At 43.9% G+C, this 144179-nt stretch overlaps 2 protein-coding genes and 1 long non-coding RNA gene across 6 annotated transcripts in view; all 3 read right to left on the bottom strand.

Annotated features, from left to right (window-relative positions):
• Positions 1-23872, bottom strand: part of FNBP4 (formin binding protein 4) — a 53945-nt gene extending 30073 nt beyond the window's left edge. The window contains exons 1-7 of one of the 2 annotated variants that reach the window (XM_031653428.1): positions 23477-23872; positions 21615-21707; positions 10098-10234; positions 8466-8649; positions 6367-6514; positions 6140-6260; positions 1668-2006 (exon numbers count right to left, since the gene is read on the bottom strand). In XM_031653428.1, coding sequence (XP_031509288.1) covers positions 1668-2006; positions 6140-6260; positions 6367-6514; positions 8466-8649; positions 10098-10234; positions 21615-21707; positions 23477-23702 — 1248 coding nt within the window. In that variant the 5' untranslated portion in view covers positions 23703-23872. The remainder of the gene's footprint in view (positions 1-1667; positions 2007-6139; positions 6261-6366; positions 6515-8465; positions 8650-10097; positions 10235-21614; positions 21708-23476) is intronic. The other variant, XM_031653429.1, reaches the window with a different exon arrangement.
• Positions 23873-34222: 10350 nt separating this feature from the next.
• On the bottom strand, positions 34223-105488 carry NUP160 (nucleoporin 160). 3 transcript variants are annotated; one of them, XM_003909910.5, is made up of 36 exons: positions 105163-105488; positions 104792-104903; positions 93968-94178; positions 93423-93645; positions 91447-91525; positions 90786-90900; positions 89551-89709; positions 78766-78843; positions 78404-78501; positions 75770-75854; positions 74446-74514; positions 72369-72452; positions 71906-72076; positions 70047-70146; positions 69615-69780; positions 69038-69165; positions 68800-68960; positions 65103-65236; positions 63798-63868; positions 62938-63097; positions 61322-61391; positions 60237-60335; positions 58651-58770; positions 55230-55325; positions 55030-55124; positions 54840-54936; positions 54641-54746; positions 49326-49486; positions 48471-48531; positions 44509-44619; positions 44191-44314; positions 42457-42558; positions 40950-41091; positions 39159-39284; positions 36454-36558; positions 34223-35298 (listed from the first exon to the last, which is right to left on the bottom strand). In XM_003909910.5, exons 1-36 carry the CDS (start codon positions 105362-105364, stop codon positions 35209-35211), a joined length of 4311 nt encoding a protein of 1436 aa, XP_003909959.1. In that variant the 5' UTR covers positions 105365-105488; the 3' UTR covers positions 34223-35208. The 3 variants fall into 3 exon arrangements, with proteins under 3 accessions (XP_003909959.1, XP_021781476.1, XP_021781477.1); XM_021925784.2 differs by lacking the exon at positions 93968-94178 and having other exon boundaries at positions 105163-105270; XM_021925785.2 differs by lacking the exons at positions 93423-93645; positions 104792-104903; positions 105163-105488 and having other exon boundaries at positions 93968-94079.
• A 24340-nt stretch (positions 105489-129828) lies between these two features.
• LOC108582146 lies at positions 129829-132169 on the bottom strand. Its single transcript, XR_001895340.2, has 2 exons — positions 131811-132169; positions 129829-129911 (listed from the first exon to the last, which is right to left on the bottom strand). It is a non-coding gene; the product is annotated as an uncharacterized LOC108582146 (long non-coding RNA).
• Positions 132170-144179: the final 12010 nt, after the last annotated feature.

The following is a 144179-nucleotide window of genomic DNA, read 5'->3' as shown; positions in this document are numbered from 1 at the left end:
TAGCTGGGACTACAGGCACATGTCATTACACGTGTTTTTTTTTTTTTTTCCCTTATAAGAGATGGTATCTGGATATGCTGCTCACATTGGTCTCAATTTCTGGGCTCAAGTGATCTCCTGCTCAGCCTCTCAAAGTCCTGGGATTATAGGCATGAGCCACTGCACTCGGCCTACTCACTCTATTTTTATTTTTTAATTTTGCCAATTTTTTTGTGGGTACATAGTAAGTGTATATATTTATGGGATACATGAGATGTTTTGACACAGGTATGCCATGTGAAATAAGCACATTATGGAGAATGGAAAAACCATCCCCTCAAGCATTTATCCTTCGAGTTACAAATAATCCAACTCCATTCTTTAAAGTTATTTTAAAATACACAGTTATTATTGACTACAGTCAACCTACTGTGCTATCAAATAGTAGGTCTTATTCATTCTTTCTATTTTTTTCTGGTACCCATTTGTATAAGTCTGAGCAATGTCAAGACTCTATTGATTATCGACTACCTGTTGCGGGAGTCAGGGACCTCGAACAGAGGGACTGGCTGGAGCCTTGGCAGAGGAACATAAATTGTGAAGATTTCATTTTAATATGGACATCTATCAGTTCCCAAATAATACTTTTATAATTTCTTATGCCTTACTTTAATCTCTTAATTCTGTTATCTTCTTAAATTGAGGACATATGTTGCCTCAGGACCACTGTGATAACTGTGTTAACTGTACACATTGATTGTAAAACATGTGTGTTTGAACAACATGAAATCAGTGCACCTTGAAAAAGAACAGAATAACAGTGATTTTTAGGGAACAAGGGAAGACAATCATAAGGTCTGACTGCGTGTGGGGTCAGGCAAAAACAGCCATATTTTTCTTCTTGCAGAGAGCCTATAAACAGATGTGCGAGTAGGGAAGATATTGCAAAATTCTTTTCCTAGCAAGGAATATTAATATTAATACCATGGGGGAGGAATGCATTCCTGGGGGGAGGTCTATAAACTGCCGCTCTGGGAATGTTTGTCCTATGCGGTTGAGATAAGGACTGAGATACACCCTGGTCTCCTGCAGTACCTTCAGGCTTATTAGGGTGGGGAAAAACCCAGCCCTGGTAAATTTGTGGTCAGACAGGTTCTCTGTTCTCCAACACTGTTTTCTGTTAACATGTTTATCAAGACAATACATGCACCGCTGAACATAGACCCTTATCAGTAGGTCTCCTTTTTGCCCTCGAAGCATGTGATCTACTCCCTGTTCTTATACCCTCTCCCCCCTTTTGAAACCCTTAATAAAAAACTTGCTGGTTTGAGGCTCAGGTGGGCATCACGGTCCTACTGATATGTGATGTCACCCCCGGCGGCCCAGCTGTAAAATTCCTCTCTTTGTACTCTTTCTCTTTATTTCTCAGAAGGCTGACACTTATGGAAAATATAAAGAACCTATGTTGAAATACTGGGGGCGAGTTCCCCCGATAACCCAAAAGCATCATCAAGGACCAAAAAACCTACAACTCTGTAGTTTAAAGTTTTTGCTGCATAACTTTCAACATACCTACATGATGGGATAAGAAAAACGAAATCCCAATAATGGTTGTAAGTCAAGCACAATGATCCCTGTAGAGTAGTACTGAGGAAAAAACATACTACAAGTAACTTTCAAAAGCTTACTTTTTTCCTTTCCAAAACTAGCTCCAGTTCAAGGGTATCTTGTTCCTCTTCCTCCTCGCTTTCTCCAGATTGGACAACACTGCAAAGATCCTCCTGAGAAGGGTCTTCTATATTGTCCAACATAATTTCCTGTGGCTTTACTATTGTTGTTGCTTCTTCTACTGTTGTACTTGTTTCTTTTACTTCTGTATCTGGCTCTTCTTTACAAATTACTTTTCTTCTCCATCTCTCTTCTTCTTCTTTTATTCCCTCAGGCAATAAAGGAGCAAGTAGCGATGCTGCCACCCCTTTCTTCTCCTCCTCACTATTTGAGAGAGCCTGAATTCCTTCATTTACTTCCTATAGAGAACAAAATAATTTAGTTTCATGTAATTCTGAAACAAATCTCACCTGCACACACATTCAATTGTTCATATTAACTGTTTTCAGTAGCTGAATACCCAAAGTAAACCCCCCCCCTTTTTATTTTTGAGATGGAATCTTGCCCTGTCACCTGGGCTGGAGTGCAGTGGCATACTCTTGGCTCACTGCAACCTCTGCCTGCTGGGTTCAAGCTATTCTCCTGCCTTAGCCTCCCGAGTAGCTGGGATTACAGGCACCCACCACCACGCCCAGCTAATTTTTTGTATTTTTTTTTTTTTTTTTTTGAGACGGAGTCTTGCTCTGTTGCCCAGGCTGGAGTGCTGTGGCTGGATCTCAGCTCACTGCAAGCTCCGCCTCCCGGGTTCCCACCATTCTCCTGTCTCAGCCTCCCGAGTAGCTGGGACTACAGGCGCCCGCCACCTCGCCCGGCTAGTTTTTTGTATTTTTTAGTAGAGACGGGGTTTCACCGTGTTAGCCAGGGTGGTCTCGATCTCCTGACCTCGTGATCCACCCGTCTCGGCCTCCCAAAGTGCTGGGATTACAGGCTTGAGCCACCGCGCCCGGCCAGTAATTTTTTGTATTTTTAGTAGAGACGGCGTTTCACCATGTTGGCCAGCCTGGTCTTGAACTAATGACCTTGTGATTCGCCCACCTCAGCCTCCCAAAGCGCTGGGATTACAGGCGTGAGCCACCACGCCCGGCCAAAACCACTTACTCCCAACAGGTGAGTATATATTTATACCATTACATTATTACTTTAGACAGACACTGATTGAATTAGAGCCTAGTTCTAGGTAGGATTCAAATATATCCTCTCTGCTATTCTCAGAATGTCAAAAGATAGACTAGTAGTAAGCAGAGGTAGATTTAAGATCAGTATCTTGTCAGCTCATAACATGACTGGGTAAATCTTTTTTTTTTTTTTTTTTTTGAGACGGAGTCTCGCTCTGTCGCCCAGGCTGGAGTGCAGTGGCACAATATCGGCTCACTGCAAGCTCCGCCTTCCGGGTTCACGCCATTCTCCTGCCTCAGCCTCCCGAGTAGCTGGGACTACAAGCACCCGCCACCGTGCCCTGCTAATTTTTTCTATTTTTAGTAGAGACGGGGTTTCACCATGGTCTCGATCTCCTGACCTTGTGATCCGCCCGCCTTGGCCTCCCAAAGCGCTGGGATTACAGGCATGAGCCACCGCGCCCGGCCTTCTTTTTTTTTTTGAGACGGAGTCTCGCTCTGTCACCCAGGCTGGAGTGCAGTGGCACAATCTCGGCTCACTGCAAGCTCTGCCTCCCGGGTTTACGCCATTCTCCTGCCTCAGCCTCCCGAGTAGCTGGGACTATAGGCACCCACCACCTCGCCCGGCTAGTTTTTTGTATTTTTTAGTAGAGATGGGGTTTCACCGTGTTAGCTAGGATGGTCTCGATCTCCTGACCTCGTGATCCGCCCGTCTCGGCCTCCCAAAGTGCTGGGATTACAGGCTTGAGCCACTGCGCCTGGCCGACTGGGTAAATCTTTACCTTCTTCTGTATGATGAGAATTTTGTTTTGAGACAGTCTCACTCTGTTGCGCAGAAATGCAGTTTCATGATCTCAAGTCACTGCAACCTCTGCCTCCCAGGTTCCGGCGACTCCCAGCCTCTCAGACTCCCAAGTAGCTAAGATTACAGGGATGCACAGCCACATCCAGCTAATTTTTGTTTATGTTTCTGTTTTTGAGACGGACTCTTGTTCTTGTTGCCCAGGCTGGAATGCACAGCATGATGTTGGCTCACTGCAACTTCCGCCTCCCCGGTTCAAGCAATTTCGCTGCCTCAGCCTCCCGAGCAGCTGGGATTACAGGCGAGAGCCACCAAGCCTGCCTAATTTTTTTTTGTATTTTTAGTAGACACGGGGTTTTACCATGTTAGCCAGGCTGGTCTTGAACTCCTGCCTTCCAGTGACCCGCCCACCGTGGCCTCCCAAAGTGCTGGGATTACAGGCGTGAGCCATCACACCAGGTCCAATTTTTGTATTTTTAGTAGAGACAGGGTTTTACCAGGTTGGCCAGGTTGGTCTCGAACTCCTGACCTCAGGTGATCTGCCCACCTCAGCCTCCCAAAGTGCTGGGATTACAGGCATAAGCCACCATGCCCGGCCTGATAAGAAAATTAATAAGTATGCCATGAAGGTGATTTAGACTAAAGTGAACAATTCCTGGGCCGAGCGCAGTGGCTCATGCCTGTAATCCCAGCACTTTGGGAGGCCAAGGCAGAAGCATCACTTGAGCTCAGAGTTTGAGACCTGTCTGGCCAACATGGTGACACCTCATCTCTAAAAAAAAAAAAAAAAGTCAGGCATGGTGGTGCACACCTGTAGTCCCAGCTACTCAGGAGGCTGAGGCAGGACTGCTTGAGCTCAGGAGAGTAAATCTGCAGTGAGCCATGATCATGCCACCATACTCCAGCCTAGGGCACAGAGTCAGATCCTGTCTTAAAAATAAGTAAATAGAAAGGGCAGTGGCTTGAGCCTGTAATCCCAGCACTTTGGGAGTCTGAGGCAGGTGGATCACTTGAGGTCAGGAGTTCAAGAGCAGCCTGACCAACTGGTGAAACCTCATCTCTACTAAAAAAGTAGAAAAATTAGTCAGGCGCTGTGCCGGACACCTGTAATCCAAGCTACTCAGGAGGTTGAGGCAGAATTGCTTGAAACTGGGAGGTGGAGGATGCAATGAGCTGAAATCACGCCACTCCCCTCCAGCCTGTGTAACCAAGCAAGACACTGTCTCAAAATTTTAAAAAAATTAAAATTAAAATATATTTTGAGGCAAAAAAGTCTTTAAAATTGAAGATAAATTGGAATTCAATATATACTCCCTAAGGAATACCACTTACTTTTCTTACTAATTAGGCTACAGAAATGCTCAAGTTTCACTAATATAGTATATCTGTTACCGAAAAATCCAAAATCTGAAACTGAGCACTGGACATGACGATCAAAGGAAATGCTCATTGGAGCATCTTAGATTTCACATTTTCAGATTAAGAATATGCAACTGGTAAGTATAATACAAATATTTCAGAATTCAAAAAAATCCAAAATCTAAATTATCTCCGATCCCAGGCATTTCAATTAAGAAATACTCAACCTGTAGTAGTTTTTAATTTAAAGTAGTTATCTTTTTATTTTTAAAATGTCTTATATATGGAATCCCAAAAATAATAGAATGATTCTACGTGAAGTCCCTGACTGGACCGCTGCTCCCGCGTCCTTTGCAATGATCCAAGAGGCCTCTGTGATACCCTAAAGCTCTCAAAGAAAAAGTGAAGTGGGCTGGGTGCAGTGGCTCACGCCTGTAATCTCAGCACATTGGGAGGCCGAGGCAGGCAGATTACCTGAGGTCAGGAGTTCGAGACCAGCCTGACCAACATGGTGAAACCCTGTCTCTAATAAAAACACAAAAATTAGCCAAGGATGGTGGCAGGCGCCTGTAATCTCAGCTACTCAGAAGGCTGAGGCAGGAGAATCGCTTCTTGAGTCCGAGAGGCGGAGGTTGCAGTGAGCCGAGATGGAACTTGGCACTTGGCCTGGGCAACAGAGCGAGACTCCGTATCAAAAAATAAAATAAAATAAAATGCCAGGTGCAGTGGCTCAAGCCCGAAATCCCAGCACTTTGGGAGGCCAAGGTGGGCGGATCACGAGGTCAGGAGATCAAGACTATCCTGGCTAACACGGTGAAACCCCGTTTCTACTAAAAATACAAAAAAATTAGCCAGGTATGGTGGTGGGTGCCTGCAGTCCCAGCAACTCAGAAGGCTGAGGCAGCAGAATGGGGTGAACTCGGGAGGCAGAGCTTGCAGTCAGTCGAGATCACACCACTGCACTTCAGCCTGGGTGACAGGGCAAGACTCTGTCTCAAAAAAAAAAAAAAAAAAGAAAACAGAAAAGAAAAAGTGAACTGAGTAACTGCTATAAAGGCTACATAATACGCAGAAACAAAGTGAAACAAAGTGAAAGCTTATGAAACTTATCCTATTTCACATGTATGACACAAAATATTAAGAGAAGGCTTCCATTCCTGTGCTCAGAGTAATGATTATTAGATCTGAAAATAAACAAATAAGTTTCAATACTGACCTTTTTAACTTCTCGCTTGGCTATGACTGGTCCACTTTTACTACTGGAAACAGAAATCGTTTTCTCCTTAGAATATATGTCTGTATTTACCACAAAACTAGTTTCAGCACCTGGCACAGAACTAAAAAAATATATACTTAGCAAGAGAAATATAAGACACATACTAACAGCAAAAGATAAGACTTCAATTTCCTTCTAGGCAATTTCATTTTAAAATTAATTCTTACCTGGGCTGGTAATGCTGTAATCCCTGTACCTGGGTGGCAAGATACTGGGGTAACTCCCAAGTCACTTCATTTGTTTGTGTATTCCAATAGTAATAACATCCTGTGTTCTCATCCCAGACTTCCTGCCAATCTCCCATCTCAATTCCGACTAGAAGAAAATAAAACAAATTTTAAGCACAAATCCCCCTACAATTCTGGCTTACATATAAGCTCAAAAGCCACAATCACCTAACAGTTTCTCAAAACTTTGCACTGTTAACATTTTGGGCAGACAGGTCTTTGTTGTGGGGGCCAATCCTACGTGCAGGCCAGCACCCCTGGCCTCCGCCCACCAGAAACAGCAGCACTGCCGTCCACCCTGCCTCCTACATTGTGACAATAAAAAATATTAACAGACATTGTCAAATATCCCCTAGGGGCACCCCCCAACACCGGTTGAGAACCACTGGCCTAACACCAATAATTATTTTCTTAATACCTACCATTTAAGAGTCACCTTTGAACACAGGTTTTTTTTTTTTTAAAAAAAAAAGTTTGGCTGGATGCAGTGGCTTAGGCCTGTAATCCCAGCATTTGGGAGGCCAAGGTGGGCAGATCACCTAAGGTCAGGAGTTTGAGACCAGCCTGACCAACATGGAGAAACCCTGTCTCTACTAAAAATACAAAATTTAACTGGGCATGGTGGTGCATGCCTGTAATCCCAGCTACTCGGGAGGCTGAGGCAGGAGAATCACTTGAACTGGGGAGGCAGAGGCTGTGATGAGCCAAGATCGCACCACGGCACTCCAGCCTGGGCAACAAGAGCAAGACTCCGTCTCTAAATAAATAAACAAACAGAAAAAAGCAGTTTGCTGGTCCAAAAATTTACCTAAAATACTTTGAATATCATGGCTTTTCTTATTTATCCGGCAAGGATAAGGAATTACTTTTTAAAAGATAAAAATTACATCCTGCCAGGCGCGGTGGCTCACGCCTGTAATCCCAGCACTTTGGGAGGCCGAGGCAGGTGGATCACCTGAGGTCGGGAGTTCAAGACCAGCCTGACCAACACAGAGAAACCCCGTCTCTACTAAAAATACAAAATTAGCTGGGGTGGTGGCACATGCCTGTAATCCCAGCTACTCGGGAGGCTGAGGCAGGAGAATCGCTTGAACCCGGGAGGCAGAGGTTGCGGTGAGCCGAGATCGCGCCATTGCACTCTAGCCTGGGCAAAAAGAGTGAAATTCTGTCTCAAAAAAAAAAAAAAAAAAAAAAAAAAAGAAAAATTACATCCTACAAGTTTTCAGAGCTGACTATCCTACCTACCATCTTCGACATGCTTTATTTAAAAAGACAGAGGTTGGGCGTGGTGGCTCAAACCTGTAATCCCAGCACTTTGGGAGACCGAGGTGGGTGGATCACCCAAGATCAGGAGTTTGAGACCAACTTTGCCAACATGGTGAAACTCCGTCTCTACTAAAAATACAAAACATCTGCTGGGTGTAGTGGTACGTGCCTGTAATCCCAGCTTCTCGGGAGACTGAGGCAGAAGAATCACTTGAACCTGGGAGGCGGAGGTTGCAGTGAGCCAAGATTGCATCACTGCACTCCAGCCTGGGTAACAACGGTGAAACTCAGTCTCAAAAAAAATAAAATAAAATAAAATAAAAGAATCCTAAAGTCTAAAGTCAAAGCCTCTGGGCTTTCATCTTTAGAAAACTGAATGCCAGCCGGGAGCGGTGGCTCACACCTGTAATCCAAGGACTTTGGGAGGCCGAGGCAGGCTCATTTCCTGAGCTAAGGAGTTCGAGACCAGCCTGGGCAACATGGTGAAACCCCATCGGTACTAAAATACAAAAGAGAAATTAGCCAGGCGTGGCAGCATGCGCCTGTGGTCCTAGCTACTCAGGAGGCTGAGGGAGGAGAATTGCTTGAACCCGAGAGGCGGAGGTTGGAGTGAGCCGAGATCGCGCCACTGCACACCAGCCAGGGTGACATGCGAGACTCCATCTCAAAAAAAAAAAAAAAAACAAAAACAAAAAAAAACAAACAGAAAAGTGAATGCCTAGAATCCCTTTAAGGATTTTACTTTTCTTTTAAAATCAAAGGATCAAGTTTACCTCCTGCCAGTGAACACTGAGTATCATATTGCCATCCAGATGTTTGGGTGGAGTCTGTTCCATTTGAAGTAGAAGAAAGGGTAGATGTTGCTACTTCCTTTGGCTCTGGTCGAGGTGGAGTTGGAGGTGGAGCAGAAGCTCCTACAGGAGCTGCAGGCTGAGGAGCTGTTATGGCATCGATCTCCTTCAGTATGAAAAGAGTAACAAATGCAGTAATTGTATCAAAAACAAGAAACTTAAGGAAATGGCAATCCCTTTTTAAAAATTCTACACATGATGAGCTGGGCACAGTGGCTCATACCTATAGTTCCTGTACTTTGGGAGGCTGAGACAGGTGGATCACTTGAGGTCAGGAATTTGAGACCAGGCTGGTCAATATGGTGAAACCCCACCTCTACTAAAAATACAAAAGTTAGGCTGGGCACAGTGGCTCATGCCTGTAATCCCAGCACTCTGGGAGGCCAAGGCAGGCGGATCACTGGAGGCCAGAAGTTCAAAACCAGCCTGGCCAATATGGTGAAAAGTTGTCTCTACTAAAAATACAAAAATTAGCCGGACGTGCTGGTGGGCACCTGTAATCCCAGCTACTCAGGAGGCTGAGGCACGAGATTCACTTGAATCTGGGAGGCGGGGATTGCAGTGAGCTGAGATCTCACTACGGCATTCCAACCTGGGTGAAAGAGCAAGACTCCGTCTCAAAAACAAACAAACAAACAAAAAGCAAAAAAAAGAATAGAATTATTATTGGGCATGGTGGCACATGCCTGTAATCCCAGCTACTCAAGAGGCTCAGGTGGGAGAATCACTTGAATCTGGGTGGCAGAGGTTGCATTGGGCCAACATCATGCCATCACATTTCAGCCTGGGAGACAGTATGACCCTGTCTCGAGGGAGGAAAAAAAAAAAATTCTAGACACTCTTTCTAAGCTTCTCAAATCAAAACCCTCATCTTCCAATTATACAAGCTCCCCAATCTCTTCCAATCTGCCTTTTTCCTCTTTGAAACCTTTACAAAAAGAAAAGAGAGGTGGTGGCTCACGCCTGTAATCCCAACACTTTGGGAGGCCGAGATGGGTGGATCACCCGAGGTCAGGAGTTCGAGATCAGCCTGGCCAACATGGTGAAACCCCGTCTCTACCAAAAATACAAACATTAGCTGGGTGTGGCAGCACATACCTGTAGCCCTAGCTGCTCGGGGACACATACCTGTAGCCTCAGCTATCTGAACCCGGGAGACGGAGGTTGCAGTGAGGCAAGATTGTGCCGCTTGCACTTAAGCCTGGGCAACAGAGTGAGATTCCATCTCAAGAAAAAAAAAAAAAAAAAAAAAAAGGAGAGACAGCGAGGTGTGCTCACACCTATAATCCCAGCACTTTGGAAGGCCGAGGTGGGAGGATCGCTTGACCCCAGGAGTTCAAGACCAGCCTGAGCAACACAACAAGATCCCATCTCTTTTAAAACTAAACAAAACAAAAAAAGAGAGAGAGATTGGGAGAAATGCAAGAAGAGAGTGTTGGAGGGAGAGGGAGAAAGGAGGAGGAAGACACTGAATTGACAAGTATGCTGACCACTTAAGATCCAGGTCCCAAAGTAGCTTCAATAACTAAAACTCCAAACAAAAGCACCACTAACCGCCAGGAAGTTGGCCAATGTACTATCAATATCAGTCGACTGGTTTCCATTTGTCTCTTTGGATTGTGCTGGTTTTTCGGAAACATCATTGTCATCGTCATCACTGTCAGCATAAGCACCAAGTAAGCACAGACCGCCTAGAAACAAAAAGGAAAACAGTATTTGTAACAACAATGGCAATATGTCCTAAGAAGTATCTAAATGGAAGTATGACATGGTTTTTTAAATTTACTTACAGATTAGAACATAACCCCAAAACTAATAATCACTGAACTACCACAGAAGAATAAATTACGTCATATGCTTAAAGCTAATAAAAATTGATCTATAGACCACGTGCGGTGGCTCATGCCTGTAATCCCAGCACTTTGGGAGGCCGAGGCGGGTGGACCATGAGGTCAGGTGTTTGAGACCAGCCTGGGCAACACAGTGAAACCCTGTCTCTACTAAAAATACAAAAAATTAGCCGGGCATGGTGGCGTGCGCCTGTAGTCCCAGCTACTGAGGCAGGGCAGGAGAAATGCTTGAACCCGGGAGGCAGAAGTTGCAGTGAGCCAAGATCACGCCACTGCACTCCACCCTGGGCAACAGAGCAAGACTCTGTCTCCAAAAAAAAAAAAAAAATTGATCTGGGCTGGGCATGGTGGCTCACACCTGTAATCCCAGCACTTTGGGAGGCCAAAGTGGGCGGATCATGAGGTCAGGAGATAGAGACTATCCTGGCTAACACAGTGAAGCCCCGTCTCTACTAAAAATACAAAATTAGCCGGGTGTGGTGGCACATGCCTGTAATTCCAGCTACTTAGGAGGCTGAGGCAGGAAAATTGCCTGAACTCGGGAGGCAGATGTTGCGGTAAGCTAAGATCGCGCCATCGCACTCCAGCCTGGGCAACAAGAGTGAAAACCCATGTCAAAAAAATATAAATAAACAAAATAAAAAATAAAAAAAATGTTGATCTGAGCCAGGCAACACAGCTTATGTCTACAGTCCCAACTTCTTGAGGAAGATCTGAGGTAGGAAGATCATTTGAGCCCAGAATCCAAGACCAGCCTCGAAAACACAGTGAGACCTTGTCTCTCCCCAAAAAACAAAAACAAAAAAACAAAAAAAAAAAAGAAGAGGAAAAAGAACAAAATATTAGCTGAGCATATGGCTGAGGTGCAAGGATAGCTTGAGCCCAGGAAGTTGAGGCTGCATTAAGCCAAAACATCTCCACTGTACTCCAGCCAGGGTGACAAAGTGAGACTGACCATGTCTCCAAAAAACAAACCAAGAAAATTAATCTGCATAGTTATTTCAATCAATTATTCAATCTCACTCTCTTTCCAAATAGTACCTAGTATATCCTGATTTTAAAATTTGGTGATTAAAGTGTTTACCTCAAACTAAACCAATTACAGTGTAGCAGCTGAAACAAAGACTTTCAAAAACAAAACAATAAAGAAACAAAGACTTTCAAAGTTAAAAAACAAAGCTTTTAATCAATGATTATTCCTCAAACAGGAAGTGACAGGAATTAAAAATGGGACTCAACATGGCTAAGACCAACGATCAATGTCTTCCTCAAATTTAAGTGGTATCAGGTATGGCCTCTGTAATGCTGCTATGCCATTTCCTTTTGGATCACCTGTGGCTACTCCAAGATTACAATTAAGTAAGCATACATACCTCTCTCTATGTATTATAAATACATAAAATGTTAAATTCTAGCTAGATTTTTCCAGCTATTATATTAAATTGCACAGTGCTGACACATTCTATGCTCTCACTAAAAAGTTAGTAAATGAAGAGATTTATCAGAAAGTTAAATCTAGTTTTCTGTGTCATACATCCCATACATAAACTCAAAGGTCACCTAAAAGTAAACATAAATTGTTCCATTAATCATGTAAGAGTTCCTATTCAGTGCCTTAGTATTATAATTCCTATCTTTGTTTCCTTCTGTATGTAGGTAAGTCTTTTTTTTTGTTTGTTATACTTTAAGTTCTAGGGTACATGTGCACAACGTGCAGGTTTGTTACATATGTATACATGTACCATGTTGGTTTGCTGCATGCATTAACTCATCATTTACGTTAGGTATTTCTCCTACGGCTATCCCTCCCTCCTCTCCCCACCCTACGACAGGCCCTGGTGTGTGATGTTCCCCACCTTGTGTCCAAATGTTCTCATTGTTCAATTCCCACCTATAAGTGAGAATATGTGCTGTTTGGTTTTCTGTCCTTGCGACAGATTGCTCAGAGTGATGGTTTCCAGCTTTATCCATGTCCCTACAAAGGACACGAACTCATCCTTTTTTACGACTGCATAGTATTCCATGGTGTATATGTGCCACATTTTCTTAATCCAGTCTATCATTGATGGACACTTGGGTTGGTTCCAAGTCTTTGCTATTGTGAATAGTGCCACAGTAAACATAACGTGTGCATGTGTCTTTATAGTCGCACAATTTATAATCCTTGGGGTATATACCCAGTAACAGGACCGCTGGGTCAAATGGTATTTCTAGTTCTAGATCCTTGAGGAATCACCACACTGTCTTCCACAATGGTTGAACAAGTTTACACTCCCACCAACAGTGTAAAAGCATTCCTATTTCTCCACATCCTCTCCAGCATATGCAGGTAAGTTCTTAAACAGCAAAATTTTTTTTTTTGAGATGGGGTCTTGCTCTGTTGCCCAGGCTGGAGTGCAGTGGAGCAATCTTGGCTCACTGCAACCTCCACGTTCAGGGTTCAGCAATTCTCCTGCCTCAACCTCCCAAGTAGCTGGGATTACAGGTGTGTGCCACTACACCCAGGTAATGTTTGTATTTTTGGTAGAGATGGGGTTTCACCATGTTGGCCTAGCTGCTCTTGGACTCCTGATCTCAAGTGATCTGCCACTTTGGCCTCCCAAACCCCAAAGTGTTGTGATTACAGGCATGAGCCACCACACACAGCCTCTAAACATCAATTTCTAAAATTTGATTGATTTATGTATATATGTATGTAAGAGATAGGTTCTTGCTCTACTGCCAAGGCTGGAAGCAGTGGATCACTACAGCCTCAAACTCCTGGCCTCAAATGATTCTCTTGCCTGAGCATCCTGAGTGGATGACGAGCGGCACAACCCACCATGCCTGGCTAATTTCTTTTTTTTTTTTTTTTTTTTTTGAGACGGAGTCTCGCTGTGCTCCCAGGCTGGAGTGCAGTGGCGTGATCTCGGCTCACTGCAAGCTCCGCCTCCCGGGTTCATGCCATTCTCCCGCCTCAGCCTCCCAAGTAGCTGAGACTACAGGCGCCCGCCACCACGCTTTATGCAGAGACGCAATCTCCTATGTTGCCTGGGCTGGTCTCATTCTGTCCTCATGTGATCCTCCTGCCTTGACTTCCCAAAATGTTAGGCAAAATTTTTCATTTCTTTGTTTTCGAGACAGGATCTCACTCTACCACAAATGAACTGGTGCAATCACAGCTCACTGCAGCCTTGACCTCCTGAGCTCAACTGATCTTCCCACCTCAATCAGACTCCTGTATAGCTGGGACTAGAGATGCGCACCACTGCACCTGGCTAACTTTTGTAGAGACGGGGTTTTGCCACGTTGCCTAGGCTGGTCTTGAACTCCTGGGCACAAGCCATCTTCCCACCTCAGACTCCCATGTAGCTAGGACTACAGGCCTATGCCACCACACTTGGCATTTTTTTTTAAAAGTACAGACAAGGTTTCAATCTGTTGCCCAGTTTGGTATCGAATTCCTGAGCTCAAGCAAATCCTCTGCCTCAGCCTCCCAAAGTGCTGACATTACAGGTGTGAGCCACCTCGCCTGACCACAGTAGTATTTTAAACTGGTAAGAAAGATATTTACATGGATGTTTCTGGACAGGCATGGTGGCTCATGCCTATAATGCCAGCACTTTGGGAGGCAGAGGCGGGGGGATCACGAGGTCAGGAGATCGAGACCATCCTGGCCAACATGGTGAAATCTCGCCTCTACTAAGAACACAAAAAATAGCTGGCGGCGGTGGTGCACGCCTGTAATCCCAGCTACTCAGGAGGCTGAGGCGTGAGAATCGCTTGAACCCGGGAGGCAGAGACTGCAGTGAGCTGCGATCATGCCACTGCACTCCAGCCTGATGACAGGGCAAGACTCCGTCTTAAAAAAAAAGGAAAAAAAAGAAAAAAAGAAAAAACAAAAAAAAAAAAAGAGAGAAATTTGCATGGACGTTTCTTAGACAGTGTCTCTTTTTTTTTTTTTTGAGACCGAGTCTCGCTCGGTCGCCCAGGCTGGAGTGCAGTGGTGCGATCTCAGCTTGCTGCAAGCTCTGCCTTCTGGGTTCATGCCATTCTCCTGCCTCAGTCTCCCTAGTAGCTGGGACTACAGGTGCCCACCACCGCACCTGGCTAATTTTTTGCATTTTTAGTAGAGATGGGGTTTCACCGTATCAGCCAGGATGGTCTTGATCTCCTGACCTCCTGATCCACCCGCCTCGGCCTCCCAAAGTGCTGAGATTACAGGTGTGAGCCACCGCACCCGCCCGTGGTTTTTTTTTTTTTTTTTGAGATAGAGTCTCATACTGTCACCCAGGATGGAGTACAGTGGCACAATCTCAGCTTAGTGCAACCTCTGCCTCCCAGGTTCAGGCAATTCTCTTGCCTCAGCCTCCCGAGTAGCTAGGATTAACAGGCACATGCCACCACAGCTGGCTAATTTTTGTACTTTTAGTAGACATGGGGTTTGACTATGTTGGCCAGGCTGGTCTCAAACTCCTGACCTCAAGTGATCTGCCCTCCTCGGCCTCCCACGGTGTTGGGATTACAGGCGTGAGCCCTGCACCTGGCTTTTTTTTTTTTTTGATATAGAGTTTCGCTCTTCTTTCCCAGGGCTGGAATGCAATGGTGCAATCTTGACTCACTGCAACCTCCGCCTCCCAGATTCAAGCAATTCTCCAGCCTCGGCCTCCTGAGTAGCTGGGATTGCAGGCGTGCGCCACCACACCTGGCAAATTTTTTTGTATTTTTTAGAGATGGGGTTTCACCATGTTGGCCAAGCTGCTCTCACACTCCTAACTTCAAGTGATCGGCCTGCCTTGGCCTCCGAAAGTGCTGAAATTACAGGCGTGAGCCACCACGCCCGGCCCAATTTTCTTGATGTTCTGAACAAAAGGTATTCAGCTTTGTAAGAGCAGAACTACCAAAGGAGAAACTTCTGTATGAAAAAATGCTGCACTTTAGTATTCAGTACTGATGGATTCTGGAAAGGAGGGTGGGAAATTATATTTTTAAATAAAAATACTGGCTGGGCACGGTGGCTCATGCCTGTAATCCTAGCACTCTGGGACGCCAAGGCGGGCGGATGACCTGAGGTCAGGAGTGCCAGAGCAGCTTGGCCAACACGGTAACTGTCTCTACCAAAAATTCAAAAAAATTAGCTGGGGTTGGTGGTGCATGCCTGTAATTCCAGCTGCTCGGGAGGCTGAGGCAGGAGAATCACTTGAACGCAGGAGGCGGAGGTTACAGTGAGCCGAGGCTGTGCCATTGCACTCCAACCTGGGGAACAAGAACAAAACTCTATCTCAAAATAAATTAATTAAAAATAAAAACACTTCTAATGACAATCATAGATATAATCACTTTTGGTAAAAAGTTTCAATCAGGCAAGCTGCATGGTATTTTCATCACAAAATTCCCCAACAAGAGTTAGTTCCCCAGGTCCACAGGCAAAATAGGTTCTGCCTATTCCCTTTCTTCACCTAACAGCTTTTCACCTATGGACATAAAACTTCTTCTACACTCCTAAAAACATAATAAATTAGCCAAGAAAATGAAAATTATTAAGCCTAGTGTTTGTAAGAAATTCAGAGAGACATCATAAGTTGATCAAACTTTTTTTTTTTTTTTGAGACAGTCTTGCTCTGTCGCCCAGGATGAAATGCAGTCGCACAATCTCGACTCACTGCAGCCTCTGTTTCCTGGGTTCAAGCAATTCTCCTGCCTCAGCCTACCAAGTAGCTGGGATTACAGGTGTGTGCCAATGTAATTTTTGTATTTTTTTGGTTTTTGGTTTTTTTTTGGAGATGGAGTCTCACTGTTGCCCAGGCTGGAGCGCAGCAGTGCGACCTCGGCTCACTGCAACCTCTGCCTCCCAGGTTCAAGCCATTTTCCTGCCTCAGGATCCCGAGCAGTTGGAATTACAGGCGTGCACCACCAACCCCAGCTAATTTTTTTGTATTTTTAATAGAGACGGGATTTCACCATGTTGGCCAGGCTGGTCTAGAACTCCTGACCTCAGGTGATTCACCTGCTTCAGGCTCCCAAAGTGCTGGGATTACAGGCGTGAGCCATCACGCCCAGCCTTTTGTATTTTCAGTAGAGACAGGGTTTCACCATGTTGCCAGGCTGGTCTCGAACCCTTGACCTCAGGTGAGCCACCTCCCTCAGCCTCCCATAGTGTTGGGATTACAGGCGGTAGCCACAGTGGCCGCCTAGATCCCACATATCTTAAGTGACATTTGGTAACAGGTTCCAAGAGCTACAAAACTCAAGTTTTTTCATACAGTCTCATCTTTGAGGCTAAAATACCAAGACATAACTCCAAAAAAACTTTGCTCAAAGCTTCTGGTGGCTTGCTTTAAACAACTAAAATCTGTAAACACTCAAATGCTCGCAAATAGTGGACTGGCAAAGCAAATTATAGGACATACCTGATTTATTACCATTTTGTGATAAATCAGACTATTATAGAATCACATGAAATATTACTAAAGGGATTAAAAGTAATGCTAAAGGAATAAAAGCAAGTCAAAAATACACACAAAATTTAATTAAACCTCAGAAAATACAGAGTATATACTGCTAACAGGCATGAAGTTAGAGTAACACTGAAAATAAACGTTCACATTATCAGGTAAAATTGCTTTATCTTAGAAAAATCTTAGAGGCGGGGCGCAGTCGCTCACCGCTGTAATCCCAGTACTTTGGGAGGCTGAGACGAGCGGATCACGAGGTCAGGAGGTCAAGACCAGCCTGGCCAAGATGCTGAAACCCTGTCTCTACTAAAAATACAAACAAAAATTAGCTGGGCATGGTGGCACGCGCCAGTAATCCCAGCTACTAGCGAGGCTGAAGCAGGAGAATCGCTCTAACTTAGGCGACGGAGGTTGCAGTGAGCCAAGATCATGCCACTGCACTCCAGCCTGGGCAACAGAGCAAGACTCCATCTCAAAGTTAAAAAAAAAAAAGAGAGAAAAATCTTAGAAACAAAAACAACAGGATGGTCGTGATGGCTGACATCTATAATCCTAGCATTTTGCGAGGCCAAGTAAGGAGGATCACTTGAGCCTCCTTGAGACCAGCCTGGGCAATAGAGTGAGACGACGTCTATATAAAGAAAAAAAAATTTATTAAAAACAACAAGGCCGGGCGCAGTGGCTCAAGCCTGTAATCCCAGCACTTTGGGAGGCCGAGATGGGCGGATCACGAGGTCAGGAGATCGAGACCATCCTGGCTAACACGGTGAAACCCCGTCTCTACTAAAAATACAAAAAACTAGCCGGGCGAGGTGGCAGGCGCCTGTAGTCCCAGCTACTCGGGAGGCTGAGGCAGAAGAATGGCGTGAACCCGGGAGGCGGAGCTTGCAGTGAGCTGAGATCCGGCCACTGTACTCCAGCCTGGGCGGCAGAGCAAGACTCCGTCTCAAAAAAAAAAAAAAAAAAAAAAAAACAACAACAACAAAGCTGGCCAGGTGCCTCTGACCTATGAGCAGGTACTAAAGAACTCCAAGAATTTAATTTTTTTTTTTTTTGAGACAAAGTTTCACTCGCCCAGGTTGGAGTGCAGTGGCGCAATCTTGGCTCACTGCAACCTCTGCCTCCTGGGTTCAAGTGATTTTCCTGCCTCAGCGTCCTGAGTAGCTGGGATTACAGGCATGTGCCACCATTCCCAGTTAGTTTTATATTTTTAGTAGAGACGGGGTTTCTCCATGTTGGTCAGGCTGGTCTTGAACTCCAGACCTCAGGTGATCCACCAGCATCAGCCTCCCAAAGTGCAGGGATTACAGGCGTGAGTCACAGCGCCTAGCCGTTTTTTTCTTTTTTGAGATGGAATCTTACTGTCACCCAGGCTGGGGTGCAATGGCGTGGTCTAGCTCACTGCAACCTCCGCCTCCCGGGTCCAAGCGATTCTCCCACCTCAGCCTCACAAGTAGCTGGGACTACAGGTGCGTGCCACCATACCCAGCTAATTTTTGTATTTTTAGTAGAGATGGGGTTTCACTATGTTGGCCAAGCTGGTCTTGAACTCCTGACCTTGTCATCCGCCCACCTTGGCCGCCCAAAGTGCAGGATTACATGCGTGAACCACTGCACCCGGCCTTGGTGTTTTTTCTTTGAGATGGAGTTTCGCTCTGTCACCAGGCTGGAGTGCAGTGGCACGATCTTGGCTCACTGCAACCTCCACCTCCCGGGTTCAAGTGATTCTCCCACCTCAGTCTTCTGAGTAGCTGGAGCTACAGGTGTGCGCCACCACACCCAGCTAATTTTTGTATTTTTAGTAGAGATGGGGTTTCACCATGTTGGCCAGGATGGTCTCGATCTCTTGAACTTGTGATCTGCCTGCCTTAGCCTCCCAAAGTGCTGGGATTCCAGGCCTGAGCCGCCGTGCCCCGCCTATTTTTTATATATATTTTTTTGACACAGGGTCTCATTCTGTCACCTAGGCTGGATTGTAGTGGCATGATCATATAGCTCACTGCCGCCTTGAACTCCTGGGCTCAAGCGATCCTCCTGCCTCAGTCTCCCAAGTAGCTAGGACCACAGGTGATCAGCACGTCCAGCTCATTTTTAATTTTTTTTGTAGAGATGGGGGTCTCGGCCAGGCGCGATGGCTCATGCCTATAATCCCAGCACTTTGGGAGGCTGAGGCAGGTAGATTACTTGACGTCTGGAGTTCCAGACCAACCTGGCCAACATGGCGAACGCTGTCTCTACTGAAAATACGAAAATTAGCTGGGCATGGTGGTGTGGGCCTGTAATCCCAGCTACTTGGAAGGATGAAGAAGGACAATTGCCGGAACCCAGGAGACAGAGGCTGCAGTGAGCTGAGATCACGCCACTGCACTCCAGCCTAGGCAACAGAGACTCTGACTCAAAAAAAAAAAAAAAAGAAAAAAAAAGAGATGAGGGTCTCTCTGCTGCCTAGGCTGGTCTTGAACTCTAGGCTTCAAGTGATCCTCCTAACTCAGCCTCCCAAAGCACTGGGATTAAAGGCGTGAGCCACCATGCCTGGCAAGAATTTCATTTCTTTAAAAACTCCATTTTGGGGGGTGTTAAAAACTAAGCTCCTGGGCTGGGCACAAGGGCTCATGCCTGTAATCCCAGCACTTTGGAAGGCCAAGGAGGAAAAAAATCACTTAAATTCTGGAGTTGTAAGAACAAGTCCTTGACTACTATTAAGATTAAGATGTGTTGCAGGCTAGGCATGGTGGCTCAGACCTGTGATCACCGCACTTTGGGAGTCCAAGGTAGGTGGATCACTTGAGGTCAGGAGTTCGAGACCAGCCTGGCCAACATGGCAAAACCCTGTCTACTAACAATACAAAAATTAGCCAGTAATCCCAGCTACTCAGGAGGGTGACGTAGGATAAATCAACCCGGGAGGCAGAGGTTGCAGTGAGCCAAGATCCCGCCACTGCACTTAAACTCAAACTCAAAAAAAAAAAAGACTTGTTGCTACTTAAAGCCTGAGAAAGCATGGTCATTCTTCAGAGCCATAGTTTTTTTTTTTTCTTTTTGAGATGAAGTCTTGCTCTGTCGCCCAGGCTGGAGTGCAGTGGTGTGATCTCAGCTCACTGCAAGCTCCACCTCCCAGGTTCACACCATTCTCCTGCCTCAGCCTCCCGAGTAGCTGGGACTACAGGCACCTGCCACCATGCCCAGCTATTTTTTTGTATTTTTAGTAGACACTGAGTTTCACCATGTTAGCCAGGATGGTCTCGATCTCCTGACCTCGTGATCCACCCGCCTCGGCCTACCAAAGTGCTGGGATTATAGGTGTGAGCCACTGCACCCGGCCCAGAGCCATAATTTTTAGCCGTCTTTTTTTGAGAGAGGTATTGACCCCTCAAACCTCAACATTCTTACTTACCTTTAAGAGATGATGCCACACAATTTGTGTATCAACTACCTATATCAGGCAGTAAATTATTTCTTAGGTATATACCTCTTATGGCTTGAATGTGCCCCTAAAAAGGATGTTTTGGAAATTAAATCCCCAGTGCAACAGTGTTGGGAGGTAGGGGCCTAATGGAAGGTGTTGACATCATGAGAGGACATTCAAACCACAGGAGTAATCAAGGAAGTTTCTCCTAGAAATATTTAAATTTATATTTTATGTATTTATTTGAGACAGGTTCTCACTCTGTCGCCCAGGCTGGAGTGCAGTGGCAAAACCTCAGTTCACTGCAACCTCCGCCTCCTGAGTAGTTGTGATTATGGGTGTGCGCCACCATGCCCAGCTAATTTTTATGTTTTTAGTAGAGATAGGGTTTCACCATGTTGGCCAGGCTGGTCTCGAACTCCTTAACTCAGATGATCCGCCCGTCTCAGACTACCAAAGTGCTGTGATTACAGGCGTGAGCCACAGCTCCTGGCTAAATTCTACATATTTTAGATATGTTAAGTCTCAAATGAAATAACATGCAGTTTGCAAATACAAAATGGTATAATGTAGTTCTGAAATTTCTCTCACATTCAAATTTTAGCTTTCTAACTAACCCACACTGAGGTGTTTTGTTTGTTTGCTTTTTGTTAGGTGGCAAATGGTAGGAGAGAGGAATAAGCATCTATCATTTTAAGCATCAAATAGTACAAAAAGTATTCTGAACTGAAAAGAAATTACTACCAATTATAGAGTATTTAATATTAAAACACATTTTACTCTTCCAAGATACACAGAGTGGAGAAAATTAACATTCTTGGCACTTACTATGTCACATCTGTAACTATCTCAGAGATAAAAGATCCATTTTACAGATTAATGAGGTTCAATCCAATTAGTAATTGTCCCAAAGTCTAAGTGTGAATGCCAAAGTGATGAATTGAACCCAGGTTTGTATACAAAACTACTGTTGCAACTACCACATTCGTTTGTACTTCAAAATATTTAATAAGCTCGATTTCCAGGTCCACCAATGTTTGTTAGGTAACCAATCAAGCCAGAGTGTTAGAAAAGAAATAGGAGTTGGTATGCCTAATGAACACCAAGCTAGTGGGAGGACCAGAAAACTAGTTATAAAACAGCATCAGGGAAAAAAATAGTAAAAAAAGGTTTTGGGTAAAGAAAAACAACAAATTTTCCACTAGTCAAAGTGTATATACATCAACATTCTCTCACAAACAAAAAAATCTTAAATCATATTTTTGGGAGAAATAACGTTAGCAACTGTAAAGCATTCAACAAAACATTCTATGTACAAACCCAACTTGACTTTAATGAAGGACGTGCGAGAAAAAATGTAAAAAACAAAACAAAATCATACCTGTTGCTTTAACAGCTGTGGGTCTAGTGGTCATGACTGGTTTTGGAGGATTCTGAACAACTCTAGGAACCTCCTGCACCACTTCCTGTTCATCTGGATTAGAAAAAAAAAAAAAAAGAAAACTATAGTCAGATTCCAGACCAGAGAAAACACTAGAAGTGACAAATCACATCTGGATTAGAAAAAAAAAAAAAAAAAGAAAACTGTAGTCAGATTCCAGAGAAAACACTAGAGGTGACAAATCAATCGTTCATTTAACCTTTCAGCTCTAAGTTCCATCAATTTAAAAAAAGTGCATTTCGGCTGCGCTCGCACCTGTAATCCCAGCACTTTGGGAGGCCAAGACGGGTGCAGGGGGGTGTCACTTGAGGTCAGGGGCTCAAGACCAGTCTGGCCACCATGGTGAAACCCCATCTCTACTAAAAATACAAAAAAAATAAAAAATAAATAAAAAGTAGCTGGGCGTGGTGGCACTCGCCTGTAATCCCAGCTACTCCAGAGGCTGAGGCAGGAGGATCGCTTCAACCCAGGAGGGAGAGGTTACTGCAGCCTGGGCCACAGAGGGAGACTTCATCTCAAAAAAAAAAAAAAAGGACATTTTGCTGACCCAAATAATTGGGAGATGATAAACACACAGAGCTGGAATCTTTTTTTTTTTGTTTTATGAGATGGAGTTTCGCTCTTGTCGCCCATGCTGGTCAAACTCCTGACCTCAAGTGATCTGCCTACCTCGGCCTCCCAAAGTGCTGGGATTACAGGCATGAGCCACCGCGCCCTGGAGTCTTTCATCTGCTTACAAACTTCAACATCAAGGGAAGGCTCTGATCACGGTAAACAAACATTATTAATACAGCTTCATGGCCAGGCGAGGTGGCTCTCGCCTGTACTGATCGCTTGAGCCCTGGAGTTCGAGACCAGCCCAGGCAACATGAAGAAACTCCGTCTTTACTGAAAATACAAAAATTAGTCGGGCATGGCGGCAGGATCCTGTAGTCCCAGCTACCCAGGAAGCTAAGGTGGTTAGACCGCTTGAACCCGAGAGGTGGAGGTTGCAGTGAGCCCAAGATCGCGCCACTGCACTCCAGCCTGGGCGACAGATTGAAACCTTGTCTCGAAAACACAAAACAAAACTCTTAAAAAGTTACACCTGCAATACCTACAAATACATACAAAAACAGTAAGTATTTTCCAGGCTATGACAGGACCTTTACAAGACACACCAAACACTGCTATTGGCGGATTTTTTCCAATTAACGACCCAGCGTGATCTCTGAACATCCGAAACGGTAGCGGCTCCTCCCGCGCCTAGCCCCGCAGTCACTTTAAATCCAAGCACCACTCGGGTGAGAACCACACAAATACTTAGAAACCCACCAGCTCCATTTCTCCAGGAGTTTTGCTAGTGTAGGCATGCTTACTGGCTGGAATATTAAAAAGCTTTTTCTAAACGTCTCTATCCCCGTTTTGACAAAACCGAAAGGAGGCAGATGACGTGTGGAAAGGCCTGGTCCACAGTCACAGGCCGCGCACGCGGAAACTCATCCTCACATCCACTCTCTGCATTACCCAAAACCGACCTGGGGCGTTTGGGAGACTCAGGGTGCCCGAACCTCGGTTGTATTTCAAACGTTCCTGGGGCAAGCCCCGCACCAGAGATGGCGCCTCGGGCTTGGCCCGGGCCGAGGGCGCAGAACACGGCCTGGCCCTTCTGCGGCCCGGAGCCCAGGACCGCCCCGCCTGCAGTCCCGCAGCAGGCAGGCCTCAGAAGCCGACCTCGCCCGCCTCCCTCGCTGGGTCTGGCCAGGCGCCCTGAGGAGCCTAGGCCGCAAGCCCTGAGCTCGAGTTCGGGTCCCCCCGCGCACCCTTGCCTTCTGAAGGCGAGTCGTCCGAGGCCGCGGCGGCAGTCACTGCGGTGGTGGTGGTCGTCGCCGCCGCCGGGGCGGGCTGGCTAGGGACCGCAGCCGTTGAGTCCGGCTCGGTGTCGGGTTCCGGCTCCGGGTCCCGGCCCGGCGTGCTGCCCCGAGGACCCGGCGGAGAGAGCTGCAGGATGGGCCTGCGGCCGGGTACCGCTCGGGACTTCTTCCCCATCGCGAGCTCGAGCGCGAGCAGCGAGCGTCGGGCGGCCGAGAGGGGCGGGCGCTGGGCGCTGGGCACTGCGACGCGTAATCAATATTCATGCACCGCGACACCGCCTCCAGCCCGGATCCGCTTTCAACCGGCCGAGCGCGCGCTTGCGCAAGCGCCTCGGGCCCTTCGGTTCTTCTGGCTCCTCGTCACCCGGAGAAAGGGCGGGCCTACCCACGGCGCTAGGTGATTGGCTGTTTTGACCCAGAGAACGGACCCGTGGCCAATGGAAAAGGAAAAAGGGTGAATGTCCAGCCAATAGTGGGGTAGGGCCTGAATTAGAATGACTTCCCCACTTCCGTCGGGTTCCACCCATGCGCTTTCCCGGAGCCTTTTCTTTACCCTCTTGTCCTCCATCTTGTGGCTATTCTTGGTCGAGCGTTCCATGTTGTTTGTGTTCTAGAAAGGTGTGCTTCCGGGCCGAGCGCGCTCACGCCTGTAATGCCAACACTTTGGGAGGCCGAGGCGGGTGGATCAGGTGGTCAGGAGTTCAAGACCAGCTTGTCTAAGATGGTGAAACCCTGTCTGTAATAAAAATACAAAAAGAGTAGCCGGGCGCGGTGGCAGGCGCCTGTAATCCTAGCTAATCGGGAGACTGAGGCAGGCGAATCGCCTGAACCCGGCGGCAGAGGTTGCAGTGAGCCGATATCGCGCCACTGCACCCCACCCTGGGCGACAGAGTGAGACTGTCTCAAAAAAAGTGAAAAAAGAAAGGTGTGCTGTTTTCCGGGCCCTTCCCCAAGTTTCGCCCTGATTATCGTGGCTTACTTTGGGTATAGTATTGAACATTAAATAGGGCAGTGGGTCTTATGCTTTTGTAATTTCTTACAGTCCAAATAGATGTCTCATATTTTCTCGCTTATTAGCTGGGAAAAAACACGAGATATTCCACTGCCTACAAGGAAAAAGCCTAAAATTGTTGAGATGGAATACAGGAACCTTACCAGTTTTGTATCACTACTATCGTCAACCTGCTTTAATTAATTTACCCTTACTTTATAACACTGCCCCCTCTCCCGTCTCTTCTACCTGTGGAGCCCGCCACTTGGAGCATCACCTCCCTGTTTTCCTTTGCACTGGCTGGAATGATTACTGCATCACATGATGGAAGTCTTTTATTCTTTCATCAAGGCGCAATGCAGACGCAGTGCAGGCGTGACCGCTCCTGCCCAGCCGCTTCCTGGCACTTGGCATCTTGTTGACATCCGTCTCCCCTCTAAACTAAGGAATGCGAGTGGTATTTATTTTTATATCCGCAGCAGCTCAGTTCCCACTAAAAATATCTAATACTTAACTGAACTCCATGTGTCAGACACCAAGCACTTTACACGTAGAATTGCATTTGATTCCCTTTTAAAATTGGCCGGGCGCGGTGGCTCAAGCCTGTAATCCCAGCACTTTGGGAGGCGGAGGCGGGCGGATCACGAGGTCAGGAGATCGAGACCATCCTGGCTAACATGGTGAAACCCCGTCTCTACTAAAAATACAAAAAACTAGCCGGGCGTGGTGGCGGGCGCCTGTAGTCCCAGCTACTCGGAGGCTGAGGCAGGAGAATGGCCTGAACCTGGGAGGCGGAGCTTGCAGTGAGCCGAGATCGCGCCACTGCACTCCAGCCTGGGTGACACAGCGCGAGACTCCGTCTCAAAAAAAGAAAATAAATGAAACAAAAATGGCTTTTTTTTTTTTTTTTTTGAGACGGAGTCTCGCTCTGCCGCCCAGGCTGGAGTGCAGTGGCCGGATCTCAGCTCACTGCAAGCTCCGCCTCCCGGGTTCACGCCATTCTCCTGCCTCAGCCTCCCGAGTAGCTGGGACTACAGGCGCCCGCCACCTCGCCCGGCTAGTTTTCTGTATTTTTTAGTAGAGACGGGGTTTCACCGTGTCGGCCAAGATGGTCTCGATCTCCTGACCTCGTGATCCGCCCGTCTCGGCCTCCCAAAGTGCTGGGATTACAGGCTTGAGCCACCGCGCCCGGCCCATGCCTGGCTTTTTAATTTTTTTTTTTTTTTGAGTCGGTGTCTCGCTCAGTCACCCAGTCACCCGGGCCGGAGTGCAGTGGTGCAATCTCGACTTACTGCAGCTTCTGCTCTCCAGGTTCAGGGGACTCTCCTGCTTCAGCCTCCTGAGTAGTTGAGATAACAGGTGTCCACCACCAAGCCTGGCTAATTTTTTTATTTTTAGTATAGACAGGGTTTTGCCATATTGGTCAGGCTGGTCTCAAACTCCTGACCTCAGGTGATGCACCCGCTTTGGCCTCCCAAAGCGCTGGGATTACAGGCGTGAGCCACCATGCCCGGCCCAATTTTTAAATTTTAATTTTAATTAATTTGTTTTTGAGAGAGTTTCGCTGTGTTGCCAGGCTGGAGTGCAGTGGCATGATCTTGGTTCACTGCAGTCTTTGCCTCCCAGGTTCAAGCGATTCCCCTGCCTCAGCCTCCTGAGTAACTGGGACTACAGGCGCGCACCACCTTGCCCGGCTAATTTTTTGTATCTTAGTAGAGACGGGGTTTCACCATATTGGCCAGGCTGGTCTAGATCTTCTGACCTCATGATCTGTCTACCTCGGCCTCCCAAAGTGCTGAGATTACAGATTTTTATTTTGTATACAGAGTCGCCCAGGATGGAGAGCAGTGGCGTGATCTTGGCTCACTGCAACCTCCACCTTGTGGGTTCAAGTGATTCTCCCACCTCAGCCTCCCAAGTAGTTGGGACAACAGGCGCATGCCACCACCCCCACTAATTTTTGTATTTTTAGTAGAGACAAGGTTTCACCATGTTGGCCAGGCTGGTCTCGAACTCCTGACCTCAAGTGATCTGCATGCCTCAGCCTCCTAAAGTGCTGGGATTACAGGCGTGAGCCACCATGCCTGGCCTAATTTTTTTTTTTTTTTAGAGGGAGTTTTGTTCTTGTCACCCAGGCTGGAGTGCAATGGCACGATCTCAGCTCACTGCAACTTCTGCCTCCTGGGTTCAAGCAATTCTCCTCCCTCAGCCTCCTGAGTAGCTGGAATAATAGGCGCCCGCCACCACGCCCTACTAATTTTTTGTATTTTTAGTAGAGACGGGGTTTCACCATGTTGGCCAGGCTGGGCTCAAACTCCTGACTTCAGGTAATCCACCTGCCTCGGCTTCCAAGAGTGCTAGGATTACAGGTGTGAGCCACTGTGCCTGGCCCCAAGAATTTGCTGTTTTAAAGCTGTTAGCAATTTTCTACTTTATTTAATGAGAGACAACAGTAAAATAAGGAGTTTTGTATAGGAACTTGGAAGCCAAACATCTGGATTGAAACTTTTCTTCAGCACCTTCCAGATATGAAGGCTCAGACAAATTTAACATCCCTAAACTTGTTTCTGCAACCACAAAATGCATTAGTACTAGTATCCATAGATCCATAGGGTTGTTATGAAGTTTAAATTGTATCATAGTTTTTTTTTTGTTTTTTGAGATGGAGTCTTGCCCTGTCACCAGGCTGGAGTGCAATGGCGTGATCTCGGCTCACTGCAACCTCCACCTCCCGGGTTCAAGTGATTCTCCTGCCTTAGCCTCCTGAGTAGCTGGGACTCCACGTGCGTGCCACCACGTCCAGATAATTTTTGTATTTTTAGTAGAGACAGGGTTTCCCCATGTTGGCCAGGTTGGTCTCAAACTCCTGACCTCAGGTGATCTGCCCACCTCAGCCTCTGACAGTGCTGGGATTACAGGCGTAAGCCACCATGCCCAGCCTGTGTCATAGTTTTAAGACCTTTGCATTGCACCTGGAAAAAAATAAACACTGGTAGCTGTGGAGTCCTAATAAAGGAAAAGGAGTCAGGCTGACAGTAGGGGAGAATGAAAAGAAAAAGGTAAGCTCTAAGTCTGCTTTTCTTCATGATCCAGGACATATAGTCCTCCTGTGCAAGTAACTCACGATCTTCCTATGCCCAACTTATCACCAGAACCTTGGCTGATAGAGAAAAATGCAAGTTAGCTCAGTGCAACCTTGGCATTATCAAATACTGAATGTAGCCCTCTCCAGCATAAGCACCATTCTGTAAAATCCCTAGCAAGCATTTGTCTCCTTGCAGTCAGCTCCTCTCTTAGTGACCTGCCTGTTGCATCCTTGGAATGTATTTTTATACTATCTGCCTTTGTTTACCTGTCTTGGTAAGTTCCTTTACCACCTCTGCAACACTGGCCCCAATTAGTTGTTACCTGACAGCAGCTATTATTACTATTAATGATCATTTTGTCTACACAAAAGTCCAGGTAATATTATAAAACTGGTTGGAACTAAGTTGAGATTATGAGCTAAACCAAAATGTATAGAAATGTGAAAGGCTGTTTTCCTTGGGGGAAACATACATTTCTGGAGGTGATGGTTATTTATGCTTATACCAAGGGTTCTCAACCATCTGGAGGGCATTAAAGCGATATAAAAATCCAAACCAGTTGGAGTGGGGTGGGAGTGCAGGACCTATATCAATGTACTTTATTTTAATGTAATTATTTGAAACAGGGTCTTGCTCTGTTGCCCAGGCTGGAGTACAATGGCATGATCATGGCTCACTGTAGCCTTTTCCTCTTGAGGCTCAAGGGATCCTCTCACCTCACCCTCCCGAGTAGCTGAGACTACAGGTGCATGCCACTAATCCCAGCTAATTTTTTATTTTTGGTAGAGATAGGGTTTTGCCATGTTGTCTGTGCTGGTCTGGAACTCTTGGGTTCAAGCTGTCCGCCCATCTCAGTCTCTGAAAGCATTGGGATTACAAGCGTGAGCCATTGCACTTTGCCAGTTTATGTATTATTTTGAGATGGAGTTTCATGCTTGTCGCCCAGGCTGGAGTGCAGTGGTGCAATCTCAGATCACTGCAACCTCTGCCTCCCGGGTTCAAGCGATTCTCCTGCCTCAGCCTCCCAAGTAACTGAGATTACAGGTGTGCGCCACCACACCTGGCTAATTTTTTAATTTTTAGTAGAGATGGGGTTTCACCATGTTGGCCATGGCTGGTCTCAAACTCCTGAACCTCAGGTGATCCACCTGCCTCAGCCTCCCAAAGTGCTGGGATTACAGCCTCACGTGAGCTACCGTGCCCAGCTGCCAATTTGTTTTTAAGTAAAGACAGGGTCTTGTTTTGTTTCCCAGGATAGACTTAAACTCTTGGCCTCAAGCCATCTACCTTGGCCTCCCAAAGTGCTGGGATTATAGTTGTGATGAACTGCAACCAGCTTGCTTTTTTAAAAAGCTCCTTAGATTATTCTAATGCTTAGCCAGAGCTGATAACCATTGGTTTTTTTCCCTAGCTTATTTGAGGCATAACTGATAAAAATTGTGTATATTTAAGGTATATAATGTGATTTGATGTACATATACATAGTGAAATGATTACCACAATCAGTTATTCAATAAAATTTATAGGAGGGTGGACAGGCATGGTGGCTCACGCCTGTAATCCCGTAATCCCAGCACTTTGGGAGGCCAAGGCAGGCAGATCACAAGGTCAAGAGATCGAGACCATCCTGGCCAACATGGTGAAACCCTATCTTTACTAAAAATACAAAAATTAGCTGGGCGTGGTTGCATGTGCCTGTAGTCCCAGCTACTCTCGGGAGGCTGAGACAGGAGAATCACTTGAACCTGGGAGGCGGAGGTTGCAGTGAGCCGAGATCGCGCCATTGCACTCCAGCCTGGCGACAGTGTAATCCCAGCACTTCGGGAGGCTGAGGCAGATGGATCACCTGAGGTCCGGAGTTCAAGACCAGCCTGACCAATGTGGTGAAACACCATCTCTACTAAAAATACAAAAATTAGCCGGGTGTGGTGGCATGCAGCTATAATCTCAGGTACTCAGGAAGCTGAGGCAGGAGACTCGCTTGAACCTGGGAGGCAGAGATTGCAGTGAACTAAGATCGTGCCATCGCACTCCAGCCTGGGCGACAAGAGCAAAACTCCGTCTAAAAAAAAAAAAAAAATTTACAGGAAGCCATTATTTTGGACTGAACTCCTGTACTAGGCCCCAACAGGCCATACCGAAATGGAGTTACTCATGTTAGAGTTCCATATCATTAAACTAAAATGAAGTTGTTTGGCTGGACACGATGGCTCATGCCTGTAATCCCAGCACTTTGGGAGGCTGAGATGGGAAGATCGCTTGAGTTCAGGATTTCTTTTTTTTTTTTTGAGACGGAGTCTCGCTCTGTCCCCCAGGCTGGAGTGCAGTGGCCGGATCTCAGCTCACTGCAAGCTCCGCCTCCCAGGTTCACGCCATTCTCCTGACTCAGCCTCCCGAGTAGCTGGGACTACAGGTGCCCGCCACCTCGCCTGGCTAGTTTTTTTTTGTATTTTTAGTAGAGACGGGGTTTCACCATGTTGGCCAGGATGGTCTTGGTCTCCTGACCTTGTGATCCGCCCATCTCGGCCTCCCAAAGTGCTGGGATTACAGGCTTGAGCCACCGCGCCCGGCCGAGTTCAGGATTTCAAGACCAGCCTGGGCAACACAGCAAGACCCCATCTCTATTTAAAAAAAAAAAAAAAATTAAGTGTTTATGTCACCATCTAGGAAATCAGGAGACAGAGATAACAGCCAAGTCCCCAAACAGGCCAGCTTTAGTCAGCATAAGGAAATCCCCTCTGTTTTAACCTTTACAAGGAAAGTAACTTTGAAACCATCTCCAGCCTGTTCAACATGGCAAAACTCCATCTCTACAAAAAAATAATAAAAATTCGTCTGTAGTCCCAGCTACTCTGAAGGCTGAGGCAGGAGTCAATTGAGCCCTGGAGGTCCAGGCTGTAATACGCCATGATTGCGCCACTGCAGTCCATCTGGGGTGTGAGAACAAGACCCTGCCTAAAGAAAAAAGGAAGCCACCAAGCTGTGTTTTGTTTTCTGCTTTCCTTAGCCCGTTTCTGTCTATAAGACCAACCTCCTCTGTTTAGCTTGTTGGAACACTCATTCTATTTTATAGAAGGAAGTGTTGCCCAATTCACACAAGTGATAAATAAAAGCTAATTAAGATCTTTAGGCTAGACGCAGTGGCTCATGCCTGTAATTCCAGCACTTTGGGAGGCTGAGGTGGGCGGATCACAAGGTCAAGAGTTCGAAACCAGCCTGGCCAACATGGTGAAATCCCTTCTCTACTAAGAATACAAAAATTGGCCGGGCGCGGTGGCTCAAGCCTGTAATCCCAGCACTTTGGGAGGCCGAGACGGGCGGATCACGAGGTCAAGAGATCGAGACCATCCTGGCTAACACGGTGAAACCCCGTCTCTATTAAGAAATACAAAAAACTAGCCGGGCGAAGTGGCGGGCGCCTGTAGTCCCAGCTACTCGGGAGGCTGAGTCAGGAGAATGGCGTGAACCCGGGAGGCGGAGCTTGCAGTGAGCTGAGATCCAGCCACTGCACTCCAGCCTGGGCGACAGAGCGAGACTCCGTCTCAAAAATAAAAAAAAGAATACAAAAATTAGCCGAGCGCGGTGGTGCACACCTGTAGTCCCAGCTACTTCAGAGGCTGAGGCAGGAGAATTGCTTGAAACCGGGAGGTGGAGATTGCAGTAAGCCAAGATCATTCCACTCCCATCCAGCCTGGGTGACAGAACAAGACTCCATCTAGAAAAAAAGAAAAAAAAATCTTTAAATTTGTTGCAATTTGTCTTTTGACAAAGTTAATTAACATATCCATCACCTCATATAGTTACCTTTTTGTTTGTGTATGGTGAGAAGCCTTAAGATATATTATCTTAGCAAATTTCAAGTGTACAATACAGTATGATTAAGTATAGTAATCATACTTATGTAAGTGAGTGCAGGTCTGGTGGCTCGCCACTTGGAGAGCCCCAAAACAACAGCAAGGTATGGTAGAAAGAAATTTACCAAAACTAGCAATGGGGAAATGGCTAGATTCACATCCAAAGCAACCACTTCAAATTTCTGGGGAGAAGGCAAGGGTTTAAAAAGGGAAACTTTCGATATTGGTGGCATGCAGGAGCTGTGCTGAGTACAAGGTCCGTGTGTCTCATTTTGGTGGCTATCTTGGGTCTCAGTCACCTGGAATGCAGGCACTGGTGTCATCTCAACAATGGCCAGGTGGTATTGTAGACTAACTACCTCGAGGTAATCTCTGGATTTTTGCAACTGGGTCTCCATGCTTGATCTCGAGATTAGCCCCTGGGTAAGCACATAATTAGGTACAAGCATGCAGTTAGATAAATGTGCATGGTATAATGGAGTGTATGGTGAGAAAGGGAAGAACATATTTCAAAGGAAGTACATTTCAAGGCTATATTTTAAGACTAAGGAGAAGAAAAAAAGATTTCTGCAGTAAGCTTCAAGGTTACATATTGAAACTAGGGAAAAAAAGAGAAAAAAAATGGTATAAAATGCATTTTTCAGGCTAGACTGGTTATGAAACTGTCTTTGCAAAAATCTTAACTCAGAAAATGATGACAGTGAAAGGTGTCAGACCTAACTGACCCTATCGTGCTTCTAACCTCTCAACTGTCCTTGTTCATTCATTCCTAGGCATAGGCCAAGATACCTTTGGGAAGGAATTTAGTGTATAGTTTATGTAACAGGACTTCCCAAAAAGCTAAACTGTTCTTGTAAAACAAATGAAAGGCCACCAGCCACAAAGTCAGATGAGAGGGGCTGGATTTCTAAATATTACCAGCCATTTTTCTGGAGATCATAAGATTTGAAACTTCCCTAATTATTCTTGAAGGTAACATCACTATTGTGAACCTAAAATAGGCCTTTTGAGATGTCTTTTCAGATTTTTCATTTCTCACAACCAGATGGTCCCACCTGGACCTGCCAACCAGTTCTGTGCATCCCCGACAGGAACTGACTCAGCAGAAGAGGACAGCTTCGACTCCCTATGAGCTCATCCCCAAGCCAACCAATCAGCACTCCTGATTCACTGGCCCCCTACCCACCAAATTCTCCTTAAAAACTCTGATCCCTGAGTTTTCGGGGAGACTGATTTGAGTAATAATAAAACTCCAGTCTCCTGCACAGCTGGCTCTGCGTGAATTACTTTTTTTTTTTTTGAGACAGAATTTCACTCTTGTTGCCCATCCTGGAGTGCAATGGCGCAATCTCGGCTCACTGCAACCTCTGCCTCCCAGGTTCAAGCTATTCTTCTGCCTCAGCCTCCTGAGTAGCTGGGATTACAGGCGCACACCACCACACCTGGCCTTTTTTTTTTTTTTTTTTTTTGGGTAAAGGCGGGGTTTCACCATGTTGGTCAGGCTAGTCTCAAACTCCTGATCTCGTGATCCGCCCGCCTTGGCCTCCCAAAGTGCTGGGATTACAGGTGTGAGCCACTGCGCCCTGCACTGCACAACTCTTTCTCTGTTGCAATTCCCCTGTAATCCCAGCACTTTGGGAGGCTGAGGTGGGGAGATCACCTGAGGTTGGGAGTTCAACACCAGCCTGCCCAACATGGAAAACCCTTGTCTCTACTAAAAATACAAAATTAGCCAGGCATGGTGGCACATGCCTGTAATCCCAGCTTCTCGGGAGGCTGAGGCAGGAGAATCACTTGAACCCAAGAGGCAGAGGTTGCGGTGAGCTGAGATCGTGCCGCTGTACTCCAGCACGGGTAACAAGAGTGAAACTCGGTCTGACAAAAAAAAAAGCAGACTCAAAGCTGTGAGAAAAGTGAAGTGGAAGGATGGGGGCATGCTCTGTTCTGGTTGGGACTCAAAATGAGGAAGGTAGAAGACAATGGACAGAAGAGCTGGGCTGGGTTGAGCATGGGTTCTAGGCCTTGAACCTAAACAACAAGCACAGGAAAAGCTGGTCAGCATCTTGTGAACTGCCACCATGGAAACCACTGCATTGATTAGCAATACAAACGGTGTGTGTGTGTGGCGGGGCGGGGGAGGGGGGGAAGTTTCTGGAATAGGGCTAGTCTCTCACTATTTCTTGCTCTCCAGAGATGGCTACAATAGGGTTTTGTCTCACTGTCGCCCAGGCTGGAGTGCAGCGGCATGCTCAAGGCTCACTGCAACCCCTACCACCCAGACTCAAGTTATCTTTCCGCCTCAGCCCTTGTAGTAGCTGGGACTACAAGTACGCACCACCACGACCAGCTAATTTTTGTTTTGAAAGATGTGGTTTTGCCATGTTGGTCTTGAACTCCTGATCTCAAGTGATCCGCCTGTCTCAGCTTCCCAAAGTGCTGGGATTATAGGAGTGAGCCACCACGCCTGGCCCTTGATGTTTTCATACTATGGGTTATGATCCATTAGTCACTCATGAAAACATCAGGATACACGGTAGGTGAGGATACAAATTTTGTGAAACTTTTGTTTATATATGTGTATATAGGTCAAAATGTCTTTCTTACTGTCGTTGAAAGCCACAGGTTTAGAGAGCTGGGAGGACAGGCACTCTCCCAGTCCCTAATTGCACCAAATGCCTCACATTAATCATAGTAGAGCTAAAATGAAAAAAAAGAATCACACACCTCAGCATCTACCAACAACAGCACCACAGAGAAACTCACATTGTTAATTAAAACATATAATGTAAATATGGTATTGAAAGTATAAAAATTAAAGGCTTATGAAAAACTCAAGAAGGGTCAAAAGGCTATACAAGCAAGTAGTATACAGATTGTTTCCTTAAAAGATAAATTTTAATATATAGAATAAAATCCAAGATGATTTTATTATTTTTCACTTTCACAAAACTTGTGAGCATAAATGCTTCTGAATCTGACCAATGAAGTTTATATTTTGGTCCAATACATTATGAGACTAACTTGTATGATCAAGTCCAGCTTGATTATCATAAATCATAGAAGTTAACAATTTACTCTGAGAATCTGTTGTTAATATAGATAATGGATTTCCAATTTTTTCTTAGCTAAGAATTTACTTAACTTTAGCTCAGAACCAGATTCAAAATATTTTCTTTAATTAGCTGGTCATCATTTTAGGCTTAATCTAGGCAAATTATTTAATACTTGATTGAAGATCATACAAAACCTCCAAAATAAATAAGAGTATGCAAAATTATTAGCCTTTGTGTACAATACAGAAAATACATGTCAGTTCTGGACCAAAATAATTGCATTAAAATACAAAAGGTGATAGGGAAGAATTAAAAGATCTGCAGTGATTGCTTTTGGTGGTCAGCTACAACAAGCCAACAACCCTCAGCTATTTTGGAAAGTGAACATGGGTCTTAATTTGCAGATAATGAATGTCTTCGGTAGTTTAAAAAAATATAAACTCTAAAAAAGCTTGTGGATCATATACAAAAGCAGCTATTTGAGACCAAGGTTCAACACCAGAAATTGTGTTAGCACCACCAGCAAGCACAGGGTCCTCTGACTCTTCTGCCCTCCTATATTGTGCAGAATGCAGACTTGAATGTTGTACACATCATTTAGAGTTACAAAAATTGGCCTTGAGTACAGGGTTCCTGTAGGGTAGTCTTAAGCCCTAAGAGGCACCAAGCGGTTACAAAGGCTAGGTAACAATCCAGATCACAAGGTCCGACGATATAATAAATCCCGTGTTGCCTTATCAACTTTTTGCTGGTAGTCCTCCAATTTGTCAAGTATCTTCTGGGACAGCTATAAGAGAAAAGAAGGAAAACATTACAGAACAGCTCAACAATGGAAAAAGATTGAAGTTATTAATCACTTTGACTTCAACAAGCAGATTCCACCTTATAAAGATGTTAGCCACTCTGCTTCATAAAATCACCATTTGGTATAGGATTCTCCTCTGTGACCCTACTGATAAAACTAGGCCTCTCTGTTACATACAACATTTCAATCTCATTTTCTGAATGAATTTTCTAAGTATGGAAATTATACCAGTATTTCTAATAAAAGGATCACTAGCTCTTTTCTTAGGACCAGAGATGCTGCATCTGATGTAACTAGTTATTAGCTGCCAAGTGAAATATAGAACTAATATTTTAGATAGGCTCAGGAGGCACTCTATCTCACTAGTAAACAAAATAAGCCATCACTATAATGACTCTGAGCAAAGGAAACACTATTGTTTTTTATGTTAAGGCAAGCAGAGCAAATATATGACTCCTGAGAAATGTTGTTATATATGCCAACTTCCCTCAGGACAGTGATAATTTATCACACTGTATTTCTTTCTTTTTTGGGGGGTCGGGGAAATGGAGTCTCACTCTGCCGTCCAGGCTGGAGTGCAGTGGTGCAATCTCGGCTCACTGGAACATCTGCCTCCCAGGTTCGAGCGATTCTCCTGCCTCAGCCTCCCGAGTAGCTGGGATTACAGGCTCCCGCCACCATGTCTGGCTAATTTTTGTATATTTAGTAGAAACGGGGTTCCACCATGTTGGCAAAGCTGGTCTCGAACTCCTGACCTCTCAGGTGATCTGCCTGTCTCAACCTCCCAAAGTGCTGGGATTACAGGTGTGAGCCACCGTGTCCAGCCTATCACACTGTATTTCAAGTACCTGTTTACCCTGTAGGGTCTGCCCTACCAAACTAAACCCTTGAAAGGATGGACCGACTGCTTGCCATTTGTCTCTGTATAATTAACACTTACACAGTTCCTCATTACGTTTTCTCGACCCTATTGCTTAGATCCTTTGCCTTATCTATAAAGGGATTGGGCAGTTTGCTAAGGGCCAAAACTAGGCTTTTGCCCTCCCTTTCTAATCCCAGAGAATTGAAGATCAAGCTGGAAGGTGTAACTGCTGTGCAGGGGCTTACAGAAGACATCTCATGAAAGGGCTGACTTACTGCGATGTTGTGACTGTTGGCACTGTTCTCCCCCAGAGCCTGGAGAAGCTGATCAATAGAGGAGTATGGAAGCCACACCATTGGGGCTGTTGCGGACAGTGGAAACTAAAAGGAAAATGTTTATTTGAAAACAGTCTGCAAAGTGTACCATTTCTTCTGGGTAGTTGCTTTCATAGGACTCTGTAGAATAAAATGCCCTTTTCTTTTTTTTGAGACGGTCTCGCTCTGTCGCTCAGGCTGAGTGCAGTGGCACGATCTCAGCTCACTGCAACATCCGCCTCCTGGGCTCAAGCGATTCTTGTGCCTCAGCCTCCCCCGAGTAGCTGGACTACAGATGTGCACCAGCATGCCTAATTTTTTTATTTTTATTTTTAGTAGAGATGGGGTTTCACCATGTTGGCCAGGCTGGTCTCGAACTCCTGGCCTCAAGTGATCCACCTGCCTTGGCCTCCCAAAGTGAGCCACTGCGCCTGGCCAAATAAAATGCTTTTTTTTTCCCCACAAGAAACTGTGTGTATACATGTGCACGCACACAATGGGAACCCTCTTTTCTCCAATTGGGAAACTTGTTATTTTTTTGGTTAAATTAAATGTATTTAAAAATTCTTGTCAGCTGGGCCTGTAATCCCAGCGTTTTGGGAGGCCAAGGTGGGCGGATCACAAGGTCAGGAGTTCGAGACCAGCCTAGCCAATATGGTGAAACCCCATCCCTACTAAAAATACAAAAATTAGCTGGGTGCGATGGCAGGCACTTGTAGTCCCAGCTACTCGGGAGGCTGAGGCTGAAGAATTGCTTGAACCCGGGAGATGGAGGTTGCAGTGAGCCGAGATCGTGCCACTGCACTCAAGCCTAGGTGACAGAGCGAGACTCCATCTTGGAAAAAACATAAAAATTAAAAAAAATAATAATAATTTTATGTCAACTTTCTCTTTTTTTGAGACAGGGTCTCACTCTGTCACTCAGGCTGGAGTGTAGTAGCATGATCACAGCTCACTGTACCCTCAACCTCCAGGGCTTATGTGATCTTCCCACCTCAGCTTCCCACATAGCTGGGACTACAGGCATGCACCACCGTGACCAGCTAATTTTTTTCTATTTTTTTGTAGATATCGGTTCTATGTTGCCAAGGCTGGTCTTGAACCCCTAGGTTTAAACGATCCTCCCACCTTGACCTCCCAAAGTGCTAGGATTACAGGTGTGAGCTGTTGCACCTGGCTGATTTCATGAGGGTTGAAGCTGTAGTTAACTACACCTATTTAGACCTGGCTCTTCTATTATATTTACCATCTGTGTGAGCCTGTGATAACTTAACCTCTAAGCCTGTTCCCTCATGGGTTAAAAAATATAAAATTAAAACATCCCTCATAAGGCTGCTATAAGGATTAAATAAGAAAATGCTTGTAGAGACTTAACATAGTCCCGGCATACACACAATACCATTTTGTTTACCTCTCTCCACTGAATCCTAATGCCATATTATTTTGATAAAGATGAAATTCCTATTTTATGAACAGGAGACTAGAGACTCCTAGAGTGTCAATATTTAGTTGTATAACTACAGATAGTAATGGCTAAATACACTAATATATAATTCAATTTACTCTCAGATTCTCACCTTACATAGCATGGTAATAAAAGGAAATGCCTAGGCCGGGCGTGGTGGCTCCTGTGGGTAATTCCAGCACTTTGGGAGCCCGAGGGGGATAGATAACTTCAGGTTAGGAGTTCCGAGACGAGCCTGGCCAACATGGTGAAACCCTGTCTCTACTAAAAATATTAAAAAGTTAGCTGGATGTGGTGGCAGGTGCCTGTAATCTCAGCTACTCAGGAGGCTAAGGCAGGAGAATCACTTGAACCCAGGAGGCGGAGGCTGCAGTGAGCTAGTAAGCGGAGGTTGCACCACTGCACTCCAGCTTGGGGGCTGGGCAAGACTCGGCTAAAAAAAATATATATCTATATATCTATATCTATGTCTATCTATATATATATATCTATATATGCAACTATACAGATGTTCCTCAACTTATGATGGGTTTGTTTTCCAATAAACCCATTGTCAGTTGAAAATATCATAGGTTGAAAATGCATATAATACACCTAACCTAATGAACATCACAGCTTAGCCTATAGCCTACTTAACCATGCTCAGCATGCTTAACGTTGACCTATAAAGTTGGGCAAAATCATCTAACAGAAAGCCTACTTTATAATACACTGTTGAATATCTTGTGTAACTTATTGAATACTGTACTGCAAGTGAAAAACTGAACAGTTGTATGAGTATTTTGTTTATTTATTTATTTATTTTTGAGACAGTCTCGCTCTGTTGCCCAGGCTTTGGAGTGCAGTGGTGTGATCTCTGCTCACTGCAACCTCTGCCTCCCAGGTTTAAGTGATTCTCCTGCCTCGGCCTCCTGAGTAGCTGGGATTACAAGTGTGCACCACCACGTCTGGCTAATTTTTGTATTTTTAGTAGAGACAGGGCTTCACCATGTTGGCCAGGCTGGTTTCGAACTCCTGACCTCAGGCATCTGTCCGCCTCGGCCTCCCAAAGTGCTGGGATTATAGGCGTGAGTCACTGTGCCCAGCCATGAGTATTTTAAAGTATGGTTTCTCATAAACATTCATCACTTTCAAACCATTGTAAAGTTGAAAAATCATAAGTCAAACCATTGTAAATTGGGGACCATTTGTATATGCCTACCTCAATTCCGAAGTATTGATGTCCTTTACCCAATACAGCATCCACATATTCTGACACCAAATCCACAGCTTCTTCTAAAAGGTCATAGTTTAAGTATAAACGAAGTAATTCAGCAGCGTCAACCTTCTGTGAAAAGTCGGTGATTAAGAATTTTTAGTACTGACCAAAGAACGCTGAGTGGCTGATTCCCTAACATTTGTATTTCTCAACATAATTAAACCAGTGGCTTGGTTTACTCATCTATATCTTAGGATAAGAGCTGATAACAAATCTGGGGAGTTAGGAAAAAAAAAAAGTTGAATTCCTAAGAGCCGTTACTTTTAGGCAGTTTGGGAGGCCCTATCTGTTAAATAGCCTTCTTCCCCTGTTTTATGACCTAGACATACTTTAACTTCTTTCCACTTCAGCTTCCACAGTTGTAAAGTCAACAAACTTTTCCTGAATACTAAAGTGACAATATATTCACGTAATAAGAAATATATGAATGACAAATGCAAAATAAGTTCAAAGAATCACCAACTTTAAATCTGAAGTCTCTATTTGGAAGAGCTCTATTAATTAAGTACGCTTTCTATATTCTGATTTGATCACAATCTTACCTTTACCATCTTAGCTGCCTTCCCTATTTTCTTATTTATTTATTTATTTATTTATTTATTTATTTATTTATTTCGAGACAGAGTCTGTCGCCCAGGCTGGAGGACAGTGGTGCAACCTCAGATCACTGTAACCTCCACCTCTGGAGTAGCTGAGATTACAGGCACGCACCATCACACCCAGCTAATTTTTGTATTTTTAGTGGAGATGGGGTTTCACCATGTTGGCCAGGCTGGTCTCGAACTCCTGACCTCACGTGATCTGCCTGCCTTGGCCTCCCAAAGTGCTGGGTTTACAGGTGTGAATCACCACGCCTGGCCTCCTTTCTACCTTAAAAAAAAAAAACTTTCCTGATTTTAACCTTTAGATTTTCTCTTTCCTTATCCTACTCAAGGTGGTTCAGATGCAGAAGTTCCCAAACTTTAGCATGCATCAAAATCAAATTAGGAGCTTCTTAAAACATAGATTTCTGGCTCCTAGCCTGAGATAATCTGATTATATAAATCTAGGATGAGGAATCTGTACTTTGAAGAAGCCTGCCATTTGAATAATTCTGATGCAGACAGTCTAAGAACCCGTGTTTGATTTTTAATAGTCAGGTGAAACAGTGGGAGTGGAGAAGGAACCAATTGGAAACTGGTTGTGCTCAATTAGTTGTGAACACCACTGCACTCAGACCAGCCATACTGTTACATTATTTGAAAAGTACTCCACCCATTCCTGTGGGTTTTTTGAGGTATGAATAGTAAATCCTGTGTCATGCATATGCTCATTGTTCTAAATATAAACTCACTGTTCAGTGAATATAACAGTAGTCATTAACCTAATTACTAACCTATGAAACTTCAAATCTAAATACACAGTAGTACTGTGGAAATGAACCTGAATTGTTCTTATGGTTTTAGCTATGATGAAAAGCTTCTCAAAGTACATAAGTCAATATGTTTCCATAAGTTATCACCCCATCTTTTCCTTTTTCTTTATATATTTTTAAATTTAAATAGAGATGGGGTTTCCCTATGTTGCCTGAGCTGGTCTCAAACTCCTGGGCTCAAGCCACCCTCCCCTGTTGGCCTCCCAATGTGTGGGCATGACAGGTATGAGCCATGGCAGTCATATTTTTAATCATCTCATGAAATTATCCAGAATGACAAAGAGTGGGTTCTTACTCTGTACAAGTTATAATCCACTTACCTTGTAACTGTTTATAAGCCAATTAGGTAGAGGCACTCCATGAGACAAGAGCTTGTTGATTACACAGTGGTGATACAAGTTATTCTGGACTTTGTACCTTTCCAGGTAAGTTGATAATAGTCGCCATGCTTCATCTGTAGCACTTGAAAAAACCAAAAATGACTAATGAGTTTCAGATTCTTAATAGCTATTTTGAGTACCATTCAAAGCATGTATTTACTAGGAAAACTTTGTTTTGAGACAGGGTCTTGCTCTGTCACCCAGGCTGGAGTGCAGGGGTGTGATCTCAGCTCATTGCAGCCTCTGCCCCAGATTCTCCCATTTTAGCTTCCTAAATAGATGGGAATACAGGCATACACCACTATGCCTGGCTAATCTTGTTTATGTTTTGTAGAGACAAGGACTTGCTATGTTGTCCACGCTGATATTAAACTCCTGAGCTAAAGTGATCTGTAAGTGTTGGGATTACAGGCAGGAGTCACCATGCCCAGCCTTACAAGGAAAGCTTTAGACATTCACGACTGAATAATATAGCTAAATGGGAACAAATATTATTCGGGCTAATGTGACTTAGGCGATAGTACTAGAAACTAAATGTCTTGGGTTCATATATTCCTCTCCCACTAACGTATTTAGTATGTTGTAAACAAAAGTATTTAGTAAACAAACGTATTTGTTTGGCTATTAATACATAATTCTTTTAACTCCTTTGTTTCTGCATTTATGAAATAAGAAAGTGGTTCAGAACACTGGTTCGCAAACCTGATCAAGCATTAGAATCATGCAGAAGTTCTAACTTAGAAGACTAGGGTGATTTCTCATAATACGTATTTTAATCAGTTATTCTGATGTGCTAATTTAGGGGTTGAAAACTAATGTCAGAGAACTTCCAAATTCTAAAATGCTATCACTCTAAAGTGCTAAGCTGTATAATACCAAGTGCAAATGCAGTTCAGAAAGGGAAGCTTACTGAGGGTTAGGGATGTTAGAGAAGGTTTCTGAAGAAGCTGAAGTACATTTACGTGGACACTAAGTGAGTGCACTGGGGAAGTATACGAACAGAAGAGATCTGAAGAAGGTATGGTGGATGATGGGGGCTGATGGGTGACAGACTGCTGAACAGCAGCTGGAGACAAGCTATAAGACACTGTGATGACACCATGCAGTGACTGCTCAATGGAAGTAATGGGAGAAAAAAGGAGGATAATACTCTGAAACCAAGTAAATACAGATTTTTGCGTGTAAGATTACCCTTTCCTGATATGATACAATAAGTCTTTGAGGAGGGGGTTATGGAGGAGACATTTCATAGGCAAAGACATCCTAGTTTGGACAATAAATGACATGATGTCACCTTAATTATAAACTTTCCAGCCCCTACAAAAACTTAGCCAAAAAGAAAGAAAAAAGTGAAATGATCTATGTAGGACAATTTAATCAGAGAAAGACAGTTACAGCTTTGAGAAAGGCAGAACCACCCAGAGTTGGATGAACACCAGGGCTGTACCTCGACTCTTTAGTAGTGATGACAGATGAGAGCTGATTGGCTGCTAGCCAGGCCCAGGCTTCTGCTTGTGCTGCCTCTCCTCCAAATTGCAATTTGATGCATCTGAAATGAAAATGGTTCCACACTTGAAAAATGAACGCTGAAACGTACCACTTTAATTTCATACTAAAACTAGAGAGATAAGATGAAAACTTCATCTCTAGTATTTTGCTGAATTCACTACTGGAATATTGAATCATCTCTTCCTCAAGTCACACTACGGGATACCTACAAGGACATCAGTAAGCATTAAGAGACAATTTACTTCCAAGATAAAATCAATGATGAAAAATTCTTTTCTTTTTTTTTTTTCAGATGGAGTCTCACTCTCACCCAGGCTGGAGTGCAGCGGCGCAATCTCGGCTTACTGCAACCTCTGCCTCCCAGGTTCAAGTGATTCTCCTGCCTCAGCCTTCCGAATAGTTGAGACTATAGGCGCATGCCACCATGCCTGGCTAATTTTTTGTATATTTAGTAGAGACGGGGTTGCACCATGTTAGCCAAGATGCTCTTGATCTCCTGACCTCGTGATCCGCCCGCCTTGGCTTCCCAAAGTGCTGGGATAACAGGCATGAGCCACCGCACCTAGCCTCTTTTTTTTTTTTTAATTAAGATGGAGTCTCACTCTGTTGCCCAGGCTGGAGTGAAGTGGTGCAATCTCAACTCACTGTATCCTCCGTCTCCCGGATTCAAGCGATTCTCCTGCCTCAGCCTCCCAAGTAACTGGGATTACAGGCACGCACCACCTCTGCTGGTTAATTTTTGTAGTTTTAGTAGAGATGGGGTTTCGTCATGTTGGCCAGGCAGGTCTCGAACTCCTGACCTCAAGTGATCTGCCCACCTTGGCCTCCCAACGTGCTGACGTTACAGGTGTGCACCACTGCACCCAGCTGAAAAATTCTGAAAGTTCAAAATATTTCTAATTCACAAACTTTTTTTTTTTTTTTTTTTTTTGAAACAGAGTCTCGCTTTGTTGCCCAGGCTCGAGTGCAGAGACGCGATCTCAGCTCACTGCAACCTCCGCCTCCCAAGTTCAAGCGATTCTTGTGCCTCAGCCTCTTGAGAGGCTGAAATTACTGTTGTGTGCCACCATACCTGGCTAATTTTTGTATTTTTGGTAGAGACAGGGTTTTACCATGTTGGCCAGGCTGGTCTCAAATGATCCACCCATCTCAGCCTCACAAAGTATTAGGATTACTGATGTGAGCCACAGTGCCTGGCCAAGAAATTCTTCTTTTTTTCTTTTTTTTTTTCTGAGATGCAGTCTCGCTCTGTCACCCAGACTGAAGAGCAATGGCGTGATCTTGGCTTACTGCAACCTCCGCCTCCCATGTTCAAGCGATTCTCCTGCCTCAGCCTCCCAAGTAGCTGGGATCACAGGCGCCCACCACTGCGCCCTGCTAATTTTTTGTATTTTTAGTAGGTACGGGGTTTCGCCATGTTGGCCAGGCTGGTCTCAAACTCCTGACTTCAGGTGATCTGCCTGCCTCTGCCTCCCAGTGCTGGGATTACAGGCATGGGCCATGGCGCCCGGCTGAAATTCTTTTTAAGAATGCTTGGATGGATTAAACAAAACACTTCTTCAAACCACAAATGGTATACAGGCTACTTGGCTTATGACGACTGCTTCACACTAAGCAAGAGAATAATATATTTGCATTAGAAAAGACTATAAAAAGATAATTTTATACATACTTGAAGGCAAGTCCTTCAAAGACTGGCGTTAAGGGAAGCTTAAAAGTCTGACAGAGTGATATGGCAGTGTCAAAGAGGCCTGCCTGAACCAAGAGAGTGACCATCTCCTCTGCTGATGAACTTCCTGTGAAAATGGAAAAAGATTATTTTGTGTAGCCAAGGCAGACACAAATGAAACCAAAGATTTTGCTTTGTTGATGAGTATCTCTGAGTAACAACCCATGCTTTATACCCATCTAGCATGCTACATACACTGCCTTGACCTAAAATGTGCTCTTAGTGCTGACAAGTCAGAGGCTTTAACTCTTGAATTCCTACCGGCAACTGCAACTGCTGATGGATCATGCTGAGCCAAAGTGAGGCGGATACGAGCCAAGGAACACTCTTTCTCCAGATCTTCCAGTTCCAGGATTTCAATTTGTCGATTTGCTATACATCAAAGAAAAATATTTTGAACTCCCAAAATACAAAGAAGTATCCACTAGATTAACTCAGCCTGTCAATTTCCACTAAACATTAAATAACATTCAATTTAATTTCCAAATGCATGAAGGAAGGAGAAAACAGGGAACTAAATAAATGCTAACTTAAACAAATTATGCAATATCCCATGTCAAATCAAAGTATTTTAACAAATGCAGCTGAGCAGGTGCTTACAAGGTACTACATGTAATTTCATTTAACTCTTTAAACTTTTTTTTTTTTTTTTAAGAAAACAAATCTCGGCCGGGCGCGGTGGCTCAAGCCTGTAATCCCAGCACTTTGGGAGGCCGAGACGGGCGGATCACGAGGTCAGGAGATCGAGACCATCCTGGCTAACACGGTGAAACCCCGTCTCTATTAAGAAATACAAAAAACTAGCCGGGCGAGGTGGCGGGCGCCTGTAGTCCCAGCTACTCGGGAGGCTGAGGCCAGAGAATGGCGTGAACCCGGGAGGCTGGAGCTTGCAGTGAGCTGATGATCTTGGCTCACTGCAACCTCTACCTCTTGGGATCATGTGATTCTCCTGCCTCAGCCTTCCAAGTAGCTGGGATTACAGGCGGGCACCACCATGCCCAGCTAAGTTTTGTATTTTTAGTAGACATGGAGTTTCACCATGTTGGCCAGGCTGTTTTTAAACTCCTGACCTCAGGTGATCCAGCCACCTCAGCCTCCCAATGTGCTGGGATTACAGGCATGAGCCACTATGCCTGGCCTAAAAAAAATTTTTTTCTTTTTTTTTTTTAAGATGGAGTCTCGCTTTGTTGCCAGGCTGGAGTGCAGTGGCACGATCTTGGCTCACTGTAATCTCCACTTCCTGGGTTCAAGCAATTCCCCTGCCTCAGCCTCCTGAGTAGATGGGACGACAGGTGTGCACCAACAAGCCTGGCTAATTTTTTGTATTTTAGTAGAGACAGGGTTTCACCATGTTGGCCAGGATGGTCTCGATCTCCTGACCTGGTGATCCATCTGCCTTGGCCTCCCAAAGTGCTGGGATTACAGATGTGAGCCACCATGCCTGGCCAAAAGAATTTTCTTCTACAGGGTCTTGCTATAGTTGCCCAGGCTGGTCTTAAACTCCTGAGCTCAAACAATCTTCCTACCTTGGCCTCCCAAAATGCTGGGATTACAAGGCGTGAGCCACTGCACCTGGCCTCATTTAACCATTATAATTGTGAAATACTGTCTGTCATCTCTATCAGTAAGAAAGAAATATGACCAAACTGTGAGAGGCAGAATTAAAACCAGGTGTGTCCAAATCTAGAGCCTCGGCTCTTTATGGAAGGATGTCATGCCTCTGTGGTAATAGCAAAAGAACCTGATAAAAAAAACTTGGAACTAAGCTAATTTAAATACAGCATACAAGAAAAAACCACACTCTTATTTAAGCATTTTCATTTCTCTTACTGTTGTACAACATTTTAGAAGTGCTACCAGACAACCTTTAGCAGATTAGAATGCTGAAAATAAACTAAAAAGAAGGAACTTTACAATATTTTTACAGCAATGTCATTATTATATATAATATATATAGTATATAACAATGTTACTACTATATGTAGTATATAACAGTGTAACTATATATGTTACAATATAACTACTGTCTAAATTACATGTATAGTTGACCCTTGAACAATGCAGGGGTTACGGATGCTGACTCCTGAGCAGTTGAAACTCTGCATATAACGTTTCATTACCCAAAAACTTAGCTACTAATAGCTGACTACTGACCAGAAGCCTTACTGACAACCTAAACAGTCAATTCACACATATTTTGTATTTTATATAATATACTATCCTTTTTTTTTTTTTTTTTTAAGACAGAGTTTCACCCTTGTTGCCCAGGTTAGAGTGCAATGGCACAATCTTGGCTCACTGCAAACTCTGCCTCCTGGGTACAAGTGATTCTCCTGCCTCAGCCTCCCAAGTAGCTGGGATTACAGGCATGCGCCACCACGCCCAACTAATTTTTTATTTTTAGTAGAGACAGGGTTTCTCCATGTTGGTCACGCTGGTCTCGAACTCCCAACCTCAGGTGATCCGTCTGCCTCGGCCTCCCAATGTGCTGGGATTACAGGCATGAGCCACCATGCCTGGCCTATATACCGTACTCTTGGTTGTGGTTGTTTTGAGACGGAGTCTTGCTCTTGTTGCCTAGGCTGGAGTGCAGTGGCGTGATCTCAGCTCACCGCAACCTAAGTCTCCCGAATTCAAGCAATTCTACTGCCTCAGCCTCCTGAGTAACTGGGATTACAGGCACCCGCCACCACGCCTGGCTAATTTTTTGTAGTTTTAGTAGACACAGGGTTTCATCATTGCTGACCAGGCTGGTCTTGAACTCCTGACCCCAGGTGATCCGCCCGCCTCAGCCTCCCAAAGTGCAGGGATTACAGGCATGAGCCACAGCACCTGGCCTATACTGTACTCTTAAAAGAAAATGTTATTAAGAAAATCATAGGGAAGGCAGGCACAGTGGCTCATGCCTGTAGTCCCAGCACTATGGGAGTCTGAGGTAGGAGGATTGCTTGAGTCCAGGAGTTTGAGGCTGCAGTAAGCCATGATTGTGCCACTGCATTGCAGCCTAGGTAACAGAGTGAGACTCTGTTTCAAAAACAAAAACAAAAGCAAAAGCAAACAAACATGTTTAGGCAAATGTCGTTTCCCCTCAGTGATTTTCCTTAATAGTGTCTGGGAACTCATCTGCTGCTTCTTGGTCAGCAGAAGCTGCTTCTCCTGTATCTTGACATTTTAAAAGCTGTATCTCTTTCTTAAATTGTCAAACCATCCTTTGCTGGCATTAAATTCTCCAGCTTTAATCTTTTACCTTCCTTTTGCTTTAAGTTGTTGTGTAATAACTTGTTTTGAAAATCATGTTAGAGTCTATAGGTATGCCTTTTTTATATCAATACTGTACTCACATAAAAGCTGGATTTTCAACATGAGATAAAAACGTATTTTGCAAAAAGTACAAGGTTTTTGTACCTACTGGCGAAGCTGAAGCAACAGCTTCACAAATTTTCTCTTCTTTTTTTTTTTTTACAACGTTCCTTACACTGGATTCATTTTTCTTGAAATGGCAGGCAACCTCAGCTGCCAGCCTCAATCTACAGTAGATATCAAGCAGTTCAACTCTTTCTTGTCATGTTATGACTTTTTTCTGCTCCTTGGGAGCACTTCCAGCATCACTACTGACACTCCGTATGAGTCCCACTAAACGTGATTTTTTTTTGAGGCGGAGTCTCACTCTGTCATCCAGGCTGGAATGCAGTGGCACAATCTCAGCTCACTGCAATCTCCACTTCCTGGGTTCAAGCGATTCTCCTGCCTCAGCCTCCTGAGTAGCGGGAATTACAGGTGAGGGCCACTACTGCCCAGCTAATTTTTGTATTTTTAGTAGAGAAGGGGTTTCGCTACGTTGACCAGGCTGGTCTTGAACACCTGACCTCAGGTGATCCACCTGCCTCGGCCTCCCAAGGCGCTGGGATTATAGGTCTGAGCCACCACACCTGGCTTCCTTAACTTTTTCAGTATTTCTAGGCTATGTGGTTCAACTGGGAGTTTTTTCAAATTGTGACAAATCTCCAGAAAAAGAATCCAATATACTTATTGAAAACAAGAATCTGTATGATAGATGCCTGCAGTTAAAACCTGTGTTTTACAAGGGCAACTGTTACTATTATAACATTTATATATTACTACTATATGTAACTTATTTAACTACATATTTCTATCATAATATAACTAACAATAACAATATTACTACTGTCTAGCAAAGAACCAGTGTGAGACTCCTGACTCACTGGGGGCAGCTGTGCATTCTCCATCATGATTCCTCTTAGGGGATGCTCCAGGGCGATCATACTGATAAAACAAAACAAGCAATTTAGCTGTGAAAATCAGTATTTTATTTTGATATCATTAATTGTGTTTCAGAGCTTTTATGCTTAAATTCTCTCAATGGAAATTATTTTTATTTCAACCAGCAGAGTTCTTACAGAGGTACTGTAACTATGAGACAAAGAAAGAAGTTCTTTGCCAAGTTGTTAACTTATCCATAACATATTACTGAGTCCAAGGACAGGGATTTTGATCTCCATGTAAATCAACTAATTTTTCTTGGTTCCAGAGTTATATATAACAGAAACAGTTGCATGTATCCGACCCATCAGTATGACAGGAAGAACTCAAAGTGTGTGTCCTTTAAAACAGTAACTGTAGACTGCATTAACAAACACAATAGAAATAAAAGCAGCTACCATTTACTGAGCACATTTTCTAGGCCAGGCACTGTTAACTGTCCTAAGCAATTGACTTGAATTATCTCATTAATACCCAAACAATCCTATAAATTAGGTATTATCCATATTTTATGCCAGAGAATAACTGAACAACAAAAGATTAAGTAACTTGTCTGAATTGGGTCAGGTCTGTCTAACTCCAAAACCACTCTGCGATATTTCTTCCTACAATAATTCTGAACTTGAGAACTGAAGGGGTAGTAATATATAACAACTGAATTGTAAACATAGGTTTTTTTCACAAATATCTCAGTAGAAATTGTAAATCAAATCAAGCAAAATGACATAATAGTTTTAAAAGGACCAAAACAAGTAGATTTAATGACCCCAAAATTCCAGGATGAAACGTTTTCATACCACTGCACCAGATGCTGGCTGCACAATCCACGCATATTCTGGACGAATAAGTCGTAAACAATTGAGAGCAGCCAGATAACAGTTGCCTTGTTTCTCAAGTCCCCGGAGAGTTCGAACTTCTCTGCCAAGACGCATTCCATACTCAAACATCACTGTGCCAGCTATGAGGAGATAATAAATCAGACTTTAGAACTTCCAAAAAAAATTTTTTTTTGAGACAGAGTCTTGCTCTGTTGCCTAGGCTGGAGTGCAATGGCGTGATCTCAGCTCATTGCAACCTCCACCTTCCGGGTTCAAGCGATTCTCCTGCCCCAGCCTCCTGAGTAACTGGGATTATAGGCACACGAGCACCACACCCAGCTAATTTTTGTATTTTTAGTACAGAGTTTAGTAGAGAGTTTCACCATGTTGGTCTCGAATTCATGGCCTCGTGATCTGCCCACCTAGGCCTCCCAAAGCGCTGGGATTACAGGTGTGAGCCACAACGCCTGGCCTTCCAAAATTTGTTTCTCTAGAGATACGCAGAGAGAATGCTATCCCTAATCAAATGTTAAAATTTAAAACAAAATTGGGTTTGATGTAACCCCAGCCCCCTGAAAAAAATCACATGTTGGTGAGGATGTGGAGAAACTGGAACCCTTGTGCACTCTTGCTGGGAATGTCAAATGGTATAGCTGCCATGGAAAACAGTATGGCAGTTCCTCAAAAAATTAAAAGTGAAATTATCATATCATCCAGTAATTCCACTTTTGGGTATATACCCCAAAGAATGAAAAGAAGGGTCTGAAAGAGATACTTTTACACCCATGTTCATAGCAGCATTATCCACAAAAGCCAAAGGTGAAAGCAATCCAAGTGTCCATTGATTAACAAAATCTGACATATAAATATAATAGAAAATCACTTAATTATCTTTAAGATATCTGTTTTTTTTTTTTGAGACGGAGTTTTGTTGTTGTTGCCAAAGGTGGCATGCAATGGTGCAGTCTCAGCTCACTGCAGCCTCTGCTTCCTGGGTTCAAGTGATTCTCCTGCCTCAGCCTCCCAAGTACCCAGGATTACAGAAGCCCACCACCAAACCCAGCTAATTTTTAAAGACATCTTTAAAGAAGAAAATTCTGATGCCACTACAAGGATGAACCTTGAAGACATTATGCTAGGTGAAATAAGACAGTCACAAAAAGACACATACTATTATGATTCAAGTAGCCAAATTCATACAGATGGGAGGTAAAATTGTGGTTGCCAGGGGATCGGGGTTGGGAGGAACAAGGAGTAGTTGTTTAGTGGGTATAGAGCTTCAGTTTTGCAAGATGAAAAGTGTTCTGGAGATGGGTTACACAATATTGTGAATGCACTTAACACTCCTGAACTGTACACTTAAAAATGGTTAAAATAGCCAGGCGCGGTGGCTCAGGCCTGTGATCCCAGCACTTTGGGAGGCCGAGACGGGCAGATCACGAGGTCAGGAGATTGAGACCATTCTGGCAAACATGGTGAAACCCTGTGTCTACTAAAATACAAAAAAATATTAGCTGGGCGTGGTGGCATGCACCTGTAGTGCCAGCTACTCTGTAGTGCCAGATTCCCTACTGAGGCAGGGGAATCGCTTGAACCTGGGAGGCGGAGGTTGCAGTGAGCCAAGATCACGCCACTGCATTCCATCAGCCTGGCAACAGAGCAAAACTCCGTCCAAAAAAAAAAAACCCAAACATGGTTAAGACAGTAAATTGTATGTTATGTGTATTTTACCACAATTAAAACAAAAAAAGAAAAAAAATTTTTTTGACATGTAGATACTACATTACCATAACAAGTGCAGAAGACTAGTTTATAGAGCTAGTCTCAGCCACATTGTCACCTATACCTGCCCAGGACTGAGACCAAGAGATGTTTGGATACTCTCTGCTTAAGAACATAGATTCTCAGTCAGGCACAGTGGCTCACGCCTGTAATCCCAGCACTTTGGGAGGCAGAGGTGGGCAGATCACCTGAGTCCAGGAATTCGAGACCAGCCTGACCAACATGATGAAACATCATCTCTACTAAAAATACAAAAATTAGGGGTTAGGTGTGGTGGCTCACGCTTGTAATCCCAGCACTTTGGGAGGCTGAGGCGGGTGGATCATTTCAGGTCAGAAGTTCAAGACCAGTCTGACCAACACATGGTGAAACCCCCTCTCTACTAAAAATACAAAAATTAGCCAGGTGTGGTGGCACCCCTGTGGTCCTAGCTACTCGGGAGGCTGAGGTGGGAGAATCACTTGAACCCAGGAGGCAGAGTTGCAAAAAAAAAATTAGTTGGGCGTGGTGGCACATGCCAGTAGTCCCAGCTACTCAGGAGTCTGAGGCAGGAGAATTGCTTGAACCCGGGAAGGCAGAGGTTGCGGTGAGCCGAGATTATGCCACTGCACTCCAGCCTAGGCGACAGAGTGAGACTCTGTCTCGGAAAAAAAAAAAAAAACACACACACAAAAAACACAACTAGGTGGGCATGGTGGTGGACGCCTGTAATCCCAGCTACTCGAGAGGCTGAGACAGGAAAATTGCTTGAACCTGGAAGTGGAGGTTGCTGTGAGTCAAGATCGAGCCACTGCACTCCAGGCTGATCGACAGAGTAAGACTCTGTCTCAAAAAAAAAAAGAACATAGATTCTCATTTTTATAATACTGAAAAATCCACTGTTCTGGGATGGCATGGGACTCCAGAAATTAAAAATATCATTAAAAATTCTTTCAGTTTTCAAATAAAACTATTTTTCATTTCAACACATATTTTTGAACACCTGCAATATGTAAGGCACTTTTAGAACAGCCTTGCTCTAGAAAAACCTGAACATTAATCTTGCTAAACTGGTACTAAGCAGGTTGATAAAACGTTATTGTGAAAGCAGATACTGAGAGATCTTTAATAATTTATATTTCCCTTCCTATATGATTCAAGAAAATAAAGAATATGCAAATATGTTTTACTATTAGGAATGTTAAGAACCTGCCTATGAATAAACTCCATCTATTTTTTTCCAGTGAAAATCAGCAAGAAACCAAAGAAAATTCTAAGTAAAAATGGTACAAAAATGTTAAGACATTCCACGGTGATTATATTGCAAAATATAATCTTAAAACCATCTCACATTCCTTTCATTTTAGCTGTTCTGATAAATAATGCATTGATAACATAAGTCCAAATTAAGATACATTCTACAAAAATGACTGACCTATATGCTTCAAAAATATCAATGTCATCAAAGGCAAAGTGAGGCTAAAGATTAAAGGAGCCTAAAGACATCGCACAACTAAATGCAGTGTGTATTCTAGATCCAGGGTAAGGGCAGTCTGGGAGGGATGTGCTATAAAAAACATTATTGGTCAGGTGCAGTGGCTCATGGCTGTAATCCCAGCACTTTGGGAAGCGGAGACGGGCGGATCACCTGAGGTCAGGAGTTCAAGACCAGCCTGACCAACATGGTGAAACCCCGTCTCCACGAAAAATATAAAAAAATTAGCTAGGCGTGGTGGTGGGCACCTGTAATCCCAGCTACTTGGGAGGCTGAGGCAGGAGAATCATTTGAACCTGGGAGGTGGAGGTTGCAGTGAGCAGACATGGTGCCACTGCACTCTACCCTGAGTGACAGAGTGAGACTTCATCTCAAAAAAAAAAAGAAAAAAAGCAGCAGCTGTGGAAGCCCAGACACCAGGAAGGTGAGATCTTCGACACAGAAAAAGAGAAATATGAGATTACAGAGCAGAGCAGGATTGATCAGAAAGCTGTGGACTCACAAATTTTACCAAAAATCAAAGCTATTCCTCAGCTCCAGGGCTACCTGCGATCGGTGTCTGCCCTGACAAATGGAATTTATCCTCACAAATTGGTGTTCTAAATGTCTTAAGAAGAACCTAATTAAATAACCGATGACATTAAAAAAAATCATGATGTCTTTAACTTCCTCTCAGAAAGACCAGCAAAAACAAACAAGTAAATAAATCAATAGGTATTGAGAGAGGAAGGAAGGAAGGGGGAAAAAAGGAAAGGAGGGAAGAGGAGAGAGGTAAGAAAATGATGTAAAATATTAACAACTGGGGAATTTGGGTGAAAGGTATATAGGGAGATGTTCATTGCATTAATGTTTTAACTGTTCTGTAGACTTGACAAATTTTAAATTAAAAAGTTGAATGAAGAAAAAAAGAATTCACCAGTATATCATTTGATAACTTCTAAATGTAATTTTTTTTTTTGAGACAGGGTCTTGCTCCGTCACCCAGGCTGGAGTTCTGTGGCATGACTTTGGCTCAGTGCAACCTCCACTTTCTGGGTTCAAGTGACTCTCTTGCCTCAGACTCCTGAGTAGCTGAGATTACAGGCATCCACCATCATGCCCAGCTATTTTTTGTATTTTCAGTAGAGAGGGGATTTCACCATGTTGGCCAGGCTTGTTCTCCAACTCCTGACATTAAGTGATCCACCCGCTTCAGCTTCCTCAAGTGCTGGGATTACAGGCGTGGGCCACCATGCCCAGCCCTAAATGTAAATTTTAGTCCCCTCTTTAAGGATTTGATTTGGCATTTAATTGAGGGGATGTGGGACAATCTAACCATAGCTAATGCGGAATATCGTCTATTATACGCATAACCTAAGCACATTTAAGCAGTCAGAATTTTGCTCTAAGAACTGAAATGTGGAAAGGGAGAAGGTCAATGGTAAAATAGCACAGGTACTCAAAACCAGTCTCAAAAACTTCATGCTGTCTCTAATGAAAAAGCTAATTTCCTTTATTTATTTATTTATGAGACAGAGTTTTGCTCTTTCGCCCAGGCTGGAGTGAAGTGGTGTGATCTTGGCTCACTGTAACCTCCGCCCCTCGCCCCACCCTGTTCAAGCAATTCTCCTGCCTCAGCCTCCTGAGTAGCTGGGATTACAGGTGGCCGCCACCACGTATGGCTAATTTTTGTATTTTTAGTAGAGAAGGGGTTTCACCATGTTGGCCAGGCTGGTCTCGAACTCCTGACCTCAGGTGATCCACCTGCCTCAGCCTCCCAAAGTGCTAGGATTACAGGTGTGAGCCACTGCGCCCAGCACTAATTTCCTTTATAATTGGACAGAAGATGCAAATAGAATGCCATTTCAGTGGCAACGCCTTGAGAAAGTTCTAGAATGGAAGCAAGGGCATATCTTCAAGATAATCTTCAAAAAGTTTAAGCTAACCTTGTACTGAAACACATATTAAAAATTACCTAAGTCCAACACACAATATTTTGGTAAAACATGATTAAACTAATAAGGTTGTCTCCAAGATACTGTCTGGTTACATTGCTCACCCTTGCGGTAATTGTGGCGATAGACGTGAAAGGCATACAGAAGTTCATAGTAATTGTGAGTCATAAGGTCCACGGCTCTAGCACGTGACTCAATTATTCCCACAACCTAGGGAAGGGGAAGTAATCAGATAACTAAGTCAGTAGCAATCATGGCAACCACCATACTTGCTGAAAGCCAGCACTGAATAACTGAAATTACCTCATTATGCAGATTCACATAGGGAAACTCTACAAGATCCTGTAGCTGTGAGCGTTCACAAAGAACTACCACCAACTGCCGTAAACAATCTAATTGCCTAGAAGGAAAGAAAGGAATATGAGGGCAAACTATCTTAGTAGGTTAAACAGAATTGGTAAATTGTCTTCTCTAAAACAGATCATGAAATTACCTGCTGGAATCAGGAATTTGGGTTAAGGCTTCATATGCTTGGCTATTGTGACCCAAATCCAAATGATGTTTGAAAATGCATGTCCTTAGAGTAGCCTAAATACCAAATGTAGATCAAATATCAAAAAGAGCAGTATAAATGAACATACCACACCCACAACAAACCTTAAAGAAAACAACCAAATTGCAGCCAATTCTTACCTGACTTTTCCAGTCATCACCTGCTTCAGTTATGGCCGATGTAGCCAACTGAATAACCAGTTCAGGCAAACCAATGACATCTAGTAGTCGTAAAACCTAACGAGAAATAGCAGAAATTTCCGTTAAAATTAATATGGTAATGCACTTTAAACTAACTTATGGTTTAAAATTATTGAGAAAGGTTAAGTAGGCCGGCATGGTGGCTCCAACTCCAATCCCAGTACTCTGGAAGGCTGAGGCAGCAGGATTGCTCAAGGTCAGCTTGGGCAATAGGGCAAGACCCCATCTGCACAAAAAAATTTAAAAAAAATTAGCTGCGTGTGGTGGCATGCACCTGTAGTTGTAGCAACTTGGGAGGCTGAAGTGGAAAGACTGCTTGAACCCAGGAGTTCAAGGTTGCAGTGAACTTTAATCTTGCCATTGCAATTCAGCCTGGGTGGTACAGCATGACCCTGTCTCTATCCTCAGTGCCTAGTATACAGTAGTCTCTCTGTAAATACTTGTTGAGGGTCTAGTGGCTCACACCTGTCATTCTGAACAACATGGCGAGACCCCATCTCTATTTAAAAAAAAAAAAAAAAGCTTGTTGAATGAAAGAATAGATACAATTTCACTACTAACTGTTCAAGTCACAGACGAATGTAAAGAATATTAAATTAACACCACAGTTTTATAAAAACCCTAAAGATAATTTGCTAAATGACTGACATAATCCTTTTTTTTTTTTTTTTTTTTGAGACAGGGTCTCAATCAATCAGGCTGGAGTGTAATGGTGTGATCTCAGCTCACTGCAACGTCCACCTCCTGGGTTCAAGTGATTCTCCTGCCTCGGCCTCCTGTGTAGCTGGGATTACAGGCATGCCCCACCACACCCAGCTAATTGTTTGTGGTTTTAGTAGAGATGGAGTTTCACCATGGTGGTCAGTTTGGTCTTGATCCCCTGACCTCAGGTGACCTGCCTGCCTCAGCTTCCCAAAGTGCTAAGGTCACAGGTGTGAGCCATTATGCCCGGCCTGACATATTTGATTGTCCACCCTATCAACGTCTGCACGCTCCCCTAACCATGCACATTTCCCTATCTCATATACGTGCAATTCTCTAATACATATGTATGACACATCCAAAATATAAGTTTATGAAGGATGAAGATAAAATAAAAAGTTTTACAATTACTTTTATTAATTTTTTGAGACAGGGTCCTGCTCTGTTGCCCAGGCTGGACTGCATAGCTCAGTGTAGCCTCGACTTCCTGGGCTCAAGTGATCATCCCATCTCAGCCACCTGAGTAGCTGGGACCACAGGTAGGCACCACCATGCCTGGCTAATTTTTTAATTTTTTGTAGAGATGGGGTCTTCCTATGTTGTCTGGGCTAATCTCAAACTCCTAGGCTCCAGTGATCCTGCTGCCTTAGCCTCTCAAAGTGTTGGGATTACAGGTGTGAGTCACTGCACCCACTATAATGGACCTGGAAAATTCTTATCTTCTAGTGACATCATAGCCACCACAACAAAATGTATTGCTCACATGTTTGTGGTGATGCTAGTGTAAACAAACCTACTGTGCTGCCAGTCGTATCAAAAGTATAGCATGGCCAGGCACGGTGGCTCATGCCTATAATCCCAGCACTTTGGGAGGCCGAGGCAGGTGGATCACTTGAGGCCAGGAATTTGAGACCAGCCTGGCCAACATGGTGAAACCCCGTCCCTACCAAAAATACAAAAATTAGTGGGGGTGTGGTGGCGCACACCTGTAATCCCAACTACCTGGGACGCAGAGGCAGGAGAATTGCTTGAACCTGGGAGACGGAGGTTGCAGTGAGCCAGATCGCACCACTGCACTGAGCAATAGACTCCGTCTCAAAAAAAGAAAAAAAAAAAAAAGAGTATAGTATATATGATTATATAGAGCACATAATACTTTTTTTTAATTTTGAGACACGGTCTCACTCTGTCACCCAGGCTGGACTGGAATTCAAAAGAATTGTCATTAGTAGGAAAGTAGAGGGTTTCTTGGTTTTTTTTTGAGGTGGAGTCTTGTTTTGTCATCCAGGCTGGAGTACAGTGGCATGATCTCGGCTCACTGCAACCTCCGCCGCCTCCCAGGTTCAAGTGATTCTCCTGACGCAGGCACCTGAGTAGCTGGGACTACAGGTGCACACCACCATGGCTAATTTTTGTATTTTTAGTAGAGATGGGGTTTCACCATGTTGGTCAGGCTGGTCTCAAACTCCTGACCTCGTGATCTGCCTGCCTCAGCCTCCCAAAGTGCTGGGATTACAGGTGTGAGCCACCACATCCGGCCAAGGGTTATTAAGAGCTACAAATCTACTTCAGTGTAAATTCATTTATCTAATAAGCAATTAACACAGTGAAGACTGCTTTTGTGGCATTTACTTTCTGGTGGGAAATCCAGATAAATAGTAGTCTAAAATATGAAACCGAGTATGATGAAATGTTATACAATCTGGAAGTGTGCGCAAGAGGATGAATAAAAAAGCTTTTCTGCACAGGCCAGGCAGAGGGCACTATCTGAGAAGGTGACAGATAAGCAGAGACCTGAGTGGAATGAGCGTGTGAAGAAGGGCATTTCAGGCTGACAGCACAGCAGGCAGAAAGGCCCTGAAGAGAACAGAGCATGCGCTTGACTTGAATGAGACGGTAGGAAGGTCACCACTGTTACAATGGAGTGACCAGAGGAAAGAAGGGCAGGAAACAGGTCAAGAGGATCCTCAAGTCCAAATTATAAACTAAGGCTAAATACAGCATTACTAGTCAATTCCCAGAAATATCAGCAAGACTAATAAAGTGCAAATCAAGTAATAAAATTCTAATGGCAACTGGGCTAATAAAATACCATGATGAAAATTTCATTTCAGTTAAAAATATTTATCAAATTTTACCATTTAACCCTAATTATAGATCCTGGGAAAAAATGTTAACGTAAAATATGTTTCTTTAATTTCTTTTTGTTTTTTTTCGGAGATGGAGTCTTGCTCTGTCACCCAGGCTGGAGTGCAGCGGCATGATCTTGGCTCACTGCAACCTCCACCTCAAGGTTCAAGTGATTCTCCTGCCTCAGCCTCCCAAGTAGCTGGGATTACAGGCACCCGCCACCACGCCCGGCTAATTTTTGTATTTTTAGTAGAGACAGGGTTTCACCATGTTGGCCAGGCTGGTCTCAAACTCCTAACCTCAGGTGATCTGCCTGCCTTGGCCTCCCAAAGTGCTGGGATTGTACTCATGAGCCACCGTGCCCAGCCATGTTTCCTTAATTTCTCTAGGCAAATTCATTTTTCTTAAATTTGGAAATTCAGGGAGCAACTAAATTTTGGTAGTATTTTTCTCCAAAAATAGCAAAGCAATATATTTCAGATGTGTTTTTACACAGGGTGGTATAAGGCCAAACCAAGACACAATGTACCTTGTCATAATACTGCAGCCTGGGGGTAGACACGATCTCCCCATCCTCTGAGCGAATCAAGCGATCCAAGAATTCCTCTTTGCCTACTTCAGATGCTGCCTGACAAAAACATTCCAGAGCCTGGAGAAATAAAATATAAAATAACTTGTAACAGATCATTCCAATTCCAGGTGCTATAAATCAGGGGTTCACATGCAAAGGAAAGCCAAAAAAGAAACAACATTATTTAACATGGTCTACTATATGCACAGTTTCTGACACATCTGAATTCTGTGTGATGCATTCATGTTTTTAAAAATTTATCTCACATTTAACTTTAAAAAGTAAACATTGGCCGGGTGTCGTGGCTCATGCCTGTAATCCCAGCACTTAGGGAGGCCGAGGCGGGTGGATCACAAGGTCAGGAGTTTGAGACCAGCCTGACCAACAAGGTGAAACTCCGTATCTACTAAAAATACAAAAATTAGCCGGGTGTGGTGGCGGGCGCCTGTAATCCCAGCTACTCAGGAGGCTGAGGCAGTACAATCGCTTGAACCTGGTGGGCGGAAGTTGCAGTGAGCTAAGATCATGCCACTGCACTCCAGTCCTCCAGCCTGGGTGACAGATCAAGACTGTCTTCAAAAAAAAAAAGAAAGTAAACCTTAATAAGATGATTGACACATACATACATAAGGCAACTGTAGCAATATGTTAACAATTGTAGAATTTGAGTGATAGGTAAATACTGTTCACTGTAAAAGTCTTTAAACTTTCCTGTCTGTTTGAAAATTTATATAATAGAACATCAGGGAAAAAATTAAAAATGTAAACTACCATAATGAGAAAAAAAGCAGCATAAAGCAATAAAAAAAAAATGTAATTAATAAGTAAATTTGGGCTGGGTACAATGGCTCATGCCTGTAGTCCCAACACTCTTTGGGAGGCTGAGGCGGGCAGATCACTTGAGCCCAGGAGTTCATGACCAGCCTGGGCAACATGGGAAAACCCCATCTCTACAAAAAATTTAAAAATTAGCCAGGAATGGTGGCACGTGCCTATAGTCCCAGCTACTTGAGAGGCTGAGGTGGGAGAATTGCTTGAGCCCAGGAGGTTGAGGCCGCAGTGAGCCATGATTACACCACTGCACTCCAGTCTGGGTGACAAGACCCTGTCTAAAAGAAATAATAAAATAAGTAAATAAATTTGATTTATAAAAATGTATCCTGGCCAAACGCGATGGCTTATGCCTGTAATCCCAGCACTGGGGGAGGCCAAGGTGGGAGGATTGCTTGAGTCCAGCCTGTGCAACACAGTGAGACCCTGATTCCACAAAATAATAATAATAATAATAACAAAAGGAATCTCTAAAAACACACAGGGGCAGGAGAGTTGTAATATTTTCTTATGTTCCTGAGTCTTATCTAAATTGCAGAATATAAGAAAGTAAATAGTCCTCACATGTATATTATGCTTTTGACTGACATTAGTACAGTCTTCTTTAACTTTGTCTAGAGGATTCTATGTCTCCCATCCCCTAAAACCTAGTCAAATGGAAGCTAAGCAACTTCCTTGCGTTAAAGTTTATTTACCATTCAAATGTAGTTTACCTTCTGTCCTTCTCCTGTAACTAGGTAACACCTTCCCAGCATAAATCGACAGGAACCAACATTGACTTGACACCAGGGATGAAGCAGTTGAATATAATCCTTAAAGGCATAAAAGGTGCTTTCTGATTAGAAAATAAATGTTTCTTAAGGAGATACTCATTCCCAAGTTCTTCTTCACAGAGGATGAAAAGAGAGCATTTGAACAAATGTTTTATTTCCTGACATAATTCTGAGATTAAAACCTACCCCTGTTGCCTTCCTTCCTCATCCATTCTCCCTTTCCTTACACAAACAGTTCAGTAACACACATACACATACTTTACATCTCAGCAATTTTCCAATTTTTGGTATTTATTGGTTCAATGACTAGATTCCAGTAAAGGATGTATATGAAAACAATAGTACATTTGTATTACTATAAAGAAAACCTAGCAGAGTTAATTTCTTAAAAAGATACTCTAGAGGCCAGCGCAGTGGCTCATGCCTGTAATCCCAGCACTTTGGGGAGGTGGGTGGATCACTTGAGGTCAGGAGTTTGAGACCAGCCTCGCCAACATGGTGAAACCCCGTCGCTACTAAAAAAACAAATATTAGCAGGGCGTGATGGCATGAGCCTGTAATCCCAGTTACGCGGGAGGCTGAGACAGGAGAATTGCTTGAACCCAGGAGGTGGAGGTTGCAGTGAGCCAAGATCATGCCACGGTACTCCAGCGTTTCAGAAAAGAAAAAAAAAAGATACTCTAGAAAAAAATCATGTTAGGAATTATACTGTCCAGAGAAGTAGAGAAAAATCTCTCTCTTTAAAAATTTATTTTATTACTTACTTTAAAAGCCTTTAGAATCAGGTATTCTCTCAGCCAAGTACTAACCATGCCCAACCCTCTTTAGCTTCGTAGATCAGACAAGATCAAGCAAGTTCAGGATGGTACAGAAATAGAGAACAATCTCTTTGGGGTATGTCTTCGCATAATCAAGTTTAAATTATTGTGGTCCTTTAAAATGCAGTTCACATTTACAAAGAAAAATATTCTGCAATCCCATGCTTTACAAGAATGTGTAGATGTGAAATGTTCAAAGGAACTCACCTGCAATTGTACATATTGACAATTTCCCATCAAACATTCTAGAAAGAGACACCCAGGATTGCTAGGCCATCTAGTCATTGGTTAAGGAGATTTCTTAATTTTTGTTGGCAAATCTTAAACACATACATTGGGCATCAAATTCAGAAAAGTCCATAAAATAGCTTAATTTACAAAAACAAGGAAGAGAAGTTGGCCAAGCACATGTTCTTTCATCGTCACTAGAATACAGTTAAACAGTTACATATATACCAGGAGACTTGTTACAGAGCTTAGAACTCAGGTAACTACGGAATAAAGCATCTATTTCACCAGGCATGGTGGCTCACTCCTGCAGTCCCTGTACTTTGAGAGGGTAAGGTGGGAGGACTGCTTGCACCCAGGAGATCAAGACCAGCCTGGGAAACACAGTAAGATTCCTGTCTCTAAAAATAAATACATTTTTAAAAGCCTGTATTTCATTACTGGGTGTTCATTTTCAATTCCAGCTGGTGTACTGCAGAACACAGTATTGGTGCCAGTGGACATCCAGCACATAACATGGTACCTGGCATATAGAGCCATTCAATAAATATTTGTTGAATGAATAATGTCTTTTTTTTATTTTTTATTTTTTTGAGAAAGAGTCTCACTCTGTTGCCCAGGCTGGAGTGCAGGAACATGATCTCAGCTCACTGCAACCTCTGCCTCCAAGGTTCAAGTGATTCTCCTGCCTCAGCCTCCTGAGTAGCTGGGACTACAGGCGCATGCCACCACATCCAGCTAATTTTTGTATTTTTTTGTAGAGGTGAGGTTTCACCATGTTGGTCAGGCTGGTCTTGAACTGCTGGCCTCAAGTGATCTGCCCGCCTTGGCCTCCCAAAGTGCTGGGATTATAGGCATGAGCCATTGCACCCAGCCGAATGAATAATTTTTTTTTTGAGACGGAGTCTCACTCTGTCGCCCAGGCTGGAGTGCACTGGCGCTATCTTGGCTCACTGTGAGCTCCGCCTCCCGGGTTCACACCATTCTCCTGCCTCAGCCTCCCAAGTAGCTGGGACTCCAGGCGTCCACCGCCACGCCCGGCTAATTTTTTTTTGTATTTTTAGTAGAGATGGGGTTTCATCGTGTTAGCCAAGATGGTCTCGATCTCCTGACCTCGTGATCCGCCCGCCTGGGCCTCCCAAAGTGCTGGGATTACAAGCGTGAGCCACGGAGCCCGGCTGAATAATGTCTTAAAACAGACCCAGATATTTCATTACATAGGCAAAATAAGAACCTTAGACTATTTAGATAGAAAAGAACTGGTTTTTTTTTTTTTTTTTTTTTGAAGAGTCTCACTCTGCCACCCAGGCTGGAGTGTGTGTCGCGAGCTTGGCTCACTGCAACCTCCGCCTCCCAAGTTCAAGCTATTTGCAGCCTTCTGAGTAGCTGGAATTACAGGTGCAGGCCACCACGCCTGGCTAATTTTTGTATTTTTAGTAGACATGGGAGTTTCACCATGTTGGCCAGGCTGGTCTCGAACTCCTGGCTTTAAGTGATAAGCCCACCTCCACCTCCCAAAGTGCTGGGATTACAGGAGTGAGCCAACATGCCTGGCCAGAAGAGAGCTTTTCACTGGCTCTTAAATAAAAGGATACAAAAGCTGCAATAAATAACTGGTAATTGCAGTAATTGTTTCAGGCCAATTCAATCCAGTTTGGCTCAGAGGTGCCTTTGGCTGAGAGAAGAGGTGAGATATAATGTGTTTTCTTGCAACTTCTTGGAAGAATAACTCCACAATAGTCTGAGGACTAGATACTTAAAAAGAAAAAGTTATGACAGTTTTGTGTAGTGGTAATATCAATTTTCAATTAAAATAATCTATCAATTCATTTTATGCCTGTAACAAACAATTTAGCACTTCAAAAAAGGAAATGTATCATGGGTATATATCCAGTGGCACCATAAATAAAAGTAGTTTGTAAATTGTGAAGCGCTATAAAAATGCAATGAAAACACCATTCACATCAAAGTTACAGTCATTTCTTTTCACTGATCTCACAACACTTAAGTGCCTTCCCTAGAAATTCTTCATGATAAATACAATTAGCCCTAGGATTTCAACTTTTATACCACAACAATACAAAATAAATTCTCCAGAATGGTTTTCAAACACGAGGGATACTTTAAATATCTGTTGACTAAGATTACAAAAGTTACCATAAACGTTAATGAATTTTTTAATGATTTTGTTAAATTAATCACTGAAGCATCAAAACAGAACGGGAAAGCAGCTATATATATACATATAAAATATCCTTAACATACGCCTGGTCTGGTACTACAGCTTCACAGACCCCACGCCACAAATGGAGATCTCAGGCCACAGCTTACTCATGCCTTCTGAAAGCAAAGAGCCTAGCAACCTTTCTATGGCAAAGGTGGCAAGAGACCACTTTAATGAATATGCAATAAATCCCCAGTTTAAAATGAAATGTGTACATAGTCCACTCCTTACCAAACCTATTTGCCATTAAAGCACCAGAGTCTGTTAATTCCAGTACTGATAAGTGTTGGAGATTAGACTCCCTGTGAGAAAAGGGGAAAAGACAACTTAGTAAATTCTCCTATGCTAAACAATACTTCTACAAGCTTTTCTACTAAGAACATTGTCAATTTAATTAATAAATTGCAAATAAAAACTCCACTGAAAGCACAAAAAAAACTGGAAATCATTATAGATTGTTGCCCATAATATCACTTTGTGACCCTTCAATGAGGAGCCGGAGCAAACAGGATGGTTTATCTTATTGCAAATGTGAATCTCGGCCAGCTGTGGTGGCTCATGCCTGTAATCCCAGCACTATGGGAGGCCGAGGCGGGTGGATCAAGACCAGCCTGGCCAACATGGTGAAATGCCACCTCTACTAAAAATACCAAAAATTAGCCAGGTGTGGTGGCAGGCGCCTCTGATCCCAGCTATTCTGGAGGCTGAGGCAGGAAAATTGTTTGAATCAGGGAGGTGGAGGTTGCAGTGAGCTGAGATCACACCACTGCACTCCAGCATGGGCAACAAGAGCAAAACTCCATCTCCAAGAAAAAAAAAAAAAAGTTAATCTTGTAATTCTTGGATTCAGCTATAAAGAAACTCAGCCTACCTAAAATAACTAGCATAATGTTTTGTGTATGATCTTTCCTTCTGGTTTCATCTTATTTTATATTCAACATGATTTATATGTACATACAAATGTATAATACATAAGTATATATAATACATAATTTATCTGTAGACATACATACAGTCTATGATTACATGTGACTTATTATTTTCATTCTTATAAGTTGCTTTCAACCTCTAACAAGTAGAGGTACCAAAAAGATCTCTGAATCTTAACGACATATAATTTTACAGCATACTGTTAAAAATCTTTTTCCCGGCTGGGTGCGGTGGCTCACGCCTATAATCCCAGCACCGTGGGAGGCCAAGGCAGGCGAATCACCTGAGGTCAGGAGTTTGAGACCAGCCTGGCCAACATGGTGAAACCCCATCTCTACAAAAGTACAAAATTTAGCCGGGCATGATGGCGGGTGCCTGTAATCTCAGCTACTTGGGAGGCTGAGGCAGAAGAATCACTTGAACCTTGGAGGCGGAGGTTGCAGTGAGCCGAGATCATGCCATTGCACTCCAGCCTGGGCAAGAGAGAGCAAGACTGTCTCAAAAACAAAACAAAACAAAACACTGTAACTTTTTCCCTTTAAGACAATGGGAAAAATAACTAAACTCACAATTTACATTTTAAATAATTGGGATAATGAAACTCACAGTGTGTCAAGTGGAACATCAGTTGCCAAGCACTCACTTCCCCATTTAATGAGGTAATAAGATAAGAGTAGGGGAGCTGTTCGATGTAGTAGGTCTTGCTGAGCTTGAAAGAGCTGACCAGCTCCCCAAATCACCTATGCATTATGGGTGGGTGGATAGGACAAGAAATTATAGCAATTAGTAATGGTAACTCTTACGGCTCAGGTGGAAGTAAAATAAAATAACAAATACAAAGGTCACAATACTGTAAAAGCAGCATGTTTTACATTTTACGGTAGCAAGTGGCAAAATATCTTCCCAAACATTAACAGTCAAAAAATAATCAAAAACAGCTCACCAAGTAATGGAAGCTGATGATGAAAAGAAACCAACAATAAAAAGCTTAACTTTCATTAAACCTGCGGGTTCAGAATTAAAGAAGAGGGCAAGGCACAGTGGCTCACACCTGTAATCTCAGCACTTTAGGAGGCTGAGGTGGGCAGATCACTTGAGCCCAAAATTTCGAGACCAGACTGGACAACATGGTAAAACCCTGTCTCTAGTAAAAATTACAAAAATTAGCCAGGCATGGCGGTAGGCGCCTGTATTTCCAACTACTTGGGAGGCTGAGGCAGGAGAATTGCTTGAACTTGGGAGGCGGAGGTTGCAGTGAGCTGAGATTGTGCCACTGCACTCCAGCCTAGGTGATAGAGCAAGACTCCGCCTAAAAAAAAAAAAAAAAAAATTAGCCTGCGTGGTGGTAAGTGCCTGTAGTCCCAGGTACTGAGGAGGCTGATGTGGGAGGCTGAACTGAGCCCAGGAAATCGAGGCTGCAGTGGGCCAAGATGGAGCCACTGCACTTCACCCTGGGCACAACAGAAGTGAGACCTTGTCTCAAAACAAAACAAACAAACAAACAAAAAAAAACAACAAAGAATTGAAGAGACACAGGGAAATCTAAATTCTCTCATATACTGCTGGTGTTGGGTAAAAAAATAGGTATGACCATTATAAGCAAATTTGGCAGTACTACCAAAAGACTTAAAATGTGCATAACCTGTAGACCAAAGTCTAGTTCTTAGAACTTATCCTAGAGATATAATTAAAGATGTATAAAAAGTGGCCAGGCATGGTGGTTCAAACTTGTAATCCCAGCACTTTGGGAGGCTGAGACAGGCAGATCACCTGAGGCCAGGAGTTCGGGACCAGTCTGGCCAATATGGCGAAACCCCATCTCTATTAAAAATATAATTAGCCAGTGTAGTGGCAAGCATCTGTAATCCCAGCTAACTGGGAGGCTGAGATATGAGAATTGCTTGAACCCAGGAGGTGGAGGCTGCAGACTGCAGTGAGCCAAGATTGCACCACTGCACTCCATTCTGGGCTGCAGAGCAAGACTCTAAAAAAAAAAAAAAAAAAAAAAAAGATGTGCAGAAAATTATGGACATAAGGGAAAAACTGGCAACAAAGAGAAAAATGTTGGTGAGATTTATAAAGTGGAAGAACAGAACAACCAGATTACAAAAAATACTATGCAGTTTCTTCAAATTTTACAAACAAACCAAAAAGAATTTGCATGGGAAAAAAGGTATATAGCAAAATTTAAGTAGTAATCACTGGGTAGAAAATAACAAATTTTTAAAATTTTTGCTTACATATATTTTGTAAAGGTTCTACAGTGAATATCTTATTACTTCTGTGTTCAGAAAAATGGACAAAAGTTATAATTTAAAAAACAAAAAACCCGAAAAAAAATAGAAGAATCTACATAGATCAAAAAGAACTTAGTAAAGGCTAAACAACCTAAGTAACTTTCAGGAAAGGTTCCCTTTTCAACTTGGTGGTCTTAAACAAATTATCTTCCCCATTTTTTTTTCTTTTTTTTCGAGATAGGGTCTCACTCTGTCATGTAGGCAGAAGTGCAGTGGGGCAATCACAGCTCACTACAGCTTCAACCTCCCGAGCTCAGGTAATTCTCCCATCTCAGCCTCTCAAGTAGTGAGGACTATAGGCTTGCTGCACCATGCCTGGCTAATTTTTGTATTTTTTGTAGAGATGAGGGTTTGCCCAGGCTAGTCTCAAACTCCTAGACTCACGCAACCAGCCCACTTCGGCCTCCCAAAGTGCTGGGATTACAGGCATGAGCCACTACATCTGGCCTTTATCTTACTCTTGCTTGAAATTCTACCATAAGCAATGTATCTAGGTTAATAAGTTCTTTCTTTTATTTGGAGACAGAGTCTCGCTGTGTCACCCAAGCTGGAGTGCAGTGGTGCAATCTCGCCTCACTGCAAACTCTGCCTCCTGCGTTCAAGTAATTCTCATGCCTTAGCCTCCTGAATGGCTGGGATTACAGGAGTGTGCCACCAGACCCTGTTAACTTTTTTGTTTTAATAGAGATGGAGATTTGCCATGTTGGCCAGGCTGGTCTCAAACTCCTGGCCTCGAGTGATCTGCCCACCTTAGCCTCCCAAAGTGCTAGGATTACAGGTGTCAGCCACTGTGCCCGGCCTGAATTAATACATTCTGACCTAAAATGTATAAGTACATTTATACATTTTAAGTCAGAATTAAAATGGGAGCCCCAAAGGACTTTTGGCTATTTACACATTAATATGAATTGGTTTAACTAGACTGCTTCCTTGATAGGCTCAAATGATATTACTGACTTAGAAAAAAAATAGGACGTCTCACTGTGGGCAGAAAAATAATTTCTTAGCATGGGACATTCAGTAGGGTGGGTGATTAGGACTATATATTAGTAACAAGAGTCTGGTGGTCTAAGAAGAACAGAATGAAAAAGAAAGCACAGAATGGAGTTAGGAGGACCACAAAGATAAACTTGCATCTCAAAACTGTGTTTAGGGTAAGCCTTGCACTGTAGAGAGTTCTTAGGCCAGGTGAGGTGGCTCACGCCTGTAATCCCAGCACTTTGGGAGGCCGAGGTGGGTGGATCACCTGAGGTCAGGAGTTCAAGACCAGCCTGGCCAAAATGGCAAAACCCCGTTTCTACTAAAAATACAAAAATTAGCCGGGTGCAGTGGCACACACCTGTAACCCCAGCTACTCAGGAAGCTGAGGCAGGAGAATTGCTTGAGCTGAGATAAGGCCACCGCACTCCAGCCTGGGCGACAAAGAAAGACTATCTCAAAAAAAAAAGAGAGAGAGGAAAAAAAAGAGTTTTCTTTTTCTTCCTCCATACTAAAGGATACTCTTACCACATTCATAGTTACTAATAAAACTACATTTTGGGAGAGCCAACCTGGGATAATTTTCCACTACTACACATACAAAGGTTAAGAGTAAAGCAATCTGCTTCATATATGTTTCTTTTAATCAACTCTTAAGTTCCAGGGTACACGTGCAGGATGTGCAGGTTTGTCATGTAGGTAAACGTGTGCCATGACAGTTTGCTGCACATCAACGCATCACCTAAGTATTAGGCCCAGGATCCATAAGCTATTCTTCCTGATGTTCTCCCTCCCCACAATCCCCTCCACACATGCTCTTAATCTATAATCTCACAAGGATTACAATGCTTATTCATTCTTAATTCAAAAATATCGATAGAGCACCTCATAAGGCCAAGATTGGGGGACTAAAGCAGTGAACCAAGACAAAAGTATCTGTGCTAGTAGGGCTGCCATTTTGCTCCTAAGTGCTTGTAGGCTTATACCAGGTTTTAGATTTTAAAAGTTTTCCCTCAAGCAGTACTTACAGCATCTCCAAGCCTCATTAACAGCTGCTGTAAGATCAAAAGATCTCGGCAGATCAGGAAACGAGTACTGGCGATTTTATGCACACCTCTGCACACAATATACCCTGCTGTGCTACTACCATAGAGCTGGGAAAGATTCATTCTAATATTCAAAGGCTGAGCTGTAAAAAGAAGAAAAGTGGAGTTGAATGCATCATTGTTTTAATCAAAGAGGCACATTTGTTGTTCTGTCATTTACCTGGATTGAATCCCTTTTCCATTTCCACTTCTGTTTCATAATCCATTTCCCGTATAAGGAGTCCAATTGCATGGATTGGGTTCCTAATCTCTTGCAGTTTACTACAAATATCCTCCATTACATTTTCTCTATAAGGACAATTACAAAACTCTCATTACTACCGAGAATACGTAAGACAAGTTCTATATGTCCTATAAGCTAAACACATTATGAAACAAGAGAACCAGATAAAGGAATGAAGATAATCACTCTGGCATACAAGATACAGTCCCTCTACATAGCAAATTTTCGCTCAGTTTTTCATGAACAACACACAAAACAAATGTGAGAAGAATACTTTTGTTTTTTAGAATTTTTAGCTAATTGTTAAAGCATATTTTACAAGTCTATTTCCAGACTTGAAGTCATGTGTTAAATTTTCTGTTAAAAGTAGAAATATGTATTTAGAATCATGGCACATCAGTTTGACTTTAAGCTACTACTTTGTACACTCTGGAACATACATTAAAATCCCAACTTCGCAGCTAAAAATGCTGAATTTCCATTAGGAAATGCACTTTACCCTAATTCTCCTTACACATCAATAGTGATCAAATCTTCCAGAATCTGCTCTGCAGCCTTTTCCGGAGACTGTAGGTTATAACAACTCATTTCCATAATAACTGACATATCCATAGTTACTGACTCTCCAATCAGCCGGAGGCATTTTATAAGACATATGACATCCCGAGCGATATCCACATCTACAAATAAGAGAAAGTTAATTTATGTCTTAGGCCAATGACTATCTATTGATTGATACTACATTAAAATGTTAATAATTAAATGACAAGATATCTATCTGAGGTCTCAGAGATGCTTTGGTCTCTTAAGTGTTCATTAAAATATTTGTGGTGTGGTAAAGTGACCAAGACAGGTGTGGCAATCAATATTTTTTGTATCCATGTGAAACGAAGCATAGGGTTTATGTAGGAAGGGGATTAAATATGGACATAACAATTACTATTACCATCAGATATGGTTGTCTCATCTTCTGTCAAAAGGTTCTCATAAGGCAGGAGATATAAATGATCCACTAAGGAGGAGGGAATAAGGAAAGACAGGTACCCCTGGGAAAACAAATTTTCCAGTTACATTTTTTTCAGTAAAAGTTTAAAGGTATAAAATAATTGAGATGTGCATCTTATCATGAGGAAACACGAGACAAACCCAAGTTGCAATACACTCTATAAAACAATAGGTGTAGTCTTGGCAGGGCACAGTGGCTCACACCTGTGATCCCAGCAGTTTGGGAGGCTGAGGTGGGAGGATCACTTGACCCCAGGAGTTCAAGACCAGCCTGGATATCATGATGAAACCCCATCTCTTAAAAAAAAAAAAAAAAAATTAGCCAAGTGTGGTGGCAGGCAGCTTTAGTTCTAGCTACTAGGGAAGCTGAGGTGGGAGGATCACTTGAGCCTGGGAGGTTGAGGCTGCAGTGAGCCTTAAGAGTGCCACTGTACTCCAGCCTGGGTGACACAGCGAGATCCTGACTCAAAAAAAACAAAAACAAAACACAAAAAACAAAAAACAAGCATAGTCTTCAAATAATGTCATTCTCATGAAAGACAAACGCAGATAACAGTTTGAGGTTAAGCAAAAGAGACACAGTAACTAAATATATATATTAAATTGGATCCTGGGCTTTTGGAGGCCAAGACGGGCGGATCACCTGAGGCCAGGAGTTTGAGACCAGCCTGGCCAACATGGCGAAACTCCATCTCCACTAAAAATACAAAATTAGCCAGGCGTGGTGGCGCATGCCTGTAATCCCAGATACTCTGGAGGCTAGGCAGGAGAATCGCCTGAACTCAGGAGGCGGAGGTTGCAGTAAGCAGAGATTGCACCACTGGACTCTAGTCTGGGAGACAGAGAAGACTCCTCTCAAAAACAAAAACAAAAAAAATTGGATTCTGGATCAGGAAAAAAAATTATGGGCACAATTGGCAAAATCTGAATATAAACTATATATATATATTATATTTGACAAAATTTGAATATAAACTGTATAATATTATGTCAATATCAAATAACCTGATTTTTAAATTGGGCTGTGGTTATTTAATATCCATGTTCTTAGATACATGCTAAAATATTTAAGGATATTTAAGGATAAAGGAGCATGATATCTACAACTAACTTTTCAGCAGTTCAGGAAAAACTATGTTTAGAGAAAGAAGAAAAGCAAATGGAAGTTAACAAATGATGAATCCAGGTGAAGTGCATACAGGAATTCTTTGTGCTACTCTTGCAACTCCTACCTTAAGTTGGAAATTACCTCAATATAAAAAGTAAATAGGCCAGGTGTGGTGGCTCACACTTGTAATCCCAACACTTTGGGAGGCTGAGGCAGGTGAATCACCTAAGGTCAGGAGTTCAAGACCAGCCTGACCAATATGGTGAAACCTCGTCTCTACTAAAAATACAAAAATTAGTCGGGCATGATGGCGTGCACCTGTAGTCCAGCTACTCAGGAGGCTGAGACAGGAGAACTGCTTGAACCCCGGATGCAGAGGTTGCAGTGAGCTGAGATCATGCCACTGCACTCCAGCCTGGGTGACACAGCAAGACTCCAACTCAAAAAAAAAAAGAAAATAAATACAATAAAACACAAAAAAAGTACAGATAATAACACAGAAAACTATTTAAATGAATGAATCACAATTTTAGGGGAAAAAATACAAACGCAAAGTCATAAAGGCTAACCGCAACATTCGGCAGACTAACACTCGGCAAGACCCACTGAACTTTTTGTTTTCTGAAGGCTTTTTATTAGAACAGCCACTGAACTGTCTCAAGAAGGTCTTCTCCATGCTTCAGTTCGCTTACTTTTTTCAGCAGGCACACCATGTTTGTGTGTGGATTCAAATGTAGGGCAAGAGGATGAGAGAGGGCTTCTTGATACTGAAGACAACAGGCATAGAACTTGCACCAGAATTCTTGTTGTAAATTTCGAAACTCCTCCTGGGAGAATTCATACTCTGTTACACTTCCTTGAAGCTGGCAAAGAAGAAATGAAAGAAATTAAACTTTTGATGCCATTTAGGATCTTTGTCCACAAAAAATATAATTGTCCAATATCATTATACTAAGCTACAGCCAAATGAATATTCCTTACGTATAAAAGGCCATAGAATATGCAAATGCATATCTGATTCTCTAGTTAAAAGGTTTAAAACATTTGTACTTCCCACGAACAAGGTCAAGTGAAGAATTCCAATAATTCCTCAGTGCCAATCTGCCCTATATCAAGATGGAAGGAATTCTTACTCTTTCTCTACCCAAACCTCACCTCATTTTCAACAGCTAAAGTAACTTCCTTCTTCAGTTCACTCCAGGAAAGATCCAAATTCCTCTCAGTTCCTCGGCAGAAAATCTAACATTAAAAGACATTTTAGACTTCTATATAATAGCCAAAACTGAATGAAAAATATTTCAGTTTAGAAGACATAGAGGCAATATAAAACTATATAATAGAGATCTGGCATACGTGGAACACACATCACCTGAGAGAAAGTTAAGAAACTGGGTGTATTTAGTCTGGAGAAAGATGACCTGGAAAGATTCTTAAAATACCTGAAGGGTTGATTTATAGAAGAGAGGCTTCCTTTTCAATGATACACTTTGGGAATAATAACTCCCACAAGAGGTAGTGAGACAGTGGTCAGTGGAGGTAGAGACAATTAAAGGCTGAATTAACTATCACAAAAGCCTCAGAAGGCATTTCTGTTTTATGTGGGAGGTCAGACTAGAAGATTCTAATATAACTTTCAATTATATGAGTTATTGTATTTTAAATCCATCCATGAAGCTAAGTAGTAATTTAAAGAAGCCTATGCAGGCTGGGTGCAGTGGCTCATGCCTGTCATCCCAGCTCTTTGGGAGGCCAAGGCGGGTGGATCATCTGAGGCCAGGAGTTCGAGACAAGCCTGGCCAATATGACGAAACCTTGTATCTACTAAAAACTACAAAAATTAGTGGGGTGTGGTGGCATGTGTCTGTAGTCCCAGCTACTCGAGAGGCTGAGGCAGGAAAATCACTTGAACCCAGGAGGTGGAGGTTGCAGTGAACCAAGATCGTGCCACTATACTCCAGCCTGGGCAACAGAGCAAGACTCTGCCTCAAAGGAAAAAAAAAAAAAGTCTATATAACTTTTTTGTTGTTTTAAAAGAGATGGGAATCTTGCCATGTTACCCAGGCTGGTCTTGAACTCCTGAGCTCAAGCAAATCACCCCCTTGGCCTTCCAAAGTGCTGAGATTACAGGTATGAGCCACTGCATCTGGCCAGAAGCCTGCGTAACCTTAAAAAACCCTTTCTGTTTTTTTTTTCTTAAAGACAGGGTCTCACTCTGTTTCCCAGGCTGGAATGCAGTGGCATGATCAAGGCTCACCGTACCCTCTGCCTCCTGGGCTAAAGCTGTCCTCCAACCTAGGGCTCCTGAGTAGCTGGGACCACTGGTGCATACCACCTGGCTATTTTTCTTTTTTTTTTCAGAGATGGGGTCTCCCTCTGTTGCCCAGGCTGCTCTCAAACTCCTGGGCTCAAGTGATCTTCCTGCTTCAGTCTCCCAAGGTTTTGGGATTATAGGTGTGAGTCACCACTGTTGGCCAAAGAATCTTTTTGTAAAGCACTGGGCTTCTCTTATACTATGAATCTGAAGCTAAAAGCCTTTATCTTTTTTTTTTTTTGAGACGGAGTCTCACTCTGCCACCAGGCTGGAGTGTAGTGGTGCAATCTCGGCTCACTGCAACCTCTGCCTCCTGGGTTCAAGAGATTCTCCTGCTTCAGCCTCCTGAGTAGCTGGGACTACAGGCACGCGCCACCACGCCCAGCTAAGTTTTGTATTTTTAGTAGAGATGGGGTTTCACCATGTTAGCCAGGATGGTCTTGATCTCTTGACCTCGTGATCCACCTGCCTCGGCCTCCCAAAGTGCTGGGATTACAGGCGTGAGCCACCACGCCCGGCCAAGAGTTTCTTGAATTTGAACCAAGTCAGACCTTCACTGTCCTAATAAAAAGGTTAGAACAGTATAACCAAAACTAAACAAAAAAGCACTTTAAGTATGCAGTGTAGTATGGTATCTTTTTACAATACTGTAGGTAGAGGTTTCTCTTTTTAACTCTAGCATGTGTCATGCTGCGATTATTGGGAAAGTGGTCCCCCACTGACCTCTCCACCAGGAATATTATATTTAATGGAAAGAACATTAAAAAAATTATAAAAGTATTTACAAACACACATATGTAGAAATACAGAAGTACACTCAGTGTTTAACATATGCAAAAACTTAGTAGTAATTATTAATTATATAATACATAATAAAATAAGAAATAGTCTTAAATAAACAGTAAATATGTTTTTACTGACCTGTAAAGCCTTACATAAAGCTTCATTTGTGAATTGTCCTGGTGTAAAAAGACTTTGCAGATACATCTCCTGTTAGAACATTAAAACAAAAGTTACTATCGTCCTAAACAAAATGTGGAAGTCACCACATAACAGCAAATTCACGCATAACACCAAAGTTTGAGTTTCTACTATATGAACATTGCCATTTTGCCCTTCTACATGTCGGCAATAACAGTAATGCAGTTCCATGTTTTCACCCTGAAAGTGAAGACTGCAATGTCTTTGAGTCAACTAGAGGTACTATACTTAAAATGGTGTGTTCCTCACAGAGAGCTTCATTGGGTTTCAGCAGAAAACAAGCTTTGTCAAATGCCAATCTTAAATAGAAGAAGCAAATCTAGTTTATTGGTGATATACATTGGTAAGAGAACAAGTAAATGAAGCTGGTTTCTACGCCATCTATAGTATTCATTTTATGACTCACATGTAAAAGAAATGGAACCAGTAATAATAGGTATTATATGCAAACAAAACAAACAGCAATAAACTCTCACAGGTAGGGAAATGAAGTAGAGAGAACATGGAAAAATCTCATACTGCCTAATGATTTTGACCAACTCTCCTAAACTAGATTTGCCCCCAAGTAGTAATTCTCACTAACAGTCATTCAAGTTTCCTTCCTTCTACTGAGCTTTTGATAGATGATAAAATGACCGAAACGAAGGAGAAAAACAAGAATTTTAGTAATCAGCATATAAAGCCAAGTGCCAGTAGTTAACTGGAACAATAAATAACTACCACCAACAAATTCTTGGGATTAAAAATGTAGTAAATGAAAATTCAATTTAAGATTTTTAAAGTATGGTTTTTACTCCTGCAAATAGTCATTGTTTCAGATCCCAAGCCCATAATCTTTAACATCATTTTAACACTAAGGCATCAACTGGAAACTTTTTTATTTATCCTGAGGGTGTCCCTTAAACATGTGGAGATTTGGCCGGGCACAGTGGCTCACGCCTGTAATCCCAGCACTTTGGGAGGCTGAGGTGGGCGGATCACCTGAGGTCAGGAGTTCGAGACGAGCCTGGCCAACATGGTGAAACCCCGTCTCTACAAAAGTACAAAAATTAGCTGGGTGTGGTGGTGCGTGACTGTAGTCCCAGCTACTTGGGAGGCTGAGGCACAATTGCTTGAACCTGGGAGGTGAAGGTTGCAGTGAGCCGAGATCATGCCACTGCACTCCAGCCTGGGCCACAGAGTGAGATTCTGTCTCAAAACAAACAAACAAACAAACAGATCAAGGTAAATCATTCCCTTATATAACATTTGAGCATTTACTTACTCTGGGGTCTTGATCATCTCTGATGACAATCTCTTCCTCTGGCAGAGGCTGCATAAAAACTGGATTCCACTGACCTGCAACATTACTAGAGACAAAAAAGTCCACCAGTTTATATAGAAATGATCACTAAAAATGAAATGCATGCTGTTGGCAGTATCTGGGCAGGGAGGACCCCATCACAGAACCCCTGCAATGACTGCTTGATTCTATTAAAAACATTTTTTTTTTAAATAAGAAACATTTTTAGCAAAGCCTAGTTTTTTTTTTTTTTGAGACGGGGTCTCGCGCTGTGTCACCCAGGCTGGAGTGCAGTGGCGCGATCTCGGCTCACTGCAAGCTCCGCCTCCCAGGTTCACGCCATTCTCCTGCCTCAGCCTCCGAGTAGCTGGGACTACAGGCGCCCGCCACCACGCCCGGCTAGTTTTTTGTATTTTTAGTAGAGACGGGTTTTCACCATGTTAGCCAGGATGGTCTCGATCTCCTGACCTCGTGATCCACCCGCCTCGGCCTCCCAAAGTGCTGGGATTACAGGCTTGAGCCACCGCGCCCGGCCACAAAGCCTAGTTTTTATACAAGTTTTCTTACCAAGTTTTAATAAGTACCTTCCTAAAATTGAAACTCATTGTCTCAGATGCCAAGCCTATAATCTTTAATGTCATTTTAACACTAAGACATCAAATACAAAGACTAGTTAACTTTTATTCTGCATTTACTATTTGCTAGATATTACGCTAGATCCAGTTTTAGACATTATTCATGTATGCCTTACAATTCTTTCAAGGATATAGTACTCCCATTTCACAGATATAGAGAGTGAGGCTGAGGGTTTATCACAGTTGGTAAGTTGCACAACTAGGATTCCAACCCTGCTCCAACTCTGCAGCCTGTGTTTTCTGACTACTTTGCTCAAACGCCATCTATAAGGAGTACTTTTTTATCTTCTGAGGTATGGCTTGAGGTCAACCAGCGGGAGGCAATCATTCCCAGAATTCTACCTTAGGCTCTAGGGTTATCAGGGACCCAGAGGGTTCAATTAGTTCAGTGGTCCTCAAGCTCTGTCCCAAGGGATCCTCTACAGGTGTTTCAGGGGTTAGACAAGTGTTTGCTTCAAAAGGGTTTGTTTTTTATTTTTTGCCAGTCAAATTTAGCAGTGGAGGGCTGTATACCAACTTTAGTGACACTAACGTAAAGTTCTGACAATCCATTATCATGGGACCAGCCAAAAATTGTTTTGTGAAATGTATTTTTAACTACCTAAAGTTTGCAAACTAATATCATGTACATTAAAAAATATTAGATACCAAATATATCTAATATTAGATATAATCAACATTAAATTGTGTTATAATTTCATACACATAAAAAAAAAGTACACATTCCTAGCTCACTGAAGCCTGAACTCTGAGGCTCAAGCAATCCTCCTGCCTCAGTCTAAGGTGCAACGTGCCACCGCACCTGGCTAGCTAAATATTTATTTTTATTTATTTATTTATTTTTGAGATGGAGTCTTGCTTTGTTGCCCAGGCTGGAGTGAATGGCACAACCTTGGCTCACTGCAACCTCCGTCTCCTGGGTTCAAGAGATTCTCCTCCCTCAGCCTCCTGAATAGCTGGGATTATAGGCACATGCCACCATGCCCGGCTAATTTTTGTATTTTTAGTAGAGACGGGGTTTCATCATGTTGGCCAGGCTGGTCTCAAACTTCCAACCTCGTGATCTGCCCACTTCGGCCTTCCAAAGTGCCGGGATTACAGGGATGATCCACCGCACCCAGCCGCTATTTTTTATAGAGACATGGTCTTGCTATGTTGCCCGGACAGGTCTTGAACCATGGTCTCAGGCAATCCTCCCACCTTAGCCTCACAAAGTGCTTGGATTACAGGTATGAGCTGCTGTGCCCGGCCCTGTTTTAAAGTGCAGTGAGAAGCACTGCACTTGTCCAATCTATTTCTCATCTCATGATGAGAAAATTGAAAACACAAAGGCTATAGTGTCCTAACGTAGCTACAGGAATCAGGAATAGTCTTTGCTTAGAAACAAAGAAAACTCCCAGATTAGAGGTATTTTGGATATGTGCTATCTCTCCCAAGAAATATGGCATTTTATCTTAGTCCAATCCCAAAAAATCTCATTTTGTCCTAAAACAAAAATGTAAAAAACAACACAAAATGTACAAGAGGTATTTCAGGAAGACAGTAACAAGAGGAAAACCCAGGGCTGAATTATCCAAATGAAAACCCTTGACTTCATTCTACATAAAAAGCTCTCATCTTTTTTTTTTTGAGACAGTCTTACTCTGTTGCCCAGGCTGCAGAACAGTGGAGCGATGTTGGCTCACTGCAATCTCTGCCTCCTGGGTTCAAGCAATTCTCATGCCACAGCGTCGCCTCCCGAGTAGCTGGGATTACAGGCACCTGCCACCACGCCCAACTAATTTTTTGTGTTTTTAGTAGAGACGGGGCTTCACCATGTTGCCCAGCCTGGTCTTCAACTCCTGAGCTTAACTGATTTGCCTGCCTCGGCCTCTCAAAGTGTTAGGATTACAGGCATGAGACACCGTGCCCGGCCTCTCTTGTCTTCTTAGCATGAAATTGCTTGGGGTGAGGTAGGACGACAGAATTAAGTGACCCATACTGTTCAAAGTTGATGTATTTCACAACTGTTTGGTTCTCAGCATCATGCCACAGGGCCCAGATATCCGTGGAAGTTAAGGCAAAGTCAATCAGTGTCTCCTAGGAGGAAATGTGGGAAAAAAGGGATAAAATAAGAAAGAAAGTAGTAGTTCATGGTGACTTACTTTTTCATCTGCAGGAGAGGTCAATGCATGAAAACCAAACATGGTACCACATGAATTTGGTAAAGTCTAAATGAAATTTTGTTTCATACATCATGAAATTATTCCATTTTAAGACTACAATCCCATTACACCATAACAGAGTTAGCCAATACTTCTTTTTCTTGTACTTATGTGATATGCAAAGGATGAATCAACCTACCTGAGAAGTGAACAGTGAAGAAATGTGATCTAGACTATAGCGGTTACTCTCAGTGCTCACCAACTGGAAAACGCAGAACTGTTAAAACACAAGATAATCATTTATTACCTGAAATAATCAACATGTTACTTTTCGAAGCAAGGGCTATTAGCATTCAGAAACCTTTAAAAAAAAATTTTTTTTTTTTAAATGGAATCTTGCTCTGTACCCCAGGCTGGAGTACAATGGCATGATCTTGGCTCACTGCAACCTCCGCCTCCCAGGTTCAAGCTATTCTCCTGCCTCAGCCTCCCGAATAGCTGGGATTACAGGTGCCCGCCACCATGAATGGCTAATTTTTATACTGTTAGTAGAGACGGGGTTTCACCGTGTTGGCCAGGCTGGTCTCAAACTCCTGACCTCAAGTGATCCACCCGCCTCGGCCTCCCAAAGTGTTGAGATTACAGGTGTGAGCCATGCAGCCTAATTTTTGTATTTTTAGTAGAAGACAGGGTTTTATCATGTTGGCCAGGTTGGTATCGAACTCCAGACCTCAGGTGATCTGCCCACCCTGGCCTCCTAAAGTGCTAGGATTACAGGCGTGAGCCACTAAGCCCAGCCTAAATTAACTGTTTTTATAAAGAAAATTTACTGTAAATTGTTAAGAGTGATGATGACCCTTTACTTATATGCAGCTGTTCACAGAGAAGTATTAAAGAAAAAAAAGTAGCAAAATTCCCTTTTGAGAAAAATAGTGTATGAATTATGAAAAAAAATATGTAGTGCTTATATCCATTCTAGCCTGAACCTGTGTTTTACAACCTACAAATCTCAATCCATTCATGGGACATGAAATCAATTTAGCAGGTCTCAAACAGCATTAAACAGACAAACAAACAAACAAACAAACAAAAACCCAACAGTCCAGGCTGGTCTTAAATTCCTGAACTCAAATGATCTTCCTGCATCAGCCCCCTGAGTAGCTGGAACTATACATGTGCACCATCAGGCCCAGCTGAAGATGAGTTCTTGTGAAGAAAAAAGAAATAAAATAGTACGAGTTCACTATAATCTGAATAGGCTAACAGTGTTACATAGCTGTCAAAAAAGTTATTCTGATTTTAGGCTTCAATGAAGAATCATAATACTCAAAACAAAGGAAGTAATAGCTCTGCTCAATTTGACACACTCCTGAACTACTACATTCATTCCAGATCTGACCTTTAGAGCAGTGGTTCTCAAAATGTGGTCCACAGATTCCTAAAGGTCCCTGAGACCATTTCAGGGGGTCAGTGAGGTAAAAACCCTTTCTCTTTTTTTTTTTTTTTTTTTTAAGACTGTCATTCAGGCTGGAGTGCTATGGCACAATCTCCACTCAGTGCAACATCTGCCTCCTGGGTTCAAGCAATTCTCCTGCATCAGTCTCCCGAGTAGCTGGGATTAATGATGCCCACCACCATGCTTGGCCAATTTTTGTATTTTTAGTACAGTCGGGGTTTCACCATGTTGGCCAGGCTGGTCTCAAACTCCTGACCTCAGGTGATCTGCCCTCCTTGGCCTCCCAAAGTGCTGGGATTACAGGTGTGAGCCACTGCACCCGGCCTCAAACCCTTTGCATAATACTACATCATTTGCCTTTTCACTTTGTTGATATTTGCATCAATGATGCAAAACCAATGGCGGGTAAAATTACTGGTGTCTTAATATAAATCAAGGCAGTGGGACCAAACTGACACCCTTTCAAGAGAAAAACACTCAAGAAACTAGGAGTAAAGGGGAAGCTCCTCAACATGACATAAAGGGCACTTATTAAAAATTCAGGCTGGGCACTGTGGTTCACACCTGTAATCCCAGCACGTTGGGAGGCTGAGGTGGGTGGATTCCTTGAGCTCAGGAGTTTGAGACCAGGCAACATGGTGAGACCCCGTCTCTATCAAAAATACAAAAAACTTAAACATGCATGGTGGCACACGCCTGTGGTCCCAGCTACTTGGGAGGCTGAGGTAGGAGGATTGCTTGAGCCTGAGAGGTGGAGGTTGCAGTGAGCTGAGATCGTGCCACTGCACTCCAACTTGGGTGACAGTGAGACACTGTCTCAAAAAAAAATTCACAGATTACTGTTGCATCACGATGAAAAAAAGAAAAATTACCAGCTAACATTATACTTAATGATGAAACACTGATAACTTCTCCCTTAGCAATAAAAATCAGGAATGAGGTAAAGATGCACAGCATGGCCAACATGGTGAAACCTCGTCTCTATCAAAAAACAATACACAAATTAGCTGGCGTGGTGGCACACGCCCATAGTACCAGCAACTCTACTCAGAAGGCTGAGGTGGGAGAATCGCTTGAACCAGGAGGTTGCAATGAACTGAGAGTGCACCACTGTGCTCCAGCCTGAGTGACAGAGTGAAACTCTGTTTCAAAAAAAAAAAAAAAAAGACGTAGGTTCTTGCCACTTCTATTCAACACTGTACTGGAGGATCTAGCCAAGACAATTACCACCCACCTCCATCCAAAAAAATTTTTTAAAACCCCACAAGAAAGAAGGAAAAGAAACGAAAAGAAAGAAAACGCATCTAGATTAGCAAGGAAGTAATAAAACTAACTTTTTTGTGAGACAGGGTTCTGCTCTGTTGCCCAGGTTGAAATGCAGTGAGGCAATCAGGAACACTGCAGCCTCAACCTTCCAGGCTCAAGTGATCCTCCCATCTCAGCCCCTCAAGTAGCTGGGACTATAGGAACGAGTTACCACGCTCAGCTAATTTTTGCTATTTTGTAGAGACAGGGTTTTGCCATGTTGCCCAGGCTGGTCTGGAACTCCTGAGCTCAAACAATCTGCCCACCTCAGCCTCCCAAAATGCTGGGATTACAGGTGTGAGTCATTGTAATCAAAAGTTTAGTTGCAAATGACATTATCTTGTATAAAGAAAATCCTAAGGAATCCACTATAAAATCTATCAGAACTAATAAATGAGTTCAGCAAGTTTGCAAGATACAATTATGAATATACAAAAATCAACTGTATTTCTATAAACTTCCAGTGAGCACTCTGAAAATGAAATTAAGAAAATAATTTCATTTATAATAGTATCAAGAAAATTTTATTTACAATAGCATCAAAAAGAATCAAATATTTAAGACGAAACTGAACAAAAGCATAAAACTTATATTCTGAAAACTAAAGCATCCCATGTTCATGGATCAGAAGACTTAATATTGCTAAGATGGCAATATTTTATAATATCATCTATAGAGGCAACACAATTTTTATCAGAATCTCAGCTGACTCCTTTGTAGAAACTGACAAGCTGATTCTAAAACTCATATGGAATTAAATGGGACCCAGAATAGACAAAACAATCTTGAAAAAGAAGGACAAAGTAAGAGGGCTCATACTTTCTGGTGTCAAAATTTCCTACAAAGCAAGAGTAATCAAGACAGTGTGGTACCGGCACAGGGTCAGATATATAGATCAATGGAACAGAATTGAGAGTCTAGAAATAAAACCATGTGTCTAAGGTCACATGATTTTGAGAAGGGTGCCAAGACTATTCAATATGTTAAGTACTATCTTTTCAACAAATGGTGCTGAGAAAACTGGATATCTACAAGCAAAAGAATGAAGTTGAATGCTTACCTCACACTATTAAAAAAAAACTAAAAAATGAATCAAAGTCCTAAAGGACTTTAGGATATAAAAGCTAAAAGTATAAAACTCTGAGAAGAAAACATAAGAGTAAATCATTATGACCTCAGATTTGGCAAAGGATTCTTAAGTTATGGCACTATGAACAAAAGCAACCAAAGAAAAAACAGATAATATGGACTTTATCAAAATTAAAAATGTGTGCTTCATGGGACACCATCAAGAAAGTGAAAAGACAGCTCACATGGTAGAAAATACTACTTGCAAATCATAAATCTGATTAGAGATTTAGATCCAGAATAATATAGTTACAGACTATATAATGACGCTTTGGCATATGGACCACATATACAATGGTGACTCCATAAGATTAAGTTTATAATACCCTTTTTTTTGTTTGTTTTTGAGACAGGATCTTGCTCCATTGCCCAGGCTGGATGGTGCGATCCCAGCTCACTGCAACCTTGGCCTCCGGGTTTCAAACAATTTTCATGCCTCAGCCTCACAAGTAGCTGGGGTTACAGCACAGGCCACCATGCCCAACTAATGTTTTGTAATTTTAGTAGAGACGGGATTTCACTATATCGGCCAGGCTGGTCTTGAATTCCTGGCCTCAAGTGATCTGCCCACCTTGGCCTTCCAAAGTGCTAGGACTACAGGCATGAGCCACCATGCCAGCCTGTTTACAGAATTCTTACAATTCAATAACAAAAAAGACAAATAAACCAATTAAAAAATGGGCAAATGAGAAGACTGAAGCTGGATCCCTTCCTTACACGATATACAAAAATCAACTCAAGATGGATTAAAGACTTAAATGTAACACCCAAAACTATAAAAACCCTGGAAGACAACCGTAGGCAATCCCATCCTGAACACACGAACGGGCAAAGATTTCATGATAAAGACACCAAAAGCAATCTCAACAAAAGCAAAATTTGACAAGTGGGATCTAATTAAACTTAAAAGATTCTGCACAGCAAAAGAAACTTTCAACAGAGTAAACAGACAACCCACAGAATGGGAGAAAATATTTGCAAACCATGCATCTGATGAAGGTCTGATTTCCAACCTCTATAAGGAACTTAAATTTACAAATGAAAGGCAAACAACTTCATTAAAAAGTGGGCAAAGGACATGAACAGACACTTCAAAAGAAGCTGCATGCCGCTAACAAGCATATGAAAAAAAGTTCACTATCACTGATCATTAGAGAAATGCAAATCAAAACCACAATGAGATACCATCTCACAGCAGTCAGAATACCTATTAAAAAGTCAAAAAATAACAGATGCTGGCAAGGTTGCAGAGAAAAGGGAACATTTATACAATGTTGGTGGGACTGTAAATTACTTCAACCATTGTGGAAAGCAGTGTGGTGATTCCTCTAAGAACTAAAAACAGAACTACCATTAGACTCAGCAATCCCATTACTGGGTATATAACCCAAAGGAATACAAATCATTCTACCATAAAGACAAATGCAAATGAATGTTCATTACAGCACTATTCACAATAGCAAAGACATAGAATCAACCTAAATGCCCATCAACGACGGACTGGATAAAACGTGGTACATATACATCATGGAATATATGCAGCCACAAAAAAGAATGAGATCATGTCTTTTGTGGAAACATGGATGGAGGTGGAGGTCATCATCTTCAGCAAAATAATGCAGGAACAGAAAACTAAATACCACATGTTCTCACTTATAAATGGGAGCTAAATGATGAGAACTTATGAGCATGAAGAAGGAAACAACAGACATTAGGGTCTACTTGAGGGTGGAGGTTGGGAGGAGGGAGAGGAGTAGAAAAGATAGCTATTAGGTGCCGGGCTTAATTCCTGGGTGATGAGATAATCTGTACAACAAAGCCCCATGACATGAGTTCGCCTATGTAACAAAGCTTCACATGTACCCTCAAACCTAAAACAAAAGTTAAAAAAAAAGGGGGGGAGCCACGTGTGGTGGCTCATGCCTGTAATCCCAGTACTTTGGGAGGTTGAGGCTGGCGGATCACCTGAGGTCAGGAGTTCAAGACCAGCCTGGCCAACATGGTGAAACCCCATCTCTACAAAAACACAAAAATTAGCGGGGCATGATGGCGTGAGCCTGTAATCCCAGCTACTTGGGGGGCTGAGGCAGGAGAATCGCTTGAACCTGGGAGGCGGAGGTTGCAGTGAGCTGAGATCATGCCACTGCACTCCAGCCTGGTCAACACAGCAACATTCCATCTCAACAACAACAACAACAAAAAACGCAAATGATCTGAATAAACATTTCTCCAAGGAAGATACACAAATAACCAATATGCACTAAAAAGATGCTTGGCATCATTAGTTATCAGGAAATTTAAACAAAAACCATAATGAGATAATACTTCATACCCACTAGGATGTCTAGAATTAAAAAGTCAGATAATAACAAGTGTTGGCAAGTATATAGGAGCAGTATTCATAATAGATAAAAGGTAGAAACAACAAAAATGTCCAACACAAATGAAAGAACGCCAACACAAATGAATAAATAAATGGTGGTATACAACTGAAAATTATTCAGCCATAAAAGGAACTGAAACCACATTTGCAAAAATCATAACAGTGAGAAAATTATGACAATGAAAGAGATCTGGGCCAGGCGCAGTGGCTCACGCCTGCAATCCCAGCACTTTGGGAGGCTGAGGCAGGCGGAGTAACTGAGATCAGGAGAGACCAGCCTGGCCAACATGGCAAAACCCCACCTCTACTAAAAAAATACAAAAAATTAGCCAGGCATGGTGGCATGCACTTGTAACCTCAGCTACTTGGGAGGCTGCAGCAGGTGAACTGCTTGAACATGGGAGGCAGAGGTTGCAGCAAGCTGAGATCGCGCCACTGCATTCTAGCCTGAGCAACAAAGCAAGACTCTCTCTCTCTCAAAAAAAAAAAAAAAAAAAAAAAATATATATATATATATATAAAATAAGAGAGAGATCTGATCTAACAAATTCCATCTTTTTATTTTTTATTTTTATTTTTAGAGACAGAATCTCGCTCTGTCACCAGGCTGGCGTGCAGTGGTGCGATCTCAGCTCACTGCAACCTCCACCTCCCAGGTTCAAGTGATTCTCCTGCCTCAGCCTCCTGAGCAGCTGGGACTACAAGCACGCACCACCACACCCCGCTAATTTTTGTATTTTTAGTAGAGACGGGGTTTCACCATATTGGCCAGGAGGGTCTCAATCCCCTGACCTAATGATCCGCCTGCCTTGGCCTCCCAAAGTGTTAGGATTACAGGCGTGAGCCACCGAGCTGGCCCACAAATTCCATCTTGTCTTTAATCTCCAAACTGCCTCTGGTCATTCCTGAGCGTGGGCAAAGCTCACTCTGGGAGAAATTTAGTTTACAGTTTAAATAATAGCCCTTCCCCCAAACCAAACCACCTTGGTAAAACGAATGAAAGGTCACCAGGTTAGGAAGATGAGAGGGGCCTGAGTTCATAGTTAAATGATTACCAGTCATTATTCTGGAGGTCATAAGATTTGCAACTTCCCCAATTACTTCTGTAAATAACATCACCATTGTAGCACCTTACACTGGCCTTTTAAAATATGTTTTCGGTTTTTTACATTTCTGGCCCTAGCCAGATGAGCAACTCTTCTGTGGCCCCAACCCAGAAGCAGACTCAGCGCACAGGATGGTTTTCCACACTCCTACAATTGCAACTCCAACCAGTCAGCAGCACTCACAGCCTAGCCCTGCCTGCCAAACTGTCTGAAAATCCTGAGCCTCTAAATGTTCAAGGGGGCTGATCTGAGTAACAGTAAAACTCCGGTCTCCCGTTTAGCTGGCTCCACATGTATTAAACTCTCTCTATTCCAATTACTGTCTTGATAAATCAGCTCTATGTATTGGGCAGTTATAGAATGAAGTGCTGACAACACATGCTACATGGATGAACCTTAAAAATATTAAGCTAAGTGAAAGAAGCCAGTCACAGAAAACCACTTATATGATTCCACTGACATAATATGACCAGAATAAGTAACTTTATAGAGACAGAAAATAGATTAGCAGTTGTGCAGAGCTGGGAAGAGATGGGGGAAGGGAAGAATGATAGCTAAGGGTATGGGGTTTCCTTTTGAGGTGATGGAAATGTTCTAAAGTTGACTATGGTAATGGTTGCTCATATCTGTGGATATACTAAAACTCATTGAATTGTATACTTTAAATGGGTAAGTGAATTACATCTCAAGAAAGCTGTTTAAATAAATGAATAGGCTGGGCGTGGTGGCTCATGCCTGTAATCCCAGCACTTTGGGAGGCCGAGGCAGGTGAATCACCTGAGGTCAGGAGTTCGAGACCAGACTGGCCAACATGGTTAAACCCCAACTCTATTAAAAATACAAAAAATTAGCCAGCATGGTGGCAGGTACCTGTAATCCCAGCTACTCCGGAGGCTGACGCAGGAGAATCACTTGAACCCGGGAGGCAGAGGTTGCAGTGAGTTGAGGTCATACCACTGCACTCCAGCCTGGGTGACAAGAGCACGAAACTCCATCACAAAAGAAAAAAAAATGAATAAAGTGAACCTGTCATCTCAGGGAAAACAAATGAGGGTATTTGTTGCCAATGATACATTTCAAGTTTCAAAGTGAAAAGTATAATTTCAGAAAACTTTGTATCCACTAACATGAACTCCAGAACTTCTCAATATTTAAAAGGCTCCTCTGAGAGATCATCAATGATAATAATTGTGCAGAAAGGGTTAACATAGCAGGCCTGAGGCTGCTCTCCTTAGAAAGGCTTACTTGTACTCTGGGAGGCCGAGGCGGGCAGATCACAAGGTCAGGAGTTCAAGACCAGCCTGGCCAACACTGTGAAACCCCGTGCATACTAAAAATGCAAAAATTAGCTGGGTGCGGTGGCGGGCACCTGTAGTCCCAGCTACTTGGGAGGCTGAGTCAGGAGAATTGCTTGAACCCGGGAGGAGGAGGTTGCAGTGAGCTGAGATCGCACCACTGCACTCCAGCCTAGGTGACAGAGCAAGACTCCATCTCAAAACAAAAAAAAAAAAAAAAAAAGAAAAGGAAAAGAAAGGCTTGCTTGCAAAGTTGGCAGTGTTCCCATGGTTCCCTAACTGGTAAGAATGGTTTACTGTGCCTAGACTGTTTGCACAAACAATGCAGTTTATGCAGAATATTTGTTGTTTTCCTTCCAGGAGACTGGAAATTTGGTACATGCTAGGCAGAGGGTCCCTATATGACCAGTCCCCAGTAACAATCTTGGGCACTGTGCCTCTAGCGAGCTTTCCTGGGAAACAACATTTTACACATGTCATCACAATTGAGTGCTGAAGAACTAAGCACGTCCTGTGAGACTCTACTGGGAGAGGACTCTTCGACGATTGAGTCTGGCCTCAGACTTCACTCCATGTGCCTTTTCCCTTTACTGACTTTGCTTTGTATCTTTTCACTGTAATACATCTTAGCTGTCAGCACAACTACATACTGAGCCCTATGAGTCCTTTCAGAATACTACTGGACATGGAGGTGAGGTGGTCTTGGGGATTACCCCCCAAAACAGTAATTTAGGTATTGCATAATAAAATGTGCCAACCCACATCCAGTCAGTTTTAATTTCTAATAAGGTAAATATCCACAGATATAACCCACATAAACAAAAGCTCTTTGCAGTTCTCGGTAAGAGTGTAATAGGGTCCCGAGACCAAAAGTTTGAGAACCACTATTTTAGTTTGACAAACTAATAACATGTCGAGGAGACTGATTAACAGGATGTTACATGAGTAACAACGGAAGGAACTAAGGAAGTTAGAGCGGGGTCAATTCTGCTACCACCTACAACCTACATAGAGAAGAGCATACTGAGGGGAGATAGATAGGTATGTTCAAACAGTTCAAGGGTTGTCCTCCAGAAGAGAGAACAGAACAATTATGTGCAATCAAGAGAAATGTCTTGATAGAATGATACTTTTGGGCCACAATATTAGGAAAAAATTGCAAGAATGAGCTCTTCCTCTTCCCTTCCATTCTGTTCCTGAGCAATCCAGTTCAAAAACCAATAGGTACCTAGAGCAAGGTAGATATCCTTGCTGGCCAGAAGGTAAGGGTCGGGGACCTGAGGGGGTTGGGCTTCGGCATAAGGGGGTTGTTCTTCACTCTGAACAGGCGGAAGGGAACATCGGTGCAGGCATGTCCCAGCACAGGAGTGAGAACACTAATAGAGTGGGAAGGGCATGTGTTCAGGGGTGATATGGCCGGGTGTGATGAGGCAAGAGCCTAGAAGAGTGTCCACATTTGGGACTGCCTGACTTCGGGGGGAGGAGCAGGAACAGTTTGAGAAGGCTTCCACGTGGACAGAAAGCTTGGTGCAGGGTGGAAACTCAGGTTGGGTGAGGAGGAGGTCCACTGCATGGGGGCAGTCTCGTGGTCTCAGGGCCCAAACAGGGTAAGGAGGACATCCACATTGGAGGAGCAGTGTGGAGTGGGCTATGAGAGCCCAACAGAAGTGAGAAGGGCATCCGGGAAGGGAAGTGACCTAGCATGGGGACTCAGTGGGGGAATCAGAGCCCCTGCATAGTAATGGAGACAGAGGCTACCTCACTGAGCTGTTATTAGGATTAAATGGATAAAACGCATATAGCATATGAGCCCAGAGTAAGCACAATCCCAGTGTTTGCTATTATTAATGGCCATAAAGGGCCTGGCGCAGCACCAAACACAGAATACTCAACACATGGCTGTTTATTAAATGATTACACTATTACCTCACATCCTACATATCTCATCTATAGACAGCAGCTACTGTCTGGATGCTAAGCAAATTTATTTAGAAAAATTAACTTAACCATAACGACTTAACACCTACATCCTTTCAGGAATTCTGTGTTTTTCACCTAGACTTCCTAATTTGCTCTTCTTGTTTAGTTTTGGTTAACTTTTCCTTTCATATTACTTTAAACTCTCTACTTCCTTTCATACTGACCCTTCCTTCAAGATCTTCTAATTCACACAGTAGCACAAACCCAACCAACACCTCAGAAACACATCTAGGTCGGTGAAAAGAGCTTGAACAGACTCACTGAGTCTACAGCCATTTCTCCACATCAGTACACACAGAATAACTTGGTATGTGTCTTATGTGTTTCATACCTGTCCTTGTTTTGGTGCATGCATGTATATCCCTATGTAGAGTCCCATGGCAGGGGAATAAGCAAGCCGTAATTTGTGTCCAGTTCCAGCAGTGAGCCGAAGGTCTTTTTTCACAGGGACATATTCCAGCATGTCAGCTACCATCAGGCACATTTGCTCCTGTCCAGGAAAACAGTTAATAGGTGATATTCAAGGGATATTCAGGCTAGAAGAACGTACCTTTTGAAAGGATGGACCTTTCATTATATCTACCACTCTATCTAGTTTATCTGCTAAAAGACCTTACAGGTTTTTGTTTTAAAAGGGCTAACATGGGCCGGGCGCAGTGGCTCATTTCTGTAATCCCGGCACTTTGGGAGGCCTAGGTGGGTGGATAACCTGAGGTCAGGAGTTCAAGACCAGCCTGGCCAATATGGTGAAACCCCATCTCTACTAAAAAATACAAAAATTAGCCAGGTGCAGTGGTGCATGCCTGTTATCCCAGCTACTTGGGAAGCTGAGGCAGGAGAATCACTTGAACCTCGGAGGCGAAGGTTGCAGTGAGGTGAGATTGCGCCATTGCATTCCAGCCTGAGTGACAGAGCAAGACTGTGTCAGGGGAGGGTGGGAGGCGGGAGGCTAACATGTAAAACATCTCTTCAGTCTGAAATATAAGATCAGACTCATATAAAATATAAGCTGTATTTTTTTAGATGAATCTTGAAAACCATTTTACCAACTTACATTTTTAAAACATATTTGTTGCTCTTAAATGAAACATCCAGCCTGGGTAACATGGCAAAACCCGGTCTCTACAAAAAATACAAAAATTAGCCAGCTGTGGTAGCATGAGCCTGTAGTCCTAGTTATTTGAGCAGCTGAGGTGGCAAATAGCTTGAGCCCGGGAGGCGGAGGCTGCAGTGAGCTGCATTCATGCCACTGTACTCCAGCCTGGGTGACAAAGTGAGACTGTCTCAAAAAATAAAAATTAAAAAAAAAGAAAAAATAGTGACATGTATACTTTGTACTACTCTTTCAGTGTTCCTGTAAGATTGATAATTTTTCCAAATAAAAAGACAATAAGGAGGAAAATATATGCAAAATAAAGCTAAATGAAACTGTCTGAATCTGGAAGTGACCAATAATTTGCAAACTAATTGATCTGATCATCTTTAAGAGAAACAGCAAAATGTATTTCAATTCTCATGATTCACAATGCTATTTTAACTTACAGCAACTATAAATGTAGCACTTACCTTGTAAGACCACATTCGTAGTTTATGATCCTGACACAGAGCAAAGATGAAGGCATCATGCTCCACACAATGAACAGCAAGACTGAGGGGACGATCTGAAGGCGACTGGTCACCCCTAAAACATAAGACCCAGTTTTAGAGTTTTACTGCTGCAAAGTATCTCATCATTAAAATTTGCAATTCAAGAAATATAACAGAATTATAAATGTACACTCTTAGCAGAAGGACCAAGAGCTTATATGCTAGTATAAGACAACTACATTTCTATTTGGTTTATCACCAATTACTACAATAAAATTTAAAAGGCTCTACATAACAATGGAAGACTGTTTCCTTTTGTATTGTTTTCCTTTAACCATCAAAAACTTTCTACTTCTGATAATTTTACACGAAACTCGATTTGGGTAAGTCAGGGCAGAGCACCGAACTGGGTATTCTGAGAATATAAACAGTAGGCTGCTTTATGCTGTCAATGCATCCAATTGCAGATGAAATGGACTTGGGAGTATGGCTTTCCTCAGATGGAATCTGATTTTATTCTGACTGTTCTCCTTTCCAGTATAATGTTTGCCTTGGAATAAGACTGGAAACAATAACTGCCGACCAGTACAAAAAGATTAAATTCTTGGGCCCTTTAATTTACCTACCAGACACCACTCACCTGATGGCTGTTGGCATCCAGCCTGTAAGCAATCGTTGCATTACTGAACTCTGTTTCAGCTCCACAACTGACACCATACCTGCAATGATATCCAAGGCACCTCTTGAACACACTTTGAGAAACCCAAAGGCAAGAATGATGTAACCACGAACAAGGTCTTTATAATAGGCAACAGGCTTCTGTATTTCTGTACTAACAAAGTTTTAGGACGTAACTTTCCTACATATATCACACCTAAAATATTTTGAATCAGTATTAGATCCATAAAAATAGCATTTTTATACTTCCCGTGGAAATTTTTGCCTTTTACAGACAGTAACCCATATTGCCACCCAGCAGAATCACTTCATTCTTTCCAAAACAATCCCTAGGTACCTTTCCTGTGCCAGGCACAGTCCTAGATGGTGGTGACATAGCAGTAAACAAAACAAATTTTAAAACTCCTGTCCTCATGGAACTTATATTCCTTTAGGGGAAGGGGAGAAGCAGAGACAGTTAAATTAAGTAGAATGGCAGTAAGTCAGAAAAATAAGACACAAAAGGAGTACAGAGAATGCCAAGACATAGGGAGGGCAGGCAGGGACACTGCAATTTTGAAAAGGGTGGTCAGGGAAGGCCTCAACAAGGTGACATTGAGTAAAGACCTAAAGGAGCTGCGGGAATGAGCCAAGCTAGTAGTTGGTTATACCAAACGAATGCCTTGAAGTAGGGGTGTCCTGGCATATTCAAGGAATTGCAAGAAGGTATGTGGCTGGTGAAGAGGAGGGGAAGAGTGAACAGATGAAGGTAGAGAGACAGCAGTGGGTCACTCTAGGCCAGTGTAAGGACTCTGGGTTTATTCAGCATAACATGATATATTTAAAACCCAACTTAGGTCATGTTGGCCAGGTGCGGTGGCTCACGCCTGTAATCCCAGCACTTTGGGAGGCTGAGGCAGGCGGATCACTTGAGGTCAGGGGTTCGAGATCAACCTAGTCAATGTGGCAAAATGCCGTCTCTAACAAAAATTCAAAAATTAGCCAGGCGTGGTGGTGGGCACCTGTAATCCCAGCTACTTGGGAGGCCGAGACACAAGAATCACTTGAACCTGCGAGGTGGAGGTTGCAGTGAGCCAAGATGGCACCATTGCACTCCAGCCTGGGTGATAGTGAGACTGTCTCGAAAGAAAGGAAGGAGGCCAGGTGTGGTAGCTCACGCCAGTAATCCCAACACTTTGGGACGCCAAGGTGGGCAGATCGCAAGGTCAGGAGTTCGAGACCAGCCTGGCCAACATGGTGAAACCCTGTCTCTACTAAAAATACAAAAATTAGCTGGGCATGGTGGCAAATGCCTGTAATCCCAGCTGCTCAGGAGGCTGAGGCAGGAGAATCGCTTGAACCCAGGAGGCAGAGGTTGCAGTGAGCTGAGATCGCGCCACTGTACTCCAGCCTGGGCAACAGAGAGAGACTCCCTCAGGTGACCCGCCCGCCTTGGCCTCCCAGAGTGTTGGGATTACAGGTGTGAGCCACAGCGTCCGGCCCTTGGGTTTTAAATATATCAGTCCACCTGAGAAGTTTCTGAAGAGGGTTAAGGACAGATCTGGGGAGATATATATAAAGCTAATACAATAATCCAGGCAAGACATAGTGGCAATTTGGTGCAGGGTATTTAATGTCTTTGTTTCAATTAATTTAATTATAATGTTATAACGCCTCCATCTCAGGGTAGACAATTAGGCAACTCATCTCTACTATAGGATTTAGAATAGGCTGTCTTATACTTGTCTACTTGTTTTTCCATGCTCCAATATGCTTTATAGTTCCTTATCCACCGTATAAAAGTAAAGCATTAGGGACTCATTAGGCAAGCAATAATGAATGACCAGTTTCGGGGCAATAGAGATGCAATCCCTGCATTGGATGACGAGGTTGAACTTTCAAGGTCTGTTTCAATATTAACATTCCTTGTTTAAATCCATGCTCATTTCCCATTCTTACCAGGTATGTCATAAGGAGGTAGCTTAAGAACAAAGATTCCCCCAGAAGCACATGGTAAGGCAAACAGGGCCTCCCCATCACTGCTAAGCCAGGCTGTTGAGGCGGTGGAATTAGGAGATATTCCAGGTACTGCTGGAATTAATTGATAGTTGCAAGGATCTGTGAAATCAACTTTTCCAATGTCAGTGAATATTGACTGCATCTGACTTTCAACTATCAACTCCTGTTGGGTAATTAAAAAGAAGAATCTATTAAATCAAAATAACCAGAATTTTGCTCAGTTTCTCTCTATTGCTAAAAAAGTTTTTAAAGTAAAAAACTGTAAACTGTCAAGCTTAAGAAGAAAGTCATTCTTTTTAATGAAAACTAATTCTCAACTTAAAATGTATGCCTGATCATTTTAAGTGGTAGCTATCAAAGTATGCTTGGTGAGGGATAATGAGAATCCAAATTTCCTTCAATTCCAAAAGATATTGCTCCATCACTAAATTTGTGACACCCAGAGTAATTTGGGAAATAAAACATATTGCACTTAGCCAACTTACACTCCTATACATCCGGGAGGGGTGTGGTAAAAGTAACCTGTGCACTGTTTGATTGGTTAACATCAAGATTATCACATGATTCTGAGTCTCAGAGACATAAACCCCTCCAGGTAAAACACTGCAATTTTGGAATTTTAGGCGAACGGCATTATTCAACAGATTTATGTCCAGTGACTCCTCCATCAGCTCCAATGTATCTCCAGAGGTCTTCCTGTTGAAAAAGAGACATTTGTTTGAAAAGTTTATGCTTTTCTTTCTCACTGACTGTTGCACTGAAGTATACAAGAACAGTGTCCAAGTGAATTCACCAAATTTGAAAATTTTGGATAAACAGATTTGGAACACTTTTGTACTCCAAATCACATTATGCAAATTTATAAAAAACAGCATTACAAAATTCAAATTTCATTGTGATTCTGTTACATAGAGACATTTCCAAACTTGATAGGTCATTTATTTAGGACGATATTTTATGCAATTAAACTCTACTATAATAAATATTAACACCATACCCTGGCCATTGCTTGTAGTGGAATATGGCCTCCATATATACTACAGCATCTAACAAAACTAACCTTAATAATTGCGGTTATGTCCTGCTTCTATTACTTCTTAACCTGCGATTGCATGCGTGTGCACACACACACACACGCATAGCCTGTGTGTGCACACATACACACACACACACACAAATAGCAATTGTATACATGTGCTTACATGTATGTGCAAAAATATTACTAAAATAAATATTTTAATAATATAAAAATACCTTTGCAAATTGAACATATCAGGGTTAGTTTCTATACTGATAAGCTATTCTAACTTTTATTATTACTCCTCAAAAGGAGCTTTTTTCTTTTCCCCCACCCTTCCCAAAAGCTTGTTTATTAATTCCAGGTGAAGAGCAAGGCGCCACTGGCAGCCACAGATCTCACCGCTGCACGGGGTTTTAGAACTTCAGCCATAAAAATAGGCAGAATATTCCTTGATCATATTGGTGGTACCTGTCCATTTTCTTATGCAAACTGTGATACAATCCCGACCAACTGCTCAGAATTCATCTCCACGTGGTTCACAGGTGCCGCTTGCAGAGCACTTTTTTTTTTTTTTTGAGATGGAGTCTCGCTCTGTTGCCCAGGCTGGAGTGCAGTGGCCCGATCCCAGCTCACTGCAAGCTCCACCTCCCGGGTTTACGCCATTCTCCTGCCTCAGCCTCCCGAGTAGCTGGGACCACAGGCGCCCGCCACCTCGCCCGGCTAGTTTTTTATATTTTTTTTAGTAGAGATGGGGTTTCACCGTGTTAGCCAGGATGGTCTCGATCTCCTGACCTCGTGATCCGCCCGTCTTGGCCTCCCAAAGTGCTGGGATTACAGGCTTGAGCCACCACGCCCGGCCGAGTATTTCTTTTTAACAAGGTAGTGAACCTGCAGTACAATGAAGCTCAAGATTGGGTCATGGTCACTGGCCGCCACGTGGTTTGAGATGTGAGCTGAAAAACTGTAATAGCAAACTGGGATGGATCTATGAGTTTGCTACCGAAGACAGCCAGCGTTATAAGGAAGGCCATGTGATCCTGGAACGTGCTCTAGTTCAAGATTGAGGGCTCTGAGGAGTATGTACTATCTGATAACTGTTTTTTGTTTTTTTGTTTTTTTTTTTTTTGAGACAAGGTCTCACTCTGTCAGGCTGGGGTGCAGTGGTACAATCACAGCTCACTACAGCCTCGAACTCCTGGGCTCAGGCAATCCTCCCACCTTAACCTCCTGAGCACCTGGGACTACAGGCATGCACCACCACACCTGGCTAATTTTTGTATTTTTCAGTAGAGATGGGGTTTCACCAAGTTGGCCAGGCTGATCTTGAACTCCTGACCTCAAGTGATCCACCTGCCTCAGCCTCCCAAAGGGCTGGGATTACAGACTATCTGATAACTCTTGAAGAAGAAGAGATAAATTCATCTTTTCTCAGGTCTCCTTCGCTGAAAACAAAAATCTACTTACATACACCGTTACCTTAGTGTCAGAGTCAGAGTCATGAATGGCAGAACAAGAGGTTGTGCGAATCTAAGATGGAACCTTTTTTTTTTTTTAAGTTATGTATTTTCCATCCAATAGCAGTGTATATAGAGAATATTATGCGGATGCTGTTAATTTTTTCCCCTCTGTTTATATCTTGAGGCAGAAAAGTCTATCTGCAGCTACATGGTAGGCTATGTACGAAAAAAATTTCGGCTATTAGAGTGGAAAAGTGGAAATTTTGAAAGGAAAATATGTCAGAAGTATAGTTTTTAAATTCACGGGCTTCATTTTAAACTGTTTTTTTTTTTTTGAGACGGAGTCTCACTCTCTTGCCCAGGCTGGAGTGCAGTGGCACGATGTCAGCTTACTGCAAGCTCTGCCTCCTGGGTTCACGCCATTCTCCTGCCTCAGCCTCCCGAGTAGCTGGGACTACAGGCACCCGCCACCACACCTGGCTAATTTTTTGTATTTTTAGTAGAGACGGGGTTTCACCGTGTTAGCCAGGATGGTCTCGATCTCCTGACCTCATGATTCGCCCACCTTGGCCTTCCAATAAACTTTTTTTTTAAAAACCCAGTTATTTCACTTGATTTGCTAGCATCAGAGAAGAGCTCCAAATCTGTGCCCAGTGCTAAAGGCTCAGTGTTAGCATGGCTTGTGCTGGCCAGTGTGCCATTTTCTTGCTAGAAATGAACTGTAGCACTAGAGCCCATTCTTCCTTGTCAGTCTTGACACAAAGATGTCACCATTTCTAATTATTTGTCACTACATAATTGGTGTTGATAGGAAACTTTTTCTGAAATGGGTTAGAACTGCTGTCTTTTTCCATGTAACTTAAGCATAGTAATATAAATAAAGTAGTAACTGGAAAAAAAAAATAAAAAAGGAGCTTGTTATTAACAATGATGGTAAGTTCTGTGAGTGTAGCGATAGCCCCTATGTTCTTACAGCCCAAATATTAATACTGTTCCTCTAGGGAAAGCACGTGCATACACATTTGGATATCCTTAGACCCAGCAAAGTGCCTAGGACAGAGCTAGCATTCAATAAGTGCTTTTGATAAAATGCACGCAAACTAAAAAAAAAAAAAACTTTATTCAAACTCAAGTTGCAACAGAGGAGATAAAGCATTTTGCCCAAGGCCATTAGGTCTGACTTTAAATTCAGATTTAACCCTCCATCCAATGTCTACCTGACTCAGCACAGAAGCTGTTGTGTTACTTTAACAAGGATATTTCTTACTTTTGATTTCTAAGTATTTATCTTTAAAAATCACTAGTACATATTTACTCGTCTATGTCCTTGACTCAGTAGGTATGATCTGTCAAAGCCTGTTGCTTTCCTCTTCCTGACCCTGCTCCTTCTCTTCCATCTCTACGATTAAACTAGTACCCTCTTTGTGATCTACTGCAGGTTTATCCTTAGTACCTCTTCCTCAGCAGCACCAGCTGATACTTAGTGATTGTCAAAAGAGGCAGCTCTACTTCTTGCTGGGGTCACATCTTTCCTAGAATGATGAAATGAACTCTTTCTTGCAGAACAAACCAAGATGAAAAATTTAACCAATTAGTTTTATTTTTCCTCTTTTTAAATTTTTATTTTTTTAGAGGTGGGGTCTCACTGTGTTGCCCAGGCTGGTCTTGAACTTCTGGGCTCAAGTGATCCTCCCGCCTCAGCCTCCCAAAGTGCTGTGATTACAGACGTGAGCCACCACACCCAGCTAGTTTATTTTTCTTGACTTCTAGCTCCTAGTTTTATTGAATTTGCTCCTCTCGAGTAAATATATTCTTATGTTTTATTAAAATTATTCTAGGCCGGACGTGGTGGCTCAGGCCTATAATCCCAGCACTTTGGGAGGCTAAGGAGGGTGGATCACGAGGTCAGGGGATCGAGACCATCCTGGCTAACACAGTGAAACCCCGTCTCTACTAAAAAAAAAATTAGCCAGGCGTAGTGGTGGGCGCCTATAGTCCCAGCTACTAGGGAGGCTGAGGCAGGAGAACCGCTTGAACCCAGGAGGCAGAGTTTGCAGTGAGCTGAGATTGCGCCACTGCACTCCAGCCTGGGTGACAAAGTAAGATTCGGTTAAAAAAAAAAAAAAATTACTCTGACCATGTCTTTTTCCAAGCATCCCATCATCTCAAATTCCCTTCATTTTAATTAACTTCCTTTTTTCAAGTAGTTTCTAAAGTTTTTTTCCTCTCCTCCATTTTTTGAGACAGGGTCTTGCTCTGTCACCCATGCTGGAGTGTAGTGACACCATCTCGACTCACTACAACCTCCACCTACCAGTAAGGTTCAAGTGATCCTCCTACCTCAGCCTCCCAAGTAGCTGGGACTATGGGCTCGCATCACCATGTTCAGCTATTTTTCAAATGTTTTATATAGGGCCCCACTAGTTGCCCAGACTGGTCTTGAACTTCTGGGCTCAAGAACTTCCTGCCTCAGCCTCCCAAAAGTGAGGGATCACACCAGGCCTTTTTTCCTTCCTTTTCAGTGAATGTTCCCTTGACTAATGACAGGAGAAATCTTACCCAAAAAGTATCCCACCACAAATTCTTCTTTTACTGAAACTCAGCCTTTATTCCCAGAACTGTCATCTTTGAAATATCTAACTATTTTGGTTGCTTTTGATTCAGTTGACTTATCTTAACCATAACTGAGGAGAAAAAATATCTATGTTATGAATAAATCCAGGCTCTTCTTTTCATAGAGCTAAAAGAGTTTTTCGTTTGTTCTTTGAGACTGAGTCTCGCTCTGTCGCCCAGGCTGGAGTGCAGTGGTGCGATCTTGGCTCACTGCAACCTCCACCTCCCGGGTTCAAGCAATTCTCTGACCTCAGCCTCCTGAGTAGCTGGGATTACAGGCGCCCGCCATCATACTCGGCTAATTTTTGTATTTTTAGTAGAGACAGGGTTTCACCATGTTGGCCAGGCTGGTCTTGAACTCCTGACCTCAAGTGATCCACCCGCCTCAGCCTCCCAAAGTGCTGGGATTACAGGTGTGAGCCACCACGCATGGCCCTCTTACTTGATCTCTTAGCAGCATTCCACATACTTGACCTTGCCTTCCTTTTTAAACAGTCTCTTCTCATGAATCCTATGATACTACTCTCTCCCAGTTTTCCTCCCACATTCCTGTCCATTTCTTCTCCTTCTCCTTGACCTGACCCCTATATGCTAGATTTCCTCAAACCTTGATCCTGGATCATCTTCTCTCACTGTACACTTTCTCCCAAGGCACATCTTATCTACTCCCAAGGATGTAAGTACCTTTTCAGCGCTGATGATTTCCCAGAGCTACTTTGCTTCTGGTAACTCATGACATTAGCACAATTTTCTGGATCCTCAACTTCATCTCTGAATAATTCTTTCGCTTTCCTGCCTTATGGTTAAAGTTGGATCCTGAATCTCCCGTGAGGACAGTGACCCAAGTTTTCTCTACCATGCCCTTTGCAGTGGGGCCTCAAGGAGAACATACAGATGTCCTTGTTCCCCACTGGCATTCTAGGCCACTGTTCCTCCTCTGCTACCCGAATCACTCAGCTCTGAAGCTCACGGAATCAGATACCACCTGCTACCCATGCTCACTGCAGTTGATTTTAGCTCTTGGCCCACTGTCACTCTCTCCCACACTACTCTTGCCATAATTGTTAATGATTTCAGTATCAGGGCCAGGTATGGTGGCTCATGCCTACAATCCCAGCATTTTGGGAGGCCAAGACAGGAGGATTTCTTCAGCCCAAGAGTACAAGATCAGCCTGGGCAACACAGCAAAACTCTATCTTTACAAAATAAAAAAACTAGCCAGGCATGGTGATGCCCGCCTGCAATCTTAGCCACCTGGGAGGCTGAGATGGGAGGATCGATTGAGCCTAGGAGTTCAGGCTGCAGTAGGCCATGACTGTGCTACTGTACTCCAGCCTGGGTGACAGAGTGAAACTCTGACTCTAAAAAAACAAACAAACAAATGAACAAACAATATCCAATTATCCTAATACTCCACCTTCTCAGTTTCCCAAATTCCTTTCCTCTAGTGATTGCTCTCAACTGCATCTACTAGGTCATTCCCAACTGCACACAGATATATTAGTATATTTTCTCTATGTTCCTCCCTTTGCCCTCCAACTACCACGTGATTTCTCTGCTTCCCTTACAGCAATATACCTTGAAAGGGCTGTTCGATACTCACAATTCCTCTGCTCCCTTTCTCTCTTGAACCCACTCCACTGAGGCTTTTGTAGGACTACTGCAGCAATTCCTGACCAGGTCACCAATGACCTCCATGATCCAAAGGCCAGTTTTCATTTTTCATCTTGCCTGGCTTAAATGCAACACTGTCAGTTTTTCACTCTCCTCCTCCTTGAAATATTTCCCTTAGCTTCTGGGATACCACATTCTTTGTTCAACTCTTACTTCACTTACTCCTTCTTGGGCTCCTTTGCTGGTTCCTCCTTTTTCTAAATGTTGGTGTGCCCCAGGGTTTAGTCCCAGACCGCTCTACTCAAGTGGCTCTCAACTGGAGGCGATTCTTCCTCACTCACCAGGATATTAAGCAATATCTAGAGATATTTTTGGTTACTGTAACTGGGGTAGAAGTGATCGTATAGATGTGCTATTGGTAGGCAGAGGGTAGAGGCCGGGAATGCTGTTTAACAACCTATCACATAAAGGACAGCCCCCCACAATGAAGACTTAGCTGACAATAATAGTGCAGAAGGTGAAAAATCCTAATTTATTCTCACTTTCTAGGTGATCTCATTCGGTAGAACAGCTTTACGCACCATCTAATGCCAACAATTTCACAATCTGTATCTTCAGCCCGACTTCACTCAACTCCTGACTACTATCTCAGCACTCACTTGGATATCTAACAGGCATTTCAGATTACAACTGTCCAAAACAGAACTCCTGCACTCACTGAACCTGAAGAAAACAAACAAAAGTACCTGCTTCACCTATACTTTTTTCCATCTCAATTAATGACATCTCCCTAATTTCCAATTGCTCAAGCCAAAAATCTAGGGCTCACCTCTGACTCTTTTCTTTCTGTATACCCCCCATCCAATGCAATAGTAATTCTAACAAATCCACCTTGAAAACATATCCACAATCAGAACATTTCTCACTGCCTCTGTCACTACCACCCTGATCTAAGCCACCATGTCTGAATTGCGGCACCAGCCTCCTAACTGGTCTCCCCACACCCACCCTTTCCCCCACCACACTCTATTCTCAAGACGGCAGTCAAAGCAATCCTTTAGAAACTCAGATCTTAGATCATGTCATCCTCTACTTAAATCTTCCACAGCTTCTTCTCATCTTACTCAGAGCAAAAGCTGAAGCTTAAAATAACCAACAAAGCCCTGATCTGGCCTTAAGCTATCTCTTTCTTATTATTCTACCCTTCGTTCACTCAGCTGCAGACTCCTGGCTCCTTTCCACTCTTTGAACACAACAAGCTCCTGCTTCAGGGTTCTTTGCACTTACTATTCCTTTTTCTTGGAGGGCTCCACCTGAAATACTCATTCCCCAGGTATCCTTTCTTCTGCTCAAATGTCAACTTACCCCTGGCTACCACCCTACATAAAACATTAACTGCCACAGGTATTCCTCTTCCCTCTTACGCTGTTCCCCTTTCCCTATTCCATTTATCAACTGACAAACTGTCAGAGGCATGTGAACCTGAATGACTCCATCTTGAATAGGAGTTGGGTAACATGAGACTGAAACCTACTGGGATGCATTCCCAGACAGTTAAGGCATTCTAAGTCACAGGATGAGATTAGGAGGTCGGCACAAAATACAGGTCATAAAGACCTTGCTGATAAAACAGGATGCAATAAAGGAGCAAGCCAAAACCCATCAAAACCAAAATGGTGACAAGGGTGACCTCTGGTTGCCCTCACTGCTACACTCCCACCAAGGCCATGACAGTTTACAAATGCCATGGCAACATCAGGAAGTTACCCTGTATGGTTTAAAAAGTGGAGGCATGAATAATCCATCCCTGTTTAGTATATGTTCAAGAAATAACCATAAAAATGGGCAACCAGCAGCCCTTGGGGCTACTGTGTCTATGGAGTAGCCATTCTTTTATTTATTTTTTTTCGAGATGGAGTTTCGTTCTTGTTGCCCAGGCTGGAGTGCAATGGTGCAATCTCAGCTCACTGCACCCTCCACCTCCTCGGTTCAAGCTATTCTCCTGCCTCAGCCTCCCAATTAGCTGGGATTACAGGCATGTGCCACCACGCCCAGCTAATTTTGTATTTTTAGTAGAGACAGGGTTTCACCATGTTGGTCAGGCTGGTCTCGAACTCCTGACCTCTCAAACTCCTGACCTCAGGTGATCCACCTGCCTCGGCCTCCTAAAGTACTGGGATTACAGGCGTGAGCCACCACACCTGGCCTCCTTTACTTTCTTAATAAACTTGCTTTCACTTTGCACTGCGGACTTGCCCTGTATTCTTTCTTGTGTGAGATCTGAGAACCCTCCCTTGGGGCCTGGATCGGCACCCTTTTCCTGTAACAAAACTACATGTACTTGGCTTTTTTGTTTTTTTAGTTATTGTTGTTGTTGCCTATTTTCCTCCATGAGAGTAGGAACTTTGTTTTGTTCCCTGCTATATCCCTATTCCCTAAAAATGGACTGAAATATATTAGGCAAGCAAATTTCGTTTATTTCTTCCTGTTTTATAAAAGAGATGGGGTCTTACCCTGTTTCCCAAGCTGGAGTGCAGTGGCATGATCAGATCCTCCCGCCTCAGCCTCCTGAGTGGTTAAGATGAAAGGCACATGCCACCCCGCCTGGCTAATTTTTAAAAATCAGGCCGGACATGGTGGCTCCGCCTGTAATCCCAGCAACTTGGGAGGCCGAGAATGGGGCGCTGCTTGAGTCCGGCAGTCCAAGACCAGCCTGGGCAACCAGGCAAAACCCCATCTCTACAAAAACAAATAGAAAAATCAGCTGGGCATGGTGGCACATACCTGTAATTCCAGCTACTTGGGAGGCTGAGGTGGGAGGGTCACTTGAACCCAGGAGGCGGAGACTGCAGTGAGCCATGATTGCACCACTGCACTCCAGCCTGGACAATGGAGTCACCAGACTGTCTCTCAAAAAGAAAAGAAAAAAAAACAGAAAGAAAAAAGAAAAAAAATTGTAGAAATGGGGTCTTGAACTCCTGGCCTCAAGAGATCCTCCCACCTCAGCCCCCCAAAGTGCTGGGATTACAGGTGTGAGCCACTGTGCCCAGCCAAAATATTTAATTAAATGAAATTTGTATCTCTAACGTAAAGTCTCTCTTTTGAGCCTTAGACCTGTAAATTTCAATGCCTACTTGACATTTCCAAAGGGCTGCTCCCCAGGTACTTCAAATTTACTATGTCCAACAGAATTATTCATATCTTTCCAAAATCCATCTTCTATGGATCTCTGTAAATGGCAACCCCTCCCCACTCACATCTGGTTAGTCACATGAGACACTAGGGAGCTGTCCTTGTTCTCTCCTTTTCTTTTACCATCCCTTACCCCATATTCAATCCACCACCAAGTCCTAGTGAATCTATCTTCCAAAGGTATCTTGAATCCATCTACTTTTCTATTTCTAGTCATTCCCACAATTGAACCACCAGCAACCCTTACTTGGGCCATCATAAAAGCAAACTTTTTTTTGCATTATACCCATCTAATCCAAATCCACTTTCCACAAAGTAGACTGAGATCTTCTAAAAATACATTTTAAAAAATTTAGATTCAGGGGTACATGTGCAGGTTTGTTACATGAATATATTGTGTATATATTCCTATCTACATGAGGTTTGGGCTTCTAATGATCCTGCCGCCCAAGTTGTGAACACAGTAACTGATAGGTTTTCCAACCTCTGCTCCCCCGCTCCTTTTGGAATCCCCAGTGTTAACTGTTCCCATCCAAAAATGCAATTTTGATGTTAGTAACTCTTTAAAAACCTATTCCATTATTACTCAATGTACTTAGGATAAAATCCAAAAATCCTTAAAAATGGCCTAAGGGTCCCTCATGGTCCGAGTCCTGCCTACCTCTCCAGCCTCAGTATCTCACATTACTTTCTGTTTTACCCACTGCACTTAAGCCACACAGATCTTTGGTCAGTTCCAAACCTGCCACATTCTTTCCACTTTGTGACCTTTGCATATGGTGATCCTGCTTGCTGGACTCCTCTCTGTCCACTCCCCATGCCTGGCTAACCTCGTGTCCTTTAGATCTCAGGGTAACTGTGAAAGCCTTTTCCTGCCCCACTAATAACATTTGGTCCTTTCATTAGCCTCTCGTAACCCCTATATTTTTCCTCTAGGGCAAGTTTTCCTCCACAAAATTTCCCCATGAAAAGTGAGTCCACAACTATTCTGACATTGCTACAACGTCTTGCATGATGAAGATGGCAGTTTTGTTCATTTCGTCCTGGTACCTAGCACAATGCCTGACATATTGAAGCTCGAACATATTTGTTCAATGAAGGAAGCTGTAAAGCACTATAAAAACATAATGGGTTCATGTTTAAAACTAGTCTTATGGGCTTTATACCCCCAAGCTACATTCCCTCTGCTTTTGGTGTTGCTTGGTGTGTGTGTGTGTATTGGTGGGGGGGAAGGTAAACTCTTCTAGAACTGTGTCTCAGTTTTCCCGACTCTGATACGAACTGAAAAAAAAAAACTTTCTCTTTCCCTAAGTGTCGATTACCGCTTCTAGAATAGCACTTTGGGAACAGCAACTAAAATTTACACACCAAACCCTACCTTCCAGGGGAGTTTGGCGAACCACAGCACTTACCAATGAATGAACCTGTTTCTGGTTACGGAGAACAACTTGCCACTCTCCACATAGTAAAAGCCTCCCGCGCTCTCACTGTATTTTACGGCGCCAGCCACGGCATTTGCGGTCCCTGCAAAATGAACGTGGTCAGCCTGCACACGCGTCTTCTGAGAAATGACAGGGACTAAGGGACCTGATAAAGCAGAGGGTGACAGACTGACAACCCATACAAAGAAAAGAGGAAAACGTCGGACATCAAGGAATCTCTGATCCCGGGGCTGGAGGCATGTGGACTCAGGAGGATGAACCCAGGAGTCAGAGACCCTAGGACCCATGAGAGGAGCCCGAGGGGACAGATCGGATCGCGCCCTCCCTGGCCACTTCCGTACCAATGCTGCAGACTGTGAATTCCCGAAAGTGCCTCGGCCTTTCGCGCTCAGCCCCGCTTAGCTCCACGAAGCTTCGTTCCAGGGATCCCGCCGCCGCCATCTTCCCGCCGTCGCCGCGATGCCCGACGGGACAAAGGCAGGGCCGCGCGGCCGCCGTCACTTCCGGGGGCGGGGCGGGCGGAGCTGCGGACGGGTGAAGCATCCCGGGAGCAGAAAGGGGGCTCCGGTCCTTCGTTGCCGGGCTTCCACCGGGAGAATGAGGATGGGCAGCGGGGAATCCAGAAGAGAAGCGGGCAGGGGAGGCCGACTGTATCTGCTGGAATCTTCGAGTGGCCGGCTGGAACGCCTCCGGAGGGCGGTGCCCTTTTCTCAGCGGCCGCAGGGCAGGGGGCGGGACCGGGTTTGTTTCTGTTTCCAAAACGCGGGGCTCAGTCTCCCAGGAGGGGCGAGGTCCGGGGAAGTCCAGCCTTTGGGCGTCCTCTGCCGGATCCCGGGTGTTTGGTCACCTCTCCCTCGGTTATGGTGTCCGTCTGTAAATCTTTGCCGATCCTCCCTTCGCTCTTTAGTGGCGACACTTGGGTTGGCGGGGTGAGGAAGGGGTAGTGAGGGAAGGGCCTTTGGTTTTGGTCTTTTTTCCCCCCAAGAGACTGTATTCGTGTATTCCTGTATAATGAAACGTAATGTGGTAAACCTTGATGCTGCCACCTGCTGAGGTTACCTGAGTGCTACTCACTTGGATACGTGAAAAGAATTTGCCATTCATTCCAACCGTGATCTTGCACTTGGCTGTCAATGCAATAAGGGCCCATAGTGGATGTTTAGAAGATATTGTGGGGGTAGATGTTCAAAATCGGGGAAAATGCTAATCTCCAGCAGGGAAGGTTTTGTTCCTTAGTGATAGCCAACGCTTGTTGGTCACTTCTATTACCAGTGACCACAGCCATTCCCTGTCATTCTCCGTTTCATTTATCTGGTTCTGACCATCATTTCCTATCTTTCCACTTCACTCCCTCTGGGACACCTACTTTGGCAGTGCAGCCCCCTCATTCCACCTGAAATCCATTGTTATACAAGCTCTTCACTGTCCCTCACTTCATTGGTGTTTCTTCCTTATCCTGAATACCATTAAATTACTTCATTGCCTAACTCTTCATCGGTAAAAACAACTTCGATTACATTCAAATCTGTAGCTGAACGTGCCTGAAGAAAACTATACACCAAGGTCGGGTGTGGTGGCTCATGCCTGTAATCCCAGCACTTTGGGAGTCCAAGACTTGAGGATCACTTGAGGTCAGGAGTTCGAGACCAGCCTGGCCAACATGGTGAAACCCGGCCTCTACGAAAAACAGAAAAATTAGCCGGGTGCAGTGGCTCACGCCTGTAATCCTAGCACTCTGGGAGGCAGAGGTGGGCGGATCACGAGGTAAGGAGTTCCAGACCCGCCTGGCCAACATGGTGAAACAGTGAGATACAAAAAATTAGCCGGGCATGGTAATGCACGCCTGTAATCCCAGCTACTCGGGAGGCTGAGGCAGGAGAATCACTTGAACCCGGGAGGCAGAGGTTGCAGTGAGCCGAGATCGCGCCACTGCACTCCAGCCTGGGTGACAGAGCAAGACTCAGTCTCCAAAAAAAAAAAAAAGAAAAAGAAAAATTAGCAGGGGCATGATGGTGCGTGCATGTAATCCCAGCTGCTTGGGAAGCTGAGGCAGGAGAATCGCTTGAACCTGGGAGGTGGAGGTTGCAGTGAGCCGAGATTGCGCGGTTACACTCCAGCCTGGGCAACAACAGCTAAACTCCATCTCAAAAAAAAGAAAGAAAACAAAACTATACACCCATACTGACATGCCTCCCTCTAACTCCATCAGGACCATGTACCTTGAGTGGACCTATCTTGCTGCCTGGCAAACACATTGTATTTGCCTTCTCCATTTACTGTTATAAATGAGTGTTTCGTAACTCCCGAAACCTCCACTGCCTCCGTCATCATCCTGACTCTCAACTTGCTTCTTCATTTAGAAAATTAAAGCAATCAGAGGCTGAGATGGAAGGATGGCTTGAGGCCAGGAGTTCAAGACAAGCCTGGGCAACACACCCCCATCTCTAATAATTTTTTTTTTTTTAATTAGCCAGGCATAGTGGTGTCGCTCTGTAGTCCCAGCTATAGGAAGATTTCTTGAGCCCAGGAGTTGGAGGATACAGTGAACTACAATCCTGCCACTGCGCTCCAGCATGGCCAGAAAGAGACCCATCTGAAAAGAAGGAAGGAGGAAGGGAGGACTTCCTCTACAATGACATCTCCCCACCTACCACCATCTGTAGCCACATATTTTGCCTTCCCTTCCTGTTACTATAAATTAAACTGTCTCTGAGCTTATGCTGAGACAACCTTTCTACTTCCGTAGAACAGCTGCTCAAGGACATCATTCCAGCAATTAAATTATTTCCATTTTCAATTTTTCTCCCTTTTTACTTAGTACTGTATGTACTAAGCATACAAACATTCGCTCAACCTCCACTCTCTCTGCAGCTACTACTCCGTATCTCTTCTCCTCTCACCCACAGCAAAACTCGAGTGTTCTAATTCCCTCTTGCTCATTCTCTTATTTTTATTTATATATTTATTTATTTATTGAGATGGAGTTTTGCTCTTGTCGCCCAGGCTGGAGTGCAATGGCAAGATCTCGGCTCACTGCAACCTCTGCCTCCTGGATTCAAGCAATTCTCCTGCCTCAGCCTCCCAAGTAGCTGGGATTACAGGCATGTGCTACCCAGCCTGGGTAATTTTTTTGTATTTTTAGTAGAGACAGGGTTTCACCATGTTGGTCAGGCTGGTCTCGAACTCCTTACCTCAAGTGATCCACCTGCCTCGGCCTCCCAAAGTGCTGGGATTACAGGCGTGAGCCACTGTGTCTGGCCTCATTCTCTCTAAAATCCATGTTTTTCAGGCTTTTGCTCCTACTGCCTTGCTGAAACTGCTTTTTTCCAGGTTATCAATGACATCCACATTACCTATATAATACTAAACTTCTTTTTCCTTTTTTTTTTGACACAGAATCTTGCTCTGTTATCCAGGCTGGGGTGCAGTGGTTTGATCCCAGCTCATTGCAGCCTCAAACTCCTGGGCTCAGGTGATCCTCTTGCCTCAGCCTTTCGAGTAGCTGGGGCCACAGGCTTGTGCCACCATGCCCCGCCACATTTTTTATTCTTTATTTTTTGTGGAGACGGTCTTCCTGTGTTGCCCGGGCTGGTCTCAAACTCCAGGCGTCAAGCGATCCTCCTGCCTCTGCCTCCCAAAGTGCTGGGATTACAGATGTGAGCCACAGCGCCTGGACTGAACTGTTATTTCTAAGCTTATTTGACTACTTGTAGAATTTGACCAATTGCTTGCTCCTTCCTTTTGGAAACACATTCTTCATGTGGCATCAAGGACACCACTCTCTTGATTCTACCTATTTCACTAACTGTTCCTTTTTGGACTCCTTTCCTAGATGCTCCTCTTTTCCCCAACCTCTTGATGTTGGAGTGTGCAGACTTCAATTCTTGGTCCTTTCCATCTACAGACACTCCCCTGAGAATCTCATCTAGTCTTCTGGCTTTAAATACCACATTGCTATATGCTGATCATCTCCAGTCTAAGCTTCTCCCCTGAAGTGCAGGTTTATATATTCAACTGCCTATTCTGTATCTTATATTTAACATGTCTGAAACTGAAGTCCTAACCTCTCTCCCCACACTTACTTTCCCCATCTCAGTTGCCAGCACTGTTCCAGTTGCTCAGCCGCCTGAGTAGCTGGGATTACAGGTGTGTGCCACCACGCCCAGCTAATTTTTTTGTATGTTTAGTAGAGGTAAGGTTTCACAGTGTTGGCCAGGATGGTCTCAATCTCCTGACCTTGTGATCCTCCTGCCTCGGCCTCCCAAAGTGCTGGGATTACAGGTGTGAGCCACCGCGCCTGGCCACACTTCAACTGTTGTTATTCATGAATTCCTGGTTATCTAAGTTATAACTGCTCATGACACTGATGCACCACAGTGGACAGAACTCTTCTGAAGACTGATTATTTCCATATTCATATCTAGAGGTCAGACCTCTTTTGCCGAGTTCTCAGCCTTTATATTCAGCTGCCTCCTTGATGCCCCTTGGATTTCCCATGGACATCTCAAACTCAGCATATCCAAAGTGTTACCCCTCTCTATATACTCTCACTATATACTCTCACATGTAGTCTGTATCTGTGTGGACGTCACCACTGTGGCCCAGTCTAGAAATCTAGTAATTACCCTGGACTTTTCTCTTTTAATCCCAACACCCAAATCTCATATATCCATATGGCAAAAGTAAGATGGCCACAAATTCTTTGACATTGTTCCCATCCAGAAGTGTAGCCTTCTTTGTCCCCTCCCCTTAAATCTGGAGGGTTCTGTAACTGCTATAAGCAATAGAATACAGCAAAAGTGACGCTGTGCCAGCCTCTCTTAAGAGAGTCTACATCTCTCTTGGAAGACTGGCTACAGGGGAAGCAAGCTGCCATGTAAGAAATTCGGCTACCCCGGGGCCATCCTAGAGAGATTGCAGGGAGAGACCACACACAGAGACTGTAATGCTACTTGAAGTGAGAGATGCCTGGTAAGTCCAGGTCCCAGATGTTTTGTAGAGCAGAGATGAGTCATCACCACTGAGCCCTGTCCAGATTGCATATTAATGAGCTAAATACATGATTACTATTTAATTTTAATGTTATTTATTTGTTTATTTTGAGACAGAATCTCACTCTGTCGCCCAGGCTGGAGTGCAGTGGTGCAATCTTGGCTCACTGCAACCTCCAGCTCCTGGGTTCAAGTAAAGACGAGGTTTTACCGTGTTGGCCAGGCTGGTCTCGAACTCCTGACCTCAAGTGATCCACCCGTGTCAGCCTCCCAAAGTGCTAGGAGTGTGCAGAAACATTTTTTTTCTCAGAAAAAAGTGTTAAATTGATGAGGCATCTTTCAGTTTTATAGAAATCTAGGAATTACGTTTTTTGACAGTGAACACTTTTTAGTGTTAGATCACTGTCTTATCTCCAACATCCGTCAGAATTCTGGGAACTTCACATTACCTAATAAATGTTTGAAGAATAATTAAATGAATGAATAAGTGCATATATGCATTTTTAGAAAACTCAAATACCCTTTGAACTATTAATGTTCTGGGGGATGGTTATAACATAAATTGAATCATATTGCCATCTAGTGGTTAGGTAGTGACTTCGTTTAGAAACAAAATGCAGAATGCTACCAATATTGTGCAGCAAGTTTTATTTAAATACTTTTTTTTTCAGATGGAGTCTTGCTCTGTTGCTCACGCTGGAGTGAAGTGGCGCGATCTCTGCTCACTGCAAGCCTCCCAAAGTGCTGGGATTCCCAAAGGCATGAGCCACGACACCCAGACTTTTTCTTTTCTTTTCTTTTCTTTCTTTCTCTCTTTTCTTTCTCTCTCTGTCTCCCTCTTTCTCTCCTTCTCCCCTTCCTTCCTTCCTTCCTGCCTTCCTGCCTTCCTGCCTTCCTTCCTTCCTGCCTGCCTTCCTTTCGTCTCCCTCTGTTGTCCAGGCTAGAGTGCAGTGGGGCATGATCTCGGCTCACTGCAACCTCTGCCTCCCGACTTCAAGCGATTCTCCTGCCTCAGCCTCCCTAGTACCTGGGATTACAGGCACCCGACACCACGTCCGGCTAATTGTTGTATTTTTAGTAGAAACAGGGTTTCACCATCTTGGCCAGGCTGGTCTCGAACTCCTGACCTCGTGATCCGCCCGCTTCGGCCTCCCAAAATGCTGGGATTACAAGTGTGAGCCACTGCACCCGGCTGAACAATACTGTTAATTGAACTTTAAGCAGATTTTCATAACCAACTTGATAGCTACTCCTTAAAAGAAGAATTTGGTGGTTTAAACAAGTGTGGGAAATGATGATAAAGTTAAACATATTTCTTTCTTGAAGAACTTTTCAAAGACATTAATATAATAGCTTTGTGAAGTTCCAAGAAGGCCTTATGCGTGATATGCTTTCCAGACTTTTGACCTACAGAATATTCTTTTCAAGGAGCAACTCACTGGACCATTGTTCTTTGAGAATATATTTTGGAAAACATGGCTTTACTGTCATTTTGTCCATATGTTAAAAATATCAGCTGGGCACCGTGGCTCACACCTATAATCCCGGCATTTTGGGAGGCTGAAGCAGGAGGATTGGTTGAGCCCAGGAGTTTGAGACCACCCTCCGCAACACAGTGAGACTCCATCTCTACAAAAAAAAAAAAAAAAAAAAAAATTATCCAGGTGTGGTAGTGTGCACCTATAGTTTCAGTGACTTGGGAGGCTTGGGCAGGAGGATCCCTTGAGCCCAGAAGTTAGAGGTTATAATGACCTATGACTGTGCCACTGCGCTCCAGCCTGGGTGACAGAGTGAGCCTCTGTTTCTAAAAAAAAAAAAAAAAAAAAAAAAAGGCAGAATTGTGGAATAAATGAAGTATGTCAGTGACTTTTCAATTCCCTTTTCAGTATTCTTTCTACCCACTTAGAAAACCACCATGACTTTAGACTCCAGGGCCTTTGAGGGGCCCTGAAAGCCCAGGGTTCCCACCTAGACTTGACCCTCCTGTGCTTTGGACTTATTCTTGGGAACTATACACCCTGGATTGTTTTCACCTTTCAGGTAATATTTTCTATAAATTTCTTTTTTTTTACTTTTTTTTTTTTTTTTTGAGACAGGGTCTCACTCTGTCGCCCAGGCTGGAGTGCAGTGGCCTGATCTCCGCTCACTGCAACTTCCGCCTCCCAGGTTCAAGTGATTCTCCTGCCTCATCCTCCCAAGTAGCTGGGACTGCAGGCGTGCACCACCACGCCCAGCTAACTTTTGTATTTTTAGTAGAGACAGGGTTTCACCATGTTGGCCAGGCTGGTCTCAAACTCTTGACCTCAGGTGATCCTCCCATCTCGGCCTCCCAAAGTGTTGGAATTACAGGTGTGAGCCACCATGCCTGGCCTTTAAAAATTTTTTTTTTAATTTTTTGAGACAGAGTCTCACTCTGTCACCCAGGCTGGAGTGCAGGGTGCAATCTTGGCTCATTGCAACTTCCACCTCCCAGGTTCAAGCAATTCTCATGCCTCAGCCTCCTAGTAGCTGAGATTTCAGGCATGTGCCTGTAACAACATTTTTGTATTCTTAGTAGAGATGGGGTTTCGCCATGTTGGCCAGGCTGGTCTCAAACTCCTGGCTTCAAGTGATCTGCCCGCCTTGGCCTCCCAAAGTGCGGGGGTTACAGGCGTGAGCCACTGTGCCCGGCCAATTTTCTGTAAATTTCAATTATGATTCATTATGCGATTAGTTAAATGTTACTTCTATGTCTTTGTAGCAGCTTACATGTAATTTAATTCACCAAATCAAAACAAACCCTTGCTAGGCTGGGTGAGGTGGCTCACACCTGTAATACCAGCAGTTTGGGAGGCTGAGGTGACAGATCACTTGAGGTCAGGAGTTCAAGACCAGCCTAGCCAACATGGTGAAACCCCATTTCTACTAAAAATATAAAAAAAATTAGCCAGACATGGTGTCATGAACCTGTAATCCCAGCTACTAGAGAGGCTGAGGCAGGAGAATCACTTGAACCTGGGTGGTGGAGGTTGCAGTAGTGCCATAGTGAGCCGAGGTGGCACCACTGCACTTCAGCCTGGGTGACAAAGCAAGACTCTATCTAAAAAAAAAAAAAAATCCTGACTTGAGCCATATGTTCTGAGTTTTACTTCTGAAAATATGAATGTCTTACCTATTAAAACTAGCTCTGGTATAACTGGAAATGAGTTGACATTATAGTAATTCACACTGAAGTGCTGATGACTATAAAAGCTTCATAAATTGCCTTTCCCAGAGCGAAGGCATAGCAACATACACTACCTTAACTGGTAGGGCATTTCCCCTCTTCCTTCTCTTGCTAATCAGTTGTGGGAGTCCTTTTCTACTGCCTCAGTATCATTTTCAACAGAGTGATTCAGACAGCTATCAGCTGACTGGAATTAGCACGTGATCTATATATTCCACTTACCATCTGATTCAAAGAGATTAAACTCTGGTGGTGGAATTGGAGGCATCAACAAAGAACCAGATGTGCAGGTAGCCTCAGTAGGGGCAGTTAAGTTCGTCTCAGTAAAATATGATTAATATTAGTCCTTTTTTTTTTTCTTTTTTGAGATGGAGTCTAAGTCCATCTTTTTGAGATGGAGTCTGTCGCTTAGGCTGGAGTGAGATGGTGCCATCTCCACTCACAGCAACCTCTGTCTTCTGGGATCAAGCAATTCTCCTGCCTCAGCCTCCCGAGTAGCTAGGATTACAGGCGCCCGCCACCACACCTGGCTATTTTTTGTATTTTTAGTAGAGATAGGGTTTCACCATGTTGGCCAGGCTGGTCTTAACTCCTGACCTCGGGTGATCCACCCGCCTTGGCCTCCCAAAGTGCTGAGATTACAGGTGTGAGCCACCATGCCTGGCCAATATTAGTCTTAAAAAACAAGGTGGGCCAGGCATGGTCTTGCCATGTTAGCCAGGCTGGTCTCGAACTCAAGATGGGCACATCCCTTGAGTTTGAGACAAGCCTGAGCAACATGGTGAAACCCCATCTGTACCAAAAGTACAAAAATTAGCCAGGTGTGGTGGTATGTGCCTGTAGTATCAGCTACTCTGGAGGCTGAGGTGGGAGGGAGGATGACCTGAGCCCAGGGAGGTTGAGGCTGCAGTGAGCTAGCTGAGATCATATCACCAGGAAACAGAGACCCTGTTTAAAAAAAAAAAAAAAAAAAAAAAAATCAAGATCAAAAGTTGATCCAGCAAAAAGGGTTATTTGCGTGTATAGAGTCCAAAAGTACTTTTTTTTTTTTTAGACAGGGTCTCACTCTGTTACCCAGGCTAGAGTGCAGTGGCGTGATCATGGCTCGCTGCAACCTCTGCCTCCCAGGTTCAAGTGATTCTCCTGCCTCAGCCTCCCAAGTAGCTGGGATTACAGGCACGTGCCACCACGCCCAGCTCATTGTTTTGTATTTCTAGTAAAGACAGGGTTTTTTCTTGTTGGCTAGGCTGGTCTTGAACTCCTGACCTCAAATGATCTGCCTGCCTCGGCCTCCCAAAGTGCTAGCATTACAGTTGTGAGCCACTGCGCCTGGCCTCAGAAGTGCTTTTTAATATAAAAGCATACAATACAATTAAGAGGCTAGAGATTCAGATATTTGAGTAGAGATTCTCACCTATATCTAGACCCTCTTGAAGTTGCACCCACTTCAAACCCTCCCTTCTCATTCAGTTCTGTCTTAAAACCTCAGGGCTATCACTTCCTTTGTTACTGCATGATTATGGGCAGTGCCAATCAACGTGCTCACGTCTTTATGTCTTTCTCTGCAAAATAATGATGGCAATAAGTATCAGTTGAGAGATTTTTGCAGTCTGTTTCATTCTTTTGTCATCTCCTGAGAGTGTTGTTTTTTTTTTTTTTTTAAATATCCTCCTGTGCTACCCCTGCAAAGAATAAAAAGCTTCAAATCATAAAAATAGGATGAGTTTTTAGAAGTATCACTCCTTCCTCGTTTTGTCTGCCAAGTTTCAATTTGGTGCAGGTGCTGAAAGATGTTTATAGGCAAATAAAATAAGTCACTTCCACATCTCAGAGCAAGGATGCTCAGTGACCCGAGTAGGGCTTAGAACTTTGATGAGAGGCTCCAGTTTGAGGTCAGAGGCCAAGGCTTTTCCAAACCCCAGACTTTAGTCTTGTTTTGGCTTGCATTTGTCACTGCCCAGATCTTGCAAGAATTTCTGGAAATTAATTTAGTCAAAATGTATGACTACAATCTCAGAGCTGGCAAAGCCTCTACAGGCAGCCACAGGTCCACACCCAGTGATTGTTTATATTTCTCTCGCATCCTTCAGGATCTTGCTTACGCACCAGTTTCTCTTGAGTAAGGGTGTGTGGAGCCAAGTCAGTAACGGTAATGTTCCTTGTCTGCCTCCTTTGGCTGGTCCTGACGCTGGCCTCGACAATGTCAGGCTCGGGAACTATTTGTTTCTGAATTCCAGCCAAGAAGTCTAACAATTCTCTCCCTTCCTTTCCATTGCCCTCTTCTTCCTTACTAATGCCAAGTCTGGGATTTTCCTTGTCTAAAGACCACAGGGGCAAGGAAATGAACTTTCTTGGGATACCACAGACCACTTAACAGAAAATGTGCTCTTTGTTTTCATTCAAATGCCTTTTCCTTAAATGATATTTCTTTTATTTATTTATTTATTTATTTATTTATTTATTTATTTATTTATTTTTGAGATGGAGTCTTGCTCTGTCACCTAGGCTGGAGTGCAGTGGCATGATCTCAGCTTACTGCAACCTCTGCCTCCCAGGTTCAAGCGATTCTCCTGCCCCAGCCTCCTGAGTAGCTGGGATTACAGGAGTCCACCACCATGCCTGGCTAATTTTTGTATTTTTAGTAGAGGCGGGGTTTTGCCATGTTGGCCAGGCTGGTCTCCAACTCCTGACCTCAGGTGATCCCCCCACCTCGGCCTCCCAAAATGCTGGGATTATAGGCATGAACCACCATGCCCAGACTCCTTAAATGATATTTCTATGGTTTCCTCAGATCTATCTGCACTAACTACTTGATTTTTCCTAGGTGCCTGTCAGAAGACTAAAAGGAGGCATTGGAATTCTGAATTTTCTGATTAGAAAGCAGTAGCTCACTGTAATCCCAGCACTTTGGGAGGCTGAGGTGGGTGGATCATTTGAGGTCAGGAGTTCGAGACCAGCCTGGCCAAAATGGTGAAACCCCGTCTCTACTAAAAATACAAAAAATAGCTGGGTGTAGTGGCGGGCACCTGCAATCCCAGCTACTTGGGAGGCTGAGGCAGGAGAATCTCTTGAATCTGGGAGATGGAGGTTGCAGTGAGCCAAGATCATGCCACTGCACTCCAGCCTAGGTGACAGAGCGAGATTCTGACTCAGGAAAAAAAAACAAAAAACAGGTGCAGCGGCTCACCCCTGTAATCACAGCACTTTGAGAGGCCGAGGCAGGTGGATCATGAGGTCAGGAGTTCAAGACAAGCCTGACCAACATGGTGAAACCCAGTCTCTACTAAAAATACAAAAATTAGCCAGGCGCGGTGGTGTGTGCCTGTAATCCCAGCTACTTAGGAAGCTGAGGCAGAAGAATCACTTGAACCCGGGAGGCGGAGGTTGCGATGAGCCGAGATCATGTCACTACACTCCAGCCTGGGTGATAGAGTAAGACTCTGTCTCAAAAAAGAAAAAAAAAAAAAAAAGAAAGAAAGGAGTACCTCAAAAAGAAAAAGTGATTTGCCCAGGCATTTAGTCAGGCAATTCTATTAGTTGTGTCTGAATCCATTCTTTAAACATTTAAAAATGCTTTTAGCTCCTAGCAACCATATCCCAAACAAAGGAAGCAAACCTTGTGTTTACCTACAGGAAATAGAAAGATGAAGGTCTGGTTGTTGATCACTGATTCCACTATGAGCCAGAAAATTTTACTTCATTTGGCCAAACCCAGGGACAGTTCAGTAGGGATTGCTGTCGACACAAATAGGGGTTCCAGTTCCCACTGTTAACTAACCACTTGGCCTTGGCAAGTCACTTCATTTCTCTGGGCCTCAGTTTCTTCATCTGTAAAATGAGGCAGCTGGGCTTCATGATCTCTTAGGTTTCCTAGTTCACACCTAGGAAAATGCTAAGATAAAGGTATAGGTTTAAACATCTTTAAAAAGTCAGAAAAATGGCCGGGCGCGGTGGCTCAAGCCTGTAATCCCAGCACTTTGGGAGGCCGAGACAGGCGGATCACGAGGTCAGGAGATCGAGACCATCCTGGCTGACACGGTGAAACCCCGTCTCTACTAAAAAATACAAAAAAATAGCCGGGCGAGGTGGCGGGCGCCTGTAGTCCCAGCTACTCGGGAGGCTGAGGCAGGAGAATGGCATGAACCTGGGAGGCGGAGCTTGCAGTGAGCTGAGATCTGGCCACTGCACTCCAGCCTGGGCCACAGAGCGAGACTCTGTCTCAAAAAAAAAAAAAAAGTCAGAAAAATATCTGTAACATTTTAAAAGAACCATCTCTAGTGGATAAAAATATGTGTACAGTACAGTTTGACTCAGCAATTTCACTCAGAGTTTTATCCTAAGGAAACAATCACAGATATGCTTCAAGATACAAGGATTGGCCAGGCGCGGTGGCTCACGCCTGTAATCCCAGCACTTTGGGAGGCTGAGGCAGGCGGATCACCTGAGGTCGGGAGTTCGAGACTAGGCTGGCCAATACGGTGAAACCCCGTCTCTACTAAAAATACAAAAAAATTAGCCAGGCATGGTAGCACGCGCCTATGATCCCAGCTACTCGGGAGGCTGAGGCAGGAGAATTGCTTAAACCTGGGAGGCGGAGGTTGGAGTGAGCTGAAATCATGCCACTGTACTCCAGCCTGGGCAACAGAGTGAGACTGTGTCTCACAAACAAACAACAAACAAGGATGACTGTCACAGTGTTTGCTTTTTTCCCCCAAAATAAACTTTTTTTTTTTTTTTTTTTTTTTTTTTTTTTTTTTTTTTGAGACGGAGTCTCGCGCTGTGTCACCCAGGCTGGAGTGCAGTGGCGCGATCTCGGCTCACTGCAAGCTCCGCCTCCCAGGTTCAGGCCATTCTCCTGCCTCAGCCTCCGAGTAGCTGGGACTACAGGCGCCCGCCACCACGCCCGGCTAGTTTTTTGTATTTTTAGTAGAGACGGGGTTTCACCATGTTAGCCAGGATGGTCTCGATCTCCTGACCTCGTGATCCGCCCGCCTCGGCCTCCCAAAGTGCTGGGATTACAGGCTTGAGCCACCGCGCCCGGCCAAAATAAACTTTTTAGAATAGGTTTAGATTTACAAAGAAATGGTAAAGATAGTACAGAGAGTTCCTGTATACTCCATCTATTCTCTCCCCCCAGTTGCCCTATTGTTAAGTTTATGTTAGTATTGTCAGAGGCGTTCGAACCAGAGCGACTCCATTTTGAGTGAGGGCTGGAAAAATGAGGCCAGGACTTGCTGAGCTTCATTCTCAGAAAGTTAGGCATTCCTAGCCTCTCTCTGTTTACTGCTAAGAAGACAAATTAATAATGCTTACTAAACAGACCCAGACTTGGGAGTGTCCTGATACCTGGAGAACAAAGGCATTCCTAATTTTGCTTTAAAGATAATAATATTGATTTTTGAAAAATACAGTAATTAAAAAGATTAATCCTTTATCACGAACCCTTGTAACAGAGCACATCTCCCCATATATACAAGCTTTGTACCTAGGGTGGATGCGTTCATCCTCTTACTTTTGCGAATGTTCTACTCTGTCTATGGAGTAGCTGTCCTTTCACCACTTTACTTTCTTAATAAAGTTGCTTTCACTTTGCACTGCGGACTCGCCCTGAATTCTTTCTTGTGTGAGATCCAAGAACCCTCTCTTGGGATCTGGATTGGGACCCCTTTCCTGTCTGTAACAGTATGAAACATTGGTCAAAACTAATGAACCAATACATATATATAGAGAGAGTTTGTTTGTTTGTTTGAGACAGAGTCTCGCTCTGTCGCCCAGGCTGGAGTGCAGTGGCCCAATCTCGGCTCACTGCAATCTCCACCTCCCCGATTCAAGCAATTCTCCTGCCTCAGTCTCCATAGTAGCTGGGACTACAGGCACGTGCCACCATACGTGGCTAATTTTTAAATGTTTTGTAGAGATGGAATCTCTCTATGTTGCCCGAGCTACTCAGGAATTCCCCTTGACAGTTTTGAGAAGTACTGAACAAGTATTTTGTAGAATGTATTTTGTCTGATTTTTCTTTTAAAAAATCATGATTAGATTAGGGTTATGAGAGGAAGACCACAGAGGTAAAGTGCCATTCTTGTCCCAGCACGGCAGGGGTACATGCTGTCTACATGACTTTTCACTGATTATGTTAAGCTTAGTCACTTAGCTGAGGTGGTATTTGCCAGATTTCAATGTGCTTGCTTTTTTTTTTTTTTTGGATGTGTCTCACTCACTCTGTCGCTCAGGCTGGAATGCAGTGGTGCAATCTCAGCTCACTGCAACCTCTGCCTCCTGGGTTCAAGCAATTCTTCTGCCTCAACCTCCTAAGTAGCTGGGATTAAAGGCGTGCACCACCATACCTGGCTAATTTTTGTATTTTTAGTAGAGACGGGGTTTCACCATGTTGGCCAGGCTGGTCTCGAGCTCCTGACCTTGTGATCTGCCTGCCTCGGCTTCCCAAAGTGCTGGGATTACAGGCATAAGCCACCGCACCCAGCCTCACTGTGCTATTTTTTTAAATAAGAAAAGTTCTCAAACAAACTAGAGGTCAATATAAGACTTTAAACTCCATGGGGGCAAGATCTTTGCCTGCTTTACTCACTACTGTGTACCCAGTGCTGAGCACAGTTCTGACACATAGTGTTAATTAGAATTTGTTGAATGAGGGTCGGGTGCGGAGGCTCACGCCTGTAATCCTAGCACTTTAAGAGGCTGAGGCGGGTGGATCACCTGAGGTTAGGAGTTCGAGACCAGTTGGCCAACATGGTGAAACCCTGTCTCTACTAAAAGTACAAAAATTAGCTGGGCGTGGTGGTGCATGCCTGTAATCCCGGCTACTTGGGAGAATGAGGCGGGAGCATCGCTTGAACCTAGGAGGCAGATGTTGCAGTGAGCCGAGATCGTGCCGCTGCACTCCAGCCCGCGCCACAGAGTGAGACTCATCTCAAAAAAAAAAAAAAAAGAAAAAAAAAAAGATTTTGTTGAATGAAAAAGAGGGGAGTTAAATAAATTAACTTCTCCAATATGATGAAATACTGGCAATTATCATCAACATTTGATGATGTGAAAAAATGTAAAGTATTTGTTCTTCAGTGAACAAAACAATTGCAAAACAATTTCTGTACATTCAATTTTCTGTGAAGTGTGTTTGTGTGTGCAGAAAAAATAACTAGAAGAATGTTGTCAACATGTTAACAGTGGTCGTTGGTTATTGCTGGGTGGGAAGGGAATGGGGATTTTTATTTTCTTCCTTGTTCTGTATTTTTCAAAATTGTCACCATATAAAGGAATTACTTTTTGAATCAGAAAAAAGGAAGAAAAACGGAGAAAAGGTTTAACCTTCAAAAAGATTTCCGAGCAAGGAAAACAGATATTCCAATACGATATCCAGCAACCACGTTATTTAGCCATGTATTAGTATCTGTGAAGGAACTGAAATCACTGGTGCAGTGCAGAGAGGGTAGTGTCCTCAAAATTCTGCAGTTTCTAGGAAACAGGGTACACTAGGCACCATCTGTTTCTGATTTAGAGCATTAGAGTTGCAAGATCATGAGCTGTATCTTTGTTACTCTCATAACAAATTGTTTAAAGTTAAAAAAAAAAAAAGAGTAAAGAACAAAACCAAATGCACAGGATGCTAGAGTGAATGGCATTATTGTATCATTTGCTTTCTCTTCCCAGGGGCTTTGCATTTTAAAAACACATGTTGTGGTGTTTCTATGATTATCTTTCCACTTCCTGTGTTGTATCTCCTTACTGTAAATATCCTTTTGTATAGTCATGCTTTTTTTTTCCCCTTGCGTCTTACATATTTATCTTTCTTAATATTCACTTTCTCCAGTTTTCTACTGTTTATTTTCCCTAATACTAATTTGTATGAGTCCAATGGTATTTTTAGTCTCCAACAAGATTTTTTTAGAACTCTGGTTTCAAATCCTAGTCCCATCTTTCATTAACTGTGTGGTCTGGGGGAAATTGCATATTTTTTCTGAATGTTTCCCTCTGAAAATAAGGACAATATTAGGTAACCAATGGGAGTATTGCAAGGATTAAATGAGTTTAATATAAATATGTAGAGGATCTAGCCTAGGGATGGGCACAAACATGGCACTTAACCCTTGGTATCTTTTCTTCCTTCTCTCCTTCTGTGTATCCTCTAATACTATGTCTGGAGTTATCTTTCTAAAACACCAACACATGCTAAAGGATCAAGTCAAACCTTAGCAGGTTTTCAGGGTCCTTCTCAAAGGAGCCCCAACCCATCTTTGTGGTCTTACTACCTTCCGGGCCTATTCCATGTACACATTACTCTCCAACCACACCAAATTACTAGCCATTGTCTAAATATATGTTACTGTTTCTTCTCTCCCTGACTTTGCAAGTGCCATTTTCTGTGTCTGCAAGTCTTTCCTGCTCCTATCTGACAAACTCCTTTGCAAAGCCTTCTCTGACAGCTTGAGGCCTCCATGCTTCCCTCTGACCATAGTAATTTGTTCAAACCTTTACGAATATAATTCCTTATTCAAATGTCTATATCATTCACTCATATATTCGACAAATACTTACCCAGCTGCTACTATGTGCGAGGCACTGGGAGTGCAAATTCTGGTGGAATTGTGAGATTCCATAAAGGCAGGGGTCCTGTCCTGTCTTGGTGTTTAGCACTGGCGAAAAGCAAGCACTCAGTATTTGTTTGTTGAATGTTGAATAAAATGAGAGCTTTTTTCTTCAGTAGTCAAACTGAAAATTATAATGCTACCAAACACTTCCTCAAAGATAAAGGACACATTTTCTTTTACATGTAACATTGTGTTCATTAACAATTCCAGGGGGCTCAGAAATATTCCTTTGCTTTGAATGTTCCCCATCTGGAAGAGTTTAGCTAATTAAACCAAAGACTACAGATGAGTTGGTCCAATTTATCTCCAGGATGAAATCCTTTTTTTCCTCCGGAGGATTCCTCAGATAAATATCAAGGGTCAATGTTATTTTTAGTAACATATAGTTTTTGAAAGTCTTAAAAATGTTTTAAATTTCTAAATTTGGTGAAAAAATACTTCTGAAAATCTTATTTTTGGTTTAAATTTACTAGTGAACTTTAGTCTGCACAAAAGCATTTGTTTTGACTCGAAATGATGCCAAGTCACCAACTGGTCAATAAATTGGTAATTAATCTGCAAAAGGGAAGTTAGAAAAAAACGCTTTCTCTTCCCGCATACCCCGCTTTTTTTTTTTTTTTTGGTAAGTTTAGATCCCTGTTAGCGATGATATTCTGTGCAGATTGAAAGCTGACTCAGAGAAAGCTATTATTATCCTTCCTTTTTCAGGGTTTAAAGTTTTCATCATTAACATTTGTCGACACTTTTTAGCTTTCATTCTCGTCCTTACCCTATTCCCTTCTCCATTCCCTTCTAATGTGTAGAAACATGTGAGCCCTGTTTTCTTGGATTCATTTGGATCCCCCTTTGTGCACTTAACAGGACAATTATGAAAATTCATTTTGCTGATTACATGCTGATTTTTTTGAGTTTCAGAATGAAAACACGGTAGGCCAATCGCAATGGCTCAGCACTTTGGGAGGCCAAGGCAGGCGGATCATCCGAGGTCAGGAGTTTGAGACCAACCTGGACAACATGGTGAAACTCCATCTCTATTAAAAATACAAAATGTAGCTGGGTATGGTCATGGGCGTCTGTAATCCCAGCTATTCGGGAGGCTGAGGCAGGAGAATCACTTGAACTTGCGAGGTGTAGGTTGCAGTGAGCTGAGATCACACCACTGCACTCCAGTCTGGGCAACAAGAGCGAGACTCTGCCTCAAAAAAAAGAAAAAAAGAAAAAGAAAAAGAAAACAGTGTATAACTTCAAATTAACATCAATTAAATAATGTTCACAATAGCTGAGTTTTATTTGTGTATATTTAGTTATTCAGCTAAGCTGAATGTTTTTTTCTCTAGTTGGAAACAATTTATCCATCTCCTGAGTTACATCATGAGATTTAAACTGATGGCCCCTGATAGGAAGAGGCTAAATTAGATTTCAGTCAAAGAGATACTATGCAAAACTTGGTAGTGAAGAAAGGAAATCTAATGTCCAATGTTACCATCCTTGCCAGGCGATGTCCTCACATGTACAACTGACTCAACAGCATTTTTTTTTTTTTTTGAGACAGAGTTTCGTTCTTGTTGCTAGAGTGCAGTGGCGCTATCTCAGCTCACTGCAACCTCCGCCTCCCGGGTTCAAGCGATTCTCCCGCCTCAGCCTCCCGAGTAGCCAGGATTACAGGCATGCGCCACCACCCCTGACTAATTTTGTATTTTTAGTAGGGACAGGGTTTCTCCATGTTGGTCAGACTGGTCTCGAACTCCTGACCACAGGTGATCCACCTGCCTTGGCCTCCCAAAGTGCTGGGATTACAGGCATGAGCCACTGTGCCTGGCCAGAATTTTCTTTTTCCTTTTTTTTTTTTTTTTTTTTGAGATGGAGTCTCGCTCTGTTGCCCAGGCTGGAGTGCAGTGGTGCAATGTTGGCTCACTGCAACCTCTGCCTCCTGGATTCAAGGGATTTCCCTGCCTCAGCCTCTTGAGTAGCTGGGACTACAGGCGTGCGCCACCATGCTTGGCTAATTTTTTGTGTTTTAGTAGAGACAGGGTTTCACCATGTTGGTCAGGATGGTCTCGATCTCCTGACCTCGTGATCCACCCGCTTCAGCCTCCCAAAGTGCTTGGATTACAGGCATGAGGCACCACGTCCAGCCCAGAATTTTCTTAAAAGCTAAAGCACCCAGGGGTAGGTTGGAGAGAGAATTTTTTTTTTTTTTGAGACGGAGTCTCGCTCTGTCACCCAGGCTGGAGTGCAGTGGCCGGATCTCAGCTCACTGCAAGCTCCGCCTCCCGGGTTCACGTCATTCTCCTGCCTCAGCCTCCCGAGTAGCTGGGACTACAGGCGCCCGCCACTCGCCCGGCTAGTTTTTTTTTTGTATTTTTTAGTAGAGACGGGGTTTCACCGTGTTAGCCAGGATGGTCTCGATCTCCTGACCTTGTGATCCGCCCGTCTCGGCCTCCCAAAGTGCTGGGATTACAGGCTTGAGCCACCGCGCCCGGCCGGAGAGAGAATTTTTGAGAGTGAAACAGAACACAGAATTTTTAGAGAGTGAAACTACTCTGTATGACGCTGTGATAGTAGCTACTTGTCAAAACTCACAGAATATTCAACTCGAGGCCACAAGTTCGAGACCAGCCTGGCCAACATGGTGAAATCCTGTCTCTACTTCAAATACAAAAATTAGCTGAATGTGGTGGCATGCACCTGTAATCCTAGCTACCTGAGAGGCTGAGGCAGAAGAATCACCTGAACCTGGGAGGCAGAGGTTGTAGTGAGCTGAGATTGTGCCACTTCAACCTGGGCTATAGAGCAAGACTCTGTCAAAAAAAAGAAAAAAAAGAAAAAAAAGAAAAAAAGCTAAAGTCAGTATGGGGCCAAAGAACCTACAGAAATTCATCTGGCTCAATTTAAATGAGGCCCTTTTTGAGTGCTCGTTCACATCCTATTCAACCCTGTTTTACATGCCCTCCTGGGAGTGTCTCTCAGCCTTTCCCAAGACTGTCTTCCTCCTTTCAAATTCTTCTTTTTCTTGAGATGGAGTCTCGCTCTGCTGCCAGGCTGGAGTGCAGTGGTGCGATCTTGGCTCGCTGCAACCTCCACCTCCCAGGTTCAAGTGATTCTCCTGCCTCAGCCTCCTGAGTAGCTGGGACTACAGGCATGTGCTACCATGCCCAGCTAATTATTGTTAGTAGAGGTGGTGTTTCGTCATGTTGGCCAGGATGGTCTCGATCTCTTGACCTTGTGATCCACCCGCCTTGACCTCTCAAAGTGTTGGGATTACGGGCATGAGCCACCATGCCCGGCCCTTTTTTTTTTTTTTTTTTTTTGAGACAGGGTCTCGCTCTGTTGCCCAGGCTGAAGTGCGGTGGTGCAATCTCAGCTCACTGCAACCTGTGCCCCTCAGGCTCAAGTCATCTTCCACCTCAGCCTCCTGAGTAGCTGGGGCTACAGGCGTGCACCACCACGCCTGGCTAATTTTCATATTTTTTGTAGAGATGGGGTTTCGCCATGTTGCCCAGGCTGGTCTTGAACCCCTGAGCTCAAGTGATCCACCTGCCTCAGTCTCCCAAAGTGTGGGGATTACAGGTGTGAGCCACTGCACCCAGCCCCCATTCTTCTCTGTGGGGACAAAAAGGTCAAACAAGGACAAGGGTTGGGAAACGGCTGAGGAATTCAGATAATTGAGTTAAAGAAAAAACAAATAGGTTCTTTGGTCACCGTAGCTCCAAATAATAGATTTGATCAAAACCTGAATGGGGTTTGGCATTTTATAGGGCCTCAAAAGGTTGGATAGCTGTCACCACACACTTCTGTCATTCCTCTTCTCTAAGGCCCCCATAGCATTTCCTTGGAAATCATTCTATTCATCCTTTATTCCCTGGTAGTGTCAGAGGAGATTAGTCACGTTTTCCAGCCTCTGGCAAAAATGCTTCTGCTAACTTGTGCCTTGGTATTACAAGGAAGGTCCATGAAATTCATCACTGTGCTTTGAGAAAGATGTTATTGAACGGGCACTGTGGCTCACGACTATAATCCCTTTGAGATCAGCCTGGACAACATGGCAAAACCCCGTTCTCTACAAAAAATACAAAAATTAGCCGGGTGTGGTGGTGTTCACCTGTAGTGCTGTAGTCCCAGCTACTTGGGAGGCTGAGGTGGGAGGATGGGAGCCCAGGAGGCAGAGGTTGCAGTGAGCTGAGATCGAGTCACTGCACTCCAGCCCGGATGACAGAGCCAGACCCTTTCTCAAAAAACAAACGAAACAAAACAAAAACAAAGCCGGGGTGCAGTGGCTCAAGCCTGTAATCACAGCACTTTGGGAGGCTGAGGCAGGTGGATCACCTGAGGTCGGGAGTTTGAGACCAACCTGACCAACATGGAGAAACCCCGTCTCTATAAAAATACAAAATTAGCCGGGCGTGGTGGCACATGCCTGTAATCCCAGCTAGTCAGGAGGCTGAGGCAGGAGAATCGCTTGAACCTGGGAGGCAGAGGTTGTGATGAGCTGAGATCGCAGCTATGCACTCCAGCCTGGGCAACAAGACGGAAACTCCGTCTCAAAAAAAAAAAAAAAAAAAAAAGGTATTAGGGAAATTCCTTTGGGAGGACTTACGGGAACGATTATAGCTCTAGAAGAATTGTACTGCACCTATGCAACTGATATGTTTATCCTTTAGGGACTATGCATTTTGTACCTCATCTGATTTCTCCCTTTGTGTTGATTACCAGGAGTTTCTTTTCTTCTTCTTCTATTTTTTTGAGATGGTCTCGCTCTGTCACCCAGGCCAGAGTGCAATGGTGCAATCTCAGCTCACTGCAACTTCCATCTCCCCAGTTTAAGCGGTTCTCTTGCCTCAGCCTCCCTAGTAGCTGGGATTACAGGCATGTGTCACCAAGACCAGCTAATTTTTGCATTTTCTGTTAGAGATGGGGTTTCACCATGTTGGCCAGGTTGGTCTCAAACTCCTGACCTCAAGTGATCCACCTGCCTCGGCCTCCCAAAGTGCTGGGATTACAGGCATGAGCCATTGCACCTGGCCTTACCAGCAATTTCTGAGCCAACTTTTATACCATCTATAGCAAAAACTTCATGACTTGCATCTTACCTCTATACCTTTACTTTCCCCTTGCTATGTGGTTTCTATTTCAAATTTATTTTATCTTGCTATAGTGTTTGTATATTTATAAGTAGCCCTCAGATTCTTCTTGTAAGAAGATAGGGTATAGATAACTAAGTAAAATAGACTTTTGTGGATAAGAAAATCCAGAGAAAAGTGAGTTCTTTAAGGCAGCAGATGGCTCCATTGATAAAACCTAGGCTTGCCACAGATTACCCACTGTACAGTGAAGATTGCATTAGAAAATGCAATGCCCTTTTGAGCACCATGGCAATCCTTATAATATGGATAAATAAAGCAGCGAATGTGTGAATTGCATTCAAGTCATGGAGCCCAGGAATCACTGAATGAATAGTAAAGCAGTAATCTAGGAAGGTCTTTTTCAACTTGGTTGTTAATGAAGATGAGATTCTTCTACAGGAGAAAAGTCTCAAGTGACCCAAAGGAAGTGATTCATAGGGGACAAAAGCAGAGAGTGGTGACAGGAACCTAAGATGGTGTCCCAGAGGGAAAGTGGGCAGTGCCAAGCAGAAACTACAAAAAAATAAATAAGCATTTGTTGAAAGGCAAGTTCATAAGCCATCCAAACCAGGGTCACAAGCTCCCAGCAGAGTGGCTAGAATCTCTGCTGATGAATTGAAGGAAATTTGCAATAAGGAAAAATACACCCATTTGAAAAGAAATCCAGTTCATAAGGTCAGCCCAACCCAAAACATCAGTGAACAGGAATTTGGTTCACTGAACAATACCAGTCTTGGTCCTACAGCGACCAGCTCATTCCTTTACAAAGTGAACACAGTTCACACCTATTTTTATACTGAAAATTCTACAGAAAAGCTTTAAGAAAAATCCTGGGCAGTCAGGAACTCTAAAAAAATTTGACCTTGTTTTCTAGCACAGCTGGGTGGCAGTTTGTGTCTCTTTTACAATGTTAGCAATTGCCAATTTCACTCAACTGCCACAAATGGGGGTAGTAAAATTCCAATTACCTCATACATGGAAACTCTATTAAGAGAGACAGACAATGTCACATTTATGATATTTTACATTTAAATACCAGCAAGTAACAAATGCCCACAGGCTATTCCAAGGACAAGTAAATAATATCAATCTCTTGTAGATATGATGACCATAATAATTATAATTGCTCATACTTACATAGTATTTGCTATGTGGCAGGCATGGTGCTAAACATTAACACATATTAACTCATTTAATTTCATCCTCACAACAATCTCCTTTAAGGTAGTCACATAAGGTAGCTACATATAGGCTTGGCCATTTCCTTCTCTCCTCCCCTCCCCTCCCCTCCCTCTCCTTCTTTCCTTCCTTCCTTCCCTCTTTCTCTTTCTCTCTCTCTCTCTTTCTCTCTCTCTCTTCTTTCTCTCTCCCCTTCCTTCCTTCCTTCCTTCCTTCCTTCCTTCCTTCCTCTCTCTCTCTCTTTCTTTCTTTCTTTGTTTCTTTCTTCATAGGGGTCCCATTCTGTCACCCAGGCTGGAGTACACTGGCATTATCATGGCTCACCACAGCCTCGACCTCCCAGGCTCAATACTTCTCCCACCTCAGCCTCCTGAGTAGCTGGGACTATAGGCATGTGCCACAATGCCTGGCTAACTTTCGTTGTTTTTTTTTTTTTGTAGAGACAAGAGACAAGGTTTCACCTTATTGCACAGGCTGGTCTTATTAAACTCCTGGGCTCAAGCAATCTGCCTGCCTCAGCCTCCCGAAGTGCTGGGATTACAGGAGTAAGCCACTGCGCCCGGCCTGGCTTTGCCATTTTCAATGTGTCTACACTTATACATCTCACTGTCATATACTAGGTCAAAATTCCCCCTATCTTGAATTTTATTTACTATTCCCTTCAAATTCTTTGAGCAAATGGGGTAAGGAGTACCAGATCTACCATTCATTGAATTCCTGCACTGTGCCCAGCTCTGTGCTAGGTGCACACATCCATCACAACCCTTTTTTTTTTTTTTTTTTTGAGACAGAGTTTCCCTATTTTTGCCCAGGCTAGAGTGTAGTAGTGTGATCTTGGCTCACTGCAACTTCTGCCTCCCAGGTTCAAGCGATTCTTGTGCCTCGGCCTCCCAAATAGCTGGGATTACAGGTGCCCACAACCACCCTGGGCTAATTTTGTATTTTTAATAGAGATGGGGTTTTACCATGTTGGCCAGGCTGGTCTCAAACTCCGGACCTCAAGTGATCCGTCTGCCTCCACCTCCCAAAGTGCTAGGATTACAGGCGTGAGTCACCGCACCTGGCCAGAATTTGCAGCCTTAACCATGATTCTATACTGTCACTCTGCCAGACTCCATTTGAGGGGCTGGGTGTCCCAGCTGCTTTCGGGTTTAAGGTTTTGAAATATGTTGGAACATCTAATTTTTGAGCTTCTATGACTGGTCTTAAGTCATGGAGTTGGGGACATTTGCAATTCTTTTTATGGGGATAAAGTAAACTTGGGTACATCCCAACAAGTGAGATGCACTGATTCCACCATAGGAACCATTTGGTGAGGGCCATGCCCTAGGAATGGGGGAGCTACAAGACAGAAGAGCTGGGCCTCTGATGACATTGAGGAATGAGCTGCTTCACTGTGGAGGGGGACAGACTTGTTTTGTTTAAACCACTCTATTGGGTCTTTGATACCTGCACATGCGCTTTACTAATAGATCTCTGAAAAAAAATTTTTTTTTTTTTGAGACGGAGTCTTACACTGTTGCTCAGGCTGGAGTGCAGCGGGTTAATCTTGGCTCACTGCAACCTCTGCCTCCCAGGTTCAAGTGATTCTCATGCCTCAGCCTTCTGAGTAGCTGGGATTACAGGCATGTGCCACCACACCCAGCTAATTTTTGTATTTTTAGTAAAGCGATTTCACCATGTTGTCCAGGCTGGTCTCGAACTCCTGGCCTCAAGTTATCGGCCTGCCTCAGTCTCCTAAAGCACTGAGATTACAGGCGTGAGCCACTGCACCTGGCTGATATACGCTCTAAAAATTAAACTACTTGTTTTGATCACCTCCTACTTATCTGTTGGGGAGAGAGGGATGCTTGCCTTAGAGTTATGGAGATGGCCAAACCCATGGCACCCAACACTGGGCAGATGAGATCCACAGCAGTTTATTAGTCACATAGATTCAGGCAGGGGAGGACTCTGCCCCTCACAGAGTCACATGGCGGTTACACCCTGGAAAAGAGTGAACTGTCAGGGGCTGGAAGGGGCAAGTTTGCAGTATCAAGAGGGTGAGGGGCTTCCTGATTTCTTAAGGAGGATGTGATTGGCTTGCTCGAATAAGTTCCATAGGAACTGAAACCTGCTACTCAGGAAGAAGCAGGAATTGCAGCCAGTCCATTTGATAGTGTGGGCTATCTGGCTAGAGGATCTTATCCACCAGAGCAGAGTGGCGGGGAAAACTTGCAGTCAGGTCACTCAAGGCCCCCCACACCCAGTTCCACCAGATGTCAAGACAGCACAGAATATTGATTTTAGGGCCGGGCGCGGTGGCTAATGCCTGTACTCCCAGCACTTTGGGAGGCTGAGGTGGGTGGATCACGAGGTCAGGAGATCGAAACCATCCCGGTTAACACAGTGAAACCCCATCTCTACTAAAAGTACAAAAAATTAGCCGGGCGTTGGTGGCGGGCGCCTGTGGTCCCAGCTACTCGGGAGGCTGAAGCAGGAGAATGGCATGAACCCGGGAGGTGGAGCTTGCAGTTAGCTGAGATCGTGCCGCTGCACTCTAGCCTGGGCGACAGAGCCAGACTCTGTCTCAAAAAAAAAAAAAAAAAAATTGATTTTAGGCCTTACATCACACTACTGACACATGCAGGGAATCAGAGTCAGGTTACGTAGCCCCTCTGGAAATAATAATGTGGTTCCAAGGACATAAATGTAAGCTGATTAGACGTCTTTTTTCTTTTCTTTTCTTTTTTTTTTTTTGAGATGGAGTCTTGCTCTGTCACCCAGGCTGGAGTGCAGTGGTGCAATCTCAGCTCGCTGCAACCTCCGTCTCCCAGATTCAAGCAATTCTCCTGCCTCAGGCTCCTGAGTAGCTGGGATTACAGGCATGCACCACCACGCCTGGCTAATTTTTGTATTTTTAGTAGAGAAGGAGTTTCACCATGTTGGTCAGGCTGGTCTCGAACTCCTGACCTCATGATCTGCCCGCCTCGGCCTCCCAAAGTGCTGGGATTACAGGCGTGAGCCACTGTGCCTGGCCAGAAGTCTTAAATAGAAAGAAAGAATGTGTTCATGAAATAAGGATTTGATCAAACCAGAAGATGGAACATTTCCTGTTCGTTCAAGCACTGACGAGGAAGACTCAGCCAACATACTTGTAGAATTTCTGGTCCCATTGACTAGTCACCCTTGTTGTGGAGATGGAAGCATCTGATTAGGAGAGTCTTATGCCATTAGCCTTAAGTCCTTGCTCTCCTCAGCAAGCACCTGCTCATTCATTCATTTGCATTCAACAGATTTATTCAAAGCTGACTTTTCTTTTTTTTTTGAGATGGAGTCTTGCTCTGTCGCTCAGGCTGGAGTGTAGTAGTGCAATTTCAGCTCACTGCAACCTCCGCCTTCCAGGTTCAAGTGATTCTCCCTGCCTCAGCTTCCTGAATAGATGGGATTGCAGGCATCCGCCACCATGCCTGGCTAATTTTTGTATTTTTAGTAGAGACAGGGGTTCACCATGTTGGCCAGGCTGGTCTCGAACTCCTGACCTCAGGTGATCCGCCCGCCTTGGCCTCCCAAAGTGCTGGGATTACAGGTGTGAGCCACCGTGCCTGGCCAAAACTGACTTTTTTATTTGCTGAGGGTCTAGGAGGCAGGCCCTGTGCTGAGGTAGTAGGTATGTCAGGGAGAACAAGAACTGGTGGGCCCTTGATTTCATAGGGCTGCAAGTCTAGGCAGGGAGACAGACATAAAGCAATTAAGGACACACATAAATAAATATCATGAAAGAAAACAAAATATAAGGTCTTCGAGGAAAGTAACAAGACCTGCATGACTCAGCTCCTGTTCTTCCCTCCAGGGTTCATTCATGCCTCCTTCCCCAAGTCCCAGCCCCAGTGGTCTTGTACTCACTCTTGCTCGACCCCTTGTTTGTTTCTTATGTACATCTGTTATAGTTTATAATTACAATGAATGTTGGGGGTTTTGTTGTTGTTGTTGTTTTGGAGACAGGGTCTTGCTCTGTTGCCCAGGCTGGAATGCCGTGTCACTATCACGGTGAATTTTTTAACAGTCACTTTTGTTTAAATGTAAGTTCCAGGAGGGCAGTAATTATATCTATTTGTACACCTTTGTGTCACCATCATTCATATACTTATAGGCTCCTAGCAGGCATTCAGAAGTTATTTGAGGCTGGGTGCGGTGGCTCAGGCCTGTAATCCCAGCACCTTGGGAGGCCGAGGCAAGCAGATCACCTGAGGTCAGGAGTTCAAGATTAGCCTGGCCAACATGGTGAAACCCCGTCTCTACTAAAAATACAAAAATTAGTGGGGTTGGGCGTGGTGGCTCACCCCTGTAATCCCAGCACTTCGGGAGGCCAAGGTGGGCAGATCACCTGAGGTCAGGAGTTCGAGACCGGCGTGGCCAACATGGCAAAACCCCATATCTACTGAAAATATAAAAATTAGCCAGGCTTGGTGATGGGCGCCTGTAGTCCCAGCTACTCCAGAGGCTGAGGCAGGAGAATTGCTTGAACCTGGGAGGCGGAGGTTACAGTGAGCCAAGATCATGCCATCGCACTCTAGCCTGGGCAACAAGAGCAAAACTCTGTCTTTAAAAATAAATAAATAAATAAATTAGCCAGGCATGGTGGCAGACGCCTGTAATTCCAGCTACTCTGGAGACTGAGGCAGGAGAATTGCCTGAACCTGGGAGGCAGAGGTTGCAGTGGTCCGAGATCGCACCATTGCACTCCAGCCTGTGTGACGAGAGAGAAACTTCGTCTCAAAAATATAAATAAATTAATAAATAAAATAAAATAAAAAATAAAAATACAAAATAATTAGCTGGATGTGGTGACACATGCCTGTAATCCCAGCTAGTGGGGAGGCTGAGGCCAGGAATCGCTTGAACCCAGGAGGCAGAGGTTTTGTAGTGAGCCGAGATCACGCCACTGCGCTCAGGTGACAGAGTAAGACTCTGTCTCAAAAAAAAAAAAAATTTAATTCATTATTCAAAGAATGCATGCACAGGGTGACCTGGATGGAGTTGGAGCAGGTCAGGGAAGGTGTCCCATCATTTTTATGCTCCACTTTCAATCTGCTCAGCTTCGCCTGTCTCTTGCTCCAGCTCTGCGTGGGTTCTGCCTGATTTCATGCAGGTGCAACCTGACAGGACATTGCTTCCTGCCCGTACCTCACGTTTCTGTTTTCTGTTCTGGTGCCGGCCTGTTGATGCTACCAGGAGGCCTTCTCAGTGCCTACGCCCACACATACACAGCCTGGAAATGCAGTGGAGTTCACATCCTACGGGTGAGCCTTTGAGTAATGGGAGAAAGGAGCCAGAGGGTAATATTTTCCCTTTGCTCTCCTCTGAAGGAGGGTCCCAAGACAGAGTCTATTAGACTCGTTGGGGACGTGGTCCTGCAGATGAAGCAATCAGTTGCATTGGGAGATGGCCCATGCATCCTCGCATTGGCTGTTCCTCCTCCTCTGCTTTTCTCCCTGTGTATTCCTCTCTCCTGCTCCCTGCGTTTGTCTTCCCTATTGAAACAGTAGCCAGCAGCACTTTGCCTTGGGCTTCACTTACTAGGGAACCCAGAAGAACGCAGCAACTTCTTTCAGAATATGATATTTGAGCTGAGACCTGTCAGATGAGTGAGTTAGGCAAACAAAACAAAACAAAAATAAAACAAAACAAAACAAAAAAAAAGAGAGAGAAAAAAAAATGATGAAGGGGCCCGGGCGCAGTGGTTCGCGCCTGTAATCCCAGCACTTTGGGAGGCCGAGGCGGGCGGATCACCTGAGGTCTGGAGTTCGAAACCAGCCTGGCCAACATGGTGAAATTCCGTCTCTACTAAAAGTACAAAAATTAGCCAGGTTTGGTGGTGCGTGCCTATAATCCTAGCTACTTGGAAGGCTGAGGCAGGAGAGTCACTTGAACCTGGGAGGTGGAGGTTGCAGTGAGCCAAGATCACGTCACTGTACTTCAGCCTGACCACAGAGCGAGACTCCATCTCAAAAAAAAAAAAAAAAAAAAAAAGGCACTGAAGAGAGGTGGGAGTTGGCTTCCAGGCAGGCAGTGTGCATTCTAAGCCAGGGGAGAGGCCAGTGCATGGGAGAACTAAAAGCCCTCCATGCCATCTTGGGGAGGGGAAGGATGTAAGGGAGAGATGAAGGGGCAGTGAGAGGTCAGTTCACACAGGGCTCTCCTTGTAGGAGTTTTATTCTAACGTAAGGAGAGCCACTGGAAGGCTGATGCAGGAGCATGGCAGAATCACATTATGATTTATTTCATTTTATTTGAGACGGAGTTTTGCTCTTGTTACCCAGGCTGGAGTGCAGTGGCACAATCTCAGCTCACTGTAACTTCCACCTCCTGGGTTCAAGTGATTCTCCTGCCTCAGCCTTCTGAGTAGCTGGGATTACAGGTGCCTGCCACCACACCTGGCTAATTTTTGTATTTTTAGTAGAGACGGGGTTTTGCCATGTTGGCCAGGCTGGTCTTAAACGCCTGACCTCAGGTGATCTGCCACTCTCAGCTTCTCAAAGTGCTGGGATTACAGGCATGAGCCATTACATTATGATTTATTTTAAAACAGCATGTAGATTCCATATGGAAAATAACCATTTTTAGCTTTGAGGAAGGAGCCAGAGTAAGGTAGGGACACCAGCTAGGAGTCTACAGGAGTCCAGATGAGAACTGATAGTTGCTCAGCGCAGGGTAGCTGACTGGAGAGAAGTGGATGAATCTGAAACATACTTTTGAAGTACAATCCTTCTGACTTATTGGTGGGTTGGATGGGGTAGGAGAGAATGGGGGAAAGAGGAGGAAGGTATGGCTCCCAGGTTTTTGGTTGGAATAGTGGGAGAGAATGATGGAGTACAGATTAGAGGAGAAGATTAAGAACTAAGTTTTGGGCCAGGAGCAGTGGCTCACACCTGTAACCCCAGCACTTTGGGAGGCTGAGGTGGGTGGATCACCTGAGGTGAGGAGTTCAAGACCAGCCTGACCAACATGGTGAAACCCCGTATCTCCTAAATACAAAACATTAGCCAGGTGTGGTGGCAGGTGCCTGTAATCCCAGTTACTTGGGAGGCTGAGGCAAGAGAATCACTTGAACCCAGGGGGTGGAGGTTGCAGTGAGCTGAGATTGTGCCACTGCACTCCAGCCTGGGCAACAAGAGCAAAACTCTGTCTCAAAATAAATAAAATAAAAAAAGAAGAACTTACTTTTGGATATGTTGATATGTTAGTTTTTTGTTTTATTTATTTTTTTGATATGTTAATTTTCAGATGTCTTTATTTTTTAAATTTATTTTTATTATTTACTTAGTTATTCATTTGAGACAAGATGGTGCAATCTTGGCTCACTGGTACCTCCACCTTCTGGATTCAAGCAATCCTCTTGCCTCAGCCTCCCAAGTAGCTGGGATTACAGGCACATGCCACCACGCCCACCTAATTTAGTAGAGATGAGGTTTCACCATGTTGGCCAGGCTGGTCTCAAACTCCTAACCTCAAGTGATAGGCCCCCCTTGGCTGCCCAAAGTGCTGGGATTACAGGCATGACCCACTGCACCTATTCGGGTTCACTGTGACCTTGAACTTCTGGGCTCAAACAATCCTCCGAGTAGCTGGGACCACAGTCATGTGCCACTGCAGTCAGCTGATTTTTAAAAACTTTTAATAGAGTCTTGCTTTGTCATCAAGGCTGGTTTCAAGTTTCAATCTATCCTCCCACCTTGGCCTCCCAAAGTGCTGGGATTACAGGCATGAGCCACCGTGCCCAGCCTGGCATGAGCCACCGTGCCCAGCCTGGCATGTCTTTAAATCATTCAAGTGGAGATGTCAAGTAGACATCTGGGTATATGAGACAAGCGCTCAAAAGAGTAGTCCAGGGTAAAGTCACACATCTGGGAGCGGGACTGGTGACATAATTTGTGGGACCCAGTGCAAAATGAAGATAAATGGCCTCATGTTTAAAAATTATTAATAACTCCCAGATGTCAAGAGGATAACATCAAACCAAGCACAGAGACCTCCACGTAACTGCACAGGTCTCTTGCCCATGAAGCCTACATGTGATATTTAATTTGGAAATTGACTAGATTATTTATAGAGAGAGAGTTAACAGGAGAAGGAATGGGGACCCCAAATAGGACCTTGAAACCTGTGGATATGCTGGTAGTCACAACGAGACAATACTGTACGATCCCCTTATATGAAATACCTAGAATAGGCAAATGCATAGAGACGGAAGTAAAATGGGAGTCGCCAAGAGCTGGAGGGAGGTGGGAAGGCGGAGTTCGTGCTTAATGGGTACGGAGTTTCACTGTGGGAAGATGGAAAAAGTTCTGGAGATGGATGGTGGTGATGGGTGCACAACAGTATGAATGTATTTAGTGCTACAGAGCCATACACTTCATTAAAATAGTTAAAAATGTTAATTTTTGTTATGTATATTTCACCACCAGAAAAAAAAAAAAATGCTGGCTAGGCATGGTGGCTCACACCTGTAATCCCAGCACTTTGGAGGGCCTAGGCTGGCGGATCACCTGAGGTTAGGAGTTTGAGACCAGCCCGGTCAACATGGTGAAACCCCATCTCTACTAAAAATACAAAAATTAGCTGAGTGTGGTGGCGCGTGCCTGTAATCCTAGCTACTTGGGAGTCTGAGGCAGGAGAATTGCTTGAACCTGGGAGGTGGAGGTTGCAGTGAGCCAAGATTGCACCACTGCACTCCAGCCTGGGCAACAAGAGCAAAACTCCCTCTCAAAAAAAAAAAAAACAAACAAACATTGCTTTTCTCTCTACACTTCTGTTATCCTTCATGTGCCTGGCTTTTCTTTTCCTATCTCTCTGGCCACTTCTCAGTCTCCTCAATTCCTTCGCTACCTGAATGAGAAATGCTGCAGTTCTTCCTTTCTTCCTCTCTTCCTTCCTCCCTCCCTTCCTCCCTCCCTCCCTCTTTTTCTTCCTCTCTTCCTTCCCTTCCCCTTCCCTCCTCTCTTCCCTTCCTTCCTTCCTTCCTTCCTTCCTTCCTTCCTTCCTTCCTTCCTTCTTTCCTTCCCCTCCCTCCACAAATATTTGTCTACTGTGTGCTAGGAATAAACAGGGAACAAAAGATACAAAGTCTGTCCCTCATGGAGCATGTATTCTACTAATTGAGAGATGATCTATAAACAAATAAACAAGTAAATATGTAGTATTGTAGATGGTCATAGAGCTAGAGAAAAAAAAAAAAGCAGATTAAGGGGAATTGGAAGAACCAAGGATGGAACAGGGTTGCTTTTTTTTTTTTTTTTTTTTTTTTTGAGACAGAGTCTTGCTCTCTCCCCTAGGCTGGAGTGTGCAGTGGCACGATCTCGGCTCACTGCAACCTCTGCCTCCCTGGTTTAAGCGATTCTCCTGCCTCAGCCTCCCAGGTAGCTGGGACTACAGGCATGTGCCACCCCGCCTGGCTAATTTTTTTGTATTTTTAGTAGAGATGGGGTTTCACCATGCTGGCCAGGCTGGTCTCAAACTCCTGACCTCAATTGATCCGCCTGCTTCAGTCCCCCGAAGTGCTGAGATTACAGACGTGAGCCACCACGCCCGGCCAGGCTCGCTACTTTTTACAAGATGGTCTGGTAAAGTTACATTTGAGTAGAGAACTGAAGGCAGTGGGAGAGCAAGCAATGCTGTTATCTGGAAGCGCCTTCTAAGCAGATCATAGCAAGGGCAAAGGCCCTGAGGAAGAATAGAGCGTCCCAAGACTGGAACAGGCAGAAGAAAGAATGGGTGGTAAGGAAGAAAGATGACTTGAGAAACTCGTCTGTGCTGAAGAGCAGAGAAATATTATCATTATTATTTTTAGAGAAAGGGTCCCGCTCTGTTGTCCAGGCTGGAGTGCAGTGGCGTGATCATAGCTCACTGCAACCTTGAACTCCTGGACTCAAGTGATCCTCCTGCCCCAGCCTCCTGAGTAGCTGGGACTATAAGCATGCACCATCATGTCTGGCTAATTTTTTTTTTAAGTGAAAGCAAATTTGTTAGAGAAGTAAATAAACAAGCAGGGCATGGTGGCTCATGCCTGTAATCCCAGCACTTTGGGAGGCTGAGACAGGTGGATCACCTGAGGTCAGGAGTTCAAAACCAGCCTGGCCAAGATGGTGAAACCCCATCTCTACTAAAAATAGAAAAATTAGCCAGGCATGGTAATGGGTGCCTGTAATCCCAGCTACTTGGGAGGCTGAGGAAGGAGAATTGCTTGAACCTAGGAGGTGGAGGTTGCAGTAAGCTGAGATTGTACCACTGCACTGCACTCCAGCCTGGGTGATAGAGTGAGACTCCATCTCAAGAAAAAAAAAAAAAAAAAAGGTAAATAAAAGAATGGCTACTCCATAAGCAGAGCAGCCTAATTTTTTCTTTTTTCTTTCTTTCTTTATGTTTTTTGTAGAGACAGGGTCTCTCTATGTTACCCAGGCTGGTCTCAAATAATCTTCCTGCCTCAGACTCCCAAACAGCTGGGATTGCAGGCGTGAGCCACAGTGCCCAGCCAAGAAATATTATTTATTGAATGTTTGCTATGCTCTGACTTTGTGTGAGGTGCCAAGGTTAGAGCAGAGAACCGATGGAAGCGGTTCCTGACCTCACGGAGCTGCCAGTCCAGCAGAGGAGAGGCAGGTTCCACAAACAATGATTCATCTCCACTTGTGAGGAGTGCTCCGAGAGAGTGCTGGAGGATGAAGGCAATGTATTACCGCAAGACAGCAGCAAAAGAGGCGAAGGGAGGCGGGATCAGAGGTGGCATCTTGGAGGAAGAGACACTTGACGGATTACGATTTGGTGTCCCCTGTGGCTCCACCTTCAGGGAGCGATGCCCTGGTTCTGGTGACATGGACACTCAGGGTCCCCATGGCAGTTCCTTCTCATTGAGTGTCACCTCCATCATTTGGCTTCAAGAACCGGAATGTGCAAATGGCAGTCAGCTCTGTATGATCAAATGACACTGGCTACATGCTCAAGGATGAATTTAGCAACTACCACAGGTATTCCCACAGTATTCTCAAATAACTTCTGTACCCTCCCCACCTCCAGACACACAGGCACACACACACACAGCCTCACACACATTCTCAAACCGGCCTGTCAGTCCACCTCACCCTCCTCTTCAGTTTCAGCTTCCACTGGTCTAGGTCCCTGGCCCATGAAGCCAGTTGATGGAGCCTCATGGTGGCCAAAGTTGAAGGGACTCAGTGTGGGGACACTGAAGTGTGTGCCCAGGCCATCTCTCCAGCCTTCTGAAACCACCTGCCTTGGGGAGAGGAGGTGGGGAGAATGTCATCCGCTCTATTTGTACTCCAGAGCGGCTCTGCTTGTGCCCACAAAGTCTCCCATCCAAGTTTTCTGTCAACTTTCTGTTCAGAGAGCTTCATTTCCAGTTCAAGGGCTAGATGGAGAGTTGACATATGACCTTGGGCAAATTGCTTACCTTCTTGTGTCGCAATTTTCTCATCTGTAAATGAGGATAATGGCCGGGCGCGGTGGCTCACGCCTGTAATCCCAGCACTTTGGGAGGCCGAGGCGGGCGGATCACAAGGTCAGGAGATCGAGACCATGGTGAAACCCCATCTCTACTAAAAATAGAAAAAATTAGCCTGGCGTAGCGGCGGGCGCCTGTAGTCCCAGCTACTCGGGAGGCTGAGGCAGGAGAATGGCGTGAACCCGGGAGGCGGAGCTTGCAGTGAGCCGAGATTGCGCCACTGCACTCCAGCCTGGGCGACAGAGCGAGACTCCATCTCAAAAAAAAAAAAAAATTAGGATAACAAAAGTACCTACTTCAGATAAAGTGAAAAAAAATTCATGAAAGTGTTTAACACGGTGACTAGCACATAGTAGGTGCCCAGTAAATGTTAGCTCTTTTTATTACTTTCATCATTATGATTATTTACTGGAGAGTTTGGCTACATTAAATGTCTGAGCTCCAGCTCAGCTAGCCAAAGTCTATAGTTCAAAAATCTACGGTTATACCTGTAATCTCAGCACTTTGGGAGGCCAAGGCAGGCGGATCACTTGAGGTCAGGAGTTCAAGTTCAGCCTGGCCAACATGGTGAAATGCTGTCCCTACTAAAAATACAAAAATTAGCCAAGTGTGATGGTGCACACATGTAATCCCAGCTACAAGGGAGGCTGAGGCATGAGACTAGCCGGAACCCAGGAGGCGGAGGTTGCAGTGAGCCAAGATTGTGCCACCACTCTACTCCAGCCTGGGTGACACAGCAAGACTCTGTCTCAAAAAACAAAACAAATAAAACAAAACAAAACAAAACAAAGTCTACTGTTAAATAAATTGGCATCCCAGTTTCATCAAGTGGGTTTACGAGCTTAGCTAATGTGTGTCTGCCCCTAAGAGCTAAAGCTGCCCTGGGGCCTCCCAGTCTCTTCCTTAGCCAGGCAGTGTGGTTCTGAGTACCAGAAAGCTCCTAAGGAAAACCTTCTGCCAAAATGTAAAACCAAGGGAAAAGGATAAAAGCAACAATTTTGGACCAGGCTGGCATGAACTGTGATCCCAGTCTGCCATACTTATTTTTTTATTCTAAAATAACAGAGATAACATACACAATGGCCTTTCTAACTTGCTACTTTTCCCTTATCTTTTTTCCCTTTGTGAACCTAAAACATCATGTTCTTTCATGCAATCTTTCAAAAAGAAGAAAAGAAAAGAAAGAAAAAAAAAAAAGAGCAACAACAAAAAAAACCCTTGGCCATTCCAGTCCCCTGCTGACCCAGAGAAGAACAGACTATCTGATATTTCAGCTGGAAGGCAGGCTGGCAGATTCTTTCCAATGGGGTGGCGACTTCCTCCTTACTTTCAGAACACACCCCTTCCCAAAAATACGCCCTCTTGGGCAAGTAGCACAAAGGGAGCAGACCCGTCTCTGGGCGTCAGCAAATGCCCACATCCCTTCCTTTTCCTTTTACACCCAGTGGCCTGGGAATGGCACAAGAGCTTGGGGAATCTGCCCCACCAGTCTGTGTGTGGCCTGGTCAGAGACGGGAGTGGCCTCTCTCATCTCTTACCCTCTTGATCCATCTTCCAAAACAACTGCCAGAAGTGATTTTTCCGAAACCCAAATGGGATCATTATTTCATTCCATCTGCTTATGCTTGTTAACTTGTCATGGCCTTTTGTGCCCCCCAAAAAGGGTTCTCAAACTCTAGCCTGGGGTCTATGCATGGTTAGCTACAAATGAATTATCTTATTCAGATGCAGATTCCAGGCGGTGACTCAGGCCTGTAATCCCAGCACTTTGGGAGGCTGAGGAAGGCAGATCACTTGAGGTCAGGAGTTTGAGACCAGCCTGGCCAACATGGTAAAACCCCGTCCCTACTAAAAACACACCAAAAATAAATTAGCCGGGCATGGTAGTGCATGCCTGTAATCCCAGCTACTTGAGAGGCTGAGGCAGGAGGATCCCTTGAACCCAGGAGGCGGAGGTTGCCGTGAGTCGAGATCATGCCACTGCACTCCAGCCTGGGGGACAGAGCGAGACTCCATCTTAAAAGAAAAAAAAAAAGTGCAGATTCTAGAGTTTGAGATAGAACCAGTGGATATGTAGGTATTAGTCTGGATTATTTAAATTGCAAGTGACAGAAACTCACTTCAAATTGCTGCGTCAAAAAAGAAATTCGGACTGGTGTGGTGACTGATCCTTGTAACTTTAGAACTTTGGGAGGCCCCTGCAGGAGGATACCTTGAGCCCAGGAATTCGAGACCAGCTTGGGCAATATAACAAGACCCCATCTCTACAAACAAACAAACAAACAAACCCATTATTTCCTCTGACTTGGAAATTCACGTCTCAATTATACCTGCAGGTTTTTTTTTTTTTTTTTTTTTTTTGAGACGGAGTCTCGCTCTGTCGCCCAGGCTGGAGTGCAGTGGCGCGATCTCGCCTCACTGCAAGCTCCGCCTTCTGGGTTCACGCCATTCTCCTGCCTCAGGCTCCCGAGTAGCTGGGACTACAGGTGCCCACCACCACGCCCGGCTAATTTTATTTTTATTTTTGGATTTTTAGTAGAAACGGGGTTTCACCGTGTTAGCCAGAATGGTTTTGATCTCCTGACCTTGTGATCCACCCGCCTTGGCCTCCCAAAGTGCTGGGATTACAGGCGTGAGCCACCACGCCCAGCCTACCTGCAGGATTTTTTAACTTATGGAGAAGTCCATGCCAATGAAAGAATAATTTATTTATTATTATTATTTATTTATTTTGAGATGGAGTCTCACTCTGTCACTCAGGCTGGAGTGCAGTGGTGAGATCTCAGCTCATTGCAACCTCTGCCTCCCGGATTCAAGCGATTCTCCTGCCTTAGTCTCTTGAGTAGGTGGGACTACAAGCAAGCCCCACCACACCCAGCTTATTTTTGAATCCCTGTGTTTATGGGGTTTCACCATATTGGCCAGGCTGGTCTTGAATTCCTGACCTCGTGATCCACCCGCTTATGCCTCCCAAAGTGCTGGGATTACACGCGTAAGCCACTGCGCCTGGCCGAAAGAATAATTTATTACTTACATTTCCCAAGAGAAGGGGGCATGCCACACCTCACATGCAGGCCCAAATGGAGAAACACCAGGTTTGGTCAGGGGGCAGAAAGGATGAGGGGAAGGCATAGGTCACAGCCTTTATTGGGGTTTCTTTTTTTTTTTCTTTTTTTTTTTTTTTTTTTGAGACGGAGTCTCGCTCTGTCGCCCAGGCTGGAGTGCAGTGGCGCGATCTCGCCTCACTGCAAGCTCCGTCTCCCGGGTTCACGCCATTCTCCTGCCTCAGCCTCCCGAGTAGCTGGGACTACAGGCGCCCGCCACCTCGCCCGGCTAGTTTTTTGTATTTTTTAGTAGAGACGGGGTTTCACCGTGTTAGCCAGGATGGTCTCGATCTCCCTACCTCGTGATCCGCCCGTCTCGGCCTCCCAAAGTGCTGGGATTACAGGCTTGAGCCACCGCGCCCGGCCTGGGGTTTCAACAGAAAAGGCAAAACATGGTTGGGTAAACTGTTTAGATCAGCTGGATACATTAAATATGGAAAAACAACAACAACAACAACAACAGGCCGGGCGAGGTGGCTCATGCCTGTAATCCCAGCACTTTGGGAGACGGAGGTGGGTGGATCACCTTAAGTCAGGAGTTCGAGATCAGCCTGGCCAACATGGTGAAACCCCGTGTCCACTAAAAATACAAAAATTAGCTGGGTGTGGTGGCGGGTGCCTGTGATCCCAGCTACTCAGGAAGCTCAGGCAGGAGAATTGCTTGAACCCGGGAGGCAGGGGTTGCAATGAGCTGAGATTCCACCACTGCACTCCAGCCTGGGTGACAGAAAAAAAAAAAAAAAAAGAAAGGAAGAAGGAAAAAAAAAGCAGTTTAGGATTGGCTAGTTTAAATAATTCCAGCAGGTAGCTGGGTGTGGTGGTGTATCCGTAGTCCTAGCTACTCAGGAGGCTGAGACAGGAGGATTGCTTGCACCCAGGAGTTTGAGGTTATAGTGAGCAATGATTGCACCACTGCACTCCAGCTTGGGCAACAGAGCAAGACCCTGTCTCTAAATAAATCAATACATACATACATTTAAAAAAATATGTTATTTGGCCATAAAAATGAACTAAGATACATGATACGAGCTACTATACAACTTGGATGAATCTTAAAAACATGCTAAGTGAAGGAAGCCAGACACAAAGGGCTACATATTGTATGATTCCGTGTATCATACAATACACGTATGTCCAAAATGTCCAGAATAGGCAAATCCATAGAGAGAGAAGCAGATTAGCTAGGGGCCGGGGGAAGTGGAGAATGGGGCGTCACTACCTAATGGCTACGGAGTTTCCTTTTTGGGGCGATGAAAATGTTCTAGAGCTAGACAGTGGTAATGGTTGCACGACAGTGTAGGAATGTGCTAAATGTGACTGAATCGCATGCTTTAAAATAATTTAGGCCGGGCGTAGTGGCTCAAGCCTGTAATCCCAGCACTTTGGGAGCCTTGACGTAATCACCAGGTCAGGAGATCGAGACCATCCTGGCGATCATCAGAGTCCCCCATCTCTACTGAAAAACATGTTCCCAGGAGTGGCTTCTGTAGTCCAGTTACTGGGAGGCTGAGGCAGGAGAATGGCTGCAACCCCGGGAGGCGGAGCTTGTGAGCCGAGATCTGGAAGACACACTCCAGCTTCATGATAGAGACTGCTCAAAAAAAAAAAAAAAAAAAAATAATAATAATAATTTAAAGTGCTTTTTGAGATGGA

This window comes from Papio anubis, chromosome 12, assembly GCF_008728515.1.
Source record: "Papio anubis isolate 15944 chromosome 12, Panubis1.0, whole genome shotgun sequence".
Lineage (NCBI taxonomy): Eukaryota > Metazoa > Chordata > Mammalia > Primates > Cercopithecidae > Papio > Papio anubis.
This window is presented reverse-complemented; position numbering and strand designations above follow the sequence as displayed.

Bases quoted from the DNA above. Each gene is read 5' to 3' on its own strand.
- NUP160 (XM_003909910.5), bottom strand. From the start codon at position 105,364: ATGCTTCACCCGTCCGCAGCTCCGCCCGCCCCGCCCCCGGAAGTGACG. The intron at 69,166-69,614 runs GTAAGGAGAATT...TTGTCCTTATAG, and splicing joins GATTTGATCACTATTGATGT to AGAAAATGTAATGGAGGATA. The intron at 60,336-61,321 runs GTGAGTTCCTTT...TATGCCTTTAAG, and splicing joins GTCAATATGTACAATTGCAG to GATTATATTCAACTGCTTCA.